Source organism: Corylus avellana, chromosome 3, assembly GCF_965113065.1.
Source record: "Corylus avellana chromosome 3, dhCorAvel1.hap1.2, whole genome shotgun sequence".
NCBI classification, from domain to species: Eukaryota; Viridiplantae; Streptophyta; class Magnoliopsida; order Fagales; family Betulaceae; genus Corylus; species Corylus avellana.
This window is the reverse complement of record NC_142492.1, coordinates 18,307,404-18,451,582: the sequence shown is the minus strand read 5'-3', so window position 1 is coordinate 18,451,582 and position 144,179 is coordinate 18,307,404. Positions and strand designations below refer to the sequence as shown.

The window sequence follows — 144,179 nt, the reverse complement described above, 5'->3', positions numbered from 1 at the left end:
AGTTAGCTTTCCAATGCCACTTGAATCACCTAAATTTGATATTTGAGCTGAAAGTTATGGTCAAAATACCGAGAGGTATGTAGAATCCAATTTTTCCTCCAATCCGATTTGACTTCAATTTGAGAAATTCCGAATTAATCATTTCCTTTATTGGATTAAACTTAACCATGATTGGCTAAGCTTAACCATATCTTCTAAGTCTTCCCAATTTGCCTTTTAAACTTAAAATTTTTCCAGAAACGCTTTCTTTTCTTCCAAAAACCTATAAAACAAAGAAAATACAAAAAGAAGTAAAATAACACAAATTAACCAAATTAAAGGATTAAAACGTGTAAGTTAAGGGCTAAAAATATGAATATTTTAGCACTTATCACATCCTCAAACTTACATATTGCTAGTCCCTTAGCAATACAAAACAAGAATGGAAAAATAGAAAACAAAAGATAAATCCATCTTTCGTGGGATGTACGATTGCATTTAGCGTATACAACAAGCCTTTTAAGCCTCTAGAAATTCCCTAGAGGACGAGTGAAGTCTCGTGAAAGTTTTCCAGAAATGTTACCCACAAATATTATACAAGAGTTCATGTTATCCAAAAATTAAGGAATCACTCAAAACCATGATTTTTCATTCATAAGCAAGCTTAAGAAGATAAACTCCATCTACACAATGAATTGGAATTTTAAAATTTAATTACTTACAAAAGACATGCTAAGGCATCACAAGGTGAACTAGCACATAAATATGAAGCTTCCAAGTATTTCCAATGTGCAATGTCTCCATATCTCAAAGTTCACTGAAATCCCTATTAGAATGAACAACAATGGCATATTTTCTTTTTCTTCTTTTTTTTTTTTTTTTTTTTTTTTTTTTTTTTTCTTGTGTTTTTTTTTTTTCGTTTTTCTTTTTCGTCAGGTTGTATAATGTTTGGTTCCCTTAAGCTTTCTAATTGATCCATGTAACGAGTGTTAAGTCAATGACTTTAAAACCAGATGGTTTTAGGGCATTAGGTGTAGAGACACCCCTAGGATTTACTAACTCGAGTAAAAAAGGCTACGAAACAAAACTAACCATGACATTAATCAAATCAAAATGCTTCACATTTTGATGTGAACACTCAATGCTTTGAGGCAAGAGGTCCAGTTACTCAGTGAAAAACTTATCAATGATCATATTTTTCTTTTTTCTTTTTTCTTTTTTTTTTTTTTTTTTTTTCACACACACACACACACACACACACACACACACATATATATATATATATATATATATATATATGCCAAGGTATCCATCTAATAAATTATCCAGTTTCACTTAAGACATAAAAACACACACATTAAACTTTCATGTCATACCCCACAATTTATGTGCTAAGCAAGTAACCAAACTGAAAAAAACTCAATTATTAGATCATGTTTTCAAAATTTTAAGCTCACCAATGCAATCAAATCACAATTTTTAAGATCAACCAAAATTTTAAGACAAAACATGAACATGCATATATATATATTTGATTTTTCACAAATAAAAAATAAAATATAAACAAAAATAAAATAAATAAAACTAGGACAAAGTGTGTGTAAAGTGTCTTCCATACCCCCAAACTTAAATTACACATTATCCCCAATGTGTGTATAATATGGAAAGAATTTACTCGGGAGATGGACGAACTGTTTGAAATATCATGGCTTATTGCACTCCCCCAAACTTGAATCGAAGCACACTTGTCCCAGCAAAATAAGAAAACACACAACAAGTAAAAAGAAACAAAACTAAAGATAAAAAGATGAAATGAAAACACACAAAAACAAAAATAAAATAACAAGATAACTATGGGATGCCTCCCATGAGCACTAAGTTTAACGTCTTCAGCCAGACTATACAGCAGCTTCAGTACTGCTGGATGGAGGTGCGCTCAATCGCACTGTCGCATGGTAGCTCAAAGTTGTGGACAAAAGACAAAGAAAAATTAAAACCATAAAAATAAAAACTAACAGACTTACAAAAACAGAAACATAAAACAAAAGGCAAAATAAAAGAAAACAAAGAACAAAAACAAAAACAAAAATAAAATAATAGAAATACAAGATTGAAATCAGCAGCTTCAGTACTGCTGTCTGGCTATGCGCTCGATCGCAGTGCACTTGCGCTCGATCGCACAGCTGCGCTCGATCTCCTTGTAATGGGCGCTCGAGCGCACTGTCGCAAAACATAAACATATAAGGCTCACAGGCAACTGTGCGCTCGATCACAGTGAGACTATGCTCGATCGCACTGCCACAAATTAGATGAGATTTGCGGACAAAACAGAAACGAAAGACAAAAATAAACAGAAATATAAAATAAACAAAATAATAAATAAAAAAATATGAACAAAACAGAGCAAAGAAGGAAAAAATAAATAAATAAAAGAATTATAGACAAACAAAAACAAAGAAAAAAAAATAAGCAAAATTAAAACAAAACTGAAGTAGAACAGAAACAGATAAGTAAATGGAAAACTAAAAAACTATTTTTTTTTTTACTTTTTTATTTTATTTTATTTTTTTATTTTATTTTGGATAAAACAGAAATAAAAATAAAAATAATAGACATGAAACAAAAACAAAAAATAGAAATATAAAAATAAAATAAAGGCAAAATTACTCCCTGGAACTACGCTCGATCGCAGGTTAGTGCGCTCAATCGTACTGCGCTCGATCGCACTTGGCCTATGCTCGATCGTAGTAACAGAATATTTTTGTTGCAAACTGCAACAGAGAACAGAAACAATAAGAAAAACGGAATTTTTTTTTTTTTGGATTTTTGATAAAAATAGAATTAAAAATTAAAAATTAAAATAACAAAACTAAAGGGAAATAATTCTAAACACAATTTAACACAATCCCCGGCAACGGCGCCAAAAACTTGTTGTGCCAAATACTATCTAAATTAATAGATAATATTTAGTACGTTTTAACTCGCAAGTGCACAAGATCAAAACAATAGTATAGTGCAGCAAATACGAGGTCGATCCCACGAGGATTGTGATTTTGTTTTGAATTAATTAAAATATCAAATTGTCACACATTTGATATTAAGAAAAATAAAAAGATATAAAGATAAAGTAAAGGTAAAGGCAGGGCTTAGATATCCACCACTAATTATACTTAGATAATATAACAATATGACAATGATCCAATCATATTATGAGTACTTAATGTTTGCCAACCTAAGGGCATGGGTGTCTACTCCTTAAGTTATTGATTTCCCTAAGCAATGAATTAGACATGAGTGTCTACTCTAATTCTTTTCTTTCTTAAAGGATTTAGCATGGGTGTCTACTAAGTTGTTCTTTAAAAAAGCATAAATCTATGGAAATCGACAAACACATGAAGCCTAGGGCATGGGTGTCTACTCTAGGTTCCCGATGTTGATTAACCCAAAAATCGCGGTGTGAATTCTTTTGTTACTTATGTTAAACCCAGGACTCGGTCATCCAAATTGATTTACCTAACTAGTCCATACCACATGCATATAATGGCCAATCACATACATATGAGGAATTCATGAAAATAGAAATTAATCAAGTTAAGCAACACAATATGATTATCACAAAGGCGCCAATATTGAAATATTAAATAAACATAATTAGGGCTTCAGTCTAGCCCTCCTTAAGAGTTAGTTACACATAATTAAAATAAAATTAAAAAGAAAAGGGAAAGAAAGAACCGAAAACCGCTCCTAGAAATAACCTCCAAATTCCTCTCCCCAAGTTGTGCCTCTTCCAAAGATGTATTAAATTGTCTCCTAAATTGTGTATTGAATTGTCTATTGAATTGTGAGGCTTAGAGGTCTATTTATAAGGCTTAGGAGAGTCCTAGAAGCCCTAGTAATCGTAGGTATTTCGGAGATTTAAGTCTAAGTCCAATTAGGATAAAAAAAACCCAACTCCAAATCGGAATAGGATTCGCCCAGAATTGTAGTCCTAACTTGCGGCATTATTTTGGGCTTGCGGTACTCCGAATTGGGAAAATACTATTTCACTATGATTTGTACCATTTTGAGTTAGCTTTCCAATGCCACTTGAATCACCTCAATTGGAAATTTGAGCTGAAAGTTATGATTAAAATACCGAGAGGTATGCAGAATCCAATTTTTCCTCCAATCCAATTTGACTTCAATTTGAGAAATTTCGAATTAATCATTTCCTTTATTGGATTAAACTTAACCATGATTGGCTAAGCTTAACCATATCTTCTAGGTATTCCCAATTTGCCCTTTAAACTTGGAATTTTTCCACGCTTTCTTTTCTTCCAAAAACCTATAAAACAAAGAAAATACAAAAAGGAAGTAAAATGGCACAAATTAACCAAACTAAATGATTAAAACATGTAAGTTAAGGGCTAAAAATATTAATATTTTAGCACTTATCACATACTGATTAATGATGATGAATTATCTTGTCTACAAACATCTCGGGAGTAAGTCTACCCTCCCCTCGGGTATGATCGATAGGCAGCAGCTTGGTAATCGTTGTAAAAGGATGTTCCTTCAAACCCTTAGCTAACGATCTGATCAAGGGTGGGTTCCTCCTAGAATGGCCTCTGCGCGGTTGCCCCCTATACACAGGTTCTCGATCCTCGAGCTTGATAGGAGGAGGGGAAGGTACGGTCTCAGAAGTAGGAAGCTCAGAAGATCCAGAAACCTCATTACGAATGGCGATTGGCTCTCTTTGTTCCCAAGGCCGGTATCTAAAGAAGTAACCTGCAAAGGATCTGCATCCCTCGAAGGAAACAGATCATGAACAGCAGTCGAAAAGCGAGGTTCTCCGAAAGTCACAGAAGTAGAATCAGACTTAGCAGATGACACCAAGCTCAAGAGTTCTCGGGATTTATCAACCCGCGCTTTCTTTGGAGGCTCCTTCAACGGAGCATTGCCGTTGGCGCAGGGGGGTTGGTCTCTGCAAGCGAAGTAGGTGAAGTAGTGCACCGAACTTGGGGACGTGCAAAAGATTTAAAAGTGAAACCAGAACCCCTTGGAACAGAAGCCTTAACCACAGCTGGCTTATTCGAAGGCTTGACAGCTTTGTGTGCTCGGTTCTTCTTACCTTTAAGCCGAATTGGTATTTTTGGACTGCCTTGTCAGATGGGAGACTTGGTTTCTTAGGATTCCCCCGGTGATCCTAGAAAACCTTGTCAGTTGGGATCTGATAGCCCAAATGCTGTTGGAGAGCATAATTGGTAACAATAGCACTGAAAGTCATCTGAGCCTCATTCTCAGGAAGTTGAAAGAAAGCCAGAGTATGAACAACCCGGCTTTGTTGTTCCGAGCTCAATTTGGGACATCCCTCCCCTACCAAAAGAAAGGGAATAAAAAAGCAATCGAAAATAATAAATTGAAGAAGAGAGAAAATCAGAAACACTCACAACTTTCCTTGGAAGCCCCCGATTCTTGGGGAATGGCGTGCTCCAACTGCAAAGCTTTTGATGGGGATGCCTACCAATCACCAGAAATGTAGAAGAATTGCTCCGCCTAGTGCTTATTATTGGAATAAGTAGTACCTATCTCAATAAATTGGGTTTGGCTCTGGGGTGGCTTCGGCTACCCCCAACTGGCTCCTAGTGGTGGCTTTAGCCATCCCCGTGGCCATAGGGGGTAATTCGGCCACCCCCAACCAGCCCAGCCACCCCCAGGGCTCAGTTGGGGTGGCTAGTAGGGCTGTTAAGTGAGCGAAACGTCTCGCGAGCAAGCTCGGGCTCGGCTCGCATAAGCTCGGCTCGTGCTCGACTCGAATATTAAATGAAGCACTTCATGAACACAAATCCTGGCTCGAATATTAAACGAAGCAAGCTCGGCTCGACTCGGCTAAGCTCATGAACAGCTCGTATAAGCTCGAGTGTGTGTATATATATAAACTAAGTAATAGATAATTAATTATAAATCTCATAATTATTAAAACCTTAAAATTGTATTTATATTTAAGCGTTAGAGAATGAAAAATTCTAGACCATTCGTGATGAAAGAGAGAGAGCAATCATTAAAAAAACCTCGATTCAATTAGAGCAGATCCAAACGAAAGGAAGAAGAATCAAGCAGAAACTATTGAGGGAGATTGCGAAAGGCATAAACTATTGATGAATCAAACAGACCCAAACACTATCACTACATGTCTGGTGAGTGAGAGTGAGAGAGTGGGAAATAAGAGTTCAAGTGGAAGATCCGTTGTGACTAGTGAGGGGGATTGAGAGAGAGACATTAAAAAAATATTTTTTTGTAGGGGGCGTTGTCCCAATGCAGTCTGAGTGCAACTTGTTAACTTGTCCCACATTGTTAAGAAAACATCAATCTCCAAGTTTGCTTATCTATAAAATGATGCATATCCTCTCTCTTTGAAACCAAATGCCTTGCTGCATTGACTCAGGCTCCATACTCGACTAACCAGGCTAAGCAAATATTCATATGCAAACTAACTTCTTAAGCTGTTTAAGAGTACTTGAAGTTAAATTTTTTTAAAAAAACAAAAACATTAAATATAAGAGCCAGGTCGCGAGCTGGCTCGGCTTGACTTATTATTAGCTCGAGCTCGATTTTTTTGGCTCGCCCTTAAGCTCGACTCGAGCTCGAGCTCGAGTAAAATTTAAACGAGCCAAGCTTGAACAAGGGAAGCTCGCTCAAGCTCGGCTCGTTTACACCCCTAGTGGCTAGGCACCCCAGTGTTTTATTTTTTTAATTTTTATATTTGATTTAATATTTTCTTTTTGTAAAAAAAATAATATTTTATTATTTATCTTGAGTAAAACACGTGTCAAGCTGGTGGCCATTGAATAGCATTGGATGGCTAGGATTTGAAGAAAACTTGATGGCCAATTACCCAGCAATCCTTATCCATTTTGTACACTTATAAAGCATTCTAAGCTTTATGGCAAAAGAAAAGTAATTAAAAAGCTGTGCCCATTCTTAACAACAAAGAAAGAAAGAAGGAAAGAATAAAAGCGAAAAGAAGGGGCTTGTGAGGCGGATGGCTCTCCTTTTCAACCTTCTTTTTTAACTCTTTGGCCCAAAATGCAACCACCACCAGTCCACCACCACCACCTCCCCGCTAGCAACAACAAATTAACAATACCATTATTTTTGGCAAAATAGTCTCTGTCTCACCGTCCAAATAATAAAAATCACAATCCTTATCCCCGCTCTAGGGTTCCTCTCTCTCTCTCTCTCTCTCTCTCTCTCTCCAATTCCAACCCAAAAATTTCACCGAGGAATCAGAGGTCTGCCCCGAGTAACTCCACTCAATCCGCTTCACAGATCTTCTCATCTACTTCATTGCCATCTTGTTCAGATTTAGATTCGTAGATTTTGTTGCTTTATCTACGGCTTTGTATTAGAGTGGAAAAGGAAAATATATCTGTCGTAGGGATAAATGGATGCGTCTAGTGCTGGGGGTAGTGTTGAAGAGCCTCCCAACCGTAGAGATCTTAAGCAATTCGGAGACAATCCCACAGGTTTTGCTTCATGTTTATTAGCTTTAATATGATCCCCACCTACTTGTGCGTTTGCTGTTTTGCTCTATATTAGATCTGGTTTTGCTTAATTGCTTGTTTGGTTAGTCGGGAAATCAAGGAAAAGCATGTTGTGAGAGCTTTGTTTCGTATATTCCTTGTTTTTTTTTTTTTTTTTTTTTTTTTAATTATTGCTTTACTTATATACGAGGATCGTAAACCGGCTTAAGTCAAGTAGCAGTATAGGTTCGGTTTTCCGAATTCTTAAATATTTCTTTAATTTCTTATGTTATTGTAGTGGATACAACCTTTCTTGTTTCCATTGTTAATTCACAGTTATCTAGAATTTTGTTGTCAAGCAAATGAGATCGTTGTCTTGGGTTTTAACTACTATGTGCTTTCCTGTGTATATTAGCAAAAACAATTATCTTCTGATAAAATTGGAACATCCTGGGATTCAAAGATAGGTCAAGAGGTGTCATGGTTGGCTTGAAAAACCTTATGCTTGGCTTACTGTATATACAGATAATATACGTAGTCTATTGGTCCCGTGTGATTAATTGATGTTTATTGTGCATTTTTCTTTTCTTTGGCTTCTGTGAGTGTCTTTCTTATATTTGGAACTTATATGTTTTTACATGTTAGATGTGGAAAATGGAGGGATGTTTGACTTGAATATTTCTGTGATGCAGTATTTGATGCATCACAATATGCGTTCTTTGGTAAAGATGTTGTTGATGAAGTTGAGTTGGGGGGCTTAGAAGATGAGCAGGTCAGTTTGCCTGCAGTGGGCATAGATGAGGAGGATTTTATGTACAATATAGAAGAGGTAATGTCACTCTCTTTTGATGTCTCTCCCTTCCCCCCTAGCCCTTTTCTTTCTTCTTACCTTTTATTTATGGTTCTGAATAGCTGAAATATTACCCTGGAAATACTCATTTGGACTCTAAACATTTTTTGATAGTTCTTTGATTTTTGATTTTTGAGTTGAGGAGGGAACGACGTCCTATTGATATTTTGGCATGTAGTAGTATGACATCTAAAATCAGGTTGTGTTGCAAGGTTTGAGAGTTTTTGGTAATACAAGGATGATTTGAATAAGTTGCAAGCCAGGAACACATCTTGCTTAAGACTGTTGTTATAAATAGCTGGACTAGGTTTTAAAAGCCCCAATGCTGAGTGAGGCACTGATGCAGCCTATGAAGCCTTTGTGCTGCACCCCTATCTGCACTTGTCAGGCACCGATGCAGCCCATGAAGCCTTTGTGCTGCACCCCTATCTGCACTTGTCAGGCACTGATGCACGCCACTCATCCTTTTGCTTGGACAATTGCGTTTGTAACTCCCTGGGTGCTTAGATTTCAGGATTTTCTTGTTCTTTTCTCTCATTCTAGCTAGGCATTTCTTCCTGTATACTCACTGTGTGCCTCAATGACGCTTTTTGCTTTTTAATGATATTTCTATTACTTAAAAAAAAAAAAAAGATGACTGGGCAGCAAAAGGCTCACTATTTTGTGTTTGTATTTGTTTCTGAATCTATGATATGCACTTTTTGCCAAATGATTTCACTGTTTTTAAAGCATGCCAAGTGCAACTCAAAGTGCCAAAGGGAAAACACTTTTTGATCTACAGCAAAGCGCCTTTAATGAATCCCATTTAAAGAACTAAAAAAGCATGTGCTTTTTCTTAAAGCTCCAGGTGTAGAAAAAGCACACTTTTATTCTTATTAAGAAGGACCGTTGATTTATAATACTCACGCTATTTTGACAAGCATTTTGGATTTTTTTGTGCTACCATTTGCTTAATTTGGATCATCATTACCATGGTTGGGCATATTTTATTGGACATAGTAAATTATGTTAAGAAGAAGACAATAGTGTAAAATGTGTGTTGTAAAAAAAAATGGCGATTGCCTTGCTGCTCTGTGCTAATTTTGTTCAGATTTTTGTGTAGAAACTTAAAGAAATTTAAGTGTCTTACACAGGAATCAGAGTTTTGGACTGACAAGCGGTTGAAAATAACTAGACATTGTATTTGAAAAATGTGCACTTTTCTTCAATTGAGCATGCTTGTGCTTTGCGCATAGGCACTATGAGGCCTTTGTGCTCAAGTGTGCTCGAGCTTTTAACAACAATGATTGATTTGCTACACCTTAATCTTGTATGATGTTTAAAAACTGAATGATTTTTTTTTGGAATTATCTTCCGTTATTTGTCTATGTTGTCATCCATTGTCCTACCTCGTCTCTCTCTCTCTCTCTCTCTCTCTCTCTCTCTGTATATATATATATATATATATATGCCATTACTAATTCTCTTAGAGGAAACAACTTTATCTTTAGTCTCTGCATTGAAAGTAGTGTTACTTCCAATCAAGAGGTGATCAAAGATACAATCACTCAGAACTACAAGAATCTCTTTATCGAAACAGTTCCTTGGTGTCCCAAATTAGATGATTTGAAATTCCCTTGTTTAGATTCTTTAGAAGTGGTTTGGTTGGAGAGGCTGTTTCAAGAGGAGGAAGTTCTTCAAGCTTTGCTCAGTATGGATTGAGACAAAGCGTCGGGTCTTGACGGCTTCATTATTGCATTTTCTCTCTTTTTTTTTTTTTTTTTTTGCCTTGCTAGACTATAGTGAAGGATGATCTTCTGAGCGTCTTTCATAACTTCCATGAGCATGAGAAGAGTCTGAATGCTACCTTTATTGCTCTCATCACTAAGAAGATTGGATAGCTGGAAGTTAGGAACTTTAGGCCTGTTAGCCTGGTGGGGAGTGTTTATAAGATCATGGTGAAAGTTCTTGCTAGATTGAATCAAGGGAGTGCTTATTTCAAACAACCAGATTGAGATCGGGAATTTCAGGTGTTATGTACAAATAGACTTGGAAAAGGCTTAAGACCATGTCAATTGGGAGTTCCTTTCCTACCTCTTGAGGCGTTTTGAGTTTGGTACTAAATGGAGGAAGTGGATATTTGCTTGTATTTCTATGACCCACTTTTCCATCTTGATCAATGGTAGCTTGCATGGTATCTTCAGTAGTTCTCAGGGACTTCGCCAAGGGGACCCTTTCCTGCCCCTTCTTTTCATGGTAGTCATTAAAACACTCAGTAGGATGCTCTCTTGAGCGATAGTTGGGGTTTTTTTTTAACCAAAATTTCGTGCTGACATCCTTAATGCTACCCCTTTTGAAATATCTCATCTTATGTTCGCAGATAATACACTTATTATGTGTAATGCAACCCATGCTCAAATTCATAATTTTGGTTACATTCTTTTGTGTTTTGAGGCCATTTCGAGATTGTAGACCAACTTCCCAAAATCTGATTTAGTCACCGTAGGGGAGGTTTCGCATAAGTAAAAAGCCATTTGGGACATGGTAATTGAGAATATGGGAAAAAAAGTTGGCTAGTTGGAAGAAGATCTGCTTGTCTAAGGGGAGGGCGTCTTACTCTCATTAAGAGTATGTTATCCGGTCTACTTACATACTTTTGATCCATTTTCTCATTACCAGCAGGCATAAGCTAGGAGATTGAAGTTCCTTTAGAGAGACTTTCTGTAACGCCCCACCCCCAATGACACAATATTGTCCGCTTTTGGCTCCCTCGAACCAGACTTCTCAGGAAGTCACTCATCCTAGTACTACTCTCGCAGAAGCACGCCTAACTACGGAGTTCTGATGAGTTAATGACAATTATGGCTTTAAAACATGTTGTTGTCAAGAAGGGTGCGAGTATACATATAAGCACATCTCCATCCCCAGGTGATGTGGGCGCCTGGGGATGGAGATGTGCATGGAGATTGGGGGGGTGGGAATAAAAAATCTCATTTTGTTGGACAAAGCTCTCCTCACTAAACAGCATGGAGATTCGGGCAAGAGGAAAAATACTTTATGGAAACAGGTGATTGTTATCGAGAATAGGATCCAGAGATGGGGTTGGTGTTTAGAGGAAGTTTGTTGTAACACCCCGTTCCCATATTGAGAAGATGAGAAGAAGCCCACATAAAGTGGGTGGTTTATAGAGATAGTCATGGTGCTAAGTCCCACATTGCCTAATTACTAGGTGAAACTGGGCTTTATAATGAATTCTAGGGAAGCTCCAAATTGACTAGTCCTTTTGGGGTAATAGCGCAGATGTGGCTAGCGCTTTTCCCTAGGTCGTTATAAATGGTATCAAAGCCACCTAGTAATGCCAGGTCATGTGGTATTGGAGCATTGCATGACGTGGACCTGATGAGGACGTCAGGAGTTTAAGAGGGGGAGTTTGTAACACCCCGGTCCCATATTGAGAAAATGAGAAGAAGCCCACATAAAGTGGGTGGTTTATAGAGATAGTCATGGTGCTAAGTCCCACATTGCCTAATTACTAGGTGAAACCGGGCTTTATAATGAATTCTAGGGAAGCTCCAAATTGACTAGTCCTTTTGGGGTAATAGCGCAGATGTGGCTAGCGCAGATGTGGCTAGCGCTTTTCCCTAGGTCGTTATAGTGAGTTTGGCATATTGTCATAACTTTAATTTCTCTGAGGACAAGTAGGTGTGAGATATGCAATGGAATCGGGTATAGAGTAAAATCAACCCCCCCTGCCCCACTACAATTCAACACGGTAACCAAGGTAAAATACTGAAATTTGACCCACAATTGTGCTATGAATGAGTATATATATCAGATGAAGAAAAGCAAATCTGTGAGGCCATACCTGACACACACAGGGAGAGCAACGTGACGAGGGAATAGTGAGCGGCAGGAAAAATCCCTTTTCTTTTCTTTTCTTTTCTTTTTTTTTTTTTTTTTTTTTTTTTTTCTTTCTTTCTTCCTCTCTTGGTGTGCGGCAAGCTTGTTTCACTCCCTTAAATAGGCTGAGTAGAAGATCAGAGGAAATAGGTTTTCAAGGAGCTTAGGGTTTTTTTTTCTTTTGGTAGTCGGCGCCTAGGGCCATGCTAATCTTCTCTGTATCGTTCCAATTTTATCGGATGTCCCTGCTAATCTTCTCTGTATTACCCCAAAAAGACTAGTCAATTTGGAGCTTCCCTAGAATTCATTATAAAGCCCAGTTTCACCTAGTAATTAGGCAATGTGGGACTTAGCACCATGACTATCTCTATAAACCACCCACTTTATGTGGGCTTCTTCTCATCTTCTCAATATGGGACCGGGGTGTTACAAACTCCCCCTCTTAAACTCCTGACGTCCTCGTCAGGTCCACGTCATGCAATGCTCCAATACCACATGACCTGGCATTACTAGGTGGCTTTGATACCATTTATAACGACCTAGGGAAAAGCGCTAGCCACATCTGCGCTATTACCCCAAAATGACTAGTCAATTTGGAGCTTCCCTAGAATTCATTATAAAGCCCAGTTTCACCTAGTAATTAGGCAATGTGGGACTTAGCACCATGACTATCTCTATAAATCACCCACTTTATGTGGGTTTTTTCTCATCTTCTCAATATGGGACCGGGGTGTTACATTTGTGGACCTTAGAGGGTGACTATTTGGAGGAATATTTTTTTTTTGGAGAAGTAATCGTGATATCATAAAAAGTGTAAGGCGTCCTCAGGTACATAAGAAGTATACATGAGAAAACACTTAATTGGGAGGAATATTAGAAACGGTTGGGGACCTTTTTTCCATTTTTGTCTCTTACAAGCTTGGAGATAGTTCGTGCATTAGCTTTTGGCATAATGTGTGGTGCGGAGAAGAGGATCTTAAGTACTCATTTTCGAAACTAGATTCTATAGCATGTAAGAAAGAGGCCTTGGTGCAAGAGTACTTGGATCTCTTCCATTGGAAGTCGAGCTTCATTAGGGCTGTCCAGTGTTGGGAACTGGAACCTCTTGACTGCTTTTTTGATCTATTATTACTTTTCGAAAACTCATCGGGGGAAGTTGATAGAATGTTGTGACACCAGCTAGCAGCCACGGTTTCACAGTGAAGAGCTATTATAAAACCTTACAGTTAGGTGAGTGTTGTTCATTCCCTTGGAAAAGTTTGTGGAAGTTTAAGGTCCCTCTTATTGCTTTCTTCTTATGGATAGTAGCAAAGGGTAGTCCTCACAATTGGTAACCTCAGAAGGCGGGGTTTCTCTCTAGCTATAGTTGGTATTGCCTATGCAAAAAGAATGAGGAGACTATTAATCACCTTCTCATCCATTGTGAGTACGCTACTGATTTCTTGCACTTGATTAACTTATTTGGGGTTTCTTGAGCTATTTCATTGCTGGAAATTCCAAGAGTAGAGACATCCCAAAGAGGTAATTTGGAAAGTTATTCATGCTTTCTTAATGTGGAGCATTTCTCGGGAAAGGCATTGACGCCTCTTTGAGGACTACGAATCCAATGTGCTTTCTCAAAAATCATCTTTTCTTAGATCTCTTTTGTATTGGGCTGTTGTACATGTTCCTAACTTTTCCTTGGTAGATTTGGTGGATCTATCTAATTAATGTTTTTCTTTTCTTTTCTTTTTTTTTTAAATTTTTAATTTTTTATTCTAAGAGGAGGAGAAGTGAGAGATTTGAACAAGTGACCTTCGATTCATGAGTCTGGTCTTAGTCGATTGAGCTACCCATTGGGGTCACTCAATTCCCTTCTAGTATATATAGATAAAAGTAATTGAGATATCATTAAAAGTGTAAGGAGCGTTCATGTACACAGAAAGTATACAAGGGAAGCCACCTAACTAGTAGGGACAAAAAGAACAAAAAAATCATGGTAACTAATCACCACAAGAGAAACATAAGTAGCTGTCCAAAGATACAAAGTGTTGAAAAATGAAGATTTAGTATCCTCCAAAGTCCTCTCGTAGTTCTGAAAACTTTTTTCATTCCATATACACCACAATAGGCACAAATGCACCATCTTCTACATGGTAACACTCGGAGTGCTGCTAGTAGTCCACCAACAAACGTATAAATCAATTATTTGTCTAAGCATAACCCAAGACAACCCAAATAAATAAAATACAACCCAAAACTTGTATTTTATTTAATTTTTAAACATGATAGAAATAGGATTTATTACTTGAGTAGGTATACCATTTTCCTTTTTCAACACTTTTCCCTGTTTGTTTTTTGGGTTTCTCTCTCTCTCTCTCTCTCCACCTGGTGTGTGTGCATGTTTGTGTGTTTGATGGTCACTTAAATTTATACAATTGTATGCATTTATTTGTGGCATGAAAATTTTTTCTTACTTTTTTCCTTTTTATTTTATTTTATTTTATTTTTTTAAGATTTGAACCACTCATATCTTTGTATGCAGTCTTCTCTTTGTGATATGACATGCATGGTACTTAGCTTGGGCGTGCTTCTTCTCCTGCCTTGTGCCTAGATCCACTAGGCCTTGACAACTCAAATTGCAAAATTGGACCATTACCAACCGTACATAAGTCTAGAATGATTGGGAAACAAACAGGATGCTGATGTTTGTTTTGATTGATTCATGGGTTGGTTGTTACAACTTCTGAAATCCAGTCATGGACATATGTGTGTATACATATATAAATGTATATGTGTATAAGTCACGTTTCATGTATTGTGTATTCTTATACATAGTGATTGTGGAAAGTATTTATATCTTGCGAGGAAATATGTATTGGTTAGATACCATTACTACGCTGTTTTTTACTGCTGATTTCTTAGTGGGTGCTAATGGTTGCGTCTTGAGGGTTTGTATTAGATGGCTGGCTTTGATCGGATGTTCATTACTGCTGATTTCTTAGTGGGTGCTAATGGTTGCGTCTTGAGGGTTTGTATTAGATGGCTGGCTTTGATCGGATGTTCATTGCTTATCCATAGTCAGGGGGTGCACTATGCTCTTCCCACGATCGGAAGAAACTGGGATGGAAAGAGAAGATTGTGACAAGGGAATCTGACATTTTCTCTTTCCATTTTCTTACAATGTAGTGATGAAATACCCTTATTTCTATCCCTTTTCCTTCTTCCACCCACACCCCCCCCCCCCCCCCCCCCCCGCGCCCCTTTTTCCCTCCCCTTTCATTTCAACCAAAAAACTGTCAATTTTTGCTGAAGAATCATTGAAGAGAAATCATTTAGGCTTATCATGTTCCTCTTGATGATTATGCATTGTATTGATAAAGTAGGGAACTTTTAATATCCATCATTTTCTAATGAGGTGTTTGGTTGTATGTGTCTTTTTATGAATAACAAGTGGCTGAATGATGCCTTCAATAAATGAAATTGAACCTTGCGTATTACAAACTTTGTTTTGTTTAGTTGTATTTGTTTCACTCGCCCTTTTCCCCTTGAACTGTGTGCATTAGTAGTTGTTTTAAATAATTAGTTATGTGAGTTTGAGTAAGAAATGTTGTTTTAATTCAAGTGCAAGAATTTTCTACAATGGAACTAACTCTTCTGTCTTGACTTGCAGGGGGAGGATTTACAATCTCTGTCTGATATTGATGATCTTGCTAGTACTTTCTCAAAGGTTAGATTACTGGATATTGATAATGATTATGCTGTCACAGAAGAGTGTAACTGCTTATTGTCTAAATTTGTGGGCCTATTGAATGTTTGTCTATTTATTTGGGAAAGATGAGTTTGAAATGCTCAGTGACAAATGTTGCCTCTGCCTGGAAATTAGTCTCAAAGGTTCCCAATTTTGCAAATTTTATTTGAATATAGGAATGTCTGTCACGCCTCTTTGCAATTTGAGATACGCATTACCTTAATTTATTCTTCTCTTGCCAGTAATTCAACTAGTTGGTGGGATGCATAATTTCTAGCTAAGCTTTCATCTGTGAGAGTAAAAATTGAGGAATTGGAAGGAATATTTCATTGAGAACTAAGGCAGATTCCTGCTGGAAATTTCTCATCTTTCTTGAACTCTAGTTTTGGTGATCATTATGCTTCTAATTTCCCTGAAGGAAGGAGAAAAGATTACACTATTAGGGTATCATGTCAAAGAGCTGCAATGCTATGTTTTTTTTTATTTTTTTATTTTTATTTTTTTTGTCTTTATTGGTTGTCTTATTCCACCAACACATCTAATGAATCACAACCTTTTTTAAGACTGGAACTGATATTCCTAAATTTGCTATATATATCTTGGAAGGTTTGATCCAACTTCAATGGCATATCACTTTGTTTCCCCCATTACCTCCAGTTCCGGTGTGGTTATGAATATATAAATTAGAATGTTGAATATATATATATATATATAATAGCCGAACCTTCCTTAGAGTGGCCTAAAATTGCGACGTGGCGTGAACCTATAATTTTTAGTGAGTGAACCGGTTTTTTATTATTATGAGATTTTATTTCAAAAATATTCCTAATATAAATTTCATTAAGTGACGTAATTTAATGTAAAACAATGATCATATATATATATATAATAGCCAAACCTTCCTTAGAGTGGCCTAAAATTGCAACATGTGGCATGAACCTATAATATTTAGTGAGTGAACCGGTTTTTTATTATTATGAGATTTTATTTCAAAAATATTCCTAATATAATTTTCATTAAGTGGCGTAATAATGTAAAACAATTATGGTCTCACAATTTACTTCTCCCCAAAACTATAGGGAGACAATTTAAAATTTTTATACATAGTACATTAACTAGCCATCATCGGCCATAAAGGTATTGAATGCATTGATTCTAAAAAATTTCTATTCTTATGCATCACATCATAACCCTTAGATTTTCCACCTAAGCTTGAAAAATCATCTCACCACATTGCAAGAAGAAGATTTATTTAATTGCATTAAATGTTAAATGAAATATTTTGTTTTATTTTTTATTTATAAAAAAATATTTTGTTTGTATTTTTTTTTTTTTTTTGAATGTTCATAAATATATGGGTTTCATCTTTTATTTGTTGAGATATAATAGGCATCACACCATCAATATTAGAAACTCTGAATAATTTTATATTAGTGATTTGATAATCAAAATTCAGGTTTTCTTCTTACTATTTTTTTCTTTATACTTTCTTTTTTCATTTTTGAACTTCTGATATAGGAACAAAGATTTTAACATGTTTTAATCTATAAGGATTAAACTAAAATTAAGGGTCATGTTTTAATCCGATTGAATGTTTTATGAGATTTTGTTGTTTGTTTGTATGATTTCCTTGGATTTGTAACAGTTTTTGGAAGTGTTTTTCTTCTTTTGAAGGCAAAAATTTATTTGATTATTGTGAAGAAAAGTAATAGAAATGCTTTCGAAACACCAAAGAGATAATGAAGCATTGAACCTAATGTGAGGATTTATTTATTTTATTTATTTTTATTGCATTACTGAATGATTTTTTATTTTGTATTCATAAAAAGAAGATTTTGTTTATTTTGCTTTTTTTTTTTTTTTGAACATAATTATACGAGTTTTATTTGTATTGAAATATAATAGGAATGACACCAACAATATCATAGATTTCTACTTATTTTTTATTAATGTTTTGATTATCAAAATCCAAGTTTTTTTTTTTTTTTTTTTTTTTTTTTACTGTAAACTACACCTATGTAAAAAAATATTTAACATGTTTTAATTTATATCGATTAAACTAAAATTAAGGATTTTATATTTTAATTCATTTCAATGTTTTTATGGATTTTTTTTTTGTTAATTTGTGATTTATTTGGATTTGCAAGCATTTTTTGGAAGTTTTTTCTGCTTTCTAAAGCAAAAGAAAGACAAATTTATTTGATTATTGTGCAGAAAAAAAAAGAGGCTTTCAAAACACCGAACAGATAATTAGCCATTAAACTTAATATGAGATTTATTTGATTACATTAAATGTTGAGTGGAAAATTTTGTTTTATTTATAATTAATTTTGTTTTATTTTTTATTTTTATTTATTTTTTATTTTTTATTTTTTTTTTCGAATGTTCAGAATTATGAATTTTATTTGTATTGAAATGTAATAGGTATTACACATTTACACTTACAATATAGAGCAGGAACTCTATATGTTGGAAAGAGTATATTGGAAATGGCGATTTTGAAGGAAAAGAGGGTTGATTTATTCTTTTTTTTTTTACCCCACATTTGGTTTACTTGTTATCTACTGATGGGATTTCTCTGTCTATACCTGGTTGGCTATTATGATTTGCATGATGATGATGGTGTTGGATTGTAATTAGATCTTACCCTATTTTGATTTATGATTTGGGGTTCTTGTTGTATAATCCAAGTATCTGTTATTGTTTCAGTTGAACACGGTTGTTAGTGGACCAAGAAGCACTGGAGTTATTGGTGGTTTGGGATCCAGAGAAGGTGATCATAATAGATGCAGAACCTTATGTGTTAAACTCTGCTAAAATTTGAACATTTTATCAAACTTGAATTATCTCTCAAGATTTTATTTATTTATTTATTTTATTGTATATAAATGGCTGCCAGTTGAACTTTTCCTTCTATGTTACTTTTCTTCCAGGTTCATCTGCTGCTGAATGGGCATTAGGGGAGGATTTTCCTTACTGGTTGGATCCACATGGATTTGACTCTGAGAGCACTCAGGAAGGCAAACGGTGGTCATCACAGCCATCTGGTCGCCTTGCGGAATCAAAGCCTTTGTACAGAACGTCTTCATACCCTGAGCAGCAACAACAGCCTCATCACCAACACCACCAACCCTTCTCCAGTGAGCCAATTCTTGTGCCAAAATCTTTCACTTCATATCCTCCCTCTGGTGGCAGGTCTCCCTTGGGTTCACCAAATCATCACTCAGACCACCTGAATATCCCATATATTGCTGGTGGACCTGAGATGGCGTTATCTTCACCAAATCTGTCTTCTTTCTCAAATTCTCGACCTCAGTTGGTTGGTTTGCATCAGGGTTCGAATTTTGGTGGGAATGTGCCTCAGTTTAGTCACAATGTCTCTGTTAGTAGCCGACCACCAAACCAATGGGTTAATCAGTCCAACTTCTATCCTGGAGATCATTCGAGTCTTGTCAACAATTTATTGCAACAACGGTTACCTCATCAGAATGGATTAATGCCGCCACAAGTGATGCCACAACCACAGCCGCAGCAGCATAGGCTACATCATCCTGTTCAGCCATCATTTGGCCATATGTCGGGGTATCAATCGCAACTATTTAATCCCCATCTTTCTCCAGGGCCACCCTTGATGAGCAAGTTCGATATGCTAGGCCTTTCCGATATGATGAGAGATCAAAGACCAAAATCAGCTCAGAAAGGGAGACTGAATCTCCGGTTTTCCCATCAGGGTTTCGATACCAGTAGCCACAAGAATGATAGCGGGTGGCCACAGTTTAGATCAAAGCATATGACATCTGATGAAATAGAGAGTATCCTTAGAATGCAGCTTGCTGCGACACATAGTAATGACCCGTATGTAGATGACTATTATCACCAGGCTTGTCTTGCAAGAAAATCTGCTGGGGCAAAATTGAAACATCATTTCTGCCCGAATCAACTGAGGGATCTTCCTCCTCGAGCCCGTGCTAATGCTGAGCCACATGCTTTTCTCCAAGTTGATGCTCTTGGGAGGGTTCCATTTTCTTCAATTCGTAGGCCTCGCCCCCTTCTTGAAGTTGACCCTCCAAATCCTTCTGTTGCTGGCAGCAATGAACAAAAAGCTTTGGAGAAGCCTCTTGAACAAGAGCCAATGCTTGCAGCTAGAGTGGCAATCGAGGATGGTTTATGTCTTCTTCTTGATGTAGATGATATTGACCGTTTCTTACAGTTCAATCAGCTCCAAGATGGAGGGGCCCAGTTGAGACGGAGGCAGCAAGTCATGCTGGAAGGGTTGGCAACATCGCTTCAACTGGTTGACCCACTAGGCAAAAATGGCAACACAGTTGGGCTTGCTCATAAGGATGATTTGGTCTTCTTACGGTTGGTTTCTCTTCCCAAGGGCCGTAAGCTCCTTGCAAGGTATCTTCAGCTTCTCTTTCCTGGTGGCGAGCTCATGCGAATAGTTTGCATGGCAATTTTCCGTCATTTAAGGTTCTTATTTGGTGGCCTTCCCTCTGATTCAGCAGCAGCAGAAACGACAGATAATCTTGCAAGGGTTGTTTCACTGTGTGTCCGTGACATGGACCTCAGTGCAATCAGTGCCTGTTTAGCAGCAGTAGTTTGTTCCTCAGAGCAGCCCCCACTTCGTCCTCTTGGAAGCTCAGCTGGAGATGGAGCTTCCCTGATTCTAAAATCTGTTCTTGAGCGGGCAACAGAGCTTTTAACTGATCCTCATGCTGCTAGCAACTATAACATAACTAATCGGTCGCTTTGGCAGGCCTCTTTTGATGAATTCTTTGGCCTTCTCACCAAGTACTGCATAAATAAATACGATAGTGTTATGCAATCCTTGCTTATGCAATCTCCACCAAATGTGGCTGCTATTGGGTCAGATGCAGCCAGAGCTATTAGTAAGGAAATGCCAGTTGAGCTGTTACGTGCAAGTCTTCCTCACACTGATGACCTCCAAAAAAAGATGCTGTTGGATTTTGCACAGCGCTCTATGCCTATAGTTGGATTTAACAGCAACGGTGGGGGGAGTGCTGGTCGCATGAATTCCGAGTCAGTGCTGAGTTGATAAACTGCTTGGATATCTAGTTAGAGTCAATGGGTGACTGAATCTTTGGAAAAAAAAAGAAAAAAAAGAAAAGAAAGTCAAGATATGCATCATGAGACCAATAAGTATGCAACAAGATTTTTCACATGGCGGAAGTGGAAGCATGAAGAGCATCTGCATAGTCCACATGTTTGGTTGTTTTAGCGCTATAATATAAGCACGGTTTGGTATATTTATGTCTCAAGTCTCTGCTATTATTTTCTCACGCACAGTTTTATTTTGTGTTGTTATATTGGTGCTTATTTTGAGGCTCTGTTGTGGTGGTGGTAGAGTTGTAGGAAGTTAGTATGTACAGGGTTAGGTACAAGTTGATGTACCCCATGCTTCCTTTACTATTAAACAAAGGACGTGGGGGTTGGTTTTATGTTCACATCAACATGTAAACAGGGTGCACGCTATTCCTTACTGGAAATGGATGGGGCTGGGAGTGTATGGAATCCGTCAGTGAGTCACCTGTTGATTATTACATCATTTCTCAACTGAAGACTTGCCTGTGACAATGGATGACTGTTTGGTTAGCGGATGTTTCTGCATAAATGACAGAGGCATGTAATAGTGTTTCTTTGTGTTGGTCTTCAAACTTGTTCCATATATTGTTCGTTCTACTGTGTTTTCTTTAGTATTCTCTCAAAAGTTGTGTATATTGTTATAGACTGATTTCTCATCCGTCTCCCATTGTTAAGGGTGAGCCGCTTTAGTTGCGGCTTGTGTTTTGCACTTTACTCAATAAGCTGCTTATATAATTGCTAGTTCCATGTTATTTCTAGGTTCTTGCTTGATAACAGAATGCTATGAAATTTTGCCAAATACTATGACTTATATATAAACCCTACTTTATAGTTGGTGGTGAGATTGTGTATTTCATCTGATAGGACTAACATGTCAATCATAATTATCAATTTTGATCATGGAAGTAGAGACTTTTGATTGATATGTTAGTGTGGTTGGAATACACTGAACTGGAGTTGTTATTCTTTAGACTTCTGTTATTGAGTAACTTAAAACTCATGACCGCTTATAACATTAACTTTCAATCTTTAGAGAAGTGTGACCTCAAATGTGAAGTGCATGTTATTTTAATGGTCAAAATCTTGGTGTATTGGGTAATCACATGTAGTATTGTGAGAACACTACTCCTGAAGATGGAATTTTTATTCACTTTGGTTGGAATTAAAGAGATGTAAAATATCTCCTTCAAATAGATTTAATGGGAATTAATTATTTTAAGTCTCGAGGTTAAACATTTTAGTAAGTATTACTGAAATAAAATTTATTCAATTAAATATGATTTCAAGAGTATAAGAATTATCAAAGAAATTCAATCGGGGATTTAAGGATTTAGAGCTAGTGAAATAAAGTGCTAGTAAATTTTGAATTAACTTTAATTTCACCAGGGATATTTTATGGAGGGCTCAAATGCAATTGTAAAAAGTCGATGAAGCTTTTGTTTAATCAAAATAAATACCATAATACGTTACACATTTTTAGCAAAATAAGTTGTAATTAATGGTAACTTAGAACATGTTATGAGATGATAAGTTGTAGCTAATGGTAAACCTAGAACAAGTTGAGATGACAAGTATTATAGACCGATTGAAACTAGTTTTATTTTTCCTTTAGATTCCTCATCAAGATGATAATTACCATTTCCATTTGGGATTGGCCTAAATTGCATAAGAAACAAACAACTGTCCCAATAGTAACAAATAAGAAGGGTGTTGACAAGAACCTTTTTTTATTTTTTTATTTTTTTATTTTTTTATTTTATTTTTTATATAATTTTTATAATTTTTTTTTTTTTTTGTCATGTTAGCCCAAATTAGTCGACCTAATGGTCCTAACTTATTGAAACCCAACTCATTAGCATCGGTGGTAGTGGTTCAGTGGTCTATAGAAAATCTCCATGAGGTTAGGCATATACTAGGGCGTGGGTTCGACTCTCCGCAATGAGTAATCTCTTATACAAGCCTTATTAGTATTAATTGTCTTAAGAATCATTAATGTTCTAGTGGAGCTGGGTCAGACTATAACTCAATTGGTCATGAGATGGGTCAGACTATAACTCAATTGGTCATGAGATAGTTCTTGTAGTTCCTTCTATCCAGGCCTCCCATAAGCCCAACAGATTGAAGAAAATAATAATGCTATAGAAATTAAATACGGAATAATAAAATAGACGAGATTTTATGTGGTTCGATCCTAAGGCTACATTATACTCTTATTCACTCGATGAATTTACAATAAGAGAGTCCTTATTTATAGGGAGTTTGAGAGAATACAAAACCGCATAAATATCAAATCAAATCAGATTTAATTGCATTCCAATATAATTTGATTTGATTACAATAAATGACAATAAAATTATATATTGTTAAAATATATTCTAACACTGACAAATACTACTATGGTTACATCCAAAGCATTCATCTATTTCTCTAGAATTGCTGCTACCTTAATCGTTGGTATATCTTTGAAAAAAAGAAGAAAGAAAACAACTTATAAAAAAAAAAAAGACAAAAATAAACACGTAAGTAAACAAAACAAAAAACTGAATGAGAGAGATGTTAAAACAGTTTCCGGTTTGGTGAACTCAAGGGAAAGCAGGTGCCTCTTTAGTGCTGCTCCTTCCTGATTTGCAAGATGAAAAGATGGTTAAGAGGGCTCGCTGGGGTGTTTTCGGCGAATCCTCCTCTGATGGCTAAGTCAGTGATCTTCTCAGTGGGTTGATTGTATATTTGAATGTAAGTCTAGCGTCTTTTTCTTCTCTGTTGGTTATCTTCTTTATTTATAGCATAGCCAATAAATGAGATAATGATTACCGGGCGGAGGATCCGGGATCAGGTGTAACCGATGGAGAGCTAGTGATGACAGGACGGAGAATTCAGGATCCACACGTAACTGATAGAGAATTGATGACAAGATCTTCCATTTGTAATAACAGAGTGTAACATTCGGACGACTTTATGGGCACGTGTAACGCTTATGGGCATTTACTAACTTGTAACCGATGCCTCCTCTTAATGATCATTGAATAGCTTTCTTTTGATTATACTCGTATCCTTGGGTACTTACTCCTTGAGGATTATAATATAATGTTTGGGAGATACTTCAAGTAGTTTAAGCAATTGATGAGCTGGACCCTTTTGGGCTGGCCATGCGCCAGTGGAAGCTTTAAGCCCATATCGACATTTCTTGATGACCCAGTGTAACACCCCACCCCATTGACACATAATATTGTCTGCTTTTGACTCCCCCGAACTAGACTTCCTAGGAGTTTACCAATCCTGGTACTACTGTTGCAGAAGCACGCTTAACTACGGCGTTCTAATGGGATTATGACCATCACAGCTTTAAAACGCGTTGTTGTCATTAAGGGTGTAAGTATACATTTAAGTATGTTAAATGCCAAAATATTCATATTTTAGCCCTTAACTTATATTTGTTAATTCCTTAGTGTTGTTAATTTATGCCATTTTAGTTCTTTTATGTGTTTTCTATGTTTTTGTAGGCTTTTGGAAGAAAAGAAAGCAATTCTGGAAGTATTAGGCTTAAAGAGCAAATTTGGGAAAAACTGGAGGCTCTAGTAGTGCGATCGATTGCATGGGACCTGCGATCGAGCGGACTACAAGCGGAATGGCCAGACAAGCACAAGGTGTGCGCTCGTGTGCACAAGAAACAACCTCGATCGCATCTGCGATCGAGCGCCCAACACCAGAGATCGATTGCAGTCCTGCGATCGAGCGCACTCGTGCGTGAAGAGCAAGTCAGCTGCTGCCCTATTCTGGAAAGTGTCTTATTTTAGGGTTTTGAAGTCTTGTGCGAACTATGGACCCTACGATTTTTAGGGTTTCTAGAGTATTCCTAAGTCTTATAAATATACCCTTAAGCCTGTAAAAAAAAAAAAAACCAATTCCAAGGAGAAGAATTGGAGCTCTTCAAGTTCAAGTTTCGGGTTTATTATTTTTCTTGTCTATTTTATTTTATGAATATGTTTAACATCAAACTCATGTTTAACTAAACTACTTAGTAGGGCTAGATTGAAGCCCTAATTATGTTTATTTAATATTTCAATATTGGCGCCTTTGTGACAATGATATTGTGATGCTTAACTTGATTAATTCCTGTTTTATTGAATTCCTCATATGTGTTTGTTTGATCAACATTATACATATGGTATGGATTAGTTAATTAAATCAAGTTGGATGATCGAGTCCTGGGTTTAATAAGAATAACAAAAGAAATTCACACCGGGTTCTTGGGTTAATCAACATGGGGAACCGGGAGTAGACACCCATGACCTAGGCCTCATGTGTTTGTCGATTTCCACAGATTTATGCTTTCTTAAAGAACAACTTAGTAGACACCCATGCTAAATCCTTTAAGAAAGAAAAGAATTAGAGTAGACACCCATGCTTAATTCGTTGCTTAGGGAAATCAATACTTTAAAGAGTAGATACCTTTAGGTTGGCAAACATTAAGTGTTCATAATATGATTGAATCATTGGCATATTTTTATATTTTCTAAGTATGATTACTGGTGGATATCAATGCCCTACCTTTTATTATTATCAACTCAAAATCAATCTTTGTTTTGTTTTAATTACGGAATTTATTTTAAGCAAAATTTAGCAATCCTCATGGGAATGATCTCGTACTTGCACCATATACTACTATATTGATCTTGTGCATTCGCGAGTTAAACGTACAATTATTTGCCTATTAATTTAGGTAGATATTTGCACAACAAAGTACATCCTCATCTCCATACCCAGGCGATGTGGGACGCCACAATCTTTTACTTACTGGGCAAAAAGATACTATGTTTTAAAGTATACAAGATTGTTGGATGAATGTTTGATGTAAGGTGTTTTGTTATACTATGACTATGTAATGATGTTTCATGAGATGTGTTGGATGAATGTTTGATGTAATGTTTCTATGAGCTTTTATGGGTTTGCAAGATAATGTGATGATTGTGTTGTTGTGAGCATTTTAATGGTTCGCATGGTTTATGACAGGATCCTATGATTTTTATGATATGAGTTATGATAGTATATGAGTTCAAGGTTTTGTTAACATGAGCATGAACATGGCATGAGCAATGAAACGGAAACGGGGTTCAACTCTAGTGGTGATTGAGATATGGTCTCACTACCGTAGAGTTGGCCCATGGATGAAACAGGGTTCAACTCCGGTGGTGATTGAGATATGGTCTCACTACCCTAGATCTAGCTCATGCATGACGAAAACGGGGTGATGGCTCCCGGTAGTGATTGAGATATGGTCTCACTACTGCAGAGCTGGCCTCATGCATATTGAGAAAGGGGTGATGGCTCCCAGTGGTGATTAAGATATGGTCTCACTATCGCAGTGCTGGCCTCATGCATAATGAAAATGGGGTGATGGTCCCGGTGGTGATTGAGATATGGTCTCGCTACCACAAAGCTGGCCTCACAATGGAAATAGTACCAGATGATGAACATGAGCATGCATAGCATATGATAGTATGATGATGATGATTGGTTTAGTATGAGCTTATACTAGGCGTATCAGTATGCCTATGTGCAGGAGGTGCAACTGTGCATAATGCATACCGATATGAATGGTTACATATGATGATTTTTATGCTAGACGTATCAATATGCATATGTGACTGGTATGGGATGGACGCATATGTATACCGTTACGAATAGATGATGCATCTGATGATTTTTATGCTAGACGTATCAATATGCATATGTGATTGGTATGAGACAGACTGTAACACCCCAGATCTTAAAAGTCTTATTTTATGGTTGAAGTACGTAGAATATCATAATTACTAATTGATTGACGAATATGATAGAATCTAAATTCATAGATATAGTGATAATTAAAGTTTTAATTTCGATGGCGAAATTCTAATAAGGAGGGAAGATTGTAGCACCTCAGATTTTGAAAGTCTTATTTTAGAGATATTAATTTGATGCTATGATTATATTAATATTCATATTAGGCAATGATGTTAATTATTGAGGAATTTATGATATTGTATGAATGGTAATAGGAGATTGGTAGGTAGAATAGTATAGGGTAGGTAGAATAGTAAATGGTAGGTAAAATAGTAAATGGTAGGTATAATAGTATTTGGTAGGTGAAATAGTAAATGAAGGGTAGAATTGTAAATGAAAGGCGGAATAGTATTTGTTTTTTTTTTCCTATAAATAGAGCTCTTCCCCTTCACAATTTTCACCACTCATATCCTCTTTTCCACATATTCTTCCTTCTTCCGTTTTCTACTCGGTCTTTCTTCTTTCTGAAAGTGTTTACACGAAACAAAGAGAGAAAGGGCGAGACAAAGCGTTGCAAGAAAGAAAGAAGACGAGAGAGAACGGACTTGAGAAATTAGTTTGAAAGATATACTAGTAGTGTTAGTCAAATTGGAGCAACTAGATCATTCAGACCACTTTTTAGCTTCAGTCTAGAGGTAAGTAAATTTACTACCCCTTCTAAAATTACTTCATGTCATGCTATTTATTCATTCTTGTATCAAACTGTAAATGATTATTTTATTTACCTGTCATGGAGATATGTTGCATGCATGAAGGATTTCTAAAAGAATTATTTAGAAAGTTTCTATTTCTTTAAATGCTTTCTAAGTACACAAGTTTATATTTAGAAAAGTTTCGATTTTTGAGAAATGATGATAATTATAAGAAAGAAGAATAATGATAAACCCTCCTACATGTTGCCCTAAGATGCATCAAAAGAAGTACAAGAAATGAGTTAAATGTTTATGAAATGAGGGCACATGTATGGAGGAGAGTATTTTTGGCCCCAAGATAAGTAAAGATGAGAGTTCGGTACCGATACTCGGATGGAGGCGAAACCACTGAAGGAGGCTATGCCAGAAGGTGGTATTCCATCAACAGACCGTTGAGTGCACCAAGAAAAGAGTTAATTGACGGTCGGGCATGGCTGAGGCCACAGTTCAGTGCCATGGTCACAAGGACCCGCAACCCTCATACACAGGGGTAACAACGTACATGGGCCCTAATATGAGAAAATGATAATATGATTTACAATGATGATATACTATGATGATTTACAATGATGATTTATAATGATGCATTATGATGATGATTTATAACAATGATTTATGACGATGATCTATTACTAGATGTAATAGTACGTATATGCTATGGGAGACGCAACTGTACATACATATATTATTATGGCCGGATGTATATTTATTTGTGAAAACAATTTTCAAAACTGAGAACAAAGAGTGAAACTATTTATGGTTGTGGATTTTACTTGCTGGGCCCCTTTTGGGCTCATTCAGTTTTATTTCTTGTTTTCAGGTAGAAAGGACGCTGGAATAGGAGGCCGGAATGGGGGCGGGAATAATTATTAATTTTCAAAGTCTTTTCATATTAGTTATTGTAATAATATGATGTTCCGCACTAAAGTTTAATGTTTCATAATTTCGCTTGTAATAAAAATCTCTTGAAGAATGTTTTATACATTGATCGTATCCTTTAAAATCAAGTACTCTGATAGACCTTATAGATCTTTGCAAAAGTTCTTGGTGTAAAAGAAGGAAAGTGGCAAACTCAGCCTTAACGGGCTGGGGATGTTACACGGACGCATATGTATACCGTTATGGATAGATGATGCATGATGACTTTCCATATGTTTTATTACTAAGCTACATAATATGTAAGTATGTAAAAAGTTAGATGGGTTAGTATGCATATGTTTCGAGATGAAGATCGAGCTTATGTATACTCTCACAGCTGATTTAGTATGTTTTCAGATGATGACTCTTTTAGAAAGCCTAGTGAGTTTTATACTACTGAGCATCTCTATTTTATGGAGATGGCGGACTCATAAATCCGCCTGCATCATGGGTGGTTGTCATTTCCGTGGTGCAGACGATGTTGTGGATGCAGGTACAAAGAAGGTTGGTGAGGATCCTGTTGCCATGTATTTGGGCCACAATGTTTGAGGCCTAGATGTGTCGGAGGTTTATTTTGTTGGACTAGCTGTTAGTCCTCTTTGGTAGAGCATTTATGTATATGCTTAGATGTAGGTATTTTGTAGATGGCTCGTGTCACAGGTGACACTTTTGTATAGCCAATCTTTTGTATGTAAGCTTTAATTACATAGATGTATTTGTCAGCTCTATTGTGTTAAGTTATGTCTAATGTTATTTATACTCCGTTGCAAAGATATAAACTCAAATTAATCATGGATGATGCATATAGCTCTGTGAGACTTATTATATTGTCAATCAGGTTAATGCACGGGTTCATGGCATACTGCGGTATCGCTATGCCATTGTGACAATCCGCTTTGTTGTGGATTATTGGTTTTTAAATGAAAAATTTTTAGTCATGCTTTTATCAAACGGGTCATCACAAAATTTGGTATCAGAGCCATTGCATAGCCTAAGATGGGGGGAGCGTGCACAAGCCAATGAAGGTCGCTAGCGGGCACTCACTAGGATGCCAAGAATGGATTAATCCCATGAGGGTCACCAGCTTAAATGCTGGGTCCTAAGAGGGGGTGATTGTGACATCCCATATTGCCTTGGTATGGAGATGAGGATGTGCATGTATGTATACTTACACCTTTCATGATAACAACGCGTTTTAAAGCCGTGATGGTCATGATCCCATTAGAATTCCGCAGTTAAGCGTGCTTCTGCGAAAGTAGTACCAGGATGGGTGACCTCCTGGGAAGTCTGGTTCGGGGGAGTCAAAACCGAACAATATTGTATGTCACTAAGATGGGGTGTTACATCCAGGCACATGGGCTTGGGCCTTATAAAATGTATGTAACAGTTACCCCCCGAATCCCTTCTTGAGAGGATTTGAAAGGATGGAATTCCCAAATTTTAAGGAAAATATATTTATGAGATCTTTGCTCGATTTACTGACCATTCCCTGACTGATGTTATCCTCGATATCACAGTTGTCTTTTGAATCCGACAACTGTTTTTTTTTTTTTTTGTTCTGACAATTGTTCATCTGTGATACCGGTGATTTTACCAGATCTTCGGCCATTTGAATATTTTGTCCGTTACTAGTCTCCTTTTTTCCATGTGTTTACTTCTATGTGACCTGTGCTTGGGTGCATGGGTCTATGAGATAGATGTCAGTTATTGAGTGGTTACTTCTTTGCGCCTTTTCATGAGAAATCATCCATAGGTCATTTTAGCTTTAAGCATGGTGGCGAGTCCATCATTCTTTGCATTTAATGCTCTTTTGTTTCAACCAAGGTTTCCTTTTTATAAGCGATCTTCGTCTTCTTCCTTCCTTCTCTTTCCATTGATTTCTTGCATCCTTACCTTTTCGCACTCCTGAAATTTCTTTTTCCATCTCTCACAATTATGTCTTCTTCCAAGCAATCACCTCTTGTGGATGAGGAACACTTGTCGGTTACTCTCCAGAAGCTCCTTTGATTCGACGGAGTAGCGGTTCTTCTTCAAGGGGTCGTCCTTTTGCGGAGGCGCCGCCCTTGACAACCAGGTCTTCTCTATGCCTGGATTTCCCCTGTCAGCAAAGATCATGTTTCATGTTGACCGATGAGAAGGTACTCCGGCATAATTATGAGATTCCTTCTTCTATACAGCTTCACTTTCTCAATAACTCTATTGATATGGTGGATGGTCCCAGAGACATGTGCGTCTATGAACGCATGTTTCGAGCTGGGCTCCACTTACCCTTTTCTCCCATCATTAGAGAGCTGCTATCTTTCTTGGGAGTTGCTCCGGGGCAGCTGATGCCCAATTAATGGCGGTATTTTCTGGCTTCTTTCTTGCTATGGCCCACCATTTTTCCGGGGAAGGTAATGTCAATTCCAGAATTTTTCAATATATATAGCCCCCATTTTATCCTGCTACCCAGACACTGACCTTCAAGGTTCGTGGGAAGAATCAGTTCATCGAGGTCGGTTTTACCTATTCAAACAATAAACACTGGTCAGAGCAATTTTTCTATGTTTCTAGCGAATAGGAAGCATCTCCTTCCAAAACTTTGCCGCTGAAGCATACTGTTCCCTGGAACTGGGGTGTTCCTATATATATATATTCCCTAAAAGAATTCTTCCCTTTGGTAGGGGAAGAGTGTCCCAAGCTTAACTCAGACTCACGGTGTCGAGTTGATCAGATTCTCGCTTTTTCTTTGCTTCCTGAGAATGAGGAACGAGACTAGGATGACTGTTGTGCAAATATCTACCTAAATTAGTAGGCAAATAATTGTACGTTTTACTCGCAAGTGCACAAGATCAATATTGTAGTATATGGTGCAAGTACGAGATCATTCACACGAGGATTGCTAAATTTTGCTTAAAATAAATTCTGTAAGTAAAACAAACAAAAATTGATTTTGAGTTGATAATAATAAAAAGGTAGGGCTTTGATATCCACCACTAATCATATTTATATAGTATAACAATATGTCATTGCTTTAATCATGTTATGCATATCTAATGTTTGTCAACCTAAGGGCATGGGTGTATACTCCTTAAGCTATAGATTTCCCTAAGCAACGAGTTAGGTATGAGTGTATACTCTAACTCTTTTCTTTCTTAAAGGATTTAGCATGGGTGTATACTAAGTTGTTCTTTAAGAAAGCATGATTCTATGAAAATCGACAAACACATGGAACCTCGGGCATGGGTGTATACTCCCGGTTTTCCATGTTGATTAACCCAAGAACCCGGTGTGGATTTCTTTTGTTACTCTTATTAAACCTAGGACTCCAAATTGATTTAATTAACTAGTCCATACACATGCATATGTTGATAAGACAAACACAAATGAGGAATTCATGAGAATATGAATTAATCAAGTTAAATATCACAACATGATCATCACAAAGGCGCCAATATTGAAATATTAAATAAACATAATTAGGACTTCAATCTAGCCCTACTAAGTAATTTAGTTACACATGAGTTTGATGTTAAACATCTTCATAAAATAAAATAGAAAGGAAAAGAATAAACCCGAAACTTGAACTTGAAGAGCTTTAATTCTTCTCCTTAGAAATTGTATGCCTATTCTAAAGGTTTAAGAGTCTATTTATAGGCCTTAGGAATACTCTAGAAACCTAAAAAAACGTAGGGTTTGAGCCCTAGTTCGCACAAGGCTTCAAAAGCCTAAAAGAAGCACTTTCCATAAGAAGGTTGCTGCTGGCTTGCTCCTCACGCATGGGTGTGCTCGATCGCATCCCGTGTGCAATCGATTGCAGGATTGCGATCGATTGTCTGTGCTGGGCGCTCAATCGCAAGTGCGATCGAGGTTGCATCTTGTGCGCACGCTTTTCGCTCGTCTTTGTCGTCGCTGTTGTTCATAATTACCTACCTAAATTAATAGGCAAATAACTGAATGTTTTACCCGCAAGTGCAAGAGGTCAAGATAGTAGTATAGTGTGCAAATACGGGGTCATTCCCATGAGGACTGCTGAATCTTGTCTAAAATCAATTCCCAAAGTAAAATAAAACAAGAAATTGGATTTAAATTGATAGTGATAAAAATGTAGGGCTTTGATATCCACCACCAATTATATTAAGCTAATATATTAATATGCTAATGTTTTGACGACAATGTGGGTGGATAAACGCCCACACTGTGCTAAAAATGAAAAAAAAGTGAAGGTGGGGGGTCAGAGTTGAGGAGGTGGATGAGAATGGGGAATGTGATATGTGATGAAAGTGGTGGCCGTAGGGTAGAATGGGGCCGTACAAGTGTAGATGTGGGGTGGTGGTGGTGTTTCACGTGGTGAAAAATGGTAGAGGAATGGTGTTAGTGGATGTGTCCGGAGTTGGGTGCTTGGAGAACCTGTACGGTGTCGTGAGAGTTTGACAGGAAAGGGGAAAGAGAGTGACCTAAAATAGGTCACGTGCCTTGCTGTCTTAGTGCACTCGATCGCATTCGGCCAGGGGTGTGCGTGTGTGGGTGAGGTGCGCTCGAGCGCACACAAGGTGTGTTCTATCGCACTAACAGAATGTCAAAAGCTATCATTTGGTTACTGCGCTCGATCGCATTCTGTTTGCAATTGATCGTAGTAACAGAATGTAATTTTTTTTTTTGAATGCATAATGTGCAACAATGAAAAAGAAACACACAGGATAAGTGAGATACATGTAAAGTAAAGAAATTGATATGAAGAAAAAACAAGAGGGGAAAAAAGTGTACCGCCTTCAGTGGCCTCAGTACCACTGTTTTGAGTAGATGTGCTTGAGTTCGTGGACTGCTCAAATGCTTCTACTTGCAGCTGTAATGCCTCTAGTGTGGAGAACTGCACTCGAGCTCCATAGAATGTGGCTCAAGTGCCCTTGGTGGTGCAGGAACAAGACTTTCTTTATAGGTTGATAATTTCAATTCCACATAAGACCCCTTCTTGATCTGTGTTCTGTGATGATGGTCCTTTGGTCTTTTCTTGTGGAGCTTGTTGTCCCCATTTGCTTCATGACTCAAGTCTTTCCATTCATCTAGTTGTAGCTTTCTTTTGGTACTTGGGTATGGTGGACTGGCTTGAAGAGGTTGCTTTACTCCACTGATTTTCTCAGCAACATATACACAGACTGGCCCAGTGTCCTGACTTGTGGACTCATGAGTGAGGGGGGTCTTTTCTGGATTTGTCTGTGGGTCTTGCAAAATTGGCTCACTAACATCTTAGATCATACAAGCATCAAAACATTCTAAATCATCATGAGGTAACTTCATTGCAACAAATATTTTAAATTCTATTGTCTCACCATTCACCTTCATACTTACTGTACCCTTTTTCACACCTATTGTAGTATCAGCAATTCTTATAAAGGGTTTTCCTAAGATGATAGGCAAGGGTGATGGCATAGGAGATTCTTCCACATCTAGCACAATGAAGTCGGCAGGTAAAATAAATGTACCTACCTTTACCAACACATTCTCAAGTATACCTCTTGGTCTTTTGATGCTTCTGTCTGCCAATTGCAAGGTGACTGAAGTTGGTTGAAGCTCTCCCAAACCTAGCTTTTCATAAACCATGTAAGGCAGCAAATTGACTGATGTGCAAAATATCTACCTAAATTAATAGGTAAATAATTGTACGTTTTACCTGCAAGTGCACAAGGTCAACATAGTGGTATATGGTGCAAGTACAAGATCATTTCCACGAGGATTGCTGAATTTATGTTTAAAAATAAATTCCTTAAGTAAAACAAAGATTGATTGTCTAAGTGATGATAATAAAAGGTAGGGCTTCGATATCCACTACTAATTATATTTAGCTAATATAACAATATGCCAATGCTTTGATCATGTTATGCATATCTAATGTTTGTCAACCTAAGGGCATGACGTATACTCCTAAGGCTATGGATTTCCCTAAGCAACGAGTTAGTCATGACGTATACTCTAACTCTTTTCTTTTCTAAGAGATTTAGCATGGTATATACTAAGTTGTTCCTTAGGAAAGCATATGTTCTATGGAAATCAACAAACACATGAGGCCTAGGGCATGACAAATACTCTTGGTTCCCCATGTTGATTAACCCAAGAATCGCAGTGTGGATTCTTTTGTTACTTATGTTAAACCCAGAACTCGGCCATCCAAATTGATTTAACTAACTAGTCCATACCACATGCATATGTTGATCAGACACTCACATATGAGGAATTCATGTATGTAGGCATTAATCAAGTTAAATAGCACAACAAGATCATCACAAGGGCGTTTATATTGAAATATTAACTAAACATAACTAGGGCTTTAATCTAGTCCTACTAATTAAATTAGCTACACAAAAAATTGATGTTAAACATCTTCATAAAGAAAAGAAAAGAAAGGAAAAGAATAAACCCGAGACTTGAAATTGAAGAGCTCCTCTTCTTCTCCTTACCAAGCCTCTCTATTCTAAAGGCTTAAGGGTTTATTATAGGCTTTAGAAGTCCTTGACAAAGTAGTAAACCTAGGGATTTCGTAGGGTTTCAAAACCTATTACAATTAGGAGTTGGAAAACCCTAATATGGAAAGAATGACAATCTGGCCGCCACTTGATATGTCTCCTGCGCACGGGTGCGCTCGATCATAGGTCTGTGATCGATCCTCTTCTGGCATGCGCTCGATCGCTCCTGGCCTGGATTGTGCTTTGTCTTCTCGGGTATTGCGCTCGATCGCAGGTACCCTGTGATCGATCGCAATGTCAAAGAGCTCCCAATTTTCCATCTTCTCTCTTTTGAGCCAAAATCATCTAGATGTACTTCATTTTCTTCCCAAAGCCTACAAAAGTATGAAAAACACAAAAAGGAATTAAAATGACCTAATTAACCAAAACCAAAAGATTAAAACATGCAAGTTAAGGGCTGAAAATATGAATATTTTAGCACTTATCATTGACCCCTGCTCCCAGATCTAGCAATGCATGCTCAAAAAGGTGGTCTCCTATCCTGCAAGGAATGGTAAAACTACCTGGATCTGTTAGCTTAGGTGGTAATTTTCTCAATAGAACTGCACTTACCTCTTCTGTTAGGGCCACATTCTCATGCTCCTGAAATCTCCTTTTGTTAGTGCAACAATCCTTTAAAAACTTGGCATAAGAAGGAATCTGTTTAATTGCATCTAACATGGGAATATTGATTTCTACTTTCCTCCAAGTCTCAAAAATATCCATAAGTTGCTTTTCTTTCTTTGGTTTGACTAACCTTTGAGGAAAGGGGGGTGCATTTACCTTCTCCATTTTGTTTACCTTAGAAGTTGATGGTTCATCTGGAGTCGCTTGAGGTGGCTCTTCAGTTCCAATGACTTTGCCATTCCTGAGCATTGTGATTGTTTTCAGCTACTGGTGACTCCTTGGGTTAGGTATTGTTTGAGTTGAAAATTCTCCCTACTTCCTCTCACTCAGATCGTTTGGGATCTGCTCCATTTGCATTTCCAATCTTTGAATGGCTTGATCAGTCTTTCTATTGAATTGTTTCTGATCAGCCGAGAATTGCTGTTGTGAGGTCACCAGGTTGTGTCAAGGGCTTCCACTTTTCCTATCTTCTCTCTTTGAGCCAAAATCTTCCAGATTTACTTCATTTTCTTCCAAAAGCCTACAAAAGTATGGAAAACACAAAAAGGAATTAAAATGGTCTAATTAACTAAAACCAAAGGATTAAAACATGTAAGTTAAGGGTTGAAAATATGAATATTTTAGCACATAATAGTCGCTGTAGTGCGCTTGATAGCAGCTCCACTGCGCTCGATCGTACTACCAGAGCCTTTAGCTTTTCCCAAAATAGCTCTTTAAGCTTGAAACTTCCGAAATTGCTTTCTTTTCTTCCAAAAGCCTACAAAAACAAAGAAAGCACATAAAAGAACTAAAATGGCATAAATTAATCAAGACTAAAGAATTAACAAATATAAGTTAGGGGCTAAAATATGAATATTTTGGCACTTAATACCCCCAAACTTACATACTACTAGTCGCTTAGCAATACAAAACTAAAAACTAAATGGAAAAACAAAAAACAAAAAGATAAATCCATCTTTCGTGGGATGTACATATTCAATTGAGCATATGTACGATTCAATTCCTAGGGGACGAGTGAAGTCTCGTGAGGGATTTCTAAGAATGTTATCCACAAACATCGTACAAGAGCTCATGTTATCCAAAAATTAAGGTATCACTCAAAACCATGATTTTCATTCATTAGCAAGCTTAAAAAACAAAAAAAAAACAAAAAATTTCCATTTTTACAATGAATTGGAATTTTAAAGTTTAATTACTTACAGAAGACATGCTAAGACATCACAAGTTTGAAAACAATGTAAAGTAAACTAGCACATAAATATGAAGCTTCCAATTATTTCCAATGTGCAATGTCTCAATATCTCAATGTTACTGAAATCCCTATTAGAACAAATAACTATGACATATTTTTTTTGTCTTTTTCTTTTTTTCTCTCTTTTTTTTTTTTTTTTTTTGGTCAGGTTGTGCAATGTTTAGTTCCCTTAAGCTTTCTAATTGACCTATGTAACGAGTGTTAAGTCAATGACTCCCAAACCAGGTGGTTTTAGGTCATTAGGTGTAAAACACCCCTAAGGACTTATTAACTTGAGTAAAAAAGGCTACGAAACCAAACTAACTATGACATTAATCAAATCAAAATTCTTCACCTTTTGACGTGAACACTCAATGCTTTGAGGCAAGAGGTTCAGTTACTTAGTGAAAAGCTTATCAGTGATCAATTATATATATATATATATATGAGAATAACTTCTATAAGGTCTTGGCACAAACCAAGACCTTTGTGCCTATCAATAAGAGGTTGACACCTCAGCTTGGAACAAGATAACAAAATGAGAACAAAACACCGAATCATACCAAATTTAAACCCTCTCTCTCTCTCTCTCTCTCTCTCTCTCGCGCGCACACACACACACACACACACACACACATACATCTACCCCCCAAGCCGCACCACCAAATAGATGCCAAACGCCACCACCCATGCTGGTAAGTTATCTATCTCTCTCTCTTTCATCAACTGCCCAGGCCACCGGATCTCTTAGCTTCCTCTCTTTCTCCGGATCTACCGCTCAACCATTGATACATTAATGACCAACTATGAGATCTCCTCAATTTTGCACTACCATGCACACCACAATAAGCTTAGACCAAAACCACCATGGATGTTGCTTCATGAAATCAAGACAAAGAGAGGAATGAACCTAACAAAACTTTGTGTGATGGAGTTTGTGCCATATAGGGCGGCGACGTCTGGCTTCCAAATGAGTGACAGGGTAGCATGATGGATGGTTAATTTGAAAAAGTAGATGAAGAGTTTTTTTAGGGTTTAAATTTGGTATGATCCGGTGTTTCGTTCTTATTTTGTTATCTTGTTCCAAGTAGAGGTGTCAACCTCTTATTGGTGGCACAAAGGTCTTGATTTGTGCCAAGACCTTATAGAAGTTATTCTCATAAAAGAAAAGCAATTGGAAGAGAAAGAAAAGTGGGGCCCACATGCAAGAAGACAAAATCAAAGAAAGGAGTAAAAATATGTGGGACCTTGTCATATGTGGAGCAAACGTGAATACTCAAGAAGGAGGAAAGAAAGCAAAAGGCGCCAGGGAAGGGTTTTGACCCTTTAAAAAGGAGAGCGCCGCAAAAAAAAAAAAAAATTAAAAAATTAAAAAAATTAAGAAAAAAAAAAAAAAAGAAAAAAAAAGTGAGAATTCTGCTTTTTGGAAGAGAAAGCTAGCGCCGCGGAGAAGAAAAATCTGCCAGTTTTTTTATTTCTTTTACTTTTAATTATTATTTTAATGGACACTTTGATTATGAAATTTATTTTCATAAACATGAGTGGCTAAATCTCTAGCTAGGACTAGGGGTGAAGCATAATATTTTTATTATGTGTTCTTGAGACTTTTTATTTGCGTTCTTCATAGATTAATGACTGTACTTTGGGAATGCATTTTAAGTTGAGAATAATTTCATGTGGTAAGTATATTTTGATTTATTATGATTTTTGTTTATATCAAATGCTTACTTTTTGTTTGGTTTGTTATGAATCGAAAATATATTGATTAGTAATTTATTGTCACATTGTTATAAAAATCAAATTCTTAACAATCCATGTTCAGTTTATTTTATAGTTGGTGGGTGCTTAATTCTTTTATCTTCCAATTAGGAGAATTGATTTTCTACCTAGTTGAGTTATAAATATGACCCAAGAATACGTAGAATGCTAGGTGGATCCTTGAATCCCTAGTTATTTTCTCATTTATCTTTACGTAGTTCTATTTTATGTAATTTAGTTTTGTTAATTTCATCATTTCATTTCTCCACTTTTTAGTGGAAAACCAAAATCAAATCATTTTATTTTTTTGCACAATAATAAGAATTACACTCTAGTGTTTGACCATTCCCTGTGGATCGAGCTCATACTTACTGAGAATTATTACTTGCGATAGCCTACACTTGAGTTTGCACCCTGTTTGGTACAGCAAGTTTTTGGCGCCGTTGTCGGGGATGCATTTAAGACACTGAGTTTAATTTCAGTTATTTTATTTATTTATTTTTTTATTTGGAATGCAAGGGTGGAGAAATCCTTTATCAGGTGTTTACCAAAGACCATTTTGCTCGCCGTACGCTGGAACTTTTAATCCAACTTGGCAAGATTTTTCAAATATCGGTTGGAACAATGATCCATATGTCAATGAGCCTCAAGAATTTTACTCCAATGTTTCTTATGTGCAGCCACATGAGGATACTTTGGAAGACACATTGGTTACTTTGGAGGATACACTACATGCTTTCATGCAAAGCTAAACCCAATTCAACCAAGATACCATGCAAAATCTTCGAGAATTGAAAAATTCACTCGATAGAATTGAGTCCCATTTGGAGTACGAGAGTGAGAATGAAACTTTTCTTGAAACAATGACTCAATATGGAGACAATGAAATCAAAAATCCACAAGGAGATGATGATGAGCCTTATGATGTTGAGGAAGATGGGGGGATGGCCATGAAATAAATGTTGTTGAGACAACTGCGGAGGATCACTTTAATATGTCGTGTTTTGATAATCCTATAGAATCTTGCTTGACTAACCCTTGTGATTTTATTTTTTGTGAGGACTCTACACATGGATTGGAGGCAATGCATGGAAGCCTATAATTGAATTACCACCCTATGAGCCCAAATTGTTGCTGTCAAGTGAGAATGTCCCGAAGGTGAAATTAAAACCCTTGCTGATGGCACGCAAGTATGCACATTTAAGATCGAATGATGACTTCCTTGTAGTAAGCTTATCCAAACTTGATGCTTTGCAAAGAGGTAAGTTACTTGAACTTTTGAATGACTATGAAAGCATGATGGGTTGGAACATTGCTAATAAGAAAAGGATGAAATAGAAAATCATGCTTGTTAAGATTTGTCAATCAATTAGTGTTAGTATTAGTGTTTGTGTCGTAGTTTAGGTTGTGTCGTTGTTTTGTTATTTATTTATTTTTTTCTTCTCGAATTTTCTGCTGCAGGTAATAAAGTTTCAATTTGTTTCATCACCTCAAGGTACTCTTCTTAATCTCTACTTATTTGCTTTATTTTGTTACATAAGGGACAATGTAAGTTTTAGGTTGGGGGGAGGAGCTTGATGCTTGATGTTTGTCGTTGTTTTTGTGTTGTTTTGTTTATTTTAAATTTTCAAAAAAAAAAAAAATTGATTCCTTAGCATGAGTTTTTTGTTTCAAGTTCATTATGCTACCCTTGCTAAAGAATTTCACTGTTGTCATGCTCAATCACAAGCACTAAGCCATATAAACATGTCTCTTTGTTAAGGATAGAAGTGACTTAAAATCTGGAGGATAACAGTGTGGAGATTTTTAACTCTTGTGAGCTTTGAACCAATCATTCTTTGGAGAAGTTAAATTTTCATGGTATCATATTTCTTTTGGAAGCGCAGAAATTACTTTGTTGTTAGTCTCATTGTTCTTTCTTTTGGCTGAATGCTAAAAATTCATGTTTTTATGCAACACTTGAATTTGAGAAGTCATGAATGTTGAAGAATTATACAAATCCTTGAGAGATGAGATTAGGCCTTTTTTTTTTTTTTTTTTTTATTTTTTTTTATTTTTATATATATATACTTTTGCCTAGAATTTCTTTTCATGATATTGTCGTTAGTTACCCCATTGAGCCTTATGATTAGCCTTTCTTTCTTAAACCTTTTTTTTCAACGTGTTTCAAGAATGAAGTCGATTAACTTATCCCAATGAGGTGGCATGCGACTCATAAAAGAAAAGAGGACCAAAAGAAAGGACTGAAAGAGTAGGAGAAATGAAAGAAAAAGAAAAAGAAAAAGAAGGTTGATGTTCAAGGGGGGAAGGGTATACTATGGAAAAGAAATAGTATCGTATAGAAGGAAGATTGGAAAAAGAAATTGATCCAACGTGTCAAAAGAGGATGAAGTTCCAATTATTCTTGAAAACACATCGCACTTTTACTATTACCTTTTTTGTTATTTATTTCCATTCTCTTAATCCTACATTACGCCCTAATAAAAGTCCTTATTTGATCTTGAGGAATGCATGGTTCTAAGATTTTCATGATTAATCAATGAGTGGTGTAAAACATTTTCGGCATCCTTTCATGAGACTACTTGTTCTTTCTTGATTAAGCGGTTTTCATATAATTTATATGTGAGATGTTTGATTTTGCTTACATTATTCCACTCACATATACTTGAAAGTGTTGCACCTATTTTAGAGTGATTACAATTGTTGAGTGTTAACACTCAGAATGTTTGAATCAAAACATATTTTCTAATAGAAATTTAAGGTCATGTATTTCTGAAATTGAGAGTATGTTTATGATGGTTGATAATTTCACTCACATTGAGTTCCGAGAGCATTTGAAAATTCTTTGGTAGTTGTTAGTGTTTTGAACTTGGACTAATTCTTGTTGCTGAGGATATATATTTTTTTTTTAAAAAAAATGTTTTTATTTTTCTTGAGAGTTTTTTTTCTTCTTTATTTCGTTTTGAGTTGCTTGAATTGCTAGAGACTAGCAATAAGCTGGTTAGGGGGGAGGGGGGGTGTGATAATAGTTTAAAAGTACATATTTTCTCTATTAAAATAAACATTATCATACTTTGTTTTATTTTAATTCTTGCATTTTATATTTAATTTTGGAATATTGATTAATAAATAAAAGGTAAATATATAATAAGTGCCTAAGTCAACCCGCCAAAATTAAAAAATTCCTAAGTTTTTTTTTTAAAAAAATTTACTCCCTAAGTCAATCAAAATGCCAATAAAATCTTTACGGTTAGATTTTTGTAATGTCCGTTAGTCGCAATCAAAACGCTCCATTTTGTCATGTCAGCATAATAACTTTTTATTCCATTAATTTAAAAATCAAATATAAAAAATAAAAAATAAAAAATGCCTGAGGAATGGGCTGCTGAGAGTGAGCGTAATAGGCGCTGCATCGTCGCAAACGGAGCGGCGGCTGCATTAACTTCTGCATTTGATGCATTTGCAAATGACTCTGTTGAGAGAAATTACAGGGTGTTGGAAGAACTGGAAGTTTCCAATTGATGAAGAAGCCCAGAATTTCTTGGGATCTTCAGCTTCTTTACGTTGCATTGTCTGGTTTTTGAGGTACAGAGATTATTTTACCAAAGCAAAACTCCATAATAGCATTGAAAGAGCTTGTTTCTTGTGATCAACAGCTTGTGGAGAAGCTGTGGGAGATTGAGGGAATCAATGAAATACTAGTTGAACTCGTTCGAAAGCAAATCAGTCAAGCTATTAAAAAAGCTTCGATCATGGTAATTTTCCACCTGTGCCCGTGTTGGTGAAGAAAATCTTGCGGGTGTCGGAATTGGCAACTGTGTTTTCCATTTCTGCAATTCTGAAGCTCTGCAAATATGGAAGAAGGGATGAAGGAAGACTTCTGGTAGAGGAGCAGTACTCTAAACACCCCCGGGGTGGCCAAGGGTGGCAGCCACACCGCTAGCCACGGCTTTAATTTTTTTTTTTTAATTTTATATTTAATTTTTAAATTATATTAAAAAAAATTATTATACTGACGTGGTTAAATAGTACGTTTTGATTGGAAATAATGGATGTTACAAAAATCTAACGCTAAAAATTTTATTAGCATTTTGATTGACCTAAAGAATAACATTTTTTTAAAAAAAATTAATTTTTTTTTTTTTTAATTTTAACGAGTTGACTTACGAATTTATTATACATTTATCCGTAAATAAAATTAGAGCTTAAATGAAATATTAATGCAAGGAATTGTTTTGTTTTCATGATAGAATTATAAAAGAAAAGAAATTGGAGAAAGAAAAGTGTGGCCCACATGCAAGAAGACAAAATCAAAGAAAGGAGTAAAAATATGTGGGACCTTGTCATATGTGGAGCCAAAGTGCTTACTCATGAAGAAGGAAAGAAAGCAAAAGGAGCCAGAGAGAAAGAAGGGTTTTGACCCTTTAAAAAGGAGAGCACCCGATAAAGGAGAATTCTGATTTGAAAAATGTTAGACTTATAAATAAATTTTATTAAGAAAAATTTACAACATGATGTAGCACAATATGATTTGGTTTTTCAAAACTTGAATATATCTGATCTTCAATCATGTTATGCCACATCATGTTGTAAAAGTTTTTTTTGTAAACCCAGCATTCGTCTTCTGATTTTTGGAAGAGAAAGCTAGTGCCGCAGAGAAGAAAAATCGACGAGTTTTTATTTATTTTTACTTCTAATTATTATTTTAATGCACACTTTGATTATGAAATTTATTTTCATAAACATGAGTGGCTAAATCTCTAGCTAGGGCTAGGGGTGAAGCCTAATATTTTTATTATGCGCTCTTGAGATTTTGTATTTGTGTTCTTCATAGATTAATGACTGTACTTTGGGAATGCTTTTTAATTTGAGAATAATTTCATATGACAACTTTATTTTGATTCATTATGATTTTTGTTTATATTAAATGCTTACTTTTTGTTTGATTTGTTATGATTCGAAAATATATTGATTCGTAATTTATTGTCACATTGTTATAAAAATCAAATTCTTAACAAATCCATGTTTAGTTTATTTTATATTTGATTGGTGTTTAATTCTTTTATCTTCTGATTAGGAGAATTGATTTTCTACCTAGTTGAGTTATAAATATGTCTCAAGAATACGTAATAGAATGCTAGGTGGATCCTTGAATCCCTAGTTATTTTCTCATTTATCTTTACGTAGTTCTATTTTATGTAATTCAGTTTCGTTAATTTCATCACTTCATTGCCCCACTTTTTAGTGGAAAACCAAAATCAAATCTTTTTACTTTTTTGCACAATAATAAGAATTACACTCTAGTGTTTGACCATTTCCTGTGGATCGACCGCGTACTTACCCAGAATTATTACTTGCAATAGCCTACATTTGGGTTTGCACCCTTTTTGGTACAACATTTATCTTTGGAGAAATTGTTTTGATAGATGGGTTCTAAAAATTTTTTTAACAAAGGAGAGGTATGTCGTCTTAACAAAAATTATCTCGTCTTAATGGGATTGTTTGTGTGCCTTACGTCTTAATGGGAGTGCTTTCCGTCATGACATGATTCATTACCCTTTTTGTCTTGACAAGAATGGTATTGAGTTAGGACGGGAGTTCAACTATCTGATCGTCTTTAGCCTTCCCGTCTTAACGGACGCTCCCTCCTGTTCGGACAGAAACTGGATCTACTTTTTCTTCGACGAACTTTTCATTTAGTTCCTTTTTGTTTAGAAAACTTTTCTCTACTCAAAAAGTTCACTCTCCATTTTCCTTTTTCAGCCTAATCGTTCCATGCTCTGCAACTTTGAAAGGTATGTGTCTTTTGCTTCATGTTCCTCTAGTGATCGTTTAAAGATTCTTGTATTGAATGGGTTTTATGATTCCTTGAAATATCATGAAGTTTGGTTTCTCATGAAATCTTTGTATAGTTGCTTGTTATAGCTTTCATCAAAAATTGCTATTATTGATGGAGAAGATGCTTTTGCATGGAGGTTTCAAAAAAGTTCTAATCAAGTCTGTTTCCTGACAAACAAGTTCTCAGGACGCAAAGTTATTATAGAATGTCCTATCACCATGGAGGATTTTTCTTCCGAAAGAGCTACATTTCATTCCTCAAGTTTTTGAGAGCAGAAATTGGCTTCAGTTTACTATTCCTCAACCTGCTGTTTTTCCTAAAATGGCTCTGGAATTCTACTCAAATGTGAGAGAACACTTTGCTTCTTTATCTACCCTCTCCACGTATGTTCGAGGAAAAGAAATTACTCTTGATCCAAAGACCTTGGCCAAGATTTTGAAGATTCCTCATGTGTCCAAGAGTCAATTTCCTTATGCACCTGAGGATGCTCCTTGATGTGGTCTTTTTAAAGCAAAAATATATCAATAATAAACTACCACTCGCAATAGGACGAATCCTTGTAGGATAAGGCTATAGAGAGCGTGTCGGACCTCAAGGACTGCAAGGGTGTTGTTATTAAGTTTGTGAAGATTAAAAGTAACTTAAGAAAAGATGATTGAATTGTTTTGTTTTTATAAAAGTAAATGCATAAAAATAAAGATAAAAAGTATGAGAGATAAAATAAGGGGTTAATTTCACCACTAACCGCATAACAATGGTTAATCAAAAATCAATAAGGAAAATTCATAATATGCATGATATAGGGCTTGTCTCACTCGAATAGTCAAGAAAATACCATCATTAAGGAATAAGTATAACCCATCTTCAGTTGGCACGGACCGTCCACCTAACCACTAAGATGCGGTACTACCCGTCTTCCCTAGGTACGGCCTATCTAATTCCTTAATAGGATACACAAAATCAATGGAATAGTATAACCTATCTTTAGTTGGCACGAACTGTCTACCTAAATTACACTAAACTAGGATGTAGTACAATCCGTCTTCCCTAGGCATGGCCTATCTAATCCTCTTGATCATGTATCAGTTAAAACCATTGCAAAACAATCATTCACATAATCACAGAAAATCTGAAGGATTGAGTTCAATCAATACTAAAGACTTTCTAAGACAAGAGAAGAATTTCGTAATGATTGAATATAAACATTAAGATCAATTCTCAAAGTTAAACAAACATCATGCATATAGAAAATCTCAAATTAAAATACAACATTGTTACTTGAAAAGGGATACATCAACACCCTATTACGAATTTAGCCGCTCATGGTGGTGCTAGAATGGCCTTCTGCCATGATCCTCTCCTCTTCAACTTGCCAGGCCTCCAAGCAGATTAATTCTGTCTAAAACTAAACACACCTTTCTCTTAAAGTTTGAGGTCTATTTACAGGGAGCAAACCAGTCCTAGATGTGAATATTGAATTTTGGTGAATACATAGACATTGAAAGGCAAAAACAATTGAATTGGCCAACACGTTAAAAAATTATTAAAGAGGTTGGTCGAGGAATTATTTATCTTCATGAAGACTCTCAGCTCAGAATTATACATCGTGATCTTAAAGCTGGTAATGCTTTGTTGGATGAGGATATGAATCCAAAAGTTTCAGACTTTGGTAAGGCAAAGATGTTTTGAATTGATCAAAGTCAAGGAAACACTAGTAGGATTGCCGGCACATTGTAAGTAATGTTACGTGCATTACATTGTTTATGTCAGCCACAAGTGAGCATGCATGTCTTGTGTATGACATTTTTGTATTAATAATGCTGGTTTGCAATGGTTACATGTCTCCAGAGTATGCCATGCATGGTCAATTCTCTGCAAAGTTAGATGTATATAGCTTTGGTGTCCTAATTCTTGAGATTATAAGTGGAAAGAAGATCAGTTCTTTCAATCAATCAGATGGTACGACTAGACACCTTTTGAGCCATATGAGTAGTAGAAGCCAAATGTTCTAATTTTTTGTTTCCTATGCTGACACAATCATCATCACATTTGTGTGGGGGAAGACAAGTGGTATTTTTGTAATATTACTTAACCAATTGATGTAGTCTTGGAAACTTCGGAGGGATGGAACGCCCTTGGATTTGATGGATCCAACATTGGGAGACTCTTACTCGAGAATTGAAGTAATTAAATGTCTCCATATTGGCTTACTACCTGTACAGAATGATCCAGTTGATAGGCCAACAACATAATCCATAGTTCTCATGCTCAACAGTTACTCGGTTCCTCTGACGTCACCTAAAGAACCAGCATATTTCTTTAGCAGTGTAGGAAAGCAAAACATGCAATCAAATGAGACAAAGTTGGACCAATCTAGAAGCAAATCACTACCCTTGTCTGTTGATGAAGCATCTATTACTAATGTATACCCTCGGTAGCATTATGGTGGCTGATGCCTGATCGAAATGAAAATAAAAAGAAAACAAGGTGCATCTCCCTCTATGCTTAGAACTTGATGCCCATTCGTAATTTTGTCTCTAGAGTATTTGAGTTATAAGTAGGTGTCTTTATTTGCAACTTGTTTTATATTTGGACCACTCAAATTTGTGAAGGAGAAACGACGTAGTGGAGATTAAGGTAATTAATCAAATAGCAACATCCTTGATTCTATAAGGAGAAGCGTCTTCGTCTTTTACTCAAATATGAGCTCAAACCCGCAGGTTGAGAAAAGAACACAAACTCCACAGAGTTTTGAGAGAATTTTTCTGATTTTATAATAATTCAATTAAGTCTCTGTTTTACATTACAAAAAGCATATTTACCCAAGATAAATACTTGTAAAGAAAGTAAACCTAATCCTAGTAAAAGTAACCTATTTTCTTAAGATGAGCAAAGTTAATTAGTAGGCAATATTTACAATGTGCCGGCAATCCTACGAGTGTTTCCACGAGTAACCCTCGTAAGTTGAGCAAGGTAACCATAAAAAGACCAACCGCACGTCTTAGCGTCTAGCAATGTTTTCTTCATTGTTTGCTCAAAGAGTAATACTACACGTATTCCTATTTTTCACATCTAATTTCTCACACTTATAAGTAGCTCTTAAAACCACAATTAAATTTGTGATGAATCTTTATTAAATTTTAATCAAATGATAATTTTAAAAGTCACATATGAATGTTTCAAAAAGGTTAGGCTCCGAAACTCTCTATTTGCTCGAAAAAGAAAATCTAGGTTAATGGACCATGGTGGAAAAGATATACCGGTTAGAGTAGCGATTGAGAAGATATGATAGAATCAATTTCTCTGATACGATGAGCATGGTGGTGGCAGTTGTGAAACCAACTGTAACTCTAGCTAAGGACCATGATACTCAAAAATGGAAAGTATCATCAACAAGCAACCATCATGCAACAAAGGATATTGGACAATGAAAGTGTTAGGGGTGAACACCAATTTCAGATGCTCAGCAGAATTAATCTACCCCTCTTTGTGCTAATTAAATAGTAACACAATAGCAAAATAATAATCAAGCAAACCCACAAGCAAGACACCAAGATTTTTACGTGGAAAACCCTCCAATGCGAAGGTAAAAACCACGGGACTTAATCCAGTTAAATCTTCCACTATCAACAATAATGAGTTTACAATTGTCTTCCCTAGAGAAATATCTAGAGGTTATCACCACATCAAAAATACATGCATTCTTGGATTAAACATAAATTCATCACCCTAAAGTGGATTCCAACAAGAATAAAGAAAGATCTCACCAAGTAGGTATTAGCAACCAAGCGATTGGAGAGGAATTCCAACGATCGACACTAGTCAATACGTAGCACTCGTCATCAGGAGCAACACTCTGAAATTGCATCAAGATCGGACCACAAATGAACCTCCAATCTCTGACGGATGTGAATAGGCAAAACCCTTTTTCTTCTTTTTCTTTTTCTTCTCTGCACCGCCGCACTCTTTCTTTCTCTTTATATTTTTCTTTTTCTCACTTTTGTCTCTTATAAACACACGCACTATGTGTTAGAGTTCTACTACAAACAAAACTCTTTGTTTTGTTGTAGTCCATGTGGTCCCCACATAAGAGGGACCACCCAACAAATCTCCCCCTCCCGACTATGTGGGGGGCTCCACCAAGCCCGCCACGCTTCTGCAAATTTCAAGATTTTGCATAGGCAACGATTTTGTCATCATATCTGACCCATTATCATTAGTATGGATTTTCTCAATCTATAACAGCTTATCCTCCAATGCATCACGAATCCAATGACACTTAACATTGATATGTTTCGATCTTGAATGGAAAGTTGAATTCTTACTGAGATAGATGGCACTCTGACTATCACAATAAAGCACATACCTCTCTTACTATAGACCCAGTTCTTGTAAGAACATTTTCATCCATAACAATTCTTTGGCCGCTTCAGTGATAGCTATGTACTCTGCCTCTGTGGTAGACAAAGCAACACACTTCTGCAATCTGGATTGCCATGACACTGCTCCCCCTGAATAAGTAATCAGGTACCTTGAAGTAGATTTTTTAGAATCAATATCCCCAGCCATATCTGGGTCTGTAAACCCATCAAGCACCTGTTGACCACTGCCGAAGCACAAACATACTCTCAAAGTACCTCTGAGATACCTGAGAATCCATTTCACAGCTGCCCAATGTTCTTTATCAGGATTAGAAAGGAACCGACTGACAACTCCAACTGCATGAGCGATGTCAGGCCTCGTACACACCATGGCGTACATCAAGCTACCATGGCTGATGCGTAAGGCACTTTCTTCATTTCACCTTTTTCTTTCTCACTTGTAGAAATTTGCTTTGAACTCAACTTCAAATGACCTGCAAGTGTAGAGCTCACCAGTTTTGCCTTGGTCATGTTGAATCTGTCCAATACCTTCTCGGTATAACTCTCTTGTGATAGCCACAATTTTCCTTTCTTCCTATCACGAGAGATCTTCATACCAATGATATGCTTTGCGGGTCCCAAGTCCTTCATAGCAAAGGGCTTACTCAATTCTTTCTTCAGTTTGTCAATTTTACTAGTGTCACGACAAACAATCAACATGTCGTCCACATATAGTAAGAGAATAATAAATTCTCCATCAGAGAATTTCTTCACAAACACACAATGATCTGATGTAGTTCTCTCATACCCATGATCAAACATAAAAGAATCAAACTTCTTATACCATTGTCTCGGTGCCTGCTTGAGTCCGTACAAGCTCTTTTTCAACCGACACACTAAGTGTTCTTTGCCTTTAGCTGTGAACCCATCTGGTTGCTCCATATAAATTTCCTCCTCCAAGTCACCATGAAGGAAAGCAGTCTTCACATTAAGTTGTTCGATCTCCAAATTTATTTTGGCAGTCAAACTCAAAACAACTCTAATAGAAGACATCTTTACTACGGGTGAGAAAATTTCATCAAAATCAATGCCCTTCTTTTGACCGAACCCCTTTACAACTAGTCGCGCCTTGTACCTTGGCTGTGATCTATTTGGTTCAATCTTACATCTGAACACCCATTTATTCTTGAGTGCTCTCTTGCCCTTAGGCAGTTCCACCAAATCATATGTGTGATTCTCATGCAAGGATTTCATCTCGTCTTGCATGGCTTCTAACCATTGATTTTTCTGGTCATGTAGCATAACCTCTTGATAACTTTCTGGCTCTCCCCCATCAGAAAGTAACATATACTCATTAACTGAATACTTTCTGGAAGGCTGTCGGTCTCTAGTGGATCTCCTTAACTAAATCTCAACGGCTGGTTCTGAAGAAGCTTGCTCTAAGTGCGCTTCTAACTCTACATTATCAATTGCAAGCTCACCATTTTCACCAACTGTATCAACCTGTTCTTCTTGTACATCTCCCATGTGTTCATCATGCATCACACAAGGAGGAATAACTGGATCCAAATCAACATGGTATTCACTGAGAGACTCTGCCTTTTTCTGATCCAAGTCTTCAATGGTTTGATCTTCAAAGAATACGACATCTCTGCTTCGTATGATTTTCTTATTAACTGGATCCCACAATCTGTAACCAAACTCCTCATGCCCATAACCCATGAAGATACATTGCTTGACTTTGCCATCAAGCTTTGACCTCTCATCTGTAGGAATATGGACAAATGCCCTGCAGCCAAACACTCTCAAGTGCTCAAAAGAAACATTTTTCCCTGTCCAAACCCTTTGAGGAATGTCACCATCCAAAGGAACTGAAGGAGAGAGATTTATCAAGTCAACTGCTGTCCTCATTGCCTCACCCCAAAAATGTTTAGGCAATTTTGCATGAGAGAGCATACACCTGATTCTCTCACAGATGGTTCTGTTCATTCTCTCTGCTACGCCATTATGTTGCGGAGTCTTGGACACAGTTTTCTCAAGCCTGATCCCATGGCTTTTGCAATACTCTTCAAACGGTCCTTTGTATTCACCACCATTGTCTACACGAACGCATTTTAATTGCCTTCCAGTTTCTCTTTCAACCTTCATATGAAAGACTTTCAACATACCCAATACCTAATCTTTGGTTTTCAAAGCAAACACCCATACCTTTCTAGAGTGGTCATCAATAAAAGTTACATAATAAAGAGCACCACCTAGAGTTTTAGTGTTCATAGTGCAGACATCAGTGTGAACTAAATCAAGAATATTAGACTTTCTTGATGAAGAGGATTTTTGAAATGAAACTCTTCTTTGTTTTCCAACAAAACAATGAGTACAGGGCGTTAGTGACGTACCTTTATTATTAGGTAGGAGCTATTCCTTGGCGAGAATCTGAAGTCCCTTCTCACTCATGTGACCAAGCCTCTTGTGCCATAGCTCAGTGGAGTTTTCATTCTCAACAACAATGGCATCTTCCTTGACTAGTCTTGCAGCTGTCTTGTAGAGAATGTTGGTCTTCTTTCCCCTGGCTAAGATTAAAGAACCCTTGCTCAGTTTCCATTGTCAACCTCCAAGGTAATTGTGGTAGCCTTCATGATCAAGTTTCCCAATAGAAATCAAGTTGAAGCGCATTTCAGGAACATGCCTGACATCCTTGAGAATCAATTTGTACCCAATGCTGGTTTCTAGCTGTATATCTCCCATGCCCACAACTTTACACTTTGCTTCATTTCTGTTCCTAACCCAACCAAAATTGCCACTGGTGTAGGAAGAGAAGAAATCTCTATGTGGAGTAATATGAAAAGATGCTACTGTATCAACTACCCATGTAGATTCATCACATGCGAGATTAGCATAAGCTTCATCAAAAGCAAATACCACATCACCATCAGATGCAACTGCTACAATGTCTTTTTCTTCTTGACGTTCTTCGTCTTTTCCTTTCAACTATTCCCTTTTAAACTTTCTGGAATCTCTTCTTATATGCCCAGGCTTGCCACAGTGAAAACATTTTATGTCTATTTTTAAATAAGACTTTCCTCTTGACTTGTCACGACTGTCATACCTGTGAGGTTTTCTGCTTTTACTTCTCCCCCGCCTTTCTATAACAAGTGCCTCTTAATGAGAAGAAATACCTTGCTCTTTCCTTCTTGCCTCTTCATTGAACATGCTGTCTTTTACCATACCCATAGTTATCACACCATTGGGAGCTGAATTACTGAGTGACACTACCAAAGTTTCCCAACTGTCTGGTAAAGAACTCAACACAAGTAATGCTTGTACCTCATCATCTAGTGCAAGTTTCATGGTAGACAACTCGTTCAACATTCCCTGAAAATTACTCAGATGCTCCGTAACACTATGCCCATCTTTGTACTTCAAATTCACAAGCCTTCTTATCACAAAGGCTTTGTTTTGAGCAATCTTTCGCTCATAAAGACTCTCTAACTTCTGCCAAAGACCATAAGCATCAATTTCTTTAGCTACGTGATGAAAGACACTTTGATCAACCTACTGCCTAATATATCCAACGGCTTTCCTATTCAATTTCTTTTAATCATCGTTGGTTGCAGCAACTAGTTTGACACCTTTCAACACAATGGGGTCAAACAATTCTTTGCAATACAAAATATCTTCCATCCTAGTCTTCCAAATTGAATAATTGGATGCTGTGAGTTTAACTATGCTATTAGATGACTCTTCTATTTAATTCACACAGAACTCCACACGAATAATGAACCAAAGGCTCTAATACCACTTTGTTAGGGGTGAACACCAATTTCAGATGCTCAGCAGAATTAATCTACCCCTCTTTATGCAAGTTAAATAGTAACACAATAGCAAAATAATAATCAAGCAAACCCACAAGCAAGACACCAAAATTTTTACATGGAAAACCCTTCAATGCGAAGGTAAAAACCACAAAACTTAGTCCAATTAAATCTTTCACTATCAACAATAATGAGTTTACAATTGTCTTCCCTAGAGAAATATCTAAAGGTTATCACCACATCAAGAATACATACATTCTTGGATTAAACATAAATTCATCACCCTAAAGTGGATTCCAACAAGAATAAAGAAAGATCTCACCAAGTAGGTATTAGCAACCAAGCAATTGGAGGGGAATTCCAATGATCGACACCAGTCAATACGTAGCACTCGTCGTTAGGAGCAATACTCTAAAATTGCATGAAGATCGGACCACAAATGAACCTCCAATCTCTGACGGATGTGAATAGGCAAAACCCTTTTTCTTCTTTTTCTTTTTCTTCTCTGCACCGCCGCACTCTTTCTTTTTCTTTATATTTTTCTTTTTCTCACTTTTGTCTCTTATAAACACACGCACCATGTGTTAGAGTTCTACTACAAACAAAACTTTTTGTTTTGTTGTAGTCCATGTGGTCCCCACATAAGAGGGACCACCCAACAGAAAGGAAAGATAATCAGTGTGCACACCATATCCCAGCCATTAATCCTTATTTGAGTTTCATTTTCTTTGTATATTTTTAGTATTACTTTCCATGTATACATCAACGGTCACATGTGTATTTTGTGTATATAATGCCTAGTGCATTCCAATGTAAATAATAAGGAAGAATTCATTGCATTGCAACTTCTTACATGGTATCAGAGCATCTTGGTTAACACCACAATATCCTTAAATCGCTTTCTCATCCACACCTCCCACTACTACCACTCTTCAACTCCCTGGTTTTACAACCTTCTCCTTCAAAAAGTTAGAAGTTCCCAACAGTTGTATGAATTGGGTAATACAATTCAATCCCATTTTCAAAAGTTATGATCTGATGATGGGTATTGTGGATGGCACTGAGCCATGTCCATCGAAATATTTGCTTGATGATTCAGGAAAAATGACTAATGTAGTTTTTCCTGACTACTCAATATGGCAAAAAAAAGGACCAATATCTCCTAACTTGGTTCACCACAACACTCTCGGAGAGTGTATTGTCTTCCATCTATGGATTAAACATAGCTCGACAGGTGTGGAATGCACTTGCTTCTCGATTTGCATCGTAATCGAAAGCAAGAGTCACTTATTTGAAGCAACATGTTATGTGTATGATTTTTGCAAACACAAACACATAAAGGGGATAAAATTTAGGTTCTGAGCTACACCTTAGATTCTGAGGGAACCTAGACATTTTAGATTTTGAAGAAACCTAGAAATCCTTTTTCAAATACAATGTTTGGGATTAATTCTGCTTAATTTATTAATGAGCTTGATGTCTTTAAATAGACAATTATAATTCATAGTGAAAATAAAAGACTAAATAGAATAAACTACTTTAATGATAATACTTATATCTAATATTTAAATTGTAGTCCCTACTTCTAATGTTATTTATAAAGATAACATATTATCATAAGGTATTTTAATCCTTAAATACCTTTATTATTAGACCCCTAACACGGCAGCTTCAATCACTGCAGCAAGGTCCCCTAATCAATCCAAATCATGGGTTAATCAACTCAATGCAGTGGGAAAACCTGTTGATGAGGATGACTTCATCACCTACATCATGAATGGTCTAAATCCATTTTATACAGGATTTATTACGATCTTCACTATGCTGCATCGAGAGGTGACATGCACCTTTGACAACTTTCAAGTTGTAATGCTGAATCATGAAATGCTTCTTGGACACCATCGGCATCAACAACTCCTTGAATTGGCTGATTCTGGTAATTTTGTACCTTACTCTCACAAACCAAAGACTCGAGGTCCATATGGCTCAAACCATTGCAACAATCAACCTCACCGAAACTCCAAAGGTAACTTATTCTCAAAGAATCACAATCACACTATTTAGATATAGCTTTTTCTTATATCATTAATTTTTTTTTTTTTTTAACAAAATGCATGTTTCCCATCAGTTCTTACATTTTTTTAAAAAAAAAAATCTTAACATGGTCCCAATGAAAGGCAAAAATATGAGAAGAGAAAAGAGAGAAATATTTTGGGTTCAAATAATAGATATGGAAGCTAAAGTGCTACTCAATATTTAGGGAAGCAATAAAGCTATTGTGAATGCTCTTATACTGCCTTTTGTCCCGAAAAATGTTACTCAACATTTTCAAGTAATGTCTTTTAGCATTTTTTTTTTTTTTTTTAATCATTGTGTCACATTCACATATACTTTTAAGAAAACAAAAAAGAAAAAAATTGCAAAAGTATCCTTTGGCCTATTGTTGCCATAATGTTTGGCCCATTTTTTTTTTGCATATTGTTGTTAAAGGCTTATTTCTAGTCAATTGCCACAGGCTCTAGCGAGCTTCCAGCCACCCTCTCCTCCTATGCGATACTGCTATCGTCTCAAAAAAAAAAAAAAAAAAAAAAATCAAACTCAAGATTCCACTACTTTTCACCTTGAGTTTAGTAAATGTTAAAATATATTATGAGATTTGATTTCAAATATCTTACTGTAATTAATTCTAATCTCCTATAATCAGATTTGATTGGATCTCCTACCTTTTAAGTAATCATATTATCTCCATATTTGTATTATTCTCATCTACCCTAGTTTTCCTATAAATATGATTGTTTTCTATTATAAATGTTATCAAATCAATAAAAACAAAATATAGTTCTTAAAAACTTATTTTTCTATCTCTTTTTATTGGCAACCCTTTCTCCTTCCCCTCCCTTTATTTCACTTCTAAAAAAAAAAAAAAAAATCAACATCTTTTTAAAATTACTTTTTTCACTTTTCTCTCACAAAAGTTGACCTCTTATTACTACTAAAAAAAAAAAAAAAAACATGTCAAAAGGATTTACCAAACACCATCATGTTTACACCACTCATTTCCTTTGTTATTATGTTTTCCTTCACTTGCCGACTATAGGATTCAGAACATATGATAATATATTTACACCACTTAGAAAAGTCAAGCCACTGAGAAAAGAGAAGTGACACATTTCTCAAATTTTTGTTTAAAAGTTAGTTTCCAAATGATGTGTTATCATCGCATGAGCTTTATTATTTTGAAAAATGTGTCACCAACTCGTAAGATGGTAATACATCATTTAGAAATTAACTTTTGGTGAAAATATTTTAGAAGTATAATATTTCTCCTGAGGAAATTTCCACCCTCTCTTCATAATGTTAAATATCCTAAACCCCACCTGTTGTTTGCATGATAATTTAACAAATATGCTCAAACATAGTATTTGGTACACATATAGAGCACAAATGGTTTATAATTCAGAACACACGTACTACTATGAATCAATAAATTCATATCTAATGCAAACAATTAATGAATTCAATACACTCCACAAACATAGAAATAGAATTTTAACTATAGTACTATTGATCTAACTTTAAACCATGGCCATCACAAGGATGTCAAAAATAGCAATCATCCACCAATAATATATAGGTGTAATGCTTCCCTTACTTACTTGTTGGAACTAGTGGCTCATATTAATGCCAGTGGAAGGCCAAGTAGACGGGAGTGGAGTGAATGTCGCGCTAGTGACGTTCACGGAGCGGTATTTTGGGGATTTCCTTAATAAGCCCATACAAGTAGGGTTTAGGGTTTTTCTATATATATGTATGATGTAACCCTGAATTATTAAGAATAAAATTATAGCCTCCTCTCTGTGAACGTAGGCAAATTGCCGAACCATGTTAAATCTGTGTTTCGGCTCTTTCTCTTTCCGATTTTATATTGTTCATCAATTATTGTGCACGGTAACAACACAACTAATATGGGAGAAGGTGCTGGAGACACTGTTATGGGAAGCTTTTGATTGTTAATCTCACAATGATTGGCAACACCACAAATATACCAATTTCTTCCCAAGGTTGCCAGGGTAATCACATCATTTCCACTAACCAAGGCCTCAGTTCCCAAAGGTGCCGCACATTGTTGGAAGCCAGTTTCATTGACTTCAAGAACAGTGTGGGATCCCGCTGTATACTTGAAAACTGAACCAAGAAGTTTATTCTTCCATAATCAATCAAACTAAAAAGAAATATATTTACAAGAATTAATTGACAACTAAATAAGAAACAAAAATAATCCACTAGCAACCCCTTAAAAACGAAGGAGCCTCAAAGTCGAGTAATGCTATGTGCCAAAATCCGAATGGAAATGATTTTCCTTTACAAAAATTGGAGTAATGCTATGGGAGTGACTCCCCATCCACTTTTTGTGAAGGAAAAAACTTTATATTGTGATGAAATATAATCAATACTTTAACGCTCTGCCTCATGTATGATCATCTCAAACTCCATTTTTAATAAGTGAGACCCAACATCTGAAATATTTAATTAAATAGAGGTGAATTGATGGAATCAAGATTCGATCTCGTGGCTTATGGCTGTGGTACCATGTTAAATTACCACTTATCAAAAAAGTTTAATCAATATTTTAAAGCTGATAGCAAAAATGTGAATTTAATCAATACTTTAACAAAGTGTCACTTCAAAAAAATGATTTTTTACTGACATCGATTTTCTGACGTGTTTCAGGCGTCAATATTATGGGTGTTAGGAATGGAAAATTTCTGACGTGCCAAAGATGGCACGTCAGAAATTCCTGACGTGCCAAAGATGGCGCGTCAGAAATTCCTGACGTGTTGGATTTAACACGTCAAAAAATCTTCCTGACGTGTCAAAATTGACACGTCAGGAAATTTAAAAAATTAATTAAAAAAAAATATATATATATATATATTTTTTTTAAAAAAAATTTTTTATGGACTTTTTTTTTCAATTAAAAAATTTATTATTTTATTTGAAATCTCTGCACAACAGCTCCCCCATGCGTGAGGGAGGTGCGCCAATTTCTCTTTTCTTTTCTCTGCAGATCTGCAGAGAAAAGAAAAGATCCTTTTCTCCTTTTTTTTTCTCTTCAATTTGTTTATGCAGATCTGCTTCATGTCTCCATTTTCTCAATACTGTCTCTCTCTTCTTTTCTCTATTTACAAAAACCCAAACCGAAAAAGTCTTCACAAAATCAAAAATCAAAAATTCAAATCAAAAACCCAAACCTCAAAACCCAACAAATCTTTAAAAACCCAAAAAATCTTCTTATCTTCTCTTCTTCTTCTTCTTTTGCTTTTCTTCAATCTGCTGCTTCTCTTCTTTTTATCTTCACCTTTTCTTTTTCTTCTTCCTCTAGAGACTAGCTTCGTACCGTGCAGATCAGAAGAGGGAGATTGAGAGAGGAGAGAGAGAGAGAGAGTGTGGGGAATTTCAAAATAAGAAGAGGGAAGAATAAAAAGAGGAAAAAAGTTGGGGAAAACTTTTTCAAAATCCCGCCCATGGCGAGTCTGTGCGGGGAGGGCTCCCCGCATGAAGTTTCCTGACGTGTCATGTTTGGCACGTCAGGAAATTCTGACGTGCCATGTGTCGCACGTCAGAAATTTCTGACGTGCCACACATGGCATGTCAGGAAAAGTCTCCTAAAAAAAAAATTCTACATAATTATATATTTATATATAATTATCTGTTTATATAATTCTTTAAACAAGAGGGAAAAATTTTAAAATCCCGCCAATTTTTTTATGATATGATAATATCGGGTATCGAAGGGATTTCTGACGCGTCATGTGTCGCACGTCAGGAATTCCTGACGTGCGACACATGGCACATCAGGAAACTATTCTAAAAAAAAAAAAAATCTAACGTACGATATATATATTCAAAAATCTACCTTTTTTTTTTTTTTTTTTTTTTTTTTTTTCTGACGTGCTATTTTTAGCACGTCAGAAAATAGCAATTTTTTTTGTAGTGTGTCTACGAGAGTAAATAAAACTAAAAAATTACATAAAAAATATGGTAAGTTGAAGGCATTGCAACAAAACGTTTATAGTGTAAATTTACCAAGAGTGTCACTGACATAGAACTCCTTTCCTTGAGCCCAATCTTGGTAATCAAACTTAAGGGTCTAACCCTTGTCATCACCTACCAGAAACTCTGTGGCCAAAAGTGAAGGGACAAGAATTGCTACGATTGCAAGGATGAAGAAATATTGGGAAGATGCCATTATAATCCCAAACTCTCCTTAATTTATCAGATTTATTCTCTTTAATTTGTTGTTGGTCTCAAAAACTAGAAATGGTGGGTATTTATAAGTCAAAAATCTCACATGTTGACAGTCTATGGACAGCAACACCAAATGGCACAATTAATTTAATTTGTTGGAGTTCTTTTTTTTTTTTTTTTTTTTTTTGACATGTTCACACAAGGGAAGGGGGAGAAAGGATTCGAACTAGTGACCTCTGCTTCATGAGGCGTGGTCCACAACCGATTGAGCTACCCCTTGAGGACATTTGTTGGAGCTGTTAACGAGGCCTTTACTTATACATTTTGGATTGCTGACAAGTTTGAGACTATTGCTATCATTTGTGATAAAATATTAATTAAATTTTTTAGATAAGTGGTGATTTAATGTGATTTTTTTTTTTTAGGTAAAAGTGGAATTCTCATTTGTAAATCAGCCAACCAGAGCAAAATGCTCTAGCTGAATAAACTCACGAATACACTCAGGAGCATTATCTATCCAAGTCTTCTCTAGAACATCCTTAACAGCCAACTTAGCAAGTGCATGGGCAACTCTATTGCTGTCCCGCTTCACAAAGCCTATCTGCCATTGAGAAAAGACCTGCACAACAGCTTTAACATCATCCACCAAAGGTCCCATGAGACTAAAATTCATGCTAGTATCCCGTACCCCATATGATCTTTCACCACCACCCCGAAGCCCATCCGACCCAACAAAGACTCTAGCGCCGCATCCCAATTCGCCTTAACCCACCCCACAGCAGGTGCAACCCACTGCGAGGGACCTTGACCATATGCAGGTGGGTGGTCTGCATCCCCATCTTCAAAAGCTCGTCTAAAATCTGCCATGGACCTCTGAGTCAACTTGATAATGGCGTTTGGCGTCAAGAAAATACCGCCATGCAGCACCTCATTCCTCTGCATCCAGATTCTACGAGCAACTCCTACAAACATTTTAATATCCTCCAACCCACACTTAGAGAAAACTCCCTCCACAACTTGTAAAAATTCAGGGCCCAAAAAGTGACTCTTTTGAATTGTCGTACAGCACATGCCCCACACATCCTTGGCAGATGGACACTACCAGAGTACATGAAAAGCAGTTTCGACCTCAACCCCACAAAAATGACAGGAAGGGTCTGTGAGGATCTTTTTCTTCCAAAGATCATGGCATGCGCGCCAAAGAAAATTCTTTTCAACCGGGGGGATAAAGAGAGCCCATATGTTTTTCCAGACATCCACCTTCCCAACACTAGTGGAGCATTCTGCCATGGAGGCAGCAACTAATTCTTGTTGAATATAGTAGGCGCTCCTCACAGAAAATAAGCCGTTTGCCGTCCCTCTCCAAATAAGAGTATCTTGCTGATTTGTAACACTAGGCGGAATTGATTGAATCATCTGGACTTCTTCCTTTTCAAATAACCGTTCGATAAGCTTATCAACGGTTCCAAGAGCTGAATGTCCCACCATTTAGTGTCTGGATCAATAAGCTTATCAACTGTGGCATCTGGGTCGAGAAATCGAGGAGGTGATCGAATACGAAAAGTAGATGGTTGGGGAAGCCATTTATCTTTCCAAATTCGAATCTGTGAACCATTCCCCACCCGCCATATCAATCCTTCCTTTAAGATGTTGCAAGACCCAATGATGCTCCTCCAAGCGAAAGAAGGTCGATACCCAACCCTTGCATCAAGAATAGAGCCACCCCGAAAATACTTTGCCTCCATTATCTTTGCTACCAAACTATCCAGTTGGGCCCACAATCGCCAACATTGTTTGGCTAGAAGGGCTTTGTTAAAAAATTAAAATCGTGACAGCCCAAACCACCCTCCTTCTTCGATAAGCCCATTCGCCTCCAACTCATCCAATGTACGCTTGATTCCTTCTTACAATAACCCCACCAAAATTTTTGCATTTGTGAATTTATCGCCGAGCACAAAGACTTCGGGAAGAGAAAAACACTCATGCTATAAGTAGGGAGCGCTTGGATGACAGCTTTCAATAAAATTTCTTTCCCCGCCTGGGATAGGAATTTTAATTTCCAATCCTACAGCCTTTTCCAAACACTATCCATAATACTTTTAAAAGCAACGGTTCGGGATTTTCCAATCAAAGCCGGTAGACCCAAATAGGTGTCAAACCTTTGTGTTTCCGGAATACCTGCAGTAGCCAAAATACCCATCTTCCCCTCTTGTGCTGTATTTTTACTAAAGAAAATGGAGGTTTTGCAAGTATTAAGCTGCTGCCCCGACGCCTTCTCATACTCACGTAGAATGCTAGACAAACCCTCCCATTGGGCCAGTGTGGATCGACAGAAAAGGAGGATGTCATCCGCAAAGAAAAGATGGCTAATGCGCGGACCACTTTTTGATGTCGGGACCCCTGTCACAATGCCCTCTTCCGAAGCTTTCCTCATCAAAGAATTAACCCTTCTGCACATAGGAGAAATAAATACGGGGATAAAGGATCCCATTGTCGCTGCCCCCTTTTTGGTGTAATTTGACCACATGGTTTGCCATTCACCACCACGGAATATTGGACCGTTGAGACACACATCATAATAAGCTTAATCCATCGAGACTCAAAACCCAATCGCTTCATAATCTCCTCCAAATACCTCCATTCTATTCGATCATACGCTTTGCTCATGTCCAATTTAATAGCCATGAAACCCTTTTTCCCCTTTAAACGTGTTTGCATAGTATGAAGAGTTTCATACGCCGCAAGTACATTATCTGTAATTAATCTCCCAGGAACAAAGGCGCTTTGCTTAGGCGAAATAATCAAAGGTAAAATCTTCTTCAATCGATTGGCCAAAACCTTTGAAATAATTTTATAAAGGACATTGCACAAACTTATGGGGCGATAATCGGTAACACAAGTAGGATTTTTCACCTTCGGAATAAGTGCAATATTTGTCTTGTTCAAATCAAGAGGCAGAGAACCAGAATTAAGGGTACCTAAGACCGCACAACAAATATCCTCACCCATCAAAACCCAATTATTTTGGAAAAACCCAGCTGGTAACCCATCAGGACCCGGTGCTTTTAGGGGACCCATTTTATGCAATGCAACAAAAATTTCTTCCTTAGTGAATGGTTTTAATAACTCAATGTTCATGGTCTCTGTAACCCTCCTCTCCACCGGTTGTAAACATCGAGTAAAATCATCACCAACACTAGAAGAAAATAATCCAGTAAAAAAGTTTACAAAAGCCATTTGTACCTCTTCGACTGACTCCCATTTATGTCCCGCGTCGTCATGAATGCTGGAAATATGGTTTGACCTCCGGCGATTATTTGCACAAGCGTGATAAAATTTAGTGTTCCGATCGCCCCCCCTAAGCCACTCGATCTTTGCACGTTGCCGCCACTTTACATCTTCTTTGTCTAGCAAAGTCTGCAGTCGGTGTTGAATTTCTTGAGCTTCAGCCCCCACACCCTCTCCTACTCACCCGGAGATCATTTGGAGCCGTTTCTGTAACTTTTGGATGGTCTCCAAATCCATACCCTATTCTGATTTTTGCCATTTAATAAGGCCCTGCTTGCATTTATCAAGATTCCTCTCAACCTGCTCCGAAGTGACTTGGTCGGCCAAAAGTGGGGTCCATGCTGATTTGATTATTGGTTTCCATTAAGAAAACGATAAGGGGCTTCTTTTGCTTCACCACCCGGCAAAGCTCCCGAACTGTCCGGAGGTTCCCAAGCCCTCGGCAGTTCCAACTGATAATTCTCATTGCGATCGGCGGGGCTGTGAACCAGCCTCCGCCATCCCCGATCCAATTGTCTTGTTAGTCTGAATACAAATTTTTTGACCCTTCCGTGCAGGGCCCTGTGTAATTATCTCACCACTGAGAGCTCTCTTCTTTCTAGGGGCATGAAAATTTTTCGTTCTCTCATCGTGCTCTAAATCCCCACAGTCAATTCTTTTCCACGTCACCCTTGTAATATCCGATCCTTGCATGCTGTCATTTGCTTTTTTGTTTTCGTTTAAAGACTTTTCCACTTCTGAAAAAATTAGGCCCTTGTAGCCACGCAAGCCCACACTTGTAGGCCCAAAAGAATCACTTTTTCCCCCATTAATACGCCCCATGGGAGACTTCTGCAGAGAATCCTCCAGCTAGATCTCACTCATATCCATATTAAGACTTTCCTTCAGCTTCATGGGCAAATCTTTCGAGATAGATGATTTTTTTCCTTTATCAGATCTTTCCTTAGACATAGCATCTTTTGCATGGTAAGACCCATTATTTCCGCCTGAAGAGCAGCGTGTACCATAGAAACCGTCATCCCCATTAAAAGACCCCGCTCCCCTATCCACGTCATCATCGTCTCCCTTCGCCTCATCCATTGTCGTCGCCGCTCGACTCCGATCATCCCTTTTCCGGCCTCTCCTATACGACTCCTCTGTGTCAGATTGCTCCAAATTAGTATTCCTTCGTTTCAGACCAGCTTTCCCTAGAGTCTTCTTAGATTTTCGAGTTGGAGAAGGCGCTCTTAGCCAATTTCCATACTGGGTAATTGATTCTGGGTGGCGGAAATCGCTCTTTTTTGGACAACCTGACTTGCCATGGCTAATCGCACCACAATGAAAACAAATTCTTGGAAGACGTTCGTATTGGAAAGTAACCAACGTTGGATCGCCCTTAACATTGATTTTCCGGCCTCTAGGTAGGGGTTTTGTCAGGTCGAGACGGATTTTGACGCGTAAAAATTCACCCCATCCAATCCTTTCCGCATCCGTATCAACAGCTTCCACCTCTCCTATTGACATCCCTATTTTCCTTCGAATTTCACGTCCCATGCATGCCAACGGCAGATCAATCATCCGAACCCAAAAAGAGGCCTGGTCGAAATTAAACTTAGACGGTGGAGTGAGACCATCGAAATCCTCAATTAGAAAAAGACTCCCCTCAAACACCCAAGGGCGTCCCTTCAAAACACGCTCCTTATCCCTAGTATCTGTGAAGTCAATTAGGAAGAGGTTCTCTCCCAATATTTTAAAGGAGAGATTTCCCATCGGTTTCCACCAATGTAGCAGCGTAGATCGAAGCGGTTCTCAACTGACCATACGATCCACAATCAATTTACCCAGAACGCAGGCACGTCCTCGGAATACCGCATCTGCTAAATCGTCCGCTTGAATATCCAACACCTCATCTTCCACTTCTGTTAACGAGAGATTATCCCACAGCTTTAATAAATCCTCAGCCATAGTATGACAAAAGCACACCTGCTGCACAAATTCCTTTCACAGATTTTGAAACAATCTGGAAAAACAGTTACTCCTCCTCTAGAATCGAGCCAAAGAGAACACTTGTTTTAATGATAATACAGAAAATGGATCAAAAACCAAAGTCACAAATCCAGTTCAAACAGCAAACACACGGTCCAAAACCTCTAGGTTCTCCCAGATGGTCTACCGGACAGCGGAATACGCCACCTCAAAGGCTACCCATTCCACTGCCCCCATAAGGTTCTTTGAAGCTAGAGCATGAACCCGCATCCACGTACTGTTCCTGTATATTATGATTTAATGTGATATTAGAATAAAGCAAAGATCATGAGTTTAAACTCTGATCACTTCCTATGTTTCCCTACCTTTTAACTAAATGGGCCGCTTGAATTCATAACTTCGAAGTTTAAAAATTGGAAGTTTAAGCGGTTTTGCAATCATAACTTCGAAGTTTAAAAATTTACAATATCAGTATCTTATGTTTCATCTTCTTTTAATTTTACCCATTTTTAGTTAAAATATCAAAAATACCCCTTTTAAAAAAACAAAATGAAAATTATAAAAAACAAAAATAAAAAAATACATTGAACTCACCCACAACTTGGCACTAGATTTGGACTGAACTTTGTTTGTTAGGAAAATGGAAGCCAATAGAGACCGAAGTTGGGTTTGATCTGTTACGAACGTGGGAATTAGAGGCTAAGGACTATTTTATAAGTAATGCTAGAGCATGTCTTTTTATCCTCTCAAAGTTGATGTGATTTTTAAGATTATCATTAGATCAAATTTCAATAGTGATCTATCCCAAATTCAATGATGATTTTAAAAAGTATATCAACTTTGAAAGGATAAAAAATAATCCTTAACATTTCTCATATACTATTTTTTGTTTTATAAATAATTACAAAATTAGTGGGTTATGATTGAGGAGTATGACCCGTTTAAGTAAAAGAGTTGGGTAATAGTTGATTTTATATAGTCTTATATCAATGTCTCGATATAACCCAAACCTGACACCTAACACTAGGATTTACAATTTTTGTCATGACTTTCGAACCCGGCAAGGACCCACACGAAATTAATGGGTTAAAGGTCCGAATTGTTTAATTAAATAAATTGGATTAAGGTTTACCTATATAATCTTGTATCCTTATTTCGACATAATTCGAATCCGAAACGCGAACACAAATGGTCCCCTTGCAACCAACCTATCAACTCATGTGATACTTCCTAGAAATACATGTAGATGAATTCTGTTTTTTATGAGGAAAGGATGACCATGAGAGAGTTGTTAATTATTCCATAAACTTTTCCTCTTCAAAATAGGAAAAATCATGCCCAACACGCATTAGCAAATGGCAAGAAATGTATTACTGTGTAATTTTATGGAGGAGTGCTAGGCTTACAACCAACTACTATTTGTAAAAGTTTTTCTGTAAAATTTATTTGTAAGCCTAGCATTCTTCAGTTCCATGTGATAAGCTGACAGCCAACTACTATTTAAAAGCTGTTAAAGATACGGATAGAACTAAGAATTTAACTTTAGAAAAGCGGGACTGTATTTAATTTTTTAAAATTTAATTAATTAATTAAAAATTAAAAAACACTCTAAATTTGCCTCCTCGTCCCATCCCTGGTGAAGAACTTTTGGTTTCTGAATTTTCATTGAAAATAATGGCATTACCTATATATAAAAATCACCATGAATTTAATCATCCCCACACAAAGAGCATAGCCAAAGAGACCTGAAATTCTCCATTTTGATCAAGCAATTCCATTCAAAATCAGAATTCCTCTCTCTTTTCTTCTAAACAACACCAAGAAGAACTTTAAGAGAAGGGAAAATCTAGATCTAGACCTTCCCCCCTCCCCTTTAACGGTAGTAGTGCTTGATGTCTTCTCTGTAGACTCCACCGGTCTCCCCTTCTGGCGGATTGCTTTAGATATAATTTGTAGATATATCTAGATCTAGTCTCTTCAACTTTAAATCTGATCGTTTTCTTTGGCCAAGATGTGTCTTTCGAAGGGCTGTCTACGATGTCGTGCTCCTCCACTGCTGCTTGTAGAGTTTTTGTTTTTTGTTTTTTATTTTGTTTGTCCTAACCTTCGAGTTGAGGATGGAGTAAATCGATGTGGCTTAACTCTCACGGTCGGATTTTTAGTTTCTAGTTGTTTTTTATTTTTGTTTTGTATTTGTGCTAGCTATGTCTTAGATTTAGTCTGCTCGAAGCGTATTTATTCCTTAAATGTAATTGTACATAGGTTAGCGAAAACTTGAAGACATTTTTATTAGTTTGTAACATTCATAGCTTTTGGCTATGATTTTTTAGAGTTGTATGCTCTATGATGTAAGAGCTTTTATGCTCATGAAATTTCATCAATGGAAGTTCTATAGTTTTAAAAAAAAAAACAAAAATTCCATTCAAAATCAACACCCAGTTGAGAAGAATAACAAGAAAAGCCAAGAGCTACAAGATATTATAGAAAGGTCAATCACCAAAAAAAAAAAAAGAAGAGAAAATTACAAATCTACATCCTTTTATAGAGAGGAGTGCAACTTATTCTAAGGAAATAATTATTACAAAATACCTACTAATGAAAAAATTATAACAATTGAAAAATTGCAATAATATGCAATTATTATAATTGTGAAGTATATTAGGAAAATATTATGGGATCCTATATATCAAGGATTTTATTATATGGTTTCCATATCAGTTTGTCAATTCTTTTAAGTAGCCTTTCAAGAAATTTCTCCTTACTGTGTTTTCCTCCATTTTTCTTCTTTCGGTGTTCACCACCGTCGATTGCAGACAAAGAGAGAAGTCGAGCGCGAAGTGGAAAGGAATATAGAGAAGGGTTGTCTTCTACATGCTTCAGAATTAGAACAAGTGTCACTAACAACATCATCATCATTATCATCTCCATAAGTTTTTTCCTACCATTTTCATCCATTGTTCCTCACCCTCTCTTGCAATTGTTTTTTTTTTTTTTTTGGGGGGGGGGGGGGGGGGGGGGGACTTCAGGATGAATATGTGATCTACAACATATATAAAGCTTTTATACACAGAGTAAGCTTTTAAGTTATAGATATTTTAGTTTGAAATTTTATTTATTATTACAAAATTTGATTTTATTTATTGTTTAAACATAGTAACCTTAAAAATGTTGAATGGTTTTTGGCTAGCTAACATGAACTTTGGTTAAGGTCATATTTTCTATAAGATCTCTATGTAGGTCCTATAGATTTAATGGTAGATTTGAAAAAAAATATATAGATGGAGTTGGACGCAAGATGGACACGAGAAGGTAAAACATGATTTCTCCATTAGAAAATTTGACAGAATTTGTTAATGAGTAACATCAACAGCAATCACATTATAACACGTATCATTTATCATTATTAAAAAAAATAAATAAATAATAGAGAGGAAAGCTGAGGAGGTGGTCAAGCCACCCCTATGGCCAAATGGAGGTGGCTGAACCACTCCCACCATGGCCTTGGGGTTTTGTTTGGCCATCCCCTTCATTTGGCCAAAGGGTCAGACTCACCACCCTCTTTGATTTTTATGTTTTTTTTTGCTTATATTTTTTTATATTTGTAGTTTTACAATTTTTTTTTTTTATTATTATTGTAGGTGACATGTTTTACAATGTGGCTGGTGTTGATGTTGCTCATTAATGAATTTTGTCAAATTTTCCCAACAACATGGACCCTCTTTTTTTTTTTGCTTACCCCAAAGAGTGTTTATGAACTATTTGTCAAACCACGTGAACCAATTTTACATTTTTTGAATTTATTTAAACTCAGAGTTGTTTTGGCATTGTTACTTTGAAAATGTTTGATGGCTTTTTACTAACGTGAATTTTGGTTAAGGTTGTGTCTTGACTCTTGAAATTTTATTACAGTCATCAATAATTTCTAACATTTTTTTTTTTTTATTGCAAAAGTCATGTCTAATCGAACATGAAATATGTATTTTAATTTATTTAAGCTAAGAGTTGTTTTGGCATTGTTACTTTGGAAATGTTTGATGGCTTTTTACTAACTTGAATTTTGGTTAAGGTTGGGTCTTGACTCTTCAAATTTTATTACAATCATTGGTAATTTCTAAGATTATTATTATTATTATTATTATTGCAAAAGTCATGTCCAATCGAACATGAAATTTGTATTTTAATTTATTTAAGGTAAGAGGTTTTTTTTTTTTTTTTTTTTTTCTTTTTGATATTATTTAAGGTAAGAGTTGTTTAAGCATTCATGGTGACCTTAGAAACATTTGATGGCTTTTGACTAAGGTGAATTTTTGTTAAGGTCGTGTCTTATGACTCTTGAGTTTTATTAAAGTCATCTGGGAATTTCTACAAGCCTTTTTTTTTCTTCAAAAGTTCTATTTAAGGAGCATGAAAGTTGTGTTTAAATTTGTAGGAGTGGACATGGCTTTAGGTGAAAAGTTATAGTCTAATTGGCCATTGTAATTTCATATACCTTTTCAAAGGATACATGAAAAAAAAAAAAAATGTTGGCTTCAAAAAAGAGATATAAAAAGCGATGTAAAATTATTCGACCAACAAACTATGACATAGACATATGAAGGAAAAAAATAAAAGACACGTCAAGATCTAAGTTTGTAACGCCCCCAAATCTGGGCTTGACTAGTCTGGTAGGGTTACTGGCAACTGTTCCAATATAGCTAACTGGTAGCTAACTGACTATATTATGTATTATTTTCTCTTGTTAAACACTTTGGTTTTCTAAGCTAGAAAGCTATATATATATTATATTGTTAGCTTTTCTACGAAATATATTCCGAAGTCCCGCATTCACATTGACAATTGGGTTGTTCTATTACTCTTCGTTATTGAAAGTGCGTCCTTAACGAAGGTAGATGCTATAGTCTAATCCTAGGAGGTTGCGTGTCAAAGGATCCAATCGCACCAAATTATACACTCCGGGAGGCACGAATCACCCTTTAAAGACAACGCTTTTGCGTAATTTTATAGCATTGTGAGATCTTTTCATACTCTATTTTCATCTCTTTTATTTTATTTATTTTATTGTTAATTTTCATATTTTAATTATTTTATATCAATGATAATTTGTGCACCATCCAAATTTATTTCCAACAAAAATGACGCTCTTTAGAAACGACGCTAAGCAAAGTGGATGAGAGAAAACAAAGAAAATGGATGAGAGGCATACATGACAAAACCAAAAGAAAATGAGGATAAAACAAAAAGGTTTTAATCATTTTTTTATGTATTTGGTGAGTGAACAATGCTTACCGTTAATACAGTTTCCGGTACGGTGAATACAAGGACAATTTCACAATCTTCTTCTGGAATCATTCCTCAATCTGCAAGACAAAAGTGTTAAGAGCATTTATCGGGGATGTTCCGGTGGATCATCCTATAATGCTTAAGTTAGCTCCTTCTCATGGATTCAATTCAAGAGTTAAAAATATATCGCGTACCTTCTTGCTTTGTGTGCGAGCCTATTTTTAGGCCGAATCGTTTTGAGCCAAATATGGTAACCAAGCTGGAAACCCGAGATTCGGGGGTAATTGAATGACAATCAAATTAATGATTCGATCTTGCAACTATTATAGGCAAATCGTATCCGCCTCGGTAGTTTAATGCGTATCCTGTGAATAGCGCCCTGCATATCCCGTGTATAATGAGCATGATATCTTTCCATATTCGTTCCAGGAGGTTTCATTCGATCACTGTGATAGACTCGATTGATAGCCTATCTCGGGCCACCCTTCTGGCCTCATAGATCCAAGAGGCAGGCATACCTAACCACGTTATCCCGAGATAGTGCTGGCCTTTGACAGTGCCAACCACCCTATGGGTTTTGAGCTTTGATGACATCTATACTTTGGGCTGTTACGAACTAGGCCCATTGGCTCGGGCTGTATTTTATATGTCTAACACTTACTATATTTTTTTCAGCAGAATAATGAAGTTACCAAGGAGGGATTTAGAGTTATTTTCACCATATTGCTCACCAAAATAACCCAGAAAAAAAAAATAAAAAATAAAAAATAATGATTAGTCTAACAATGCTCTTACGCGTTATCAACAAAGTAGTCTAGACAATTTTGAGCATAAAAGAGTAAATAAAATAAAAAAGGTGAAAAACTTGAAATTTTAGAAATCCAAGTAATAAATTAAAATCACACGATTTTTGAAAAAGTAAATTTATATTTTTCCATCCCTATATCACACTTTATTTTATTTCCATGAATCTAACACGCTTTGATAAATTCCCATTTCCCACTCATTACAGTTGGCTATTATCATAAATAAATAAACACTGTTCCACTTCCTTCAAAAAAAAAAAAAAAAAACGATTAGGCAGAAACTCAGGTTGCCGACGTGGCAGCATATATACCGGTTCATCAGTGATACGTGGGTCCAACGGTTGATATCCTACCAATTGCCAGAAAAGTGAAAGCCTCGTCTACGATCAGCAACAATCTCTGAAAGAAAAGGAAGGCCGATCGAGTGCGCTTCCAAGACTCCATGGTCGACATTCTCCAGCTCCATTACCGCCCTCATTCAGAGGCACCAAGCAGTCAAAACCCAAATTTCTCAACTCAACCTCGCTTCCCTCCAACCCAGAGGTGCGAACCGGTCCCGGTGACCTTGTTGCGTCTATCCTCTCCAAGGTGTGTCCATTTCCATCATCTTTAATTTCTCTGTGATTTTTGCTTTAGAATAGGTTTTATGCAAAGCGGTTATTAATATTAAAATATATGATACGGTATGATAGTATGTTAGAATATTTACTTTATGAAATAATTATTTTTATAGGATTGATTGTAATTGATATAATTTAATTACCGCACTTATTTTATTTCCACTTCTACCACTTGTAATAAAAACAAATAGGGAATGTAAGCTTACTGATATTCTTATGACTAGTTGTGAGTAGGAATGGGGTTAATTTAATTATTATTTAATTAATATTTTAATACTCACTCTTATTTTATAGACAGTTATACAGTCAGTGTTATTTTTTATCATTTCCCTTTTCATTTTTTTTTACCATTGTTGTTGTTCCTCATTTTCATTTCCTGTACTGAAATAATTGCTTCTGTTGTTCCCACTGCCCTTCTACTTTTCGAATATGACAGCCTAACTTTTTGTTTTTCTGGACTAAGATGATATGTTACCTTAAATCCTTCATTTTATGCCATGGTTTTTAAATATGTAGACAGGGAAACTGAGTTATATCTCTGAATCAGGTGATACAAACAGATAGAGGAGTTTTGCTCAAAAAAGAAGAACACAAAGAGGTAGCTGCAGTGGCCGAAGAATTGCAGAAATACTGTGTCAATGAGCCTGTGAAATGCCCTCTTATATTTGGAGGTAAAACCCATTATTCTGCTCAAGCTTCTGATTGATTCCGAGAACTTTCTTGCACCAATCCAGTTCTTCTTCACATATTCTATTTCATTCTTTTGTTCAATAAAATCATTTAGTCGAAGCTTAAGCTGATGGAAGAGGTAAATTTAATCACTTAATTATTACTTTAACACTCCCCCTAACGTGTGGGCTCAAGCTCATTTTTAATAGGTGAGGCCCAACACGTGAAATATTTAATTTAAATGGGGGGTGATTTGACGGAGTCAAGATTCAATCCCATAACCTTTAGCTCTGATACCATGTGAAATCACCAGTTGTCCCAAAAGTTTAAGCTGATAAAAAGAGGTAAATTTAATCAATTAATCATTACTTTAACTACAATAACCTTGCCAACATCTTGAAACAATTTATCTTGTTTAATTCCAATGAGCTTTAGCTTAAATGGTACCTCCTTCTCTTGGCAAAAGAGTAAGTTAATGTCTAAATACAAGTTTGGTAATCAAATCCCCTTGATTTGATTACAATCTTAATATATGATTACAATCAACCCATAAATAAAGATTATTTAAATATCAGCATAATTATGGAATATATGGCAAATATAATATATTTTCCATATATTCTAACATCCCCCCTCAAACTCAAGGTGGAATATTCTGGAACCTTGAGTTTGAAATCCGAAACAATGATGACAACAGTGGCGGAGGCCGCAGCGGCGGAATGACGGAGACTTTGGGCGGCGCTTGGAGGCGCGTCAAAGATGATATGGAGGCGTTCTGGGCGGATATGAGATGAACAGCGGTGGATCTATGTAACGGTCTAGCTACCAGGCTGATCGGATGAAGTTGGCGGCGCGTGGTGTTTGTGGCAAAAACTGTAGGTGGCGCGTGGACCATTTTTTTTGGCAGTGTTCTGTGAAGATCTAGGACGTTTGACGGCTGGCCGATCTATTGAATGGTGTGTCTACCTTCGTGATCAGGGAACTTTGGCGGCACGTGGCTGAATGGGCAGAAGGTGTGGGAGGCGCGTGGTGGCCGGAGGCGGCGCTTGATTATTGAAGGCTACAAGAAAGTGGCTTTGATACCATGTTAAAATAATAACGATATGGGAATAATAGTGGAAGCAAGAGAGAATGAACACAAAGAACTTACGGGTGGGTCGGTGTTAGACATCTACGTCCACCACTCGGAATACCCTTAAGGGCTACATTGTACTCATTAACTTGATTTGTCTATAATACAAAGGTTCCTATTTATAGGGTAATGTCTAAATACAAGTTTGATAATCAAATCCCCTTGATTTGATTACAATCTCAATATATGATTACAATCAACCCATAAATAGAAAATATTTCAATATCAGCATAATTATGGAATATATGAAAAATATAATATATTTTCCATATATTCTAACAGATGAGTAATGTTATATATTACATTTTATTCTACTATTATTTTGTTAAGTTGATACAGCGATGCCCATTAACTATTAATTTTTTTTTTGAAATGAAGGCCTGATCCAATGGTTAATATGCACTATCCTATCAACCCATTGAAATGAGCGTGCAATATGTAAAATTACACATATTTAACTTATTTAACTTGCATGATATGACGATATAAATTAGTTATTATTATTATTATTATTATTATTTGTTGCGTTATTATTATTATTTTTTAATAATGACTTATTTATTTGCGTTACTCATGATATATTATGTTACACAATGCCGGCCCAACCATTGACCCATTGAACGAATGATCCAGTTACCAAATCCTTCTATCGGGTCGACATGGGTCCGGGTTCACTCTCTTTAGCCTTTCCTCCTCTCTCGGCGCCGCCAATTGCCATCTCGTCCTTTGCCAGTCTTCACACAAAGGGCTCCAATCTTCTTCCAGGTTCTTACACTCTCTACACACGCATTTCACATCAGCAACACCACATTTTCACTCATATTTGATGAATAAAATTTCAGCTGCTGGAGCTGGACAATGTAAATACACGGGCCAATCAGTGGTGTGCACCATCTCCATTCTATAAAACAATTTCCTTTTATGATATTTACAGCATAAAATTTCACCAATAATTTTGGGCAGAGAGCTCTTCCTATACGGATATTAACAGTTGGGAAAAAGCGCTCCCATGGGGTGCAACTCGTAGTCGATGAGTACATCGGAAAACTAAAGAACTATTGCATTGTTTATGATGTTCAAATACGGTCTAATCCTAGAAATGCACGGTATGGCCCCTTTATTATAATTTTGTTTTGTTAGAATATTGAGTCAATTATGAAATTATTCATCTCCTTTTAATTTAAAATTTTGAGATAATTAGTGATTTATTATAGGATTACAGGGCAGTGATCTTGAGTTCAAGCTGCGATTTCATAATTTACTACTCATTTAACGCCCAACACTTAGTATTAAGACAGTTTGAGCCCACACAATTGAGGAACAATATAATATTAATTTATCATTTCTTATCAACCTAAAATTTTAGGGATAGTTGTTGATTTAACATTATGATTTTTAGCTAAAATGAATTTTAAACTTATTCCGTTTGGTTAAGCGGTTTGAAAAAATGGCAATTTTAAAATGCAGTTAATGAAAACGCAATTGAGTGTTTGATAAATCACAGCTCAATCTTGAAAATAGTATATTTTAAAAAATGCATCCATTTGTGTTCGGTCTGAAAATGTGACCATCATTTTTTAAAAATGCAATTTCAAACGAGACATTTTCACGATTTTGTTTCAAAACTCACTTTTGACCTTGCAAAATTGCAGGGCCAAACAATATCTATAACTTGTATTTAAGTGTCTTATAGGCAAGAAAATGATAAATCAATGCCCTGTGTTGTAGTAATGCAAGGGCTCAGGTCGATGACGAGGACGCGGCTGTCATGAACCTTATCAAGTCTGATGACTGGGTACAGTTTCGAGCTAAATTGAGCAATATAGATTGTATGCAGTGACTTCAACCTGCCTGCTAATTGAAGCGAGGTTTTGTTTGGTATTTTAAATGTTTATATTTTGTTGCATCACTTATTTAGATTTTCTAGAGATGGGATTGTTTCAATTCTTTAACCAAATGATTCTAATAGCTGCATTTTCTGTAGTAAAAGATTTGTAGCTCACAATACTTTGGAAATGGAAGTAGCATGCGTTTCCCTTATTTCTATGGGACTTGTAAAAGCTGCTTTGCACTATTGCAAGAAGGGTTACAGCTTGTGCTTATATCTCCATTTTTTGATCATGCACTTTTAGGTTGTGATGTTGGATGAGAATGGACAAGACATTGGGTCTGAGCAGATGGCTGAGTTAGTGGGGGATGCCGGGAATACAGTATGAGGACCTTAACTTTGATTTTTTTAAATGTTCTTTTGTATGCTTGAAATCCCTATCTATCTTGCTATATACATACTGGAATTGCATGCTGGCAAGATGGTGTAAAAGCAGAATATGATGTTTATCAACAAATCATGCACTTGCTTTTGGTGGACTGCCTATCTGATATGCTTTTGACAACCCAATATTTTTCTTTCTAAGTCGGCATGTAAACTAAGGGCACTTAAAGCATGGTGCTTCATCCATGAATCCAGTATCTTAGGTTGTACTTGGAACCAACTTCAAAAAAGAGTGACTTGGTGTCACTAAAATGTCCTTTATTGGCCAAATGATCTGTCTGGGTAATACTAATCAGAATTTCATTTTTTCGGGCAATCCTTACGGTAATAATCCATCATTTAACATTAGTATTAAATTGCCTACCCTTTTGAATGAAGTACAGTGAACTTTTTTCCATAACACAATTTGTGATTTGTAGAATGTATACACGACAAAGTAGACTATGCCCTGGTTCTTTATTCAGCAAAGCTATTCTGTCATTGCTGAATTCTTAGAAAAAATAGAGGTGCTTCTACAAGTGGCTATCTCTATGATTATTTTCAAAATATGAGTCTCACTTCTCCCATTGATGCTTCAATATTTGATGCATCCCAAAACAAAAGTGATGGAATTGTATAATCCTGTACCAATTGGATCTCTGTTTCCTTGCACCTTAATGGTACCTACTTTGTCTATTCAATAATTTGCTTTTCTCAACTATGTGCTTCTAAATTGTTCATTTTATCAACACTGTAAAATGTTCCCCTCTCACTGATTTTTTCTGTCATTAGATTTATAACTTGGTTCCCTTTAACTTGATTCCACTATTCAATTGCTTAGCGCCTTGTGATGTTTACAATTATTATCTTTTAGGCTACAATATCTTTGTATTCTAGTGCACGTGCTTCTACTATTTCTATACCGTGAGTGCTGCTTTTCTTTTTTAGCTACTCCTGTTTTGTTTTAATGGGGAATAAAAGGATATTCAGTCAGGTTGAGAGTATCGAGTCCAGTTACTGTTGTGACCAAAAAGTCAAGAACATAGAAGGTTCGCATTATCTATTTCTATGCAAGGTTAATTTGAATTTTTCTCCTAGATGGTTCATAGCTTATGATGACTCAAACTCTAGCTCCTAAACAACATTCTTGATTTAACTTGTCGTTTGTGTAACTTGAGCTTGGCATATATATGATTTTCTAATGTATAATACATGGTTTCACTCCTTTCTTTTTTTTGGTAGGGAGCTTCTAGATTATCATTTTGCATAGGTGGACCCTATGGTCATGGACGACAATTGCGCAAGCGAGCTAACTTATCAATCAAGTTGTCTACGTTGGTCTTGAATCATCAGATTGCAGTGCTTGTGCTGATGGAACAGCTGTATAGGTAACAATACTTTGTTCTCCTGTTGCATTTGGAATTCTATGTTCTGTTGTTCCTGGTTACCGAAGTATAGCCTTTTCTTTTTTAAATAATTGTATCTAGCATCAATTTGAAAGTATCATCTCCGTGTTTTTATACTGAATATTTTGTTCCTTGGAAAGTTAATAAGGTCAGGTAAATGGCAGTGTGCTTGCTTTAAAATAGAGGATTGTCTATCACATGAATAAGCAATTGTATTTATTTAAGATTAAGCATTCGTTGCAAGTGCAGCAATTTGGAAGCCTCTACGATGGCGAGTACTCAATTTCTCACTTGATTGCTGCAGCCATTATTGGCTACACTACTATTTCCATCACTAGATTCACCACTCAAAACCAAAAATTATTTCCATAACCACCATGAAAACTCCATATATCATGCTCTTGAGAATATGTTCTTCTATTAAATCAGTAGGATAACACATGCTTTATTTTCGGATTTTTAGGTCATGGACTATTCTGAAAGGACAAAAGTATCATCACTAGATATTCTTTCTCATGATCTGAATCATGTCTCATAGGTATTACTCAGATGGACCCTGTCTTTTCTACTGTCCTTTTCTTTTTTTCCTTCCTTTTAATGATATGCTACAGCATGATTATTTAAATGCTTTGTCCACTTTTACCAGGCTGTAGGTATTACTGAGGTGGACACTGTCATTCTACAGCATGATGGACACTGTCTTTGATGTGATTGAACCTGTGAATTTTAATAGTTGCTTCATGCATAATACTTGAAAAGTCTGCAATATTAAAAAGAAAATTAGCATAAAGTATTGAAAAATTCATCTTCTTGGTTAGAAAAGAGTAAACCTATGTTTGGTTTTCACTGGTTTGCTTGTTTAAAGAGAGCTTAACTGGATGTCCATCTTGCTTTGCTTCTCAATTTCTTCTTTCTTTCTTGAAATTATGGGTGCCTCCAAATTTTACTTCCTACGTTTAAGTTTTGTGCCCCTTTGTACTTTCTAATGACCATTGCATGCATCCAAGCCACTTAAGTTTTTAAGTGGCTTTCCATGTTTTTTTTAGGTGGCTGACATAAGAAATTACGTAAAACACGCAATGTCAACGAGTAATGAAATGAGTGCAATAAATGGGTGTGAAGAGTAACATTACTAATTCTATTAACCGGGATTCTTCAATATTTCCGACCTGCCCAATTAACTGGTGCAACAAGGTCTCTAAGGGCATTGGTTCTACCAATTGCCACAAACTTGGATGCACTCAATTTTTTCTTGAGGAGATGTTATCTTATCATGCTACTATTTTCTCTTTTGATTTGACAGTTCCATAAATTGTTTTTCTGTGTAAAATGTAAGACCTAGCTTGAATGAAAAGCATTTTATTGCAATGTCTCGGTGGATTATTATTATAACTACCGAGGGAGTAATGTTACACGTCGCATCAGTTAATATGGCATGTTAAGTAGCCTTCTATGACAACCACTTAAAATACGTCACATCAGTCGATGTGAAATTGGTATGATAAATAAGTGTGAAAAGTAGCGTTATTCGTACTGAACAGACCGACACATTCTGGCATCTCTAATGGACTTCTGAAGATGAGGCTCATCATGAAGATTAAATGTTACTTGCTGCATTTGATAAATATCTTCAGTTGCTTCCCGGTGAAAATGCACTAAATGCATGCTATGATGTCCTAAAGACAATCCGTGGCATTATGTCCTAGTTTTTTATTTTATTTATTTATTTATTTGTAATAGCAAAGCATCATGCTATTACAATAGCCATAGTTCTTAATTTTTGTATTCTAAATATTGTTTTGCATATCTTTAGTATTATATGATATTAATACAATTCATTTCTTTTCCCAAAATAACCCGAGAAAGGCGATCAAAATAGCATCAGATATGATCATGTGTTTTTACAAGGAAAATTTCATGAAAACTTATGCCATTCCTTATTTTAAATGACAATTTTTTTTTGAAACAGAGAACTTTTTATTGAGCACTAAACCTTGCTCAACCATTAGAATGAGGTTAAAAGGGTTGCACTCTGTATTAAAATCAGAAAGGCACGAAGATGATCAATTTTATGGTCAATATTAGATTTTACAAATTTAATGGTGTATATGTTGTCATGTTATTTAAATGACGCAATACTATGCAGAATATTAAATGCAATAAAATAACATTTTGATCGGAAAATGATCTTTCAATTTCACTTGAATTAAATAGACATGTATTTCTTGAATTTGTTGCATACTAAGAGTCTCCCAATCATCATTTTCTTGATAAGGAAAATCACAATAGCTTCTCCAAGCTTAAACAAGATTCCTACATATACATTTCCTTCATTTAGTGACCCCATGGATTAGGCTTTGATTAAATTTTATGAAGAGTTCGATAGGGATGCTCTAAGTGACATGTCATCATCTCCGTCTAATTGCCATAATACGATAAGTCGTTCGTGCACAGATCATCATAGGCTATCACGGAGCCACGTCACACAAAAGTCCATGCCCATGTGTCAGTATCTCAACTGCTTAAAATCTTGCCCTCTCTCTCTCTCTCTCTCCCCCACAAAATCCAATCTATGACTACATGCAAACATGGTGATTCACTGTTCCTCAGTGCCTTCTCTTTCCTTGAAAAACCTCACAATCCCGCCAAAACCAATTTCTTCACTATTCAAGACGATGAATCCACTCTCAAAACCTGGGCTGAGACCTTCGGCTTCTTCTGCTGCAACGATCCACCAGGTCCCGGGCCTCGACCCCGACGAAGTGGTCCGCATCGCCAACCAAACCTTTCAAAGGTACTCCTCGTCGTCTCCGAGGACTGGCTGAGGAGGATTAAGAACTGCAGTAGTTTGGTTCAGGAACGATCTTAGAGTGTTGGACAATGAGGCTTTGTATAAGGCGTGGGTTTCGTCCGAGATGGTATTGCCTGTTTTTTGCGTCGATCCTCGACTTTTCGGCACCACCTATTATTTTGGATTCCCTAAAACTGGAGGTACTGTATTAGTATTACTAGTTATTTTTGCTGTGATGAAACGATTTCATTATGCATTGTATACGCCTTTAAATAAACAATTCACTCTGGGAATGGAAACCAAACTATGGGCACAACGGTTGGAAGCCATGAAATATAAGGTGGGTTTTAATTGTGCATTTGTAGTGGATTGTGTAGGGAAAGGTGGAGGTTTGGCGCTATTGTGGAATGAGGAGGTGTATGTGGAAATACAAAACTTTAGTCGACGCCATATCAATGCGGTGGTAAAAATGGAGACCATAAATCAAAGCTGGAAATTTTCTGGATTTTATGGACATCCGGAGGTGGGAAAAAGGAAGGAGGCTTGGAATTTATTGTGTCATCTTAGATCATTTACGCCAACTGCATGGTTGTGTGTGGGTGACTTTAATGAAACTGTTGATGATTCAGAAAAGTACGGGGAGCTCCGGAAGCCTATGAGGCAGATGGTGGAATTTTAGGATACTCTTGAGACGTGTAGGCTTCATGATCTGGGGTATTCCGGGGCAAAGTTCACGCGGTCGAATGGACGTGAAGGAAGTCAATTTATCCAAGAACTACTGGATCGAGCTTTGGGAAATGATGAATGGCAAGATATGTTTCCGGAATCGCAAGTGGAGGTTTTGGCAGCTCGTAGTTCGGATCATGCTCCACTCCTTGTTGTTTGTAGGAACAAAGTGGATCATGACCGACATAACCTTTATCATTTTAGATATGAGAGGGGTTGGGGAAAACAAAAGAATCAAAGGGATGTCATAAAAAAGGTGTGGCGGCCTAAGGTTGGCATGGGTCAAAACTGGAAATGGGTAGCGAGTCATATAGCTGGCAGTAGACGGGCATTATCACGGTGTTTTAAGGAACATAAGGGATCCACTGAACAGATAATCCAGACTAAGACGGGAGAAATCAAAGAAATTCAAGAGAAAGAAGGGGTTCCAGACTGGTCAGCATTGTGGCAATTACAAACAGAGGTTGCAAATTTGTTGGAACAGGAGGAGACAATGTGGAAACAGCGGGCCAAGGTCCATTGGATGCAGAAAGGTGATCAAAACTCGAGATTTTACCATGCTTGTGTGAATCAAAGACGAAGAACTAATACAATCTCTAGAATAATTGATGAGGGGGGAGTTGAATATACTGAGCAGAGAGGTATTGAAGGGGCTTTTATTGGTTATTTCAAAAATTTATTTTCTTCCCAGGGACCTGTAGGAATGGAAACATGTTTGGAGGGATTGCCACAGAGGGTTGCGGTATTGATGAATGAAAATCTCATGAGAGAATTGGTTAGGGAAGAGTTTGATATAGCTCTCAGTCAGATGGATCTGTTAAAATCTCCTGGACCGGATGGTTTCCTGGCAGGTTTTTTCCAAGACAATTGGGAGTTGGTGGGGCCTACGATATGTGCTGCAGCTTTTGATTTTTTCAGGTATGGTTTATTTGATGAGTCAGTGAACTACACTCATATAGCCCTTATTCCTAAAAAACATATGGCTGTTAAGGTTAAGGAATTCAGGCCTATAAGTTCATGCAATGTGGTTTACAAACTTATCTCTAAGGTGTTGGCAAATAGGCTGAAGATTATCTTACCTGATATTATTTCCCAATCTCAAAGTGCTTTTATTCCGGGTAGGTTGATATCTGATAATATACTTGCAGCATATGAGACTTTACATTCGATGCACTCTAGGATGTGGGGTAAGGTGGGGTTTATGGCGCTTAAACTCGATATGAGTAAAGCGTATGATAGGGTGGAATGGGCATTTCTAGAAGCAGTGATGATCAAAATGGGTTTTCCAGTTGGGTGGGTACGCCTTATTATGAAGTGTGTTACTTCTGTGACATATTCTGTAATAGTAAATGGGGGTACAGTAGGTAATATTAAATCATCCGGGGGAATCAGACAAGGGGATCCTCTTTCTCCTTACTTATTCATTTTGTGTGCGGAAGTGTTAAGCTTTCATTTTCAGACAGAGGCTTTGACTGGATCCCTTAGAAGTGTTCCTACTTAATCCAAAGGGCCTTGGATTAATCACTTATTTTTTGCAGATGATAGCTTGCTTTTTTGTAAGGCTAATTTGCAGAATTGGAATCAAGTTAGTGCAATTCTGGAACAATATGAGTTGGCGTCGGGTCAAAGGCTTAACCGAGAAAAAACGGCTATTTTCTTCAGTAGAAACACAAGTGAGGAGGCGCGCTGATTAATTCTTAACTTATCTGGTGTTCCTGCTTCCCAAAGATAAATATCTAGGTCTTCCGGCTATGGTGGGTAAGTCTAAAATGCGAGAGTTTCAATGCATTAAGGATCGAGTAAGGCAGAGGATTAATGATTGGAAATCCAAGTTCCTTTCACAAGCAGGAAGGGAGATTCTAATAAAGGCAGTACTCCAGGCCATACCCGCATACAGTATGAGTATTTTTCTTTTACCAAAAGAACTTTGTAAAGATTTGCATGCTCTTATGCAAAGATTCTGGTGGGGACAAAAAGGAAATGAAAAGAAGATTCATTGGATGAGCTGGGAAAGAATGGGTAATTCAAAGGCTCAAGGAGGGATGAGATTCAGAGATTTGGAGTGTTTTAATAAGGCTCTTCTAGCAAAACAATTTTGGAGATTAATTCAAGACCCAGACAGCTTTGCTTCAAAGATTATCACTGCTAAATATTTCCCAAAAGTTTCATGGAGGGAGGCCAAACTTGGAAGCCGACCATCTTTGGCTTGGCGAAGTCTTTTGGCAGCAAGGGAGCTTTTGAGTGAAGGGTTGACTTGGAGGGTAGGGAATGGTAAGCAGGTAAAAATTTGGGGAGATAAGTGGTTGCCAAGCCCAACTACTTATATGGTCCAGTCGTGTTGTAGGGGACTTCCAAGTGATTCTACAGTGGATGCCCTTATTGATAACTATGGGAGTGGATGGAATATTCCTTTGGTGCGATCCATTTTTAATCTGGGAGAAGCTGATGTTATTTGCAATATTCCTCTTAGTAGGTACCATCAGGATGACAAGTTGATTTGGAGGGCTTCGACAACGGGGATTTTCACAGTCAAAAGTGCATATTTCTTGGCATATGGCAGAAAATTGGAAGTAAAGGGAGAAGGATCAGGAACCAGAAGCTCCAACGATATCTGGAAAATAATTTGGGGGCTAAGAATACCTAATCCAACTAAGGTTTTCCTTTGGCGGGCATGTAGCAATATATTGCCAACTAAAGATAATCTAAAGAAACGAGGGATTAGGCTTAATGAGCAGTGTCTGTTTTGTAATTGTGAAACGGAGACTATTCGTCATGTCCTTTGGGATTGTCCTTCGGCAGTAGATGTATGGAGTGCTGGTGGGAGAATTTTTCAGAAGGCCTACTGCGAAGGGTTTGACTTTAGGGATGTAATGGAGAAGATGTCCCAGCGTTGTAGTATGGGGGAACTGGCATTTATGGCTTTGCTTGCAAGGAGTATTTGGCTTGAGGCGTAATACAGTGTTATATGGTGGGGAGTTTACTCACCCGAACCGTATTTTCCTGGAGACAGAATTATTTTTTCAGCAATATCGACAGGCTAATACAAGGGCGGAAGATGATGATAAGGGATGTAGGGGGGAGAGGCCGGTAGGTACAAAGTGGAGCTGCCCTCCGGAGGGTTTTTTCAAAATAAACTGGGATGTTGCATGTGACAACAAGAACCAGTGTATGGGGGCAGGAATTGTGGTCATGGATTCAAATGGATTGGTCAATGCGGCACTCAGTAAGCCTTACATTTCATTCCATGAACCGGTAATAGGGGAAGCTATGGCGGCATTATCTGCTATTGAGTTTGGCAGAGATATTGGTTTGCAGGATATTTGTCTGGAGGGAGATTCCTTGATTGTGGTGAATGCAATACAAGATAATGTGGCCAAATGGAGCAGGTATGAACATATTATAGCTGATATTCAATCGGTGTTACGACAATTTAGGCAGTGGAAAGTCCGGCACGTGAAGAGAACAGCGAACATGGCAGCACACGGCTTGGCAAAGGAGGCAATTTCTTTACTGGAGGACAAGGTGTGGTTAGAGGAAATACCCCATAGTATCTATGATACTATTATTTTAGAGTCGTTAGCTCTGGATGTTTAGAGTCTTTATGACTCTTATTTTTTATTGAGATGAAATGAAGATTTATCAATTTCAAAAAAAAAAAAAAAAAAAATTCACTTTGGATCATATGTGTCAATGTTTAACTCTCATAGTTTATAGGTATGTATGCCTGGTCTTAGAATATTAATTAAATGAGGTAATTAATCTTTGTCTATCTGTCGAAGTTTTTTAGGATAAATGGTAACATTTTAACAGGCGGAACCAGAAATTTTTATCAAGCATGAATTTGAAATATATTTAAATAGAGAGCCAAATAATTGATGAGAAATATATTAAGATTAAAGACTAAATTAATATATAAAAAAATAAAATTAGTATTCATTCAAGAAAATATAAACAAAATAAAAAATAATTATTTTTTAATATAATTCAATTTTCAATTTAATTCTTGAATGATTAAAACTTATCATAAATAAACATGTCACATAGCACGAATGTAAAGAGCATTAAAGCTTAAAATTTGACCAAAATTTGGACTGCTTTTTTAATGGGACTGGGGCCAAACTAAAATATTTGGGCTCAAATTCACATTTTAAAGCATATTTAATAAAAAAATTTCAAAATAGGGGGCCACCCTATCTGCATTTAAGAGCATGTTTGGGATTGCGTTTAAGAAATAAAGCTTTTAAGTTAAAAAACGCTTTTTGGCAAAAACTTCATTTTTAAGATTTTGCCAAAAGTGCGTTTTGGCCATTTTTAGGCTTTTTGGACCTTTAAAAGCGCTTTTGATTTTTTTACCAAACGAGTACTTTTATTTTCAAACGGATTTTTTTAATGTTAAACGCACTTTTAGGCTACTCAAACGCAATTCCAAACAGGTCCTAAGTCCATCTCTGTTAACATAGTATCTAAGCAATGAGTTCAAATCTTGTATCCATCAATTAAACCTCCATTTCAGTTAAATATTGTTATTAAGGTCCACATTTAAGGAGAGTGTTTGAATATTAATTAAATGATTAAATTAATCATTTTCTATTGGTTTAAGCTTTTAGGATCAGTGATGATTTAACAATTTTTTTGACTTGTTTTGAATTGATAATGGTACATAATTTTTGTGGGGGTGCCTTGGAGTGGTTGTAATTGCTTGGCAGAGTTGAGAGCGCAATTTCTTGTTGAAAGTTGTTGGAAATTGCCTTGAATTAATCAAGCCATGAATCCCACGTGTCAAATGGTTGGTGGAGTTTCACCAACCAAGACATCAAAGGAATAGTGAAAGATTGTTGCACCAACCAAGCCGTCGGAGGAATAGTGCATGGTTGTTGCACCAACCATGGACTTTCATGTTTTCTCACCAACCCTTCTACACCTATATAAGGAGCATCAAGCTTCAATGTTTAGGTGTGCTAAGACAAGAAGAGTATAGAGAGAGAAAAAGAAGGAAAGGTTGAGAGAAAAAGGTATAGAGAGATAAGTCTAGTGTTAGGCATATAAGAATTGCAGATCACAACATAGAAGAGTTGTGTGCAATTTCTCTCTGAAATATCTCTTGTAAAGTCTCCCCGTTATTTTCTCCCAAAGTAGTGAAATCTCTGCAACTTGGTGGATGTAGGCAGTATTGGCCGAACCACGTATAAATTTCTTGTCTTGTGTATGTTTGTGCGTGTTTATAGTACTAATAAAAAATACACGTGTATGTTCTGTCTAGAAAAGATTGAATTTTAAGTGAGACCGGTGTGACTCCTCCAATCTTACTTGGGAATGTACCGAGCTGTATCTTTGGTAAAAATACTATTTACCGTACTTGTGTGTTGTTGTCTTCTTAACAAATTGGATCCCAAGATCCTGAAGAGGAATTAGTGGCGCCTAATTTCCTAACAATTGGTATCAAAGCGAGGTTGCGGATTTCTACTCGTTAAGAAGAAATGCAGTCCTTGAAGTTTGGGATTGAAAGGTTCGATGGTAGAATGAACTTTGGCTTGTGGCAAATACAAGTCAAGGACATCCTAATCCAATCTGGGCTACACAAAACGTTGAGAGGTATACCCGCCTCTAGTCCTAGTGATGATGACGAAAAATCTGGTACTAGCGACGTAGATTGGGAGGATTTGGATCTGAAGGTGGCGAGTTCCATTCGGTTGTGTCTGGCTAAGAATGTTCTTGCTAAATGTGCAAGGGACGTCAACAACAAAGGAGCTTTGGGAGAAGCTCGAGGAGATGTATCAAACGAAGGGAGTCTCTAACCAGGTGTACCTAAAGGAGCAGTTTCATACACTGCGAATGGCTGAGGGTATGACTATTTCTGACCATTTGAGTGCTCTCAATGGAATCGTCTCTGAACTCGAAGCTCTAGGAGTTCAAATGGACGATGAAGATAAGGCCTTGAGGCTTATCTGGTCTCTTCCATCTTCCTATGAACATATGAAGCCAATTTTGATTCATGGGAAGGAGAAGATTTTCTTCTCAGAAGTTACCAGCAAACTTCTGTCAGAGGAAAGAAGGCTGAGTGGTGGACAGAATTCTACACTTGAGAACTCGGCGTTGGTAGTTGCAAATTGGAAGAAAAAGAACCCTGTGAAGGGAAATCTTGTATGCTGGGGGTGCGGGCAATCTGGACACCTTAAAAGAAATTGCCCAAAGAAAGGAGCAGGTTCGGCAGGTTGCTCCAAAAACGCTAATAGTGTTTCTCTCGCTGTAGTGAGAGATGATTATGATGATGCTCTTTGATAAAGGCATGTACATCCTCTGGCATAACCGCTAAAAATGTCAGGATAATGGATGTGTTCTATTAGCGGGTCCACAATTGCATACGGGACATTGGTTTGGTCTTTGATGTCGGGTATGTGGTGGAAAAGGGTGTCGATGGCTGATGAACTTCCGAGGGAACCAAACATGGAAGTTGCACCATATTTTTCAGCAGGATTTTTTCGACATGTGCCGGAAAAGAAAATTCTTAGAATGGTTTAATTCTAAGTGCATGTGCTCTTTATGGTGGAGCATGATAATTCTTGTAGAATTATGACTGTTGGTGTAGACAGTGTTTTGTACGACATCCCAAGGCGCCGGGATGGGCATCGGTCAAGATGCGGACCTGAGGTCTCAGGTGGAGGTTGCGAAATTCAAGTCATGGTAGAGATTATAGCGACTTGATGGAATTCAAGTCAAGGTGGAGATTGTTGGAAATTGCCTTGAATTAATCAAGCCATGAATCCCACATTTGTCAAATGGTTGGTGGAGTTTCACCAACCAAGACGTCAAAGGAATAGTGAAAGGTTGTTGCACCAACCAAGCCGTCGGAGGAATAGTGCATGGTTGTTGCACCAACCATGGACTTTCATGTTTTCTCACCAACTCTTCTACACCTATATAAGGAGCATCAAGCTTCAATGTTTAGGTGTGCTAAGACAAGAAGAGTATAGAGAGAAAAAAAGAAGGAAAGGTTGAGAGAAAAAGGTATAGAGAGATAAGTCTAGTGTTAAGCATATAAGAATTGCAGATCACAACATAGAATAGTTGTGTGCAATTTCTCTCTGAAATATCTCTTGTAAAGTCTCCCCGTTATTTTCTCCCAAAGTAGTGAAATCTCTGCAACTTGGTGGATGTAGGCAGTATTGGCCGAACCACGTATAAATTTCTTGTCTTGTGTATGTTTGTGCGTGTTTATAGTACTAATAAAAAATACACGTGTATGTTCTATCTAGGAAAGATTGGATTTTAAGTGAGACCGGTGTGACTCTTCCAATCTTACCTGGGAACGTACCGAGCTGTATCTTTGGTAAAAATACTATTTACCGTACTTGTGTGTTGTTGTCTTCTTAACAGATTGGATCCCAAGATCCTGAAGAGGAATTAGTGGCGCCTAATTTCCTAACAAAAGTTTGGCTGACCTGAAAAAGAATTTGATAAAGCGGGGCCTGAATTTGCTTATTCGACGTGGCAAAGGAAATTCTCCCTTCTCTTGCAGAAGCTGTTGGAGCACACACAGTTGAGTGATTCCCACCATATTATGAGTTAATATTAAAGCATGCGAACTGGGTTTCTAATGTAATCTAGTCAGGTATATGCCCACAAAGAAACCTGCAGTGAGGAGTTGAATGTTGAAAGATTGGTTGGCAAAGCTCTGCGGCAAGTGGTGCTACAACCATCTTTGGGGTCGAGTAAAACTCACAGCCCTAAGTTATAGCTTATTTGGGGTACCACCATGTACCACATTGATGACCTCCCATTTGATCCCGGCTGTTTACCAGATGTGTATACTCAGTTTCGTAAGGCATGATGATTCTCATAATAGTTTTGAGTTCATTATATCTTGTCAGGGATATGTATAGGAAAGGTATTTTATGTGGTAGATGTGTTTGTTCACATCATAAAATTTTTTGCAGTCTATTGAAGCCAAATGCGCTATCCGGGGCTGCATTAAAACTCCAACATTTCTTGGGCCGCCACCAAGTGTCAGCAATTGGGGATGTGTTCCTTCAGTAGATCAGCTTGGAGTCCACTCACATAATGTAGCTTTATTCATACATGCATATATACTTAACCGCACATCAAGTCTCACTCTAATAAGTACTTTGAGATATACACTCCTCCATCATAACCTTAAAAATCGTGACCTTTAGTCTTTTTTCCTCTTAATTCAGGTTAGCAAAGGAATGAAGTTTGTGGGGGGTGAAAGTGCCGCACTAGGTAGGGTAAACGAATACTTCTGGAAGAAGGCAAGTGAAAATCTCTCAAAATTTTATTTTCATTGATGCTAATTTTTGGCAACAGCATTGCCATCTATATACATTGCAACATGAATGAAAATTTAACATCTTAAATACATTACAACAAAAATAAAAAATAAAATAAAAAATCTTAATTTATGGTGGCATTAGAGTTGTTGTTTTCAGATTCCAATAGTCTTTGTGAATGTGGAAATTCAAGGACAACAACTGTCATAATTAAAAGATTATAATAAGTGCAGTTCATGAACTTCAAAAGTAGACCTTGCCTCTTCTGTCATGTTCCTGACTCTAAATTTCTTTTTATAACCTCTGTCATCATGATGGATTTGTGCATTAGATACTAAACAAATTACAAAGGGAATCCATGGAATGTAAGATAGGCCAATATGATCAATTTCAAAATCAAACTATAATCTAGTTACAAATATTTTATTTTTGATAGTCTCTGAATTAGACATTCTATGATGTTTAAAGGTACACTAATAGCAGCAATTATGTGGTTGTCTAATTATCATTATTGTCATGTATATGTAGAACTTGCTAAGGATATACAAAGAGACCAGAAATGGGATGTTAGGACCTGATTATTCAACAAAATTCTCTCCATGGCTTGCTTCAGGAAGCCTCTCTCCTCGCTTAATACATGAAGAGGTTGAAAATTTTGTTCATTTTTGCTTTTGTACCACATAGATATACAACATTTGAAGGATGAGACTAATTTTTAATTTCCATAGGTGAAGAGATATGAACAGGAAAGGCAAGTAAATGATTCCACATATTTTTTTTGATAAGTAATAATGCATTAAAGAGCACAGAGGGGTGCAACCCAAGTACACAGGAAGTATACAAGAGAGCGACTAAGTAGGGGAGAAGGAAGAAGAGAACATAAAGAGAAAATCAGGAAAATTGATCACTAAAGGCGCAAGCCAGCCTGTAGTCCATGAGAATAAGGTGTACAAAAAGAAGTGAATAAGGTCCTCAAGATTCCTCGAAACATCCTCGAAGCATCTCGCATTCCTTTCCTTCCAGAGACACCAAAGAAGACAAAGGGGAGCCATCTTCCATACCACAGCACTACTCGTTCTACCGCCCGCCCACCAACTAGCAAACATCTCCTTCACGCTACTAGGCATTACCCAACACATGTTAAAGCGAGAGAAGATAACATCCCATAACTTGCGTGCAACCCCACAATGAAGAAAGAGGTGATCCACGGACTCCCCATCCGCCTCGCACATACAACATCGATTAATCACCACGATACCTCTCTTCCGAACATTATCCAACATGAGAGGTTTCCCAAGGGCAGCCGACCATGCGAAAAACGCCACTCTCAAAGGAGCCTTGGTGCGCCAAATGCTTTTCCACGGAAAGTGGTTAGGCGCCTTAAAGGCAAGCATCCTATAGAAAGAGCGTACCTCAAACTTCCCTTTTCTTGAAGGAATCCACCACATCCGGTCCTCCCCTTCCCCCCAAATCGAAGACGAGTATAAGAGCGAGAAGAAAGAGGCTAAGGCCATCTCCTCCCAGTCATGAATACTACGGGTGAAAGTAACATTCCAGTGAACCATCCCATTTACACACTCCCAGATATCCGCAATGGAAGCATCCTTATTGCAAGCAATATTAAAAAGACCCGGAAAAGCAACCTTGAGAGGCGTCTCACCACACCAGCAATCCTCCCAAAATTTGACCTTCCCCCCCAAACTAGGATCTAATCTGAAGTGACACTGAAACGACCTCCAAACCCCACAAATGTGTTTCCATAACCCCACCCCATGCGTTCCACGAGGAACTTTAGAGCGCCAACCACCCCAATCCACCCCATACTTAGCCACCAAAATACTTCTCCACCAAGCTTCTTCCTCATTTGCAAATCTCCATAACCATTTCCACAAGAGAGCTTGATTAAAAAGACGCAAACTCCGAATCCCTAGCCCTCCCTCAGCAATCGGAGAACATACCTCGTGTCAACTAACCAAATGGAACTTAGTCTCCTCCTTGAACCCCCCCCATAAAAAATCCCGTTGAATCTTCTCAATACGATTCACCACGGAAATAGGGAAGGGAAAGAGAGACAAGAGATAGGTGGGGAGATTGGATAGGGTGCTCTTGATGAGGGTGAGCCTCGCCCCCTTGGACAAATAAGAACGCTTCCAAGGGGCCAACCTTCTAGCAATTTTCTCCAACATGTCATCCCAAATAGCCAACTGCTTGAAGGACGCCCCTAGTGGAAGACCCAGGTACTTCAAGGGCAAAGAACTAGTGCCACAACCCAACACACCAGCCAACTCATCCGTCTCTACCAAATCTCCGACTGGGACCAAAACAGACTTGGCCCGATTAACTTTTAACCCTGAGACCGCCTCGAAGCCAATAATGAGAGCTTTAATAAATCTAACATGTTCAGATGCTGCCCCACAAAACACCAGAGTATCATCAGCAAAGAGAAGATGGGAGACAGACACCCGCTCATGCTCACCAGCCCCCACATAGAAACCATTGATGAAACCCCTACTGATAGAGACATTAATCATCTTGCTGAAAGCCTCCATGACCATGATGAACAAGAAAGGCGAGAGAGGGTCACCTTGTCTAACCCCACGCGAACTCCCAAAGAAACCGGAAGGCGAACCATTGATCAACACCGAAAACCGCACCGACGAGATACAATGTTCGATCCAATAGCACCATTTCTCACCGAAACCACACCTTTTTAATAGGTAGAGTAAAAACTTCCAATTCATGTGATCGTAAGCCTTCTCCATATCCAACTTACACAAGAGACCGGGCTCCCCAGATCTGAGACGGCTGTCTAGGCATTCATTGGCAATAAGCATCGAATCCAAGATCTGTCTACCTTTGACGAACGCATTCTGCGGATTGGAGATGACCCGGTTCATGACTCCCCTCATTCTATTGGCTAGAACCTTCGCAATGATCTTATAGATCCCCCCCACAAGGCTGATAGGACGGAAGTCCCTCAAATCAGATGCCCCATGCGACTTCGGAATAAGAGCAATGAGCGTAGCATTGAGACTTTTTTCGAACTTGCCTCGATCATAGAACTCCACAAAAACAGCCATGATGTCCTTTTTAATCACCTCCCAACAATTTTGGAAAAAAGCCATAGAAAAACCATCCGGGCCAGGGGCTTTATCCCTATCCATTTTTTTGACCACCTCCCACACCTCCCTTTCCCCAAAAGGGACTTCCAGACTAGAAGCCTCTTCCTCTTCCAACATATCGAATTGAAGATCATCTTGGTCTCCAACTAAGAGTCTCTGTGAAGAGTGTCTCATAAAAGCGAGTAATATGACTGCTAATAGCCTCTTGATCAGAGATAGCAGTGCCATGAATATTCAGAGACTCAATATAATTCTGTCTTCGATTGGCATTAGCAATCCGATGGAAAAATTTGGTACACTTGTCACCCTCTTTCAACCACCGGATTCTAGATTTTTGCCTCCAACTGATTTCTTCTTGGCGGAGGAAAATTTCTAACTCCCTAGCAAGCACCCTTCTCTTCTCGATCTCCTCCGTGGACAAACCTCTCTCTTCCTCCACCCTATCCAGAGCTTTAATATCTTCCATACAAGCCTTAATACAAACCCCCACGTTTCCGAACTCTTGAGCATTCCATCTCTTAATGTCCCCCTTTAGCGCTTGCAACTTTTTGGAAATAATGAAACTCGGGGTGCCCTGAAAGTGATACGAGTCCCACCAACTGCGCACTTTGTCCACAAAACCCTCCACTTTGAGCCACATATTCTCGAATTTGAAAGGCCTTTTGCCTCCCCCATGAGAATTACAGTCCAATAAAATAGGGGCATGATCAGAACAGACCCGAAGCAATCTCTTTTGAAGCACATCCAGGTGGCGAGCTTCCCACTCTGGGGATACAAGAAAGCGGTCAAGCCTAGACCAAGAATTATTATTAGACCAAGTAGAAATCCCCCCACTAAAGGAAGGTCCATGAGCCCCTGATCCGATATGAACTCACCAAAATCCCTGATAGCCAACCGCGAGTGAGCTCCCCTCGACCTTTCACTAGGATATAAGGTGACATTGAAATCCCCACCGATACACCACGGCACGTCCCAACAGCTCATGACCCCTGCCAGCTCCTCCCAAAGGAAGCGCCTAGCATTGACTCTGTTGGGGCCATACACCCCCGCAAACGCCCACTCAAAGCCATCTTCAACATTCTTAAAGGAACAAGCCGCCACATAACTTCACAACACTACATCTACCATCTCGACGGCCCTCTTGTCCCACATGAGTAAAATGCCCCCCCGAAGCCCCAATGGCCGGAACAAAGCACCACTCCACATACGGACATCCCCATAAGCTCCTCACTAAGCTATACGAAATAAAGTCCATCTTCGTCTCTTGGAAACAAACAACATCTGCCTTCCAACTTCTAAGCAAATTCCTAATCCTCAACCTCTTTTCCCTCTCATTCAAACCTCTCACATTCCATGACAGAATTTTAAGCTTCATGATTTAACACGGATGACCCTCCCCTTATTCCTGTCCCGAGCCGAAAACTCCATAAAATTGACTGATGACTGCAAATTAAAAAGCTCCCTCTTACCTTTTTTGACTACAGGAGTGCACACTTCCCTCTCCACTTCCTTGGCTTTGTTGTCAGCCATAAGAATCCCAATGGTTTCTTCAAGCTTTCCTTCCTCTCCTTCACAAGATAGGCCAACTTCCTTGCATGCCTCAATGATAAAAGTCCTCTCCTGCGCCTCCAATTGCTCCTCCTGAACAGAATCTGGCACAAACGATTCCTGGGTAATAGAGCCCTCCATTGTTTTAGAAACTCCTTCCAAATTATCCAACTGTGTTATGCAAAGCCCCGGCTCCTTACCCAGAATACCCAACACAGAAGCACCTATAAGCTGTTTACCGGAGTTGCTCCCCAAAGAATCTCCCCTCACGGCCTCCTCAGTGTCGCCAGCAGTAGACCCAGAGAACTCCAGAGATACTCCCTTACCAGGCTGCTTTCCCAAAATCCCTGGACCAGATATGCTCGAGTCCCCCTTCAGAAAACCATGGACAGCAGGACTGGGTTGAGGCCCATGCACTTTAATTGGGGAATCCATCGTCGCCGTAGCCTTGTACATGGAACCCATCGTCGAGACATCTCCCAAAACGCCATCCCTTGCTAGAATTTTCCTCGCCGGCCCCTCACTAGGCAAAACTCCCCATTCCGCCACCTCTGCCGGGGATGAGGAAGCTATCTGCAGGGCAAAATCGACATGGGCCTCCCTATCATAGGACATCCGCCTATCATCGGAACTTACAGGATTACCGGCGACGCCCGCCGGAGCAAATGGACCTCCCGTCGAGCAATTTGTCACCCCAACCTGGGAGCCCGGAGCTTGAACGCTAAAATCCAACGTCGCTGTATCCTTGATCATGGAACCCACCATCAAATCATCTCCCAGAACGCCATCCCCTGCCGAAATGTTCCTCGCCGCCCCCTCACTGGACGATGCTTCCTCTGTCGGCACCTCTGCCGGAGGCAAAGAACCGATCTGTAGGGCAGAACCGGCGTGGGCCTCCCTGTCGCAGTGCAATGACCTACCATCAGGGCTTGCGGAATTGCCGGCGATGCCGACCGGAGCGAATGGGTCTCCCGTCGAATTGACCGGCACACCAGTCGGCTTCGTTCCACTGACCGAAGCCTCCCCTTTCTCCACGGGCCGAGCTCCCTTCCTCCTAAAATACATCTTAATCGGCTGAACACCCCTTCCATGATTGGGCCTTCTCCTAGTAGCCTTCTTGGGCTGGGCCATTCCTTTCTTGTGTTTGTCCCCTCCAGCTAGCCCATGATCACAATACCCACCAGACCTAGGAAAATCACTCAGGCCCTCCACAAGTCTGATCGCACTCTCAATTCTGTCAAGATCCGAGTCCACCTCGCCTCTCAATCTGCTCAACGACTCCCTAGCATTTATTAGATCATCTTTTACACGAAACCATGTCTGCACGTCGTGGGTACCTACTCCCTCCCATGCCTTCACGTGGTCAGCACCACAAATCGAAGTTGTCAGCCTCGTCGTGGTGATCAACCTGCTCGCCGGAGACGGTAACCTGCTCGCCGGAGCTCCGCTGTGAACGCCTGATGGTTCCCCTACCTTTAGTTTACACTTTCCCTCCCCCCCAAGCGACTGGTTCTTCACCGGGCCCTCCATACCGCCACTGACTGACCTCACCGGAATTGAGGACTTGTGCACACCCTCCTCCAGAATTGAGAGCTGGACTTGCTTATCCTTAATTGTGGAAGCCTCCTTCAACCACCTTGGCACCCTGGCTATTGGCTCAGCAAACTCATTGAAGCAGTCCTCTGTCGGTTGCAGCGAAGACCCCTAAACTTCCACATAGCTCCTTCTTCTTCCTTCTTTGTCATAATTCTTACTAACTTCCCTGACTTCCTTAGACTCACACAGGGAAGACTTAGCCAGACGTACCTCCGATATGAGACGTGTCCATCCTTGGCCATAACGTCCTTCTGGTACAATGATCGAGCCACTCCTATGCCTACCATCATATTCTTCTACTGTTAAGAACCTCCCATGTCTGTTAGCACATTTCTGTGCGATTATCCGTGGATACCCTGCTCTGGATTGGTCTCAAAAAACCTCAGAAGAATCCACTGCCACCAGGTCCTCTATAATGCGTGCCAACCACAACACCTCATCCTTCTGCAGAAAGATGGTTTTTTGTTTCCTATTACTTCTTTCAAAAAACCTCACCCCTGAAGCCCCACTCTTAATCAATAACTCGAAGGTTTTGGACTCCACAATCCATTTTCTCGAAGTCGCCATAACTCTAACCAATCAACTAACAATCTAGACACCCAAACAGTGAACACGCGCCACCCACGCGCCTGTACTCAGGCGAGAGTGGATGAGAGAGAAGAGAGCAAACAGGGATTATATGAGGTAGCCTAAAAGTGTTTTATAATCACACTTTATGATACAAAGGAAGGAAATTGTAAATAGCCATAGGTAAAAAGTGTGTGTGTGTGAGAGAGAGAGGGAGAGAGAGAGAGAAAGAAACTTTAGCTCTCATACAAGTCTTAGATTGATTCCACATATTGGTACTGCTTTTTCTTTCAGGATATGATTATCGATAGATTTTCTATTTTTTCCCAATTTCCTATGTTTATTTTGGTACCATGGGTCATAAAAGTTAAGTCCCACAATGAATGACTGGATTATGAGGAACATATTTGTCAAGTCCCATATTGGTTATGTATTAGGCGAGATTGGACTATATAAATAACTTTAAGGAGCTCCAATTATAACTTTGATCAGTCCTTCTAAGGTATAGCACATAGCTGGCTAGTGCTTCCCTAAGTTGTGACACAATTGAATTCATGTTTTCCTGAGTAAGAAAGTAATTGAGCCAAATTTATGTGAAGAATATCCAGCTGCTTCTTTTCTGTGGGGACTGATATATTCACATATATACCCTGCTCCTCAAAACCAGCAGAAAGGACAGTTTGTGAGTCATGACAATCAAGGTTCTCCTCCATTGATTGAGTCAACCTCAGATGCCAAGCAACCTCAAGACAACAAAGTTTCTGATGCGGTGACACCAGAGGTTGCTACAGTGACAAACCAACATACTGATCAATCGGGAATGGGCTGGGGGTTTACCCTGGTTCGTGCTAGAGAGTGATCTCCTAAGGGGCAAATGACTTTAAAAGAAATTGTATTGAGAAGTAATCTATATGGAATTTGTGCCGCGTCTCTTTGTGTCATGGGTCCCTGATTTGTAACTGCTCAAGACATCATCTTACCACCTTCTATGGAAATTGTTGATAATGCACAGCACATGGCTAACCCAACAGAACCAATTAATTTGTGTCTTCAATTACAAATTGAGAGGAACGCGGATATTCTATAAAAATACCAAATAACAATATTCAGATGACATTGGCATAACTTCTTTTCTTAACCAACCTCACCCACTTACTTTTTTCCCATATTTGGGCCCCCCTACACACACCTCTCAAACAGAAAGGAAAGTAGAAAATCTTCCAAGCACATGCGTAGGCCTGTTCTGAGCTATTATGTAAAAGTCCAGGTGAGATTGAGTTAACCATGGAAATGCAGACTGTGCAGTATTGGACAGATGGCAATGAAAGATTGCTGGAAATTCACTAATTACAAGCCAATCTTTGAGCTGGGTTGAACTTTTTTTATCTGGGAACTTTTTCTTCTCACTTCCTGAATCTATGTTCAACTTGACAGGGTTTTGTTCGAATTGATATGGAGAGATTACTTCAGGTTTCTATCAGTCAATATGGGAATTCCCTTTTCCATATAGGTAAATATTAGAAATATTTGATTCATGCTGTGTTTGTTCAGTTTAGATCATGAAACTTTGGACCTGTGGTTTAATGAATGCTGTGTTCTTGGATAATACACAATATTAATGATGTGCATGTAAGTATCATTATTGAAATGTTTTCAGGTTACATGTTTCTTATATGTAGTCATGATGTAAAGTTCCCTTTTTAAGGTGGTCCAAGAAAAGTGGAGCATGAATGGAGCCAAGACAAGGATTTGTTTGAGTCCTGGAGAGACGGCCGTACAGGGTATATGTTGTTTCCACATATGTCTGAGTTGTTGCTTTCTTTTCATTTCATCACGTACTTATATAGGTGCATGGCCACATAGAAATGAAATGAGTCTTATTTTGATATCTCCTGCATTAGAAGTTATCCTACTTCATTTTTGTTTATTAACTGAAAATAACATTTTATAATAAAAGTTTTATTTCAGTGATTCATCATCTGAACATGACCATCTATGGCCACTCCACCCCCCCCCCCCCCCTCTTTTTCTTTCTCTCTTTTTTTTTTTTTTTTCCCTCTACATGAAACAGGGCGATCATTTGCCTGGAAAACCAAAATGTAGTCAAACATTGAACATTAGGTTGCCAGAAAATTGTTCTGCTCCATGATTGACATAATTAAGGTTGGTGAACTTTTAGGTACCCCCTCATAGATGCAAACATGAAAGAACTGTCAACCACAGGGTTCATGTCAAATCGAGGCCGACAAGTAAATCTCAAGAATGCCTTAAGACAGCTTGTTTGAATCTCAATATTACTTAATATAGTTGACTGTGTTACGAATAATTGGTGTTATTTCTACAGATAGTATGTTCCTTTCTTGTTCGAGATATGGGCATTGATTGGCGTATGGGAGCTGAATGGTTTGAGACATGCCTTTTGGATTATGACCCATGTTCCAATTATGGGAATTGGACATATGGAGCAGGTGATTCTCATCTTCATGGATCTGCCCGTTATCATATATGCTTGGATATTTGTATATGTAAGCATTTTTGTTGTGTAGAGTGCAAGACAAGCCAGCCTATTGTGATGTTTTCTGCATGTTGTTAGTTCAAAGTGGTTGCTTCATAAATTGGGAAAGCAGTTTAAATAGTACGATTTTTCTTTTTTTTCACATTATCAGTGCCAATTCTAGTCAGAGTGTCAAACAGTATGACCGTCTTGGTAACACTCTAGGGCGTTACAGGCTGCAGGATGGCCATGACATGAGATTACAGAGGTGCATTTGGGTATCTTTTTTCTTTCTTTTTTTTTCATTACTAATGGGGTCCAGTCTCTGCCCAGTGTGTGGGATATGTGTTGGGGTCAGAAAAGACAAAAAGAAGTAGCAAGATTTTGGGCTGAAGATATATTCTTTTTTCTTTTATTTTTTTCAGAGATAGTGTTATAATGAAAGGACAATTTGTTTGACTTGCATGTGAACCCATGGCAACCTTTACATAATAGTACTATGGAACTAGGCAAAGACACCTGTGTTTATTTGTTTACTGTATTTTTAAGGAGACGTAGAAAACAATGAAGAGAAACTAAAGAGAATGTTATCAATATATATATATATATATTTGGAAGTAATGATATTCCTTTTACCTCACTCTATAAATTGTCCCATGAAATCCTGTTGTTTGTCAATAACAGGAGGATTAAAGCCAGAACGATCGATGTCCTGGAAGTGAAAACCATTGGTAGATGGTGGATACAAAAGGAAAACCAGGATACTAAAGGGAAAAAAATTGGTATGTGTTTCAGAAGTTGATTGGTGTGATTGGACAATAATTTGACTTGACCAGTAAACCTAACCATTATCCATGACAAAAAATGTTACTATTAAACAGTATGTTTAAATTCTTGAATGCAGCTGCTAAACATGTTAGTCCTGTTTTTAACTTTGCAGTTAGTGAGATCTATGGATGATTCCAGTTATTGTTGTTTTTGTTCAGGAGTTGGGAATGACCCTAGAGAAGATCGCTACTTCAGCATCCCAAAGCAAGTGAGTGCTTTCATACAAATTTTATTTTATTTTATTTTCTTGGAGGTGGGTAGGCATTTATAAAGGTTGTTTCAGATGCAATTCTTATTTCATAATTCTGAAATTAGATTTGTTTATGGATTAAGTTGGGAGAAATAAATGGTTTTTATACCCCCATATTGGCAAGCAGGAATAATATGAAAGGAGAAATTCTACATACACTCCAACTCACATTCCCAAGTGCACACTCCTTGACGTGGCACTAATGTTCTAAAAACATTATTAGATCCTAAATCTAATACTGCTTCATCCAAAATTCACATCAAGGAGTGTGCAATTGGGAGTGTAAGAGTGGGAGTGTGTGTGGCATTCTTTAAAGAAAGATAAAAGTACATATAGCACTTGGTTTTCTGGATGTACTATAGCTTTTCTAGATCTTTTTATTCTTCATGTTAATGGTAAGTGAAAATATGCATACTACAAGACCTGAGTTGCAATTATTCAACCCAAGCAGCACCATCCAACTCCCTTTTGAATTGTTTTGAAAAGATATAATGCTGAACATGCTTTGGCTTTTTTAGAAAAATAGGTGATAAAATTTGAATTGACAGATAGGTTCCAAGAATTAGTGATCCTAGGAGTGTTTCATACTAGTTCATAGATAATAAAAACAAGTGAATTCATTAGTACAGAGAAACATTGGACATGGAAAGGGTACAAATATCCTGCTTCATCACACAAACATACTATACACACCTAAGATACTTCTGGAATTGTAGGCACAGACATATGATCCTGAAGGCGAGTATGTGGCGTACTGGTTGCCGCAGTTACGAGCGCTTCCTAAAGATAAAAGGAACTTTCCCCGAAAATCATATATTGAGCAAGTTGTACCACTCAAGTTCAATAGTGTTGGTAAGCACCCTGGTCAGAGTGCTAGAAAAACCAGTTTTGGAGGGAGACAAACAAGGGGGCGAGGGAGATAGAGCTTCAAAAATGAGATAAAGCACGGCATTCTTCTAAATTATAAGTAGTGAGGAATGGTTTTTCAATACTCTTCTTTCCCTTAATCTGTTTTGTATCTTTTAACCTCAACAATGTAGGAAAAGTGTGCGAGCATCCAAATCCATGAGTGAAAAATGTAGACAAGTTGATTTGACAGGCAAATCTTAGAAGCTCATACAAAATGCAAATAAATGAGGCTGTTGTGTTGAAGATAAAGGTTATGTGGTTTCAGGCAAGACTTCATGATGACAATCCACTGGATTTTCTCTGCCAATGATGTTGGCAACATATCAATATTTTGATGTGCTTTGGATTGATATGCTTTTCCTATTCTTTGGTGGTGCTAGAAGGATCCGGATATGCTATATGAAAAATGTTGGGAAACTTCACTTTATATCTCTGAATTACCACGGCTTTTGAGAAGTTATCCCAAATTTCAAAAGCTCTCAATTTAACTCCCTAAACTTTCAATTTGATTCAATTGATCACCATCCGCCAAATTTAGTCGTTAACCCCTAATGGAAGTTACTAAAAAAAACAAATTATCTTTCGATTTTTTATTTTATTTTTTTAATTTGAAATTAAGGGTAAATATTTTATAAAAAAATCATGGGTATAAAGATTTCAAAAGGTGAAATTTAGAATTTTTGAAATTGTGGATGCCTTCTCAAAATGCGTAGTAATCTAAGTAAAGTTTTTCTTAGATTTAATGAGTCACCAAAGCAAGTAGAGTTCGTTAATTCAGGTGTGAGATCGAACAAAATATGATTTAGCAAAGTTTGTTAATTCAGGTGTGAGATTGAACAAAATATTCTCGGCTTTTCTTTCATAGGACTGAAATCAATTCCATAAATAACTTAAAGTATGAATAATAACAATGCTAAATCTTGCATCAATATAATAATATATCAAGTAACCAAATAAGCTTAAACAAAGGAGAAATTCACATCATAGTTTCGAAACATTTTATGGAACACCTTCTTTCACACATTTCTTACAATACACTATGAGCAATAAAGCTTCATCATCATATCTAAAAACATAACACTCAACATTATGCCTTGGCATTTTCTGTGGTCCTTCGAATCTAAACAATGGTCTTCGAATTAGACTGATAAATATAAAGCCATTCGAATCAGAGCATTCGTTTTCAAGGGGAAAATACACTTTACACCCCTAAAATATCCATACATTTGCGTTTTGGCGCACAATGTTTAAATAGTGACGAAAGATCCCCACAATGTATATGACATTGACAAGAAACACCATCTATCCATGAAATCTGTCTATTTGGATGGAAACCAAGTCAGGAGCGTGGCACGTGACCTTTTTTAACCAAAACTTTCGAAAATGACCTCAGGGCATAAAGTATAAACATAAATGACTTCGGGGGTAAAGTGTAAACCAAAAAAAAAAAAGGCTTATGTAAAAAAAGAATAATAAATAAATAAAAACCAAAAACTAAACTAAACAAAAACAACAAAAACCAAAAACTAAAACTAAACTTCAAAAAAAAAAACTAAACCAAAAACTTAAAACAAAAGGTTTATATACAAAATCAAAAATCAAAAATCAAAAACTACAAAAATAAAAAAAATAAAAAAAGTAGGGGATGCCAAGCCACTCCCAGACCGACCGAATGAGAATGGCTCGGCCACCCTCAAACCCATTTTGGGATGGTTTCAACCACTTCCATTCAAGCATATGAGGTGATTGGACCATCCTCATGGAACACATGGGTGGTTCGGTACCCCATACCGGCCAAATGGGGGTAGCCAAGCCACCCCCCTTAGCCAAATCGGGGGGGTCAAGCCACCCCCAAATGGCTCGGCCACCCCCCACTTGTTTTATTATTTTATTTTTTTTGTGTAAGTTTTAGGTTCAGTTTTTTTTATTGATTTTTATTTTTATTTTTATTTTGTATATAAACTTTCTATTTTAAGTTTAGGTTTAGTTTAGTTTTTTTTAGTTTAGGTTTTTTTTTTTTTTTTTAAATTTATTTTTCCAAATAGACGGATTTGATAGATGGATGGTGTTTTTTTGCCAACATTAGATACATTGTGGAAGTCTTTCGTTACTTTTTAAACACTGGGCGTTAAAACACAAATGCATGAATACTTCAAATGAGGTAAAGTGTATTTTTCCCAATTTTTAAATTAGGCTTAATATAAATGTCCTTCCAATTAGGACATTGGTCTTTGAATACATATAACAATTATGTCCTTTGAATCAAAGCATTGACCTTCGAATTAGGTCTCACATCACTCACACTTACGTTGGGGTGTTTCAAACATATTTAAGGTGCTCACAACTAATTAAAAAAAAAAAAAAAAAAAAAAAAGGTGCCCACAACTAATATAAACCATGTTTAAAAATATACATAATATCAACCATATTTAAAATATATACATACTACACTTAAAAAATCACAATTTCCAACATAAAGCACAAAAATACCAAGATAATTTTTCAATTGCCTGAAAATCCCAATTCATGAATAAATAACATCTTTGCATCTTTTTTATAAAAATTATAGCTCTTGCCACCATTTGTTTGACATATACATGAATAGTTATAAAGAATACATAATATAAAAATAATGCAATATGTTGGTGCATTTTTTGGTCTAACAATTTCCAATTAGTGTGAACGGCACGTTCTTTGCATTCTTCGAGGCATCCTTCATCTTCAATCTTTGTTAGTCTTCCCGCTCCTTTTATTCCTGCAAAATAATAGCTAATCAGGAAAACTCGCCGATGGGGTTCTGACGAATTCACTCTGATGCCTAAGTCAAATCATTTCTTTCATTCCCATTCTCAAGAATTCAAATGTATGGCGTACCTTAGGCTCCATAGCATGTGCCTATATATAGTGTAGATTGCCTGATAATTAGAATGGTAACCAGGCGAGGAAAATGGGATTCAAGAGTGATTGATAGGTGAATTAATAACCCTATCTCCTGCCCGTTATGGTCAATGTGAAACCGCTATTGCAATCAATGTGATCTCAGTCATTAATTTGATGGTTACGAAAAAGATATGCGCCCCAGTCATTAATGTGCTTGACTGTTATGAATGGGATATATGCTTGGATGTTAATCTTAGACTTTCTCTTGACTTTTGACATTTTGACCCGTATTTGGGAGGTACAACACAATAAATTCCAGCAACCGTTAATTTTTATATATAAAAATAAAATAAAAAATAAAAAAAATCATATTCAAGTATTCAAAAATAAAAAAAAATAAAAAAAAATAAAAAACCCAAAAAGGCACTTCTTCATCTTTTACTACTTATAAAAATAAGAAAGAGAAATGCTATTTTCTCACACAACAATTACACCCTAACCATACCATGCCAATGCGACATGAGTTAAAAATAAAAAATAAATAAAATAAATTAAAATAAATTATACAATGCTATTTTTTTTCACACCACAATTACACCATAATCATATTATCAGGACGATATATGGGTTAATAGTCCTTAAAAAAAAATGTTATGTCAACAATCAACATAGTATGATATTAGTATAAATTTTTTTTTTTGGTGAGTGATATTATTATCATTTTGATTTGAAATATATATAGCATTAGTCAAAAAGAAAAGTATCTGTTCTCATTTCTCTTCTTGTCGAATTTAGGTGGCCCCATGGGCCAGGTCGGCCCAATGGGTTGTTTGAACAATCTATAAGCAAATTATAAAGAAAGAAAAAAAATACTAATTTGGCCATATTTGGCCATCTCATCTTACAAATTGACCATTAAATTTATGGACTTATGGACTTATGTGGACTCCACATAAGTCAATGGTAAACCTTACAAATTTATTGAGTGATCTATTAAATTTGTAGGAGAATATGAGTCGAATATGGAGAACTTATTGACTCATTAGCATTTCTCATTATGAAAATTTCTTTAAAAAGAAAGAGAAATGCATGTTATGGGTCAATATTTTCTCCATATTTGATTCATCTCATCTTATAAATCAACCATTAGATTTGTGGATTTATGTGGATCCCACAAATCTAATGATTAATTTATTAAATTTGTATGATAATATGAGCAAAATATAAAGAACTTATTAATTCCTAACATTTTTCACTATGAAAATTTCTTAAAAAAAGAAAGAAATGTTATTGTCATTTGCCAGTCATACTAGTTTTGGGCCTTGGCCCATTTTGGACCAACAAAGTAGTATTACCAGAAAAGGAAAATCCGTGACATAAACCCGGCCCATGTGTAAGTTTATGTTTGTTTCTCAGGTCATATTTGCTAGGGAATCGCAGGTCGTCGAGGGACCAAGACGAAGCATTCGCAGAATCAGCACCAAATGGCCGTGAGTTCAATCTCTAATATCACCTTCTTTTTTTCTTTTTTAATATATATATATATATATATATATATATATATATATATATATATATATGTTGTTCTTGTTCTCTTGCTGATTGCTTCAATTGAAATGGGTGTCTCTCTTAGTTGCTAATTGGATATGGAGAATCGTCGTCATCGGCTTCCCCTATTGTTCTTATTAGATATTTGAATCGAGCCGTAGACTCATTCAAGCACGACATTGTTCACATCTTTGCCAACATTTTTTGCTGCAAGACCAATTTTGATTCTAATTCCCGGTAACTCTCTGGTTGGTTGCTGAGAAAACTGATTATAAAGACGAAAACAATATCCATGCTTCTTTTCTAAGGTAACCAAAATGAAAAATTTCTATGAATTATATACATGTATATATTGTTTTCATTTCCTTCCGTTTTTCTTTTAAGAAACTAAATGTAGTGCTATATATATAGTTTTTTTATTATTATTATTATTATTATTATTATTATTATTATTTTTAATTTTTTCTATGTTTTGCTTATTTTCTTACCTTTAAAAAAATCCTTAAGCTTCTTATCGACTCATTCAAAAACTTATGAGAAGTCAGAGAATTTCAAATTTTGAAACTTTGATTTTTTTCCCTCCTTCAAGCTTCATTATGGATTCAATCTTGCATAAATGTTATATGAAATTATGGAATACTTGGGATACCCCAGAAAATAAGTCTCACAGTTGATGGATGGATTATGAATGTGTTACAGGGATTTGGTTCCTTACTAGGTGAAACTAGGGGTTATAACTTATAAGTAATTTTAAAGAGCTCCAAATGTAATTTTGACTAGTCCTTTTGGTTTAATAGAGCATATAGTGAGTTGCAACAATTCTTATATGTAACAATCATGTTCTTCATCTGGGTTTGGGATAAAAGACTATATGGTAGTGTCACCTCTGCACCGAAAATTGGGTTAACTAATATGTGGGACTGTATATGGAAAATAATGAAGAAAGAAGCATATTGATAATTCCATCTGTCAGTTGATTTAAAAAACAGTGAACATCATACAAATGTATATTTCTTTAACTGGTTATAGTTTTCTCTTCTTTTGTTTTTTTCTTTTTCTTTTTTGTGTGTGTGTGCGCGCGCTTGTTCTTTGTGTACTTTTTTTTTAAAAAAAAAAAAAAAAAAACATTTGCGAAAGTAATTGGCTTTCTATGATTCTTAACACATATGTGAAGGACTTGCGGGAATGAGGATCTGCAGCCTTCTTCTTTTGAAAATCTCATGACAGCTATGGGTGAACAATACCAGTTGAGAGCCCAAAACTAGTGTTCAAAGCAAAAGGATTTTGATGATGAAAGAGATCCATATGCTGTTTTCAATGTGTTGGATACAACGCTAAAAGACAGTTTGGAACGCTTGAAAATGATGAGGTCAGCTTTTGATTTTTGTACTCTTTGATGTTGAAGGGAAAAAAAAGAAGATAAATTGGGGGTTTATATTTGTTTCTCTCAGATTTTTGAAATTTTTTAAGATTAGACTATTGCAAAGACAGTTGGTTGCTTCTGTGTCAATTTTACGCAGCCCAATAACTTTTACTACAAAACCTAGGGTGTTTGAAATTCCTTACAGAAATCTAGTAGACCTGAAATTCCCATTATATGAAGTGTGTTACCACATGTGGAAGTGCCGTACAGCTATACTGATGGATAATGCTAGTTAAAAGAAAGTATTGGTAGCTGAATTTTTCTACCATGGATAACTATATGACCAGAAGAATTTCAGTAATTTTGTACCTTAAATTTCCTGCCAACTGGATGTGTAACTGAAATAAGTAAACGAAAGAAATTAATTGCTTTGATATTGATATGTTAGTTTTGCTGAGTGGATTTAACTTCAGTAAGACTTGGAACTTGAGTCGGGACTCTAATTTAAATTAACAAAATAAGTGAATGGGAACGGAATTGGAAATTGATGGCTAGGTCACCAATATCATACAAAATACTTAAGGATTGTATGTTGACTTCTTTTTGGAGTGTTTAGTTTCTGCACAATTGCATAGCCCTATTCAGTTACTTAAATACAGAAATCCTACTTGTCATTGTCAGCAATTGAAAATATCTAATATCTGTACAACTAAATTTGTGTAAGATGCTATTGCATTAGAAGTCAGGATTAGTATTGATTATGGATTTTGACTTGTTTTTGTGCCGATTGGATTGTAAATATTGTCATTGTCTATGTTGTGTCAGACTGCCTGTCAGATCTGGCAAAAGAGTGTTGTCAAATAAGGGTCTTTCTTAATTTATGCTTGAATCTGTCTGAGACTATTCTTTTTATTGATGTTATACGGAGTTCTGAGTTTATAACATGCTTCTTAACTTGAATTATGCAGGGAAAACATATCTTTGGCAGAGATAGGCATTCGAGGATGCACTTTGGAGGTTAAGTATGCTGAACATGTACACATAATTAGGGATTTGTGTTTGGTGGGTAAGGTAGAAGCAGCTCTATGGCTTCAAAGAAAAATGATACAGAAAGGTGTTGTTCCTGATGTATCTACATACAATTATCTTCTAAATGGATTGTGTAAAACCGGTAACTTGGAGCAGGCAGATTGGCTTATTAGGGAGATGGTAGAAATGGGTCCCTCTCCCAATTGTGCCACATACAACACTTTCATCAAGGGTTATTGCCTTATTAATAATGTGGATAAAGCTCTCTATATTTTCTCAACAATGGCTAATACTGGTATTAGGCCAAATAAAGTTACTTGTAACATACTCGTACATGCATTGTGCAAGAAAGGTCTTTTGGATGATGCAGGGAAGATTCTTGGAGAGATCTTAGACGAAGAAAATGACAAAGCAACACCAGATTTAATTATCTCGACTATACTTATGGACGGTTATTTTAGGAATGGAGATATGGTTCAGGCTCTTAGTCTTTGGAATGAGATGGTCCAAAAAAATACTCAAATAGATGATGTTGCATATAATGTCCTTATCCATGGATTTTGTTTAAGTCGTCACATGAGACTCGCATATAGGCACTTTTGTGAAATGCTTAAAAGAGGTTTACTTCCTGATGTTTTTACTTGTAATATTCTTATAACTGGTCTTTGCAATGATGGGAAATTTGATGAGGCTTTATATATCCATGGTGTTATGGCTAGAATGGAAGTTACTCCTGATCCAATTTCATACAACATAATTATTCGAGGCCTATGTGCTTATGGAGATGTTGTCAGAGCTCATGAATTTCTTCTTTATATGTTAGAAAATTCAATAGTGCCCGAGCCTCAAATATGGAACCTAATAATTGATTGTTATGGAAGATGTGGAGATCTTGGTAATGCATTTTCCATGAGAGATCAGATGACGGCTTTTGGTGTTCTTCCGAACACATTTACTTATAATGCGCTGGTTCATGCACAAGTAAAAGGAGGGAACATTGCTGGTGCTTATTCTCTTAAGAAGGAGATGCTTCTCTGTGGCCTTTACCCTGATGTTGTTACTTATAATTTGTTAATAGGCGCTGCTTGTACCTCGGGGCACATCTGTTTAGCACTTCAATTACATGATGAATTGCTGACAAGTGGATATGACCCTGATATAATAACTTACACTGAACTAATTAGAGGTCACTGTATGAGAGGCAATGTGAAGGGGGCTGAAGAGCTCTTTGCCAAGATAGAGAAAGCTGGTTTACCAATGGATCACGTTCCATTTAAGATACTTATTAAGACGTACTGCAAAATGAGGGAGTTTGACATGTCATTTGACCTGTATCAAAAGTACTTAAATAAGTACAAATGAGACTGTCATCTTTAATGGGCTTTATTTGATCATAGGACGGTGGAGTCAATGATTTTAGAAAGCAAGGGCCGGTATTTGCATGCAAGTAATAGCTTTTGTCTTTGAGAATTCGTGATTGATGGTGGCAATTTTTTTTTTTTTTTTTTTTTTAATAAGTAAAGATATATTATCAAAGCGCAGAGGGGCGCAACCCTAGTACACAGAGTGTATAAGAGAGCGACTAAGAGGGAGAAAAAGAAGAAGAGAACATAAAAAGGAAATCAAGGAAGCTTATCACTAAGGGCGCTAGCCAGCCAGCGGTCCAAGTGAAAAGGGTGTACAAGAAAAAGTGTAGAAGGTCCTCAATATTCCTAGACGAGTCCTTGAAATACCTAGCATTTCTCTCGATCCAGATGCACCACATAAGGCAAAGAGGAACCATCTTCCACACAACAGCACTACGGGATTTGCCACCCGCCCACCAAGAAGCATACAACCCCCTAACGCTCCCATGCATCACCCAGCACAAACCAAACCGAGAGAAAACGACATTCCACAAGATACTCGCAACCCCACAATGAAGAAAGAGATGGTCAACTGACTCCCCATCCGATTCACACATGCAACAACGGTTGATCACAACAATACCTCTCTTCCGAACATTATCCAGGGTTAGAGTCTTCCCAAGCGCGGCCGTCCAAGCAAAAAAAGCCACTCTCGAAGGAACCTTGGTACGCCATATGCTCTTCCAAGGGAAGGGGGAAGAATCTTTGTAAGCAAGGATCCTGAAATAAGATCTAACCTCAAATTTTCCTTTTCTTGAAGCGTTCCACCACATCCTATCCTCCCCTACCCCACGCATCAAGTGCGAATACAAGAGTGAATAAAAAGAGGCCAAGACCTCCACGTCCCAATCATGAACCCTGCGAATGAAGGAAACATTCCATTGCACAGAGCCATTTATACACTCCCTATTATCCGCAATAGAAGCATCCTTATTGGTGGCAATATTGAAAAGTCCAGGAAAAGCATCCTTGAGAGACATGTCACCGCACCAGATATCCTCCCAAAACCTGATATTGGACCCAATCCCAGGATCCAATCTAATGTGGCAATGAAACGACCTCCACCCCCTGCTAATGTACTTCCATAACCCCACCCCGTGCGAACCACTGGGGTCCTTGGATCGCCGACCACCCCAAACCGCACCATACTTTGCCACCAGAATCTTCCTCCACCAAGCCTCTTTCTCATGAGCAAATCTCCACAACCATTTTCCCAACAAAGCTTTGTTCATCAAACGCAAATTCCGGATCCCTAAGCCTCCCTCTGAGATCGGAGAACATACCTTGTTCCAACTAATCAGATGGAACTTAAACTCATCATTAATCCCACCCCATAAGAAATCACGTTGAATTTTCTCCATACGCTTCACCACAGAAGCGGGGATAGGAAACAGAGACAAAAAATAAGTGGGAAGATTGGATAAAGTGCTCTTAATGAGAGTAACCCTCCCCCCCTTGGACAGATACAGCCGTTTCCATGGGGCCAGCCTTTTGGCATACTTCTCCAACATGTCCTCCCAACTGGCCTTAACCATAAACGGGGCCCCCAACGGAAGACCCAAATATTTCAAAGGCATAGAAGCTTATCCGCAACCAAGGATGCCTGCCAAAGTGCCCATATTGTTCATACTACCAACAGGGACCAAGACAGATTTAGCCAGATTCACCTTTAGCCCTGAAACCGCTTCAAAGCAAACGAGTAATGCACCAATGTTTCTAACTTGATTAGGATCTGCTCCACAAAAAACCAAAGTGTCATCTGCAAAGAGAAGGTGAGAGACAATAACCCGATCCAACTCTCTGCTTCCCACAGAAAAACCCAAGATGAGACCCTTGTTTATCGAGGCATTGATCAACCTGCTAAACGCCTCCATGACTAGAACAAACAAGAAAGGAGAAAGAGGGTCTCCTTGCCTCACGCCCCGCGAGCTATCAAAGAAACTGGAAGAGGATCCATTGATCAAAATTGAGAAACGCACAGTCGAAATGCAATGTTCAATCCACAAGCACCATTTCTCTCCAAAACCGCATCTTCTTAGAACGTAAAGTAAAAACTTCCAATTCATATGATCATATGCCTTTTCCATATCCAATTTGCATAACAAGCCAGGTTCCCCTGATCTGATTCGGCTGTCCAAGCATTCATTGGCAATGAGAACTGAGTCCAAAATTTGCCTACCTTTAACAAAGGCATTCTGAGGCTTAGAGATGACCCTATCCATCACTTCCTTCATTCTGTTGGCTAAGGCCTTTGCAACAATCTTGTATGTCCCCCCCACAAGGCTAATCGGACGAAAATCCTTTATATCGGAAGCTCCATTGGTCTTCGGAATAAGAGAGATAAATGTAGCGTTAAGTCTTTTTTCAAATTTACCTCGCTCATGGAACTCCACAAAAACTACCATGACATCCTCCTTAATCACCACCCAACAATCCTGGAAAAACGCCATAGAAAAGCCGTTTGAGCCCGACGCCTTGTCCCTATCCATTCCTTTCACCACCTCCCACACCTCCCTTTCCTCGAAAGGAGCTTCCAACCTAGAGGCCTCTCCAACATTCAACATATCAAAATCAAGATCATTTAGCCTCGATCTCCAGCTGAGACTCTCTGAGAAAAGGGACTCGTAAAAATTGGTAATGTGATTGCTAATGACCCCTTGATCAGAAGTTATGGAGCCCCCCACAAACAGAGACTCAATAGAATTATGTCTTCTGTTTGCATTAGCAATCTGGTGGAAAAATTTCGTACATTTATCTCCCTCTTTCAACCAACGAATTATGGATTTTTGCCTCCAACTAATCTCCTCATGTAAGAGAAGAGCCTCCAAATCTCTGGCTAACAACCTCTTCCTCTCAATTTCATCAGCTGATAACCCTCTCTCTTCCTCCACCCTATCAAGAGCCATTATATCATCCATGCGAGCCTTAATACGCCCTCCCACATTGCCAAATTCCTGGTCATTCCAGCTCTTAATGTCCCCCTTAAGAGCTTGCAACTTTTTTGCCAAAATAAAACTCGGAGTACCATGGAAATGGTAAGACTCCCACCAGCTCCTTACTTTGTCCACAAAACCCTCCACTTTAAGCCACATATTCTCGAACTTGAAGGGTCTCTTACCTCTCAAGAAACAACTACAATCAAGAATAATGGGCGCATGATCCGAACACACCCGATGCAACCTCTTTTGTCACATACTTGGGTAACGAGCTTCCCATTCCGGAGAGACTAGGAAACGATCTAGCCTTGACCAGGAATGGTTGTTAGACCAAGTAGAGACCCCCCTGACTAACGGGAAATCCATTAGACCCTGCTTCGATATAAAATCTGCAAAATCCCTCATTGCGGATCGAGAATAAACCCCCCCGACCTTTCACTAGGAAACAGAGTAGCATTGAAATCCCCACCAATACACCAAGGCAAATCCCACCAACTCATAAGGCCCACCAACTCCTCCCAAAGGAGACACCTTATGTTGTCTCTATTAGGACCATACACCCCCGCAAAAGCCCACATGAAACCATCATCAACGTTTCTAAAAGAGCAGGCTGCCACAAATCTGCCCAAAGCAACCTCAACCTTCGTAACTACTCTTCTATCCCACATCACCAAAATACCACCCGAAGCCCCTCTAGAAGGTACATAACACCACTCTACATAAGGACACCCCCACAAACTCCTCACAAAAATGTTGGTGACAAAGTCCACCTTCGTTTCTTGAAAACACACTATGTCCACCTTCCAATTTATAAGAAGATTTCTGACCCTCATCCTTTTATCCCTTACATTCAAACCCCTCACATTCCAAGAAAGGATCTTCGGCTTCATCAAAAAGTCCGAACAACCCTCCCCTTTTTACTATCCCTCAAAGAGCTTCCACTGTGCACCTCATAATTAATAGAGGAAATAAGGTTGCTGAGCTCTCTCTTACTTTTTTTTCCCGTATGTGCTTCCATGGCCTCTCCCGCATCTCCCACATCCTCACCAATGACCTCATTATCAGCCATTATAAACCCAAAAGTCTCTGCCAATTTCCTAGCTTCTCTATCACAAGAGACACCCACGAGCTTGCTAAAATGAGTCACAAACTCCACCGTAATAGGCTTCTGATCCTCAACTGATACCAAAGCTCAGGAATCAGGAGCGAACGACTCACCCTGCGAACTGCAATCCTTAACTCCTGACCTAACTTCACCCATAGAGCATAAGCTCTCATCACAAACACTGACCACAGCCCCCTTCCTCCTCAAAGAATCATCCAAACCTGGCAAATCCCACTTTTCCAAACCCGGTGGGATCTCCCCTGCAAATTGAGCTGCAACTGTCCAGCACTATGCCCCTCCCCCATCTTGCCTAGCTTGACACTAATCAGATGGCCTGAGCCTCCTCCCTCCCCCTTGTCGAATTTCCCCCCTGCCTTCAAAACTTCCGGCTCCCCCATCATTGCTGACTTCTTCAATATCGCAGGAGCACCGGCAGCAGACCTAGAGGGTGTCGACAGGATAGAACAGGTTGTCTCCCTTCGAACACCTGCCAGAAAAGTTGCCAGCTCCTTACCCAATATCGCACGAGCACCGGCAGTAGACCCAGAGGGTGTCGACAGGGCAGAATAGGTCGGAATCTCCCTTCGAACACCTGCCGAAAAAGTCGTCGGCTCCTTACCCAATATCGCACGAGCACCGACAGCAAACCCATAGGGAGTCGACAGGACAGAACTGACCGGAATCTCACTTTGAACACATGCCGGAAGAGTCGCCGGCTCCTTACCCAGAATTCCCGGCGCTGGGTCGCACCCCCACTTCGACGCCGAGGCTTGAGCTACAAGACCGATCATCGTGGGGAGCACCGCAATGTCACCGGCGTCCATAGCGCTATCCATTGCCCCAATCTCCTTCGTCGACCCCTTCACTGACGGTAGTACCTTCATCGTTGCCTCTGCCTGCGACACAGAAAGGACCGGCACTCCTGGGCTCGTGTAATTCGAGAAAGGACGAAGTCCTTTGTTGGACGCAGACGCACCCAAATCCCCCTCCTTACCCACAACCTTCCTTCTATAATAACTCAGTGCCTTGTTGGGTCCAGCTCCCATAATAAAGGCCTTCTCCTTGATCTGGCCAGCCGTAGGATTGGGTTGGGCCATGGCTTGGTGTTTAGTCTGACCACTTGACTGATCTTGGGCCACCTGGATTTTAGGCCCAAAGGATCCAGACCCACAATTACAAGAGCAGCGTGCGTCAAATCCTTCAAGACAATTCCTGATGTCCTCCTGTATCTTCAACAGTGATCTCTTCAGCTTTTCCTTCTCCCCTACACACACGCAACCTGCCCAGATGATCCTGAAGTATGGTCTTTGCAGATTTGCTCCTCGTAACTTGAAGATTTCTTCTGCTGTACCCCACAGCTGGCACAACTATTCACCTCGTACCTAATTGCTGGACCCTTTGCCGGAACAGCCTCCTGAACTTCATGACCAGCTTTAACATGGCAATCAACAAGCAAGGATTTCCCAAACGAATTACTGGTCCTAGCTCCTAACAACCATTTAGGAACTCTTGAGATCGGTTCTGCAAAGGACCCAAACGGCTCCTCTACCTGTTTCGATGATGAGAGCAGTACCTCTGAAAAGCTTCTTCTTTGTTTCCTTGTCGCTGCCTTCCTTGCATCCCCAACAAAAGGTTGAACAAAATCAATAGCAATGCACAGTTCCGACTGAAGCTGATCCCAACCCTTCCTATGCCTGCCCTCTGGCACCATAACTCTACCTCTCCTATCTCTACCGTAATACTCCTCTAAGACCAGAAAACTCCCATGCCTATTGAAGCATTTCTGAGCTATGGCACATGGGAAACTACAACTAGATTCATCCCTAATGACCCTTGAATCCTCCACCACCTTCAGCTCATTAAAGATGTACGCTAGCCAAACCGCTTCTCTCCATTCCAGCCGTATCCAACGCGTCTTACCTCTGCATCGCTCTTGTAGTTTCAACACCGTATCTCCATCCTTTACTATCATCACAAATTCCTTAGACTCCACTGTCCAGGCCCTTGACAATCCCATTGTTTCTCAAGTATATCAATTACCTAGAATTCCAACCTCAATTTCTGCCACTCCTAGAATGTTAAAAGATTCTAGGTGGCAATTTTTGCTTGCAAAAATTGATGGTGGCAATTTTTGCTTGCAGCGAATGTGAAACAGTCTTATACTCTTGCAGCAGGTATGTATCTTTACTAATCTTCCTGGCAATCTTTTTGGACTGCTGAAATAATTTGCAAATTTGCTGCCACTTCTGGTTAGTTTTGGTGTTTCTAACTGATTCCCTTCTTTTTTGGTCTTGAGATTGATCATTATCATTATTTGATTTAGATGGCACAAAGGGCCACTGTCATATGCAGAAGACATTATTGGGATTGATGGGTCACATCTTGCCTAAGTTCACCATAATAGTTGAGTGATGTTATTTAAGAGAGCTAAAGTTTGCCGGATAGATAACTGTAAAACTGTAGGTTCATGGCTCAACAACATACTTAGTTAAGCATCTTCAATGCTATTACTGCTACTATTCGTAAAATATCATGGCATCGGTTAACTTGAATGTTGCTTCTCGCATTAATCTTCGCATGTATTTGGACCTAGTAATAGCACATGATTGAGCCACTTTGCGCATTTAAAGTTGGTTTCTTGCATGTAATGATAGTACTCCTTTTCCTAGGAAGGGTTTGGAGCTACAACTGTGTTTTCTTAAATCACTCTTTGAGTAAATCTTTGTTAACGTCCTTTTGAATATTTCTAGCTTTGTAGATTTTTTTGCTCTATTTTCTTGTTCTTGATCTTGATGTGTGTTTTTCTTTTGTATACATAATACATCCTATGTACTTGGGTTGCGCCCTTTGCACTTTTAATGAATTTGTCTACTTATAAAAAAAAAATAATGCCATGCGCACTAAAATACAAACTAAGACCATCAGAAACGTATTCCATTATTGGAACAACCAATCTTAATGGAGGTATTAAACAATGTTTGAATCACTTTGTGAAATGTCTGAAAATAAGAGAAAACATCTTCTTTAAGAAATACGCCCAAGTGATCCGAGAATAATCCTTAATAAATATAACAAATCAACGAAACCAAATAAACAAACAGCACAAGGGATCCAAACATCAATATGCACTACAAAAGGTGTAGGATTTAATTAAAGCTAGAAAGGAATAACAATCGATGGTGTTTCGTAAGTTTACATGTGTCACAACGAAGTTGGAAAACATTGCTAAAACAAAGATTGAAAATTTTGAACTAGAAAACATTACTTTGAGAAAACAAAGATGGAAATATTTGTTACAACATAAGAAATGAGGAATATCTCAGTATCTGATGCCATAGCCAAATCATCTCCACAAAATTATTTGAAAGTGTGGCTTGATGAACTTGCTAGAGCCATATGTGCACCTTGAGTTAAGAATTCAGATAATAAATACCATCCATCATACTATGTTATGAGAATGCAAGGTCAAGAGATAAAGTGTCCTGCTGTATTATCTATTTGTTTATTTCAATTCCATTATTATCTAATTGTTATTTCAATTCCAGCAGAAGTAGGAATTAGCATTGTAGTGAGATAGAAGTCTTAAGCTCGATCCAACTACTGCTACGTAAAGGATGAGATCTACAGCAACAAAATTAGTTGTAGTAGGACTCATGCTCTAGATAAGGGGATCACGTATCCTAGTAGGAGTTGGAGTCAGTCTCAAAGTTTATGCTTTGTAATTTTCTATTTAAAGTCCAGTCTAAGAAATAAAAGGTATGCACAATTTTATCTCAAACTTCATGTTTGTTACGAGGTTTAGGAATCCTCTAAATTCCTATTACTAATTCTCACACAATTAGCACCCATTAGCAATCATAAGAAAGAATAAGAAGTCAGATCCGGCTTCTTTCCCTGTTGATCGAAGAATTACGAGATCGGTTACTCAATCACGTAACATTAGTACCTCTAGCAATCATCTTTCTGATGATTACCTCTTGAAATAGACAATAATAAGTGTAAAAGAATAGTCTGCAACTTTTAGTCCTTGGTAATGAGTGCAATAAAAAGAAGATTGGTTACCAAACTAGGTATGTGTAAAATAGACGAAGAGACATAGGAGTAGTAGAAGTTGAACCTTTGTCAGGCGTATATGAGAAGGAATTATCAGCTATCCTAACTTTTTCCCTCCTTGAACAAATTGTAGGAAAAAGTAGAGTAGTAAACCAATAATGTGATCCGAGGCTCTTGAATCAATAATGCAAGGATCATTTGAGTTGGTGGAGGATGCATTCAAAGAGAGCTAAATTACTTGAATGAGCAAAACATAGGATATTGTAATGGGTGTTTTCAGTTGAGACATAAAGCAACAAAACATTTCAACCTTTTACTTAGCGAGTGTCGGAGTGTCTGAAGTAAAAGAATCGAGAGCAAAAGTGGGAGAAATAGGTCTCACTTCAGAAGTATGGTGAATACAGGGCTGAACGGCCTCCTCTACCTCGAGTAAGATCGTCATTAATTTTTCAATAAATTCTTCTAAGTGATGGCATATTACAATGATCACGAAACAATCTCTTTCTCATTGGAAATGGTATCCATCAACTTGCCTGCATATTGCTATAAAGCCATAGCAAGTGATGAAGACTCCTGTGAAGAAGAAGGGAGCATAGCACCTCTCCTACTCCTCTCATTCAGAACATAAGCAAAAACTTCTCTAAGAGATGGAAAATGCTCTTTTCCCAAAACCTAAACTTGAACACGATCATATTTCGAGTTCAACATAAGAAGAAACTCAAAAATAGGGTCATGTTCCATTAGTTTTTGGAGTTATATTCCATTTATTGTACTCTCAGTTTGAAAGTTTTGGAGCTGCTACCACAAACCACAAAGATTATGGAAGTATGTTGCTACAGACTATTTGTGCTTAGTCTTTCCATGAATCTTAGGCTTCAATTCATACAACTATGCCGTATAATCCATTTTTTAATAAGTCTGAAACGCTGCATCATAAATCTCCTTTGCATTATGTAGAAATAGATACCTCCAAGTAATCTTTGGTTTCATTGCATCTAACAACCAAGACATATTGTATAACCTTTTGCTTTCTATTTATCATAAGTAGGATGCTCCAGTTCTAGTTCTTAATCTTAACCATTCAAATGTCTCATTTTTATTTTACTCTTAATATATAACATTTTAGACCGTGACCAGTGGAGCCCATCTAACTTCACTATTGTGATTTGGAGTGTTGGGTTTTTGCTGGAGGAGGTCATTTGACTTTTTATCCCCTTTTATCATTTTTTGAGGTCTTGCTCACTTTTGAGTTGAGTTCTTGTGATGAGATACTGACAGCAACCAAATAGCGACAAAGGATTCGGGAAAAGAGAACAAGCTTAAGCTCAAGCATCATACTTCACAGAAAACATGCTAATGTGCTCATAAAAATTTATCTCAAAACAAATGAAATCTCTTTTACCCAAAAATAGGTCAAATGACTCAAACTCCTAATGACATAATGATGTGTTCAACCCTTTAAGCAAGCTAATGAAATGCAAATTACAGTTACAGTTTAACTTAAACTTGACAACAACATAGCACAATTTTATTTTATTTTTCAAAATTTTTAACACAAAATGATAAATTAAAATAAACAAATAAGAACAAAAATAAACAGACAAAGTGTTTTTCCATACCCCCAAACTTGAATTACACATAAAAATACATTATCGGAAGTAAGGATACATCAAGGTGTGAAAAAGGGGCAGGGCATCCTCCAAACTCAAACACCAAAACACCAGTCATTAAAACCAACAACAAATTTTTTTTTTTTTTTTTTTATAGAAACAAAAATCAAAAGATTAATTGTTGTTAGAAACAAAATAAATAAATAAATAAAAATGACATGTAATGAAAAAGGAAAGAATGAATTTGTGGAGTGAAGTGCAGAAAATAAACTGAAGGAGAAAACTTTACAGCGCTTCCCCCTATCATGCGGATGTCCAACTAATTCCTTCCACCTTTTCTTCTTCAAAACTTCATACTCCTCTGGAAGAATGTTTTGCCATCTTATGTAGAATTTCTTGCTTTGAAGGATCTTCTTAGGAAAGTGGTTCCTAGATTTGTGTGCTTGTGTGCACAAGTCCTTGAGTATTTTGACATAAGATGGCTCTTTGAGACATTCAGGCGATGAAGCTTTTGGGCTCTTGATATGTCTCAAGAGAGACAGTGATGTAGGCATGAGCTTCAGTACTCACTTCCATGTCACTGGGTAGATCAGGATTTGTTGGGGGCTCACTGTTCTCATGGTGCTCAACTTGCTCAGGGTGCTTAACTTCTTCTTCTTTTTCTTCCTCCTCAATGTTATCAACAATTTTCTCACTCTCAAGTGTGGTGGTGACTTGAGCATGCTTAACTTGCTCTGCGTGCTCCTCTTTGTTATCCACAATTTCCTTCTCATCAACTATCTAGTGTAAAATGAATGGACATTCGCTTTGGTGGTGAGTAGGATCATAACAATATTCACAAAATAGAGATAGTCCCCACTTATTTATAGTTCTGATATAGGCCGACCTAACTGCCTTGAGTTCCGCTATTCTCCTTTATAAGTCATCAATGTAAGCAGTTGGACAAAATTGAAATACCTCATCTTTAGGAAGATAATTTCTTGTAGCACTTTCCTCTCTTTCAAAGTTGAAGGTGGCTTGGACATACTCATGATAAGAATTTCCGGACTCATCCTCATCAATCATGTAGTGTCCTTTAGCCTTCAATTGACTTTGAAACTCTTCTTCCTTATTGTTATCCTCTATGATCTCATTGTCCCAATTTTGACTCATTTGGTCATGTTGATGTTCAGATGGGTGTTCGTTTTCACTTTGGCCAATCCATTCTTCCATCCCTGCGGTAGCATGAGTATTGGCATCTTTGAGCTCTTGACACAATTCTTATAGGGTTTGTTTGGTGAAATCTTTTTGCTCATGTATAGGTTGGGAGTTGGACTGGTCGACTTTTTCTATTAATGTTTTCATCATGTCTTCCAGTGATGATTGTGGTGCAGGCTGTGGCACTTGAGTGGTGGACTGATAAACAGGCGGTTGAGCTTGATGATCGAACTACGGATATTCTGAATGGTGCAATTCATCAAATTGGTGAGCATAATTTCCTGTAGCCTGAGCTGACCATGAGAAATTAGATTGGTTGCTCCAGTCCGGGTTGTAATAATTGAAATTTGAATCAAACCCTAGACTGGAGAAACTGGTGTTCATTTGCTCATATAGAAAATTAGAAGCTTGTTCCCATGATGGACAATCACTATAATGATGATAAGGATTGGAGCAGTATGAACAAGGCTTATGTGGGTAAAAATTTTGAGGGTAGTTGGTAGGAGCTAATGTCCTATAACTAAGAGAGGCATTAAAATCATTCAAATGAAAATTCATGCTTCCCCCTCCCTTTTTAGCATGCAAATATCCCACATAAAACATTAACTTTTTTTCTTTATATATTTTTAAATAAACTAAAAAAAACGACTAAAAAAATAAAAACTAAAATTTAAAAACTCACAAAAAGGACCAAAAATAAATTTTTGGCAAAAATCTACGGAACTACTGCAATTGTTGCCTTTGTTGTGAGTGCGCTCGATCGCACTTGAGTGAAGATGCGGCAGTTAACGAGCGCAAGTGCGCTTGAGCTTGCTTTCTTGGCCCCGAGTGTGCTCGATCGTAGCAGCGCTGCGATCGATCGCACTAGCAAGGGTGTGCGGACGGTGCTACGGCAAAACTATAAAACAAGCCCAAAACAAAAAACAACAAGAAAAATCTTTTTTTTTTTTTTTTTTTGTTAGTAACAAGATTAAAACAAAACAAATTGCAGAAAAATAAAATCTTAATTATAACTAGTAGAAGAATAAAACTAATATAAAAATAAATTGATTTAAAAAAAATAAACAATTCCCCGGCAACGGGGCCAAAGACTTGTCGTGCAAATTTATTTAACTTGCAAGTGTATGCATCGATTGTAGTTAATGGATTGCAAGTGTGAAGTCGATCACACAGAGAATTGTATCTTTGAAAGAACAATTTAAATCTAAACTAATTAAATCCTAACCAAATTCCAAAAGGTATTTTTTTTTTTTTTTTTTTAATTTGGTTTTGAAAATTAAAAGACTAAACATAAAACAAATAAACTAAGTAAATCAATAGATAAAGGTATAAAGGATGCGGAATCTACACTCACCAAATCATAACAACATATTTTATATTCATCAATATTAATCCGAAGTTTACACAATTTAAATCTTATGTATGTTTTACTATACTTTAAAGAAATTAATCAAAATCATCCTATTTATTCATTCATTGACCAAATCACAAAAGGAATCCAAATTTAATTGAAACACCAGATGTATCTGTAGAACAAATTATAAGGGATATCCAATTTTTATAAGTTCAAAACTAAGCAATCTGTCATATGAAATTATTTCAAATCATCACATATATCTTTGAATCACAAGAGATATCCATGAATCATTCCACACAATTGATTAAAAATAAAAATAATTGAAATAACAAACTCAATAAAATCGGATAAATAAAGACTTATATAAAAGTGATGTTGTTCTTCATCGGTGAGGCTTCATCCCCAATCTTAGTTGAGAATTTAGTTCCACATGACTATGAAACTAAAACCTAAACCTAAAGAAAAACTAAACTAAAAAAAAAGCTGTGGATTACATTTTGTCTCCAAAATCGTATCCCAAAACTAGTCTCTGAAATTGTATCTATTTTTTTGAATGCAAAGAGGTCTATTTATAGGTTTAGGTTAGTCCTAGAAGCCTAAGTAAACCTAGATAATTCGGAGGTCTGTCTCCCAGTCAAAATAGAAGTCTAAAATCGGAATAGGATTTCTCCAAATTTATGTCCTTTTATTGCGGGGCAATTTTGGCATAGTAACCTTCCGAATTAGGAAAAACCTATTTCACAATGAAATGTATTATTTTGAGTTAGCTTTTCAATGCCGCTTGAATCACTTCAATCAGATATTTGAGTGTAAAGTTATGGTCAATATACTGAGATATATGCAGAATCTGAATTTGAATCAAATCCGAAATTTTATCCAATCTGAACTTTAATCCAATATGATCTTTAATCCGATTTAACATTTTCTTGGATTTGGTTAAACTTAACCATATCATCTAGATCTTCTCAAAGTATGATTTCTTTCAAACTTTGCATTTTTCCCTTTAAAGCTGTAGTTTTTCTTCAATGACCTACAAAACACTAAAAACACAAAACTAACACAAAATATTAAATAACGACACAACTAAATGATTAACTAATGTAAATAAAAGGGTCAAAATATGCAATATTTGACACATATACTTGAAAGTGTTACACCTATTTCAGTATGATTACAATTGTTGAGTGTTAACACTAAGAATGTTTGAATCAAAATATATTTTCTAATAGAAATTCAAGGTCATGTATTTCTGAAATTGAGAGTATGTTTATGATGGTTGATAATTTCACTCACATTGAGTTCTGAGAGCATTTGAAAATTCTTTGGTAGTTGTTAGTGTTTTGAACTTGGACTAATTCTTGTTGCTGAGGATTTTTTTTTTTTTTAAATGTTTTTATTTTTCTTGAGTTTTTATTTTTTATTTTTTTGGTTTTTTATTTTGTTTTGAGTTGCTTGAATTGCTAGAGACTAGCAATAACCTGGGGGGGGGGGGGGGGGGGGGTGATAATAGTTTAAAAGTACTCTCTATTAAAATAAGCATTATCTTACTTTGTTTTATTTTCTTGCATTTTATATTTAATTGTGGAATATTGATTAATAAATAAAGGGTAAATGTAATTTTAAATAGTAACTATTCTTCACATATTCTTCATAAATGATTCTTGGCATAAGAATTTGATTATTCCACTGCGCAAATATCTGATTTACAACCCTATTCCCAACGCTATTTTCGAGAGAACCAAAGATTTTTTCCCATCTCCTTCTCACTCCAAAAATAAGCATGTTAACTTGAGCATCAAAGTGCCTTCGGCTCCAATTGAGGGTCCTTTAATGCCTTCTTTATCTTGCAAACACATTATTATCGTGCTAAGTTCCCCTCATCTCAGCTCAACCATGATAAAGACTGTCATGGTAGCAGATCTCTGACCCCAAAAAATGCTCCAACAAAGTGGATTACGGGGAGCGTTGAAGTTGAAAAACTTTTGTTGACCTCGGTTGTTATTAAATCCAAATTTTGGTTTGGATTTTGAATTGTTAGGCCTCTAAGAGTAACGAGAAAACTCCCAATTTTAGGAGGAGCATTCTAATTTTCTAGCAACTGCTCATAGTTGAGGAGTTTTGATTGGAATTCCTCTAAAGTCATAGAGTTATTCTTTATGGCAATGTAGAAGGAAGTCACAAAAGGGTTAAGTTATTAAGAACTCAAAGCATTTTGAGTTACTGTTTTGTATAACTTCTAACTAACAAACTAATTCATTTAACTTAGTTGCATTTAGTTAACTGTTAGTTAAACTTATACTTAGTTAGTTAGATTAGTTTATGTGTTATATAAACTCTTCTGTATTGTAATTACATGAATCAAGCAATATGAACAGAAGGTTTCTCTCAATTCTTGAGTTTACAAGTTTTCATTCTGTTAGTTTCTATTCTTGTTATGGTATCAGAGCCCTTCACGAGTTTGTGAAGATTCATCTCCAATCTGTTCCATCATCCTCAAGTGGCGTTCCTTCTGTTCCTTCTTCAGCTGAATCCAATCCATTCTTTCTCAACAATGTTGATAATACAGGCATTCTGCTGGTATGAACATCACTGTCTAGAGATAATTACAATTCTTGGAGTTGATTTATGCTCATGGCTCTTAGTGCCAAGAACAAGATTGGATTCGTAAATGGTTCTTTGAGAAAACCAATGAACACAGCCAGTGCTGAGTTTAGAATTTGGACTCGTTGCAATGATCTGGGTGCATCATGGATTATGAATTCCATCTCAAAGGAGATTGCAACTTCTCTTATCTACATGACTAATGCTGAAGATATTTGGTTGGATTTGAAAGAAAGATTTTCACAGAAAAATGGTCCAAGAATTTTCCAGTTGCAGAAATCTCCTTCCACTCTCACTCAAGACAACATGCCCGTAAGTCAATACTTCACTCACCTTAAAGCCTTATAGGATGAATTGAACAATTTCAAACCTCTGGATTTATGTGATTATTGTCATTGTGGAAAGATGAAGAAAATTCTTGATCTTCGAAGCCAAGAATATACTATTCAATTCCTTATAGGTCTCAATAATTCTTACTCCTAGATTCGAGGTCAAATCCTTATTAATGATCCAATTCCATCTATAACCAAAGTTTTCTCTTTGATTGTTCAAGAGGAAAAACAAAGAGAAATCTCTCTCAGTTCATTGTCTCATGAGACTGCTGCACTCATGACAAGAACTTCACAACTTGAAAATAGGTTTATTCAACCTGCAAAACAGAGCATTTCTAGGAAAGAACACCCAGTCTGTTCTCATTGTAAGATTCCTGGACACTATAGACAAGTATTACAAGCTTCATAGCTACCCCCGGGCTATAAGTTTACAAGAAACAAGATAGCTCCACACTCAACCAATTATGTTCAAGAAGTTACCAATATGGAAGAGTTTTCTCCTTCTTCTCAACATTTCTCTCCACAACTGCCAATTACATCTGATCAATGCGAACAATTGATGAGAATGCTGAAACAATATTCTCCAATGCCCTCTCAATGCCGTCTACAATGTCTTCATCAATGCCCTCTATCATGTCTCTAGCTTCCGCAAACACAGTAGGCAGTGTGCATAATCATGATCATTTTTTTTTCAAAAAGGGCAGGTTCTTCTTTTGGCATTGATCTTGTTTTTCAACATTCTATTTTTTCTTCTAATACAATTTACCCTCCTACTCACAGTGATCCAAAACACAATCCTTGGATCCTAGACACGGGTGCTACAGATCACATGATTTGTTCTTGTACATTTTTAACTTCCATTACAGCTCTAGTGTCCACTAATGTCAAATTACCAAATGGCGTTGTTGTTTCTGTTACACATATAGGAACTATAAAAATTTTAGAGAGTCTTACACTCACTGATGTGTTGTTTGTTCCCTCTTTTACTTTTAATTTGATTTCTGTCAGTAAACTCATCAAGAAATTACATTGTTGTCTTATCTTTCTTGCTGATTTTTGTTTCATACAGAATCTACACCACTGGAAAGCGATTGGGGTGGGTAAGGAGCAAGGTGGTCTATTTCATTTACTGTAGCAACATGAGAGTTTGATTTCATCACCTTCTCCTTCTTCTTCACATGTTCTTTCTACTCAAATAACAACACCATCAACTGATGTGTAGCACTATAGGTTAGGTCATCTTTCTAATAATAGGTTACAAATGTTGCAAAGCATTGTACTTGAAATTTCTTTTGATTCCAAACATGTATGTGATGTGTGCCAAATATTGCATATTTGGACCCCTTAATTTACTTGTGTTAATCCTTTAGCTGTGTTATTATCTGATGTTCTGTGTTAGTTTTGTGTTTTTAGTATTTTGTAGGTGTTGAAGAAAAGCTACTTTTTCGAAGAAAACATACTTTGAGAAGACCTAGATGATGTGGTTTAGTTTAACCAAATCCAGGAAATGGGTAAATCGGATTAAGGATAAGATTGGATAAAATTTCGAATTGGATTCAAATTCAGATTCTACACGTCAGTATTTTGACCATAACTTTTCGCTCACATATCCGATTGAGGTGATTCAAGTGGTGTTGGAAAGATAACTCAAAATAATACAATTCATTGTGAAATAGGATTTTCCTAATTCGGACGTTTACTATTCCAAAATCGTCCCGTAATTAAATGGTACAAACCTGGACGAATTGTATCCGATTTCAACTTGTAAAACCCTAAGTTTTAGGTCTATAAAACCCTAACTTTTGAATCTCTACTTTGTGATTCTTATTTGTAAGTACTCGATTTTACATTATGAATTCAATCAATTTTGTTTTGTCACATGAGAGGCTAAACCTTCAACTAAGGTTGAAGATGAAGCCTCACTTATGATTAGCAACTTTGTTTCATGTATGTAATATTTCTCAATTTAATGGTTTAATTGCTCTATTGTTTTACTTCTAATCAATTGGATTGAATAACTCTTGGATATTTTTTGTGATTCAAGGATACACTTGATGATTTAAGATTATTCAATACAATTGATTGCTTGGTTTTCTTTGTTAAAAATTGGATTTCCCCTGTGATTTATTTTCTGGATACAATTGATGTTTTGATAAAGATTGGATATTTTCTTGTGATTTACGGATACAGTTAATGATTTGATCGAATATTGGATTTCTTTTGTGATTTGGGTTATGAATGGATACATGGGATCTTTTGATTAATTCTTTGAAGCAAAAGTAAAACAAACTTAAGATTTATATGTGAGAACTTTGGGGAATATTATAGATTATGAAATTATGTTATTATGAATTTGTGAGTGCGGATTCCAAAACCTTAGTGCTTCGTCATAAGATTTCAATCACTTTAAATTGCTCATGCTTTTGCTTTTTCATTCAAACAAAAAAATCTCTCAAAAATTTGGAACTACACTAGGGTTTAATTAATTTAGATTTAAAATTGCTTTCAAGAATACAATTCCCTATGGGTTCGATCTCGCACTTGCAATCCATTAAACTACAATTGATTCGTGCACTTGCGAGTTAAATAAATTTGCACAACAAGTTTTTGGCGCCGTTGCCGGGGAATTGTTTATTTTTTGAAACCAATTTATTTCTAGATTAATTTTATTCTTCTACTAGTTATAATTAGGATTTTAATTTTTTTTTGCAATTTGTTTTGTTTTATTCGTGTTACTAATACCAAAAAAAAAAAAAAAAAAAAAAAAGATTTTTCTTTTTGTTTTTTGTTGTTGTTGTTTTGTTTGTGTTACAGCCCTACTACAATCGATGCACACTTGTGGCCAAGACAGCAACCGCAACAGTTCAGTAGATTTTAGCCAAAATCTTTTGGTCCTTTTTCGTGAGTTTTTAGTTTCTGTTTAAATTAATTTATGCTTGCAATTGTGTTTAGTTAGTTTAATATAATTTAATTTAGTTCAATTCATTTCAGTTTTTAGTTTATTAGTTTGTTAGGTTGTTAGCTTGTTAGTTCCTATTTGCATGTTCGGTCGTAGGTCTTTAAATCTGGAGTTAAACGCTTTTGATCCTGAAATTGAAAGAACAGCGAGAGAGAATCTAAGACAGCCACCAAACTCACCCACCAATTCTCAAAGTTCCGAGTCTGATTCGGAAAAGTCTATTAAGATGGGAGAACGAAATCAACCTAGATCCCTTAGGGAGCTGTTCGTACCCAACATTACCAACACACCGTCATGTATAGTGTTGCCAGCTACTCGCTTCGAGCTGAAGCCGAGTACAATAGGTCACCTTCCTACATTTAGAGGATTAGAGAATGAGGATCCATATGTTCATGTGAGGATTTTTTTTGGAAATTTTGCGACATTGTTAAAACACAAAATGCCCCAGCAGAAGTGGTGCACCTTCGGTTATTCCCTCTGTCCCTACATGATAGGGCGAAATCCTGGCTACTCAACAATAGACCTGGATCTATCACTTCTTGGGATATGTTGCAAAGCAAGTTTTACCACAAGTTCTTCCCAATTTCCAAAATCAATGCCCTCCGTCTACAGATCACCAATTTCAGACAAAAAGAAGGGGAAAGATTCACCGATAGCTGGGAGAAGTTTAAAGAGCTTACTATAAAATGCCCACCCCACGGGTTTGAGAATGAGGTGCTAGTTCAAATTTTCTACAGGGGACTAACACCAAGTGAGCGAAACTCGCTTGAGACGATGAATGGTAGAGAATTCTTAAGTCTTACTGGGGATGAAGCTTATAAAACTTTGGATGAAATGGCTGAACGAGCACAACAATGGGATTTTCAAGATAGTTGGGATAGACAACAACCCGCTCCCAAGACAGGAAGCATCTATGAGGTGAGGAACGATGCTGAATTAAGGGAGGAATTCAAGGTTCTCAGGCGTCAGTTTGACACTATAGTCTTAAACAAACCAGTGAATGCAGCAGATACTTACCACGTTGATGCATGCGGGTTATGTGATAGTCAAACGCACTTCACTCAAAATTGCCCAACTCTGTCAACAGAGTACCCAACTGAGCAAGTCAATGCCTTCAATGAGTACAAAAAACCCACCACTGGGCTATTTTCCGAAACTTACAATCCAGGGTGGCGGAATCACCCCAATTTCTCTTGGAAGCAGAATCAGCCATTGAACCAAAGAGATACCACTCAAGCTCAGAATCAGTTCAGGTCATCTCAACAAGCTCAACCGCTTGTTTATCAGTCTACCACTCAAGTGCCTGCACCACAGTCATCACTGGAAGACATGATGAAAACATTAATAGAAAGAGTCGACCGGTCCAACTCCCAAGCTATACAAGAGCTCAAGAATTCCAACTCCCAATCTGTACAAGAGCTAAAAGGTTTCACCAATCAATCCATACAGGAGCTGAGGAATTCCAACATGGCTAATAGCAGAGACATACAAGAACTTAAGCAGGCCATGATCAAGGTAGAAGGACAAGTTGGCCAGATAGCAAATCAGGTGGGGGAAAGAGAAAGAGGGAAGTTCCCTAGTCAACCCGTGCCTAACCCAAAAGGGCAATTTGTGATTGGAAGTTCCTCCGCCTCTATGCATGGTCAGGAGCATGTACAAGCCATCACCACTCTGAGGTCAGGCAAACAGGTGGATAATCAAGTGGTCATGCCTGAAGAGGCCACTAAGGCTGCAGAAGAGAAGGAAAACCTGGACAAGCCTGCGGAAGACACAGGACCGGACATTGCCATTCCAATTACTGAGGATCCTTCCAAAAAGTATATACCCAAAGCTCCGTATCCAGAAAGACTGAAACCGCCAAAGAATTGCTTGAAGTTCGATGATATTTTGGAAGTGTTCAAGCAAATGCAGATAAACATTCCATTCCTAGATGCCATCCAGCAAGTGCCTTCTTATGCCAAATTTCTGAAGGATTTGGTCACCATCAAGAGAAAGACGAACGTCCCCAAGAAAGCTTTCCTGACTGAGCAAGTCAGCTCTATCTTGCAATACAAGATGCCTGTAAAGTATAAGGACCCTGGATGTCCTACCATTGCTTGCAAGATTGGTGACAATCGAGTTGAGAAAGCTCTGTTGGATTTGGGGGCCAGTGTAAATCTACTGCCATATTCAGTATTTGTTCAGTTGGGATTGGGAGAGTTGAAATCCACTTCAATTACACTTTAGTTGGCTGATAGATCTGTGAAGGTTCCAAGGGGAATTATTGAAGACGTGCTGATCAAAGTTGATAAGTTCTACTACCCTGTGGACTTCATTGTCTTAGATACAGAGACGGAAAATGCAGAAATTAAAGTTCCAATAATATTAGGGCGTTCCCTTTTTAGCTACGGCTAATGCCCTAATCAACTGTAGAACTGGAGTCATGAAGATATCATTTGGAAACATGACAGTGGAACTGAACATCTTTGATATCAGCAAGCAGCCATTTGAGTATAAGGAGGTCAGAAGCACATGCTTAATTGAGGAGATAGTATAGAAAACTGTCAATGAACCAGATATTGAAGACCCCTTGGGAGAATGCCTGATTGCACTGGGAAGTGACATGGCACTGGACACTTTATTGGAACAAGCTGACGCCTTTTTAGACTCAACTCCTAAGATAAAGACGGAGACTACAGAAATTACTTTGACATCGTCCCCTGATCCATCTTCATTAGCAGCTGAGCCTGTCAAGCGGGAGTTGAAGCCTCTACCAGACACCCCGAAGTACAAGTATCTGGATCCTATAGAATCTCTGCCTGTGATCATTGCTGCCGATTTGGATAGTGATCAGGAACATGAGCTGCTAGAAGTTTTGAGAGAGCATAAAGAAGCAATCGGGTGGTCAATAGAAGATATCAAAGGAATCAGCCCTGCAGTAGTGATGCATAAGATTCATCTGGAAGAAAATGCTAAAACTTCTCGCGAGCCACAGAGAGGTTGAATCCGGCCATGCAAGAGGTAGTTCGAGCAGAGGTAATTAAACTGGATGCGGGAATCATATACCCAATCTCTGACAGTAAATGGGTGAGTCCCATTCATGTGGTGCCGAAGAAGGCAGGGATTACAGTTATCAAGAACAAGGAAAATGAGTTGGTCCCCACTCGTGTGCAGTCAGGATGGAGAGTGTGCATTGACTACAGGAAGTTAAATGCCGTGACAAGAAAAGACCATTTTCCTCTACCTTTCATTGATCAGATGTTGGAGAGATTGGCAGGCCATGAGTACTACTGTTTCCTTGATGGTTACTCCGGCTACAACCAAATTCCACTAGACCCCGAAGATCAAGAGAAGACTACTTTCACTTGTCCGTTCGGTACGTTTGCCTATCACCGTATGCCGTTTGGATTGTGCAATGCACCCGCCACTTTTCAGCGGTGCATGATCAGCATCTTTTCAGATATGGTTGAACGTCACCTAGAGATCTTCATGGATGACTTCTCAGTCTTTGGTTCATCATTTGGGGAATCTCTACATCATCTCACATTGGTGTTGGTACGGTGCAAGGAGAAGAATTTGGTTCTGAATTGGAAAAAATGCCACTTCATGGTGAAACAAGGAATTGTTTTGGGGCATGTAATTTCCCACAAAGGTATTGAGGTTGACAGAGCTAAGGTTGATTTGATATCTAACCTTCCGCCCCCGCGGACAGTTAAGGAGATTCGGTCATTTCTGGGACATGCTGGGTTCTACATAAGATTCATCAAGGACTTCAGCAAGATAGTAAGACCTCTATGTAATCTATTGGCAAAAGATGTTCCTTTTGACTTCAATGACAAGTGCCAGACAGCCTTTGAGATTCTGAAAAAGACCTTAACTTCTACACCAATCATTCAGCCACCTAATTGGGGGGTTCCGTTCGAGATAATGTGTGATGCCTCTGATTATGCTGTGGGAGCCGTTTTGGGTCAGCGAGTAGAGAAGATTCCACATGTCATATACTATGCCAGCAAGACTCTGAATGATGCACAACTTAACTACTCCACTACTGAAAAGGAGTTGTTAGCTGTAGTGTTTGCTCTGAATAAGTTTAGATCTTACTTGCTAGGATCTAATGTCTTAGTCTACTCTGATCATGCTGCGTTGAAATATCTATTGTCAAAGAAAGATGCTAAATCTCGTCTCATCTGGTGGATTCTGTTGCTACAAGAGTTTGGTATTGAAATTCGAGACAAGCAGGGTTCCGAGAATGTGGTAGCTGATCATCTATCCAGGCTGGTTGTGGACTTTAATGAAAATGCTGTACCGATTGCTGAGACATTTCCTGATGAACAACTTATGTACATCTCTCAAAATCCTGCACCATGGTTCGCAGACATAGTGAACTACCTTGTCACTGACCAGATGCCATCACATTGGACCAGGCAAGACAAATCAAAATTCTTGGCTGGGGTGAAGTACTTCTTTTGGGATGATCCTTACCTGTTCAAATACTGCCCAGATCAGATTATAAGGAGATGCATTCCTGAAAATGACCAGCAAAATGTCCTATCTTTTTGCCATGATCATGCATGTGGAGGCCACTTCAGTTCTAAAAAGACCGCGGCGAAAATTCTTCAAAGTGGATTCTATTGGCCCTCCATTTTTCGTGATGCCCATTCCTACTGTTCAGCCTGTGATAGATGTCAGAAATTGGGGAGCATTGGAAGAAGGAATATGATGCCGCTGAACCCGATCCTTATTGTGGAGCTATTTGATGTTTGGGGCATTTATTTCATGGGGCCCTTCCCTAATTCTTATGGGCATCTTTTCATCCTTGTAGCGGTGGATTATGTTTCCAAGTGGGTGGAGGCCATTGCATAGAAGACTAATGACCACAGAATCGTGTTGCAATTTTTTAAAGAAAATGTGTTCGCACGTTTTGGAACACCACGTGCCATCATCAGTGATGGGGGGAAGCATTTTTGCAACCGATATTTTGAGCAACTTATGAAGAAGTATGGCATTACTCATAAAGTTGCAACTCCCTACCATCCTCAGACAAGTGGGCAAGTTGAGATATCCAACAGAGAAATCAAGAGGATATTAGAAAAAACGGTGAACCCGACAAGGAAGGACTGGTATCTTCTACTCAATGACGCTCTGTGGGCATACCAGACTGCATTCAAGACTCCAATTGGCATGTCTCCCTACCGACTCGTGTATGGCAAGGCTTGTCACCTCCCTGTGGAATTGGAGCACCGGGCTTATTGGGCTATAAAGCAGCTAAATTTCAACCTCACCAAGGCTGGTGAGCAAAGGAAGTTACAGCTAGATGAATTAGAAGAATTGAGGAATGATGCCTACAACTGTGCCAAGCTATACAAAGATCAGATGAAGAAGATCCATGACCAAAACATTTTGAGAAGATCATTTAAAGTTGGTCAGAAAGTCCTCCTTTACAACTCACGTCTGCATCTGTTTCTAGGAAAGCTCATATCCCGATGGACTGGACCATTCATAGTGCGTGCAGTTTCTACTCATGGAGCCATCAAAATCCAGGATCCTAAGAATGGAAGTGCTCTCAAGGTCAATGGTCAGCGGTTGAAGCCATTCTTGGAACTAGAAATTTCGGAGTGTGAGGAATTGCCTTTGGAAGATCCTACGTCGTCTACTTAATCATCAGCGGTGAAAAGTCTGGCTGAAGACTGTAAACTTAGCGCTTATGGGAGGCATTCCTTTTTCTTTGGTATTTTTAGTCATTTTTTGTGTTGTTTCGTCTATCTTCATTTTTTGTTTTATTTTTGTGTTTTTCAGGACAGGTGTTATTATGAGTAAGTTTGGGGGTCGTCTCTTTGCTCACTCTGGTTCCTTATACCTCTTGGTATTGTGTTTCTGCCTACATTGAGGACAATGTGTGATTCAAGTTTGGGGGTATGGAAAAACACTTTGTCTATCTTTGTCTATTTATTTTTGTTTTTATTTGTTTAGTTTTATTTGTCTTTTTGTGTAAAAAAAAAAAAAAAAAATCGAAAAGAAAAAATTATGCTATGTTTTTGTCTAGTTTGAGTTAAACTGTGACTGTGGTTTGCATTTCATTAGCTTGCTTAAAGGGTTGAACACATCATTATGTCATTTGGAGTCTGAGTCCTTTGACTTATTTTTGGGTAAAAGAGATTTCACTTGTTTTGAGATAAATTTTTATGAGCACATTAGCATGTTTTCTGTAAGGTATGATGTTTGAGCTTAAGCTTGTTCTCTTTGAGATTTGTTGGATGACCTATTGATGAATAACCATTGGCTTGCAAGATATAAAAAAAAATAATAATAAATAAATAAATAAAAAGAGAAGGAAAAAGAAAAGAAAGATCATGTTGAGTTTTTCGCTGAGTAACCGGACCTCTTGCCTCATTAAGCATTGAGTGTTCGTGTCAAAAGGTGTGAAATTCAATATTGATTTAAGATATGGCTAGTCTGGCTTCGTAGCCTTTTTTACTTAAGTTACTAAGCCCTTAGAGATGTTTTACATCTAGTGCCCTAAAGCCACCTGGCTTGGGAGTTATTGGCCTAACACTTGTTACATGGGTCAATTAGAAAGCTTAAGGGAGTTAGACACTACAAAGTCTGTTAAAAAAAAAAAAAAATTGCATATCTTGCCTTGGTTGTTTCAGCTATTAGGGATTCTTACAAATTTTATGGAACTTGTCTTGAGTTTAAGCTGAAAGCTTCATGATTGTATGCTAATTACACTTTACACATTTCAGAACATATGAAGTCTAAATTGTTCATTTATGAATGATTTGATTCTGGATTTCCTTTTGATGGTGATGATGGTGTTTGTCTTTTTAAGTTTGCTCATGAATAAGAGCCATGGTTTATGTGAAACTTCTTTCTTGTTAACAACATAGTACTACAATGTTTGTGGGTATCATTCCTGTTAAGCCCTCACGAGACTTCACTCGTCCACTAGGGATGCCTAGGGGTTTAAAAGGCTTGTTGCATATGCTAAATGCAATCGTCTCTCCCACGAAAGAGGATTTATGTTTTGTTTTGTTTTGTTTTCATTCTATTTTTCGTTTTGTTTTGCTAAGGGACTAGCAAAAATTAAGTTTGGGGTGTTTGATGTGTGCCAAATATTGCATATTTGGACCCCTTAATTTACTTGTGTTAATCCTTTAGCTGTGTTATTATCTGATGTTCTGTGTTAGTTTTGTGTTTTTAGTATTTTGTAGGTGTTGAAGAAAAACTACTTTTTGGAAGAAAACATACTTTGAGAAGACCTAGATGATGTGGTTTAGTTTAACCAAATCCAAGAAATGGGTAAATCGGATTAAGGATAAGATTGGATAAAATTTCGAATTGGATTCAATTTCAGATTCTACACGTCTCAGTATTTTGACCATAACTTTTCGTTCACATATCCGATTGAGGTGATTCAAGTGGAGTTGGAAAGCTAACTCAAAATACTACAATTCATTGTGAAATAGGATTTTCCTAATTCGGACGTTTACTATTCCAAAATCGTCCCGTAATTAAATGGTACAAACATGGACGAATTGTATCCGATTTCAACTTGTAAAACCCTAAGTTTTAGGTCTATAAATAGGGAATTATCAGATTAGTTGAGGGGGCTACGAATTTGAAGATTGCAGAGGAGAAAGAAGAGAGTTTAAGGTTTTCCTAACTTTTGAATCTCTACTTTGTGATTCTTATTTGTAAGTACTCGAATTTACATTATGAATTCAATCAATTTTGTTTTGTCTTTCAAGAACATGAGAGGTTAAACCTTCAACTAAGGTTGAAGATGAAGCCTCACTTATGATTAGCAACTTTGTTTCATGTATGTAATATTTCCCAATTTAATGGTTTAATTGCTCTATTGTTTTACTTCTAATCAATTGGATTGAATAACTCTTGGATATCTTTTGTGATTCAAGGATACACTTGATGATTTAAGATTATTCAATACAATTGATTGCTTGGTTTTCTTTGTTAAAAATTGGATTTCCCCTGTGATTTATTCTTTGGATACAATTGATGTTTTGATAAAGATTGGATATTTTCTTGTGATTTATGGATACAGTTAATGATTTGATCGAATATTGGATTTCTTTTGTGATTTGGGTTATGAATGGATACATGGGATCTTTTGATTAATTCTTTGAAGCAATAGTAAAACAAACTTAAGATTTATATGTGAGAACTTTGGGGAATATTATAGATTATGAAATTATGTTGTTATGAATTTGTGAGTGCGGATTCCGAAACCTTAGTGCTTCGTCATAAGATTTCAATCACTTTAAATTGCTCATGCTTTTGCTTTTTCATTCAAACAAAAAAATCTCTCAAAAATTTGGAACTAGACTAGGGTTTAATTAATTTAGATTTAAAATTGCTTTCAAGAATACAATTCCCTATGGGTTCGATCTCGCACTTGCAATCCATTAAACTACAATTGATTCGTGCACTTGCGAGTTAAATAAATTTGCACAACAGTATGCACTATCTGTCCACTTGTTAGACAGCATAGGTTACCTTTTGTTTCAAGTTCTTCTGTTTCAGCTTCCCCATTTGATTTGATACATTGTGACATTTGAGGACCTTTCTTTACCAAATCAATAAATGGTTTTAGTTATTTTCTTACTATTGTGGATGATTATAGCAGATTCACTTGGGTTCATCTGTTACAACATAAATCACAAACTAGACCAATTCTTCAATCTTTCTTTAATCTAGTCCAAACGCAACATAATACCAAAATTAAGTGTGTAAGATTTGATAATGGTTTTGAATTCAAAATGGATGATTTTTTTTTTTCAAAACAAGGAACCATACATCAGCTTAGTTGTGTTAAAACTCCTCAACAGAATTCTATTGTTGAGAGAAAGCATCAAGTGGCTAGGTCTCTTAGTTTTCAAGCTCATCTTCCTTTATTTTTTTGGGGAGATTGTGTTCTTACTGCCACACATCTCATCAACAAAATTCCTACTCCTAATCTAGCAAATAAATCTCCTTATGAACTATTATTTTCAAATCCCCCACCATACTCCCATCTTAGAGTCTTTGGTTGCTTAGCATATGCTTCCACCTTAACCAGAAATCGTACTAAGTTTGAATTTAGAGTTGCACCATCCATCTTCATTGGTTATCCACATGCAATGAAAGGTTATAAACTTTACAATCTTTCCACAAATACTGTTTTTATCTCAAGAAATGTTATTTTACATGAAACAATTTTTCCATATGCGTCCAATCTTACTAATCCTAATGCAGATGGTTGTTTTAGTCATATTCCAAATATTCATACTGATTCGGTCAACATTGATCATTCTCTATTAATCAATGACCTTAACTCCCCAAATCTGAGTTCTCCTATTGTTATTCCATTCCCAAATAACAATTCTGCTGATATTCAATCTCCTACTGATATTCAATCTTCAAATCATAGTTTCCCTGCTTTAGTTAACAATTCTGCTTACCTGCATTTAGAATCTAACTCCAACCCTATCATTCATGATAACCATTCTCCTCATCCTATCATTCAACCTAGAAAATCTTCGAGGATGAAACAAACTCCAAGTTATCTGCAAGATTATCATTGTCACTTGGCTTCTTCTCCACTTCTTTCTAATTCAACGGTTAATGATTGTTATTCCATTCCAGGTATTCCTCATACATTGTCTTCTTCCATTTCCTATTGTTGCTCCACAATTACCCACCTAAATTAATAGGCAAATAACTGCATATTTTATCAGCAAGTGCACGAGGTCAACATAGTAGTATAGTGTGCAAATACGGGGTCATTCCCACGAGGACTACTAAATCTTGTCTTAAAATCAATTCCCAAAGTAAAATAAAACAAGAGATTGGATTTAAATTAATAATGATAAAAAGGTAGGGCTTTGATATTCACCACTAGTTATATTTAGCTAATATATCAATATGTCAATGTTTTGATCATGTTATGAATATCTAATGTTTGTCAACTTAAGGGCATTGGTTTCTACTCCTTAAGCTATTGATTTCCCTAAACAACGAATTAGCATGGGTGTCTACTCTAATTCTTTTCTTTCTTAAAGGATTTAGCATGGGTGTCTACTAAGTTGTTCTTTAAGAAAGCCTAAATCTGTGGAAATCGACAAACACAAGAGGCCTAAGGCATGGGTGTCTACTCCCGGTTCCCCATGTTGATTAACCCAAGAACCCGGTGTGGATATCTTTTGTTACTTATGTTAAACACCGGACTCGGTCATCCAAATTGATTTAACTGACTAGTCCATACCACATGCACATGTTGATCAGGCACACGCATATGAGGAATTTATGAAACTAGGTATTAATCAAGTTAGACATCATAACAAGATCATCACAAAGGCGCCAATATTGAATATTAAGAAAATATAACTAGAGCTTCAATCTAGCCCTGCTAAATAAATTAGTTACACATAAAGTTGATGTTAAACATCTTCATAAAATAAAAGCAAAGATAGGAAAAGAATAAACCCAAAACTTGAACTTGAAGAGCTCCGATTCTTCTCCTTACAAAAGCATATCTATTCTAGAGGCTTAAGGGTCTATTTATAGGCTTTAGAAGTCCTTGACAAACTAGTAAACCTAGGAATTTCGTAGGGTTTCAAAACCTATTACAATTGGGAGTTGGAAAACCCTAATATGGAAAGAATGACAATTTGGCCACAGCTTTGATGTGTCTCCTGCGCACGGGTGCGATCGATCGCAGCCCGTATGCGCTCGATCGCAAATCTGCGATCGAGCCTCTTCTGTTGTGCGCTCGATCGCTTGTGGCCTGCTTCATGCTGTGTCTTCTCTGGTACTACGCTCTATCGTAGGTAACCTGTGATCGATTGTAGTGTCAGGGGCTCCCATTTTTTCCATCTTCTCTCTTTGAGCCCAAATCTTCCAGATTTACTTCATTTTCTTCCAAAAGCCTACAAAAGTATGGAAAACACAAAAATGAATTAAAATGGCCTAATTTACTAAAACCAAAGGATTAAAACATGTAAGTTAAGTTCCCAAGAGATAGCTCAATCGGCTAGAGACCATGCCTTATGAAGCGGAGGTCACTAATTCGAATCCCTCCTCTCCCTCTTGTGTGGACATGTCAAAAAAAAAAAACATGTAAGTTAAGGATTGAAAATATGAATATTTTAGCACTTAACACCTACGATCGTTTATCTTTGAATCATAAACACTCTTGTTTGTCTATTTCATCACAAGTTGAACCACAAATTTATCACCAAGCTTCTAGTCCAGAAAGGAGAGATGCCAGGAAAAAGAAGATATAAGCTCTTGAGGGGAATAAGACATGGATTGTCATTGATTTGGCTACTTGCAAATGGGTATATAAAATCAAGCACAATGCTGATGGCAGTATTGAGAGGTACAAGGCAAGGTTAATTGCCAAGGGTTACACTCAAAGTGAAGGATTGGATTATTATGAGACCTTTTCTCCTATGGCAAAGATGACTACTGTCTGAACCCTATTAACCATTGCAGCTGCTAAAGGTTGGATTCTACATCAGTTGGTTGTGAACAATGCATTCCTCCATGGGGATCTTGATGAAGAAGTCTATATGACAATGCCACCTGGTTTTAGCACTAAGGGGGAGTCTAAGGTGTGCAGATTAACCAAGTGTTTATATGGCCTTAAACAAGCCTCAAAGACAGTGGTTTGCTAAACTTTCTACCATAGTTCTTGGTCTTGGTTTCACTCAAGAAAAGTCAGATTATTCCCTTTTTACTAGGGTTCAAGGGTCTTCTTATGTTGCATTATTGGTGTATGTTGATGATATTGCAATTGCAAGTAATGATGCTGCAGCAGTAAAGGCTCTGACTTCCTTTCTCAATGAAAAATTTCGTCTCAAAGATTTGGGTACTTTGAAATTTTTCTTAGGTCTAGAGATTGCTAGATCTGATAAAGGGATTTATGTTTCTCAAAGGAAATATGCTTTAGAAGTATTACAAGATTCTGGTCTGTTGGCTTCCAAGCCAGCTAAATTCCCAATGGAGCAAAATGTGAAGTTGCCTAAGGATAATGGTCCTTTGTTAGCTGATCCTACAAGCTATAGACGTCTCATTGGAAGGATACTTTACTTGACAGTAACTAAACCAGACTTATCTTACTCGGTTCAAACCTTGAGTCAATTCATGGATAAGCCTTGTCAGCCACATTTGGATGCAACACATAGAGTTCTAAGATACATAAAATCTGCACCAGGGCAGGGTTTATTTTTTTCAACTCTTTCAGATTTGAAGATTAAGGCTTTTTTTGATTCTGATTGGGCTGGTTGCTCTGACAGTAGAAGATCTATCACAGGATTTTGTGTGTTTATTGGTGACTCCAAGATTTTGAGCAGTAAACAGTCTCTAGGTCCTATACTGAAGCTGAGTATAGGTCTATGGCGGGTTTTCTTATGAGTTATCATGGTTGTTTTCTCTTTTGGATGATTTGCAAGTCCTTTGTCAGAAACCAGCTTTGCTTTTCTATGATAGCCAGGCAGTGTTTCACATTGCTGCAAACCCGTTTTCCATGAACGACCTAAGCACATAGAGATTGATTGTCATTTGGTTTGTGAGAAAATTTAAGACTTTCCATGTTCCATCTCATCATCAATTGGCCGATATCTTCACCAAACCACTCGGTTTTGCATTGTTTCATGATCTTTTGTCCAAGATGTCTGTAATTAATCTCCACCATCCATCTTGAGGGGGAGTATCAGGAACTCAAAGCATTTTGAATTACTATTTTGTATAACTTCTAACTAACAAACTAATTCAGTTAACTCAATTGCATTTAGTTAACTTGTAACACCCCAGTCCTATATTGAAAAGATGAGAAGAAGCCCACATAAAGTGGGTAGTTTATAGAGATAGTCATGGGTAATAAGTCCCACATTGCCTAGTTACTAGGTAAAACTGTGTTTTATAATGAATTCTAGGGAAACTCCAAATTAACTAGTCCTTTTGGGATGATAAAGCAAATATGGCTAGCACTTTTCCCTGGGTCGTTACAAATGGTATCAGAGCCACCTAGTAACGCCAGGTCATGTGGTACTGGAGCACTGCATGACATGGACCTGACGAGGACGTCAGGAGTTTAAGAGAGGGAGTTTGTAACACCCCGGTCCTATATTGAAAAGATGAGAAGAAGCCCACATAAAGTGGGTGGTTTATACATTGCCTAGTTACTAAGTGAAACTGGGCTTTATAATGAATTCTAGGAAAACTCCAAATTAACTAGTCCTTTCTAACGACCCAGGGAAAAGCGCTAGCCATATCTGCGCTATCACCCCAAAAGGACTAGTCAATTTGGAGTTTCCCTAGAATTCATTATAAATCCCAGTTTCACCTAGTAACTAGGCAATGTGAGACTTATTACCCATGACTATCTCTATAAACCACCCACTTTATATGGGCTTCTTCTCATCTTTTCAATATAGGACTGGGGTGTTACAAACTCCCTCTCTTAAACTCCTGACGTCCTCGTCAGGTCCATGTCATGCAGTGCTCCAGTACCACATGACCTGGCGTTACTATGTGGTTCTAATACCATTTGTAACGACCCAAGGAAAAGCGCTAGCCATATCTGCGCTACCACCCCGGTCCTATATTGAAAAGATGAGAAGAAGCCCACATAAAGTGGGTGGTTTATAGAGATAGTCATGGGTAATAAGTCCCACATTGCCTAGTTACTAGGTGAAACTGGGCTTTATAATGAATTCTAGGAAAACTTCAAATTGACTAGTCCTTTTGGGGTGATAGCGTAGATATGGCTAGCGCTTTTCCCTGGGTCGTTACAAATGGTATCAGAATCACCTAGTAACGCCAGGTCATGTGGTACTAGAGTACTGCATGACATGGACCTGACAAGGACGTCAGGAATTTAAGAGAGGGAGTTTGTAACACCCCGGTCCTATATTGAAAAGATGAGAAGAAGCCTACATAAAGTGGGTGGTTTATAGAGATAGTCATGGGTAATAAGTCCCACATTGCCTAGTTACTAGGTGAAACTGGGCTTTATAACGAATTCTAGGGAAACTCCAAATTGACTAGTCCTTTTGGGGTGATAGCGCAGATATGGCTAGCACTTTTCCCTGAATTGTTACAAATGGTATCAGAACCACCTAGTAATGCCAGGTCATGTGGTACTAGAGCACTGCATGACATGGACCTGACGAGGACGTCAGGAGTTTAAGAGAGGGAGTTTGTAACACCCCGGTCCTATATTGAAAAGATGAAAAGAAGCCCACATAAAGTGGGTGGTTTATAGAGATAGTCATGGGTAATAAGTCCCACATTGCCTAGTTACTAGGTGAAATTGGGTTTTATAATGAATTCTAGGGAAACTCCAAATTGACTAGTCCTTTTGGGGTGATAGCGCAGATATGGCTAGCGCTTTTCCCTGGGTCATTACAAATGGTATCAGAACCACCTAGTAACGCCAGGTCATGTGGTACTGGAGCACTGCATGACATGGACCTGACGGGGACGTCAAGAGTTTAAGAGAGGGAGTTTGTAACACCCCGGTCCTATATTGAAAAGATGAGAAGAAGCCCACATAAAGTGGGTGGTTTATAGAGATAGTCATGGGTAATAAATTCCACATTGCCTAGTTACTAGGTGAAACTGGGCTTTATAATGAATTCTAGGGAAACTCCAAATTGACTAGTCCTTTTGGGGTGATAGCGCAGATATGGCTAGCACTTTTCCCTGGGTCGTTACATAACTGTTAGTTAAACTTATAGTTAGTTAGTTAGATTAGTATATGCATTATATAAACTCCTTTGTATTGTAATTACATGAATCAAGCAATACGAATAGAAGGTTTCTCTCAATTCTTGAGTTTACAAGTTTTCATTCTGTTAGTTTCTATTCTTGTTATAAGTTAGGAATTCAAGCCTCCTACGATACAGGAGTTGAGATCTTCTTCGGCTTTGGGCTTGTCCACAATGGCAAGCTGGTCTGCCATGGACTTGGTTGAATGGATCAATTTAGCATAGGTTCGTGTCCCTTGAAGCTTAGAAAGCTTTTGTCTAACAACATCAAAAGCATTTCAGAATGCCATCGTGAAGATTAACCTTGAAAAACTTCTGCCAGATATGGTTAGAAGAACGTCAAAATGTCATCATGATGTTGAAGCTCTGAAAAACATCTTGTAGACATTGTTAGAACCCCATCATGACATTACCTGCCACTTGTCAAAGAGTTTGCAATGAAACCCTAGTTGTCGTCATGATGTCTCAATGCGATTTTGCACAAATCTGAAGGCTTTTTTTTTTTTTTTCCCTTGCCCCCATATAAATAGAAGAAGATGCCCATTGTTAGAGTTTTAAGTAGGGCTGGCAAAACGGGTAACCAGGTAGACACGGTTAGGACCCGTTAAGACCTGCGACCCGATTACCCTAGACATGAACACAACCCATTTAGCTAAATGGGTTAGTGGGTGACGTAGCGGAAGACTAAGGTAACTAATCAAAGAGCAGCGTCTTTGATTCTGCAAGGAGAAGCGTCTTCGTCTTCTACCCAAAAAGATAAAAACAAGCCCGCAGGCTAAAAGAAAGATAAAACTCCACAGAGTATTTGAGAGAGAATTGTCTGATTTGATAATAATTCAATGAGTTGAGTTTTACATAATAAGCAAGCCTATTTATAGAAGAGAAATACTTGTAGAGAAAGTAAACCTACTTCTAGTAGAGAAAGTAAATCTAATCTTAGTAGGAAAGTAAACATAATCCTAGTAGGGAAAGTAAACATAATTCTAATAGGAAAAGTAAATATACTCCTAGTAGGGAAAGGATTAAAAGTAAACTATTTATTCTTGGGGGTGGGGACACACATGTCCTACATCAGTCTCCCCTTCTTGAAAAGAACTCGTCCTCGAGTTAAATTCTGACTCCTCTGGTGGAAAATATTCAAAAATGTCTGCCACGTTGAATGTTGAGGATATCGCCATTTCTTCTGGAAGATCGATGACATATGCATTGTCGTTAATCTTTTTTAGTACCTTGCATGGACCATACTTCTTATTCCTCAGCTTTCCAGAAGTACCAGTTGGCAGTCGCCCCTTGCGTAGATACACCATCACAAGATCTCCTTCTTGAAAAATCTTCGATCGCCGACCCTTGTCTGCTGCCGTCTTGTACTTAGCATAGGATTCTTCCAGATGCTGCCGAACTCCCTCTTGGGTAGCTTTCACCCGTTCTGCTAAATGCTCCGCTGCCACACTTGCACCGGGTAGCTTAGGTAAAGTTGCAAGATCTACTGCAAGTCTCAGAGTTCTTCCATAGACGACTTCAAATGGTGCCTTCCCAGTAGATCGATTCACCATGTTATTGTAGGCAAACTCAGCATGAGCTAAAGCCAGGTCCCACTGCTTCGGTTTGTCACCTGCAATACATCGAAGTAAATTACCTAGAGTTCGATTAACAACTTCTGTCTGCCCGTCCGTCTACGGATGGCTCGTGCTACTAAAGTTCAATGCTGTGTCGAACCGCCTCCATAATGTTCGCCAAAAGTGAGACAAGAACTTGGTGTCTCGGTCAGAAGTGATAGACTTTGGGACTCCATGCAATCGAACCACCTCTCGGAAGAATAGATTGGCCACTTGAACTGCATCAGATGTTTTCTTGCAAGCAACAAAGTGAGCCATTTTGGAAAATCTATCCACAATTACCATTATAGAATCTGCTCCTCGTTGGGTTCTCGGGAGACCCAATACAAAATCCATGGATACATCTTCCCACGGTGCTTCTGGTATTGGTAGAGGCATGTATAATCCCGTATTTTGGGTTTGCCCCTTGGCGACCTGACAAGTCTGGCATCGTCGGACAAAATTACCTACTTCTTTCTTCAGTTGCGGCCAGTAATACCGTTCCTCTACCAGAGCAATAGTCTTGTCTCTTCCCAGATGACCACCCAAACCTCCAGCATGTAATTCTCGGATTATTTGTTCCCGCAAGGAACTCCTCGGAATGCACAGCCGATTCCCACGAAATAAATACCCCTCCTGAATATGTATCTCAGAAATTGGTTGCCCCGCCTTGCAATGCTTCCAGGTTTTACCAAAATCTTCATCTTCCTCATATAACTCCTTTAGGCACTCGAATCCAGTCACTTCAGCTTTCATGGTGATCAGCAGGGTAGCTCGGCGGCTTAAAGCGTCAGCTACACGATTTAGTTTTCCCGACTTATGCTTGAGAGAAAAAGTGAACCGTTGGATGTAAGAAACCCACCGAGCATGCATCCGATTCAAATTCTTTTGACTATTGATGAACTTTAATGCTTGATGGTCGGTATAGAGGACAAACTCTCGTTGGATCAAGTAGTGCTCCCACACCTTGAGGGCTTTCAAGACAGCATAAAGCTCCAACTCATATGTTGACCACTTCTGTCTTGCTTCTCCGAGCTTCTCACTAAAAAATTCTACGGGCTTCCCTTCTTGAGATAACACAGCTCCTATCCCGACGATTGATGCATCACATTCAACTTCAAACAGCTTGTCAAAGTCAGGTAAGACAAGTACAGGTGCTGTGCATAGCTTTTCTTTGATGATTGAGAAACTTCGCTCAGCTTCTTCACCCCAATTGAATTTTCCTTTCTTCATACACTCGGTGATCGGTGCTACAATACTGCTGAAATTCCGAACGAACCTTCTATAGAAAGTTGCTAACCCATGGAAACTTCTTACTTCTCCCACTGACTTGGGTGTGGGCCATTCTCGGATTGCTCTCACCTTCTCTTCATCCACTCGGATTCCATCGGTACCGACTACAAATCCGAGGAAGAGTAACTGATCCATCATGAAACTACACTTCTTTAAGTTGATAAACAACTTATTTTCACGGAGAACCTCCAACACTTTCCTCACGTGATCCATGTGATCCACCGGGTTGCGACTATAGATAAGAATATCATCGAAATAGACAACGACAAATTTTCCGATAAAAGGTTTCAGTACCTGATTCATGAGTCGCATGAAAGTGCTTGGTGCATTCGAAAGGCCGAAAGGCATCACCATCCACTCATAAAGCCCCTCTTTAGTCTTGAACGCAGTTTTCCATTCATCTCCCGGTCGTATACGGATTTGGTGATATCCACTCCTCAAGTCAATCTTTGAAAAAATCTTAGCCCCAGATAGCATATCAAACATGTCACCTATTCGGGGAATTGGAAACCGATACTTGACCGTGATCTTGTTTATTGCCCGGCTATCCACGCACATTCGCCAACTCCCATCTTTCTTCGGTACAAGTAGGGCCGGTACTGCGTATGGACTCATACTCTCTCGCAAGTGTCCCTTCCGAATTAACCCCTCTACCTGCTCTTGCAAAATAGCATTCTCCTTTGGGCTCATTCGATAATGTGGCAAGTTCGGGAGACTTGCTCCCGGCACTAAGTCAATATAGTGCTAGATATCTCTCATGGGCGGCAGTCCTTCGGGCATCTCTTCAGGCATGATGT

General features: G+C 37.6%; 4 protein-coding genes, 1 non-coding gene and 3 pseudogenes across 6 annotated transcripts; 6 read left to right on the top strand and 2 right to left on the bottom strand.

The window, feature by feature from the left end:
* The first annotated feature begins 6,948 nt into the window (after window positions 1-6,948).
* On the top strand, window positions 6,949-21,798 carry LOC132173776 (topoisomerase II-associated protein). Its single transcript, XM_059585378.2, has 5 exons — window positions 6,949-7,484; window positions 8,174-8,310; window positions 15,863-15,919; window positions 18,650-18,713; window positions 18,874-21,798. Exons 1-5 carry the CDS (start codon window positions 7,403-7,405, stop codon window positions 20,997-20,999), a joined length of 2,466 nt encoding a protein of 821 aa, XP_059441361.1. The 5' UTR covers window positions 6,949-7,402; the 3' UTR covers window positions 21,000-21,798.
* A 34,363-nt stretch (window positions 21,799-56,161) lies between these two features.
* Window positions 56,162-58,836, bottom strand: LOC148586874 (blue copper protein 1b pseudogene; annotated as a pseudogene).
* Window positions 58,837-73,219: 14,383 nt separating this feature from the next.
* Window positions 73,220-77,787, top strand: LOC132176632 (putative RNA methyltransferase At5g10620). Its single transcript, XM_088514566.1, is given in 9 exon segments — window positions 73,220-73,250; window positions 73,253-73,360; window positions 73,438-73,478; window positions 73,559-73,701; window positions 74,324-74,390; window positions 74,728-74,805; window positions 76,089-76,234; window positions 76,716-76,790; window positions 76,899-77,787. Coding segments are annotated over 8 exon segments (654 nt in total). The 3' UTR covers window positions 76,756-76,790; window positions 76,899-77,787.
* Window positions 77,788-78,840: 1,053 nt separating this feature from the next.
* Window positions 78,841-99,681, top strand: LOC132174245 (cryptochrome DASH, chloroplastic/mitochondrial-like; annotated as a pseudogene). The gene is made up of 15 exons (XR_015911704.1): window positions 78,841-79,243; window positions 84,476-84,495; window positions 85,823-85,830; window positions 87,199-87,305; window positions 87,379-87,591; window positions 87,704-87,829; window positions 87,962-88,036; window positions 88,583-88,699; window positions 88,783-88,828; window positions 96,321-96,397; window positions 96,593-96,668; window positions 97,067-97,136; window positions 97,232-97,355; window positions 98,368-98,417; window positions 99,176-99,681. The product of XR_015911704.1 is annotated as a cryptochrome DASH, chloroplastic/mitochondrial-like (transcript).
* A 4,008-nt stretch (window positions 99,682-103,689) lies between these two features.
* Window positions 103,690-107,550, top strand: LOC132190244 (uncharacterized). Its single transcript, XM_088514895.1, is given in 4 exon segments — window positions 103,690-103,738; window positions 103,882-104,033; window positions 104,971-105,165; window positions 106,128-107,550. Coding segments are annotated over 4 exon segments (1,776 nt in total). The 5' UTR covers window positions 103,690-103,732.
* An 18,791-nt stretch (window positions 107,551-126,341) lies between these two features.
* LOC132168294 (small nucleolar RNA R71) lies at window positions 126,342-126,448 on the bottom strand. The gene has a single exon (XR_009438812.1). It is a non-coding gene; the product is annotated as a small nucleolar RNA R71 (small nucleolar RNA).
* A 70-nt stretch (window positions 126,449-126,518) lies between these two features.
* Window positions 126,519-128,138, top strand: LOC148586873 (uncharacterized). Its single transcript, XM_088514374.1, has 4 exons — window positions 126,519-127,043; window positions 127,248-127,637; window positions 127,716-127,895; window positions 127,992-128,138. The coding sequence occupies exons 1-4, from the start codon at window positions 126,519-126,521 to the stop codon at window positions 128,136-128,138; spliced, it is 1,242 nt and encodes a 413-aa protein (XP_088370500.1).
* A 208-nt stretch (window positions 128,139-128,346) lies between these two features.
* LOC148586872 (uncharacterized) lies at window positions 128,347-131,381 on the top strand (annotated as a pseudogene).
* The last annotated feature ends 12,798 nt before the right edge of the window (window positions 131,382-144,179 follow it).

What these genes read in the sequence shown, in the direction of transcription:
- LOC148586873 (XM_088514374.1), top strand. Translation starts at nt 126,519, where the DNA reads ATGAATGGTAGAGAATTCTTAAGTCTTACTGGGGATGAAGCTTATAAA. An exon ending in TTTATCAGTCTACCACTCAA is followed by an intron (nt 127,044 to 127,247) that starts GTGCCTGCACCA and finishes GAACTTAAGCAG; the next exon opens with GCCATGATCAAGGTAGAAGG. An exon ending in AGTTCGATGATATTTTGGAA is followed by an intron (nt 127,638 to 127,715) that starts GTGTTCAAGCAA and finishes AAATTTCTGAAG; the next exon opens with GATTTGGTCACCATCAAGAG.
- LOC132173776 (XM_059585378.2), top strand. Translation starts at nt 7,403, where the DNA reads ATGGATGCGTCTAGTGCTGGGGGTAGTGTTGAAGAGCCTCCCAACCGT. An exon ending in TTATGTACAATATAGAAGAG is followed by an intron (nt 8,311 to 15,862) that starts GTAATGTCACTC and finishes CTTGACTTGCAG; the next exon opens with GGGGAGGATTTACAATCTCT. An exon ending in TGGTTTGGGATCCAGAGAAG is followed by an intron (nt 18,714 to 18,873) that starts GTGATCATAATA and finishes CTTTTCTTCCAG; the next exon opens with GTTCATCTGCTGCTGAATGG.